This window comes from Anastrepha obliqua, chromosome 1, assembly GCF_027943255.1.
Source record: "Anastrepha obliqua isolate idAnaObli1 chromosome 1, idAnaObli1_1.0, whole genome shotgun sequence".
Taxonomy (NCBI): Eukaryota; Metazoa; Arthropoda; class Insecta; order Diptera; family Tephritidae; genus Anastrepha; species Anastrepha obliqua.
In genome coordinates, this window is record NC_072892.1 from 111,989,179 (window position 1) to 112,133,357 (window position 144,179).

Here is a 144,179-nt window from a genome sequence, read left to right on the forward strand (position 1 = left end):
AAATAAAAATTAAATTAATAAAATAGAACTTGAAAATAAAATTTAGTAAATAAATTATGTTAAATAAAAATAAAAAACAAAAAATTAATAATCAATAAAAGGACCTATGTAAATTAAAATAAACTGAAGAAAAATAAAATTAAAAAAGATAAATAAAATATTATCCAAACAAAAAAAATATTAATAAATAAAATTTAATTAAGCTAATTAGAATAGCATAAAAGTTGCATTCAAATAAAACAAAAATGGAATAAAACAAAATGAGACCAATATTTTAAATAAAATAATGAAGTAAAATTAAATTAAATAAAACAAAGGAGAAGATAATAAAATAATATAGGAACAATGAATTAAAATTAAATGAAATGAAATAAAATCCGATCTAAAATAGAATTAAGTAAAATCAAAAATTGTAAATAAAATTGAAAAAAAAATTAACTTAAGCAAAACAAAAATACCGAAAATAAATAATTAATTAAAGTGATAAATGTAAATTTAAATAAAATAAAGAAAAATAAAACAAATGAAAGGAAAAAAAATAAAAGAAGTAAAATTAAATTAAATCAAACAAGATGTATTAAGTTAAAAAATATATTAAAATAATATAACTATAAAATGGAAAATATAAAATCATATATAAACGTTAATAAAATTTTGTAGAAATAATTCAATAAATTTTAATTAAATGAAACAAAGCAAAGTACATTAAAATAATATAACGGACAAAATCAAAATTTTATTAAATCAAATAAAAATCTAATTAAACTTAAAATTAGAATAAAACAGAATACAAGGAAAATTAAATTTGTTTCAAATAGAATAAAATAAAGCTTAAATTAAAAGTAAAATTTAGTAAAAATAATTTTAAATAAAAAAATAAGAATGAAGACTTAATAAATTAACTTAAAATAATACAAATAAATTAGAAATTACAAAACATTAACAAACATATAAAAGTAAAATAATAAAATAAACCGAATAAAATAAAATATTATAGAAAGGTAAAATAAAGTGTATGTTTTTATATAAAAATAGAATGACAAAGGATTAGAATTAAATTTAATTAAAAATACAGCGCACGCTCGATAACGTGAACGCTTTAAAGCGTGAACACCCCAAAACGTAAACAGACATTTTTGTGCATTGACTACTCTAAAACGTGAACAAACCCAAAAAGCTCTATAACATGAACAATAAACGTTACAATTATTTGAATGTAGTTTACATTGATCTCAAGTAATTCTGAAATTGGGGAATCCCCTAATTATAAAATAGGCATTTTATTCGTAAGGAGTAAAATATTTCAGGTCAGAGAAACACGTACGCGTCAAGTTTGGAGAAGAGAGCCCCAGGGGTAAACTCCAAGAACCAGCGAATCACGCTTTTATGCTGTTCAAACGCCACTGGATCTCACAAGCTTAAGCTTTTGGTAATCGGCTATTTTCACGCAATGGTTTCATGAGTCATTTGTTCCACAGGTGAATATTCCTTTTAAGTTTTGTCCGAGTTTTAAGGTTAACTGGTTAACTTACCAATTAGAGCTCTCCTCCTAATCGACAACGCCCCTTCTCACCCAAATGAAGCTGAACTGACAACGGAGAATGGGCAAATTTCGTCAATGTTTATGCCTCCAAACGTTACTCCCCTCCTTCAACCGATGGATCAGAATGCAATAAAAATCACTAAGTTGCATTACAGAAACAGCCTTCTGGCTTCAATAGCAGCGATAAAATCTAATTTCCTCGAGTCGTTGAAAACAATTAACTTAAAATCTTTTGGATGCGGCTTGGTTTGTGAAGCAACATTAGCTAAGTGCTGGAACAGTATTTTAAATTTTGTGGTAAACAATGATTATCCGGAGGATAATGTTCCGTTGGCGGTTTTAAAAGAAAAATGGGAAGCTGATCTTCGCACCATGATGAGCAACACCGTCAATCTCCTTAGTAGTTTAAATCCTGAGGTTCGTTCGTGTTCGCAGATATGCTCAAAGATATGTAGGTACATATGTGGGTTATTGAAAACACTTTTTTTTAATAAAAATTTCAGATTGAATTCACGTTACCAGCCATTCATGAATGGAACGAAGATATCGAGGAGGGCAGTGCAGATGACGATCATCAACAAGAGGACGAATCCGATGATGACGGCATATCAGAGCAACTGGAGAAAATTAAGCCGAAGTTGAAATTTTCAACAAGGCGTTAATATGGCTGGTCATGAAGACGTCAATCAAAATGAAATGAGTGTGCTAAGATGGTTAAGGCAGAAAGCTGTGCTTCAAGTTTTAGAAAAACAGAAGATACAAAAAAAGATGACTGATTTTTTTAAATAAAACCATCGTGTAACTTAATTTTCAATTAACATGTAACGAAAACAAGAATGAAATGTGAATTTAAATGTGAAAAAATATATTTACTTAGTCTCTTTGGGGATTTCAAAACGTGAACACTTTTGTTAACGTGAACTGCCTTGGTTTGAATTGGTTCACGTTATCGAGCGTGCGCTGTAGAATCAAATAAAATAAAAATGGATTGAAATAAAACGAAATAAAACTAGTTAATGAATTTTACTAAAAATTATCACGTAACATTAAAATTTATAATATAAAACAGAATGAATTAAATGTAAAATATAATAAAACTAAATGAAAATATATTTAAATTAAAATAGCATAAAAGTACACTGAAGTAAAATAAGACAAGAACTAAAGATACCAATTTGTTAAGATAAAACAAATAAAACATAAAAAATACATTACATTACAAGGCAATAAATTAGAATAAAATAAAGTACGACAAAATAAAATAACACAAAATAAAGATTTACTTACGTTAATTTAAATTAAATACAATAAAATAATAATAAAATATTTTTTATTGAATTTTTCTAATTTTTTTTTATATTGCATCTGGTCACCTCCTCAATGCAGCCCACAACAAAGTCTTCGAACATGCCGGCTTTCGAATCAACAAATTACAAAAACGTTCGCGCCATGTAGATTTTAAGTGATTCGAAGAAGTAATTTTCTCTTCATTTACGCTCTTTACTCCCGCTCTCTTTCAAATGTGGATTAACTTATGTTATTGAAAATAGTTCTTAGCTTCCACAAGCAGTTACTTTATTATATTATTTGAGACGGTATGTCCATACGTACATAAGTTTGTTAAGAAGCTGAATGAATTTTTTTTTTTTTTGCATTACGCCTGTTCTACAAATAGTAAATTGCGTAAATATTACCTATTAAATATTTTATTGTATAGATAGACACATGCATACTCGTACTCGTACACATACGCTCCAACGACACCCATTAGAAACGAGCTGATTCACTTTCTTCCATATATTCCTGGGATGAATTTGGAACGGCGCTGTCCTAGGAAAGGTCCGAACGAGTACTTAATTCGATAGATGAGATTTAATATGCTTTTTATTCCATTTTCTATAGTCCTTAACCGAATAGTCGATGAGGTTAAGCATTGCTGAGTAGCAGCTCCTCTATTGGTATTGAAAGAAAGCTGAAATAAATGTAGCATATTTTTAGGGAAGCTTTTATATTTATTTCTTCGTTAACAGAATTGGTCTAAGAAGACCAAGAAAGTATAAAAAAGAACAGTTTAACCCTCTAACTGCCACCTAAATTGATATTTTTGAAACTTTTCAATAAAGGGTCTAAACGCTCCCTAGAGAGTTGCGAGAGTTAATTACCTTAAATGTTCTGCAAAATGTTCTCCGTGAAATTTTCATTATATTGTATGTTAACCCTTTCGGTACCATGTGTATCACCAAAGTTTAAACGTCCCTAAAATGTTTAATTTACATTCAATCAAGTTTAGAAATGCACCGTGCCGTCTGTTGAGATTTTCGCAATCCGCACGTGCCTTTAGAGTACAGTTTTACATTCCCGTTATGCTCAGATTCGTGTTTTTTCTATTGAGAGTAGTTGAAAAGTGCAGCGCGTGGACGTTTTGTGAAAGAGATCTGTGCATTCATAGAGATTTATTGGCAGATAACAACATATTTTAGAGAACTAAGGTTTATACCACATATTTGAAGTAAATCCGGTAAGAAAATGTAAATAAAAGTATATTTTTAGTGCAAATTCTACAGGTGGTACGTATGTGTACCAGTAGTCTTCTTAGTACCAGTAGTCCGGTGAATACAACTTATTTTTCAATAGATTCCACAAAGAATTTAGTCAGTCCTGGTTCATCCAGGACGATATACGTAAGTTGTTGCAGGAGGAAGATGAAAGTTGCAGCGATTTGGAAGACTTTTTATCCGGAAGCTCTGATAACTTTGTTCCAAGCGAAAACTATATCAAGCTCTTCCAGTGCGGAAGACTTAGATAATGACAACATAAGCGAGGATATATGGGATATAAATGAATTCGATACAAAACATTAGACTGTGACCAACCACACGATGAAAATTTTGACTGGAAATCTCCGGAAGATTTTGTTCCTAAGCGAACTGCAAGCACTTCCCGTAATTGCAAAATTTCATAAGATATACCTCACACAGCAAGTATTGGGGACATTTTTCAATAACTTATACCGAAATCCGTTCATATGTACATAGCTCAGTGCGCGAATGAGCGTATACAAAAACAAAACCTGACTAAAACTAATGCTGGCGAAATAAAAGTAATTATTGGATGCATGTTCATTATGGGCTATAATCAACTTCCTTGCGTGACCTTGTTGGTCCCTTCATAAATCTCTGGGTAATAAATCTATTCAAAAAGCAATTGCTAGGGATCGATTCCTATTTATCACATCTAAGATATATTTCGCATGCCCGGAAAAACCATTAGACTCTAGTAAGACTTATTACCTAGACGATTTGGTAGAACGTCCAAAAAAAAAACTTTCCAAAAGTGTAGATAAGACAGCAGCTTCCAAATTATAGACGAGTCGATGACAAAATTCAAGGGCCGCAGCTCACTGAAGCAATATATGCCCCTAAAACCAGTGAAAAGAGGTATAAAAATGTGGCTTAGGTGTGACGCCGTAACATGTTACACGTACGATTTCAATATTTATTGTGGATAAGACCTTGAAGTACACTCGGGAACTCTTGGAGTAAGAGTAGTAACTAAACTCATCAGCTCAGTCGCAGAAAATGATGTTACTTTGTGTTTCGATCGCTTTTTCACATCAGTTAATCTGTTAAATACTTTACCTTATCCAGCCGTTGGTACTATAATGCGTAACAGAAAAAACGTTCCCGAGTTTACAAGTAAGAAACTTGAGCGAGGAGAAGCAGAATTCAAAAGTACATCATCTGGTCTTTTATGCTTAAAATAGCAGAACACAAAGGAGGTTTTGGTAATAAGTAATTGGCACGAACCAGGCATGACGTTTGTTACAAAAACTTTAAAAACAGGGGAAAAAATCCAAGTGCCATGTCCAAAGGCAATTCAATTTTATCGTCAAATTATGGGAGGTGTCGATTTAGCCGATCAAATGAGTGGACTTTACGAATATGATCGGAAGTCGGATAAATGGTGGAAGAAAGTTTTTTACCGCTTTTTTATGATGGCAGCCGTAAACGCTTGGATCATTTATAATGAACTTAGAAGGGGAAAAATGCCTTTCAAATCGTTTTTGGTGACCTTGGCAGAGACACTCATAGATGAAGGCCCCAAAGTCACAGAAACATCTACCTATTGAAGGCGATACACGACGGCGTTGTATTAGTTGCAGCAACCAAAAAGAACAGACACGTACAAAAACAATATATAGGGAGTCCCAAGTTCCCTTGCGCAAGTTTTGCTTTGCATCATTTCATACATAATTTTATTTAAAATTATTACATTGCTTTGAATTATCATCTATGTATTTGGGTACCAATTGTTTGATTCTTTATAAAATTACTAATTTTGTGTATTATTTACATGCAAAATAAATGAATTATTTCGTTTTATTATTGTAAGAAAAAATATGGTCTAGTATGTTTTGTAGGACGGTTGGAACACATATGTACCATATAACATCCCGGATGGTACAAGGTGGCGCAAAAGTAACCTTGCGATGTTTTTTGGCTGTAATTAAAAAAAATGAAAAACTTTGATTCTTCTTGTGAATTATTTTTATTTGGTCTTTTAATTTTTTTTACATCAAGTCGAGAATATGATGTCATGTAAATGGCCGCCGCCACAGTTGATTGCCATTTGAGCCCTTTTTATGGCATTTTCCATCATTTTGGCCAAAACTTCCGGCGATAGGTCCTCACATTCTTGACGGATATTGTCTTTAAGAGCTGCAAGAGTCTGAGGCTTGTTGACATAAACCCGCGACTTTAAAAAGCCTCACAAAAAGAAGTCTGGAGCGGTCAAATCAGGCGATCTTACTGGCCAGTGCAAATCGCCAAAAGGGGAGATTAGGCGCCCGGGAAATGCATCCTTCAGCATATCGGTTGTGGCACGTGCAGTGTGTGCCGTTGCACCGTCCTGTTGGAACCACATGTTTTCCAATCCCAATTCATCAAGTTGCGGCAAAAAGAACTCGTTGACCATTGCCCTGTAGCGCTCACCATTCACAGTAACCGTTTGGCCCGCGACGTCTTCGAAGAAAAAAGGTCCGATGACTCCTCCCGCGAAAACAGCACACCATACAGTGACTTCGAGCGGGTGTAATGGCTCTTCGTGGGTTACACGCGGATTTCCAGTGCCCCAGAAGCGTAAATTTTGCTTATTTACGTAGCCGCTAAGATGGAAATGGGCCTCATCACTCATGATTATTTCTGATGAAAAATCATCTTCCTCTTGGTGGTGATTAAGGCTGGCTTGAGCGTATGTTAGACGCGATTGGCGGTCAGCAGCTCACAGCTGATGCACCGTCTGGACTTTGTACGGAAACATCTTCAAATCTTGTACCAAAATTCGCTGTAAAGACCATCGACTGATACCCATTTGCGTGGCACGTCGTCTGGTCGATGTCGACGGCGCTTCCATGACATGCTCGGCTACAGCAGCAATATTCTCTGCAGAACGGCTACTCTGGGGTCTGCCACGCCTGGCAGCATCTCGTGTTGTGCCAGTCTCTTCGAGGCGAGCGGCTAAACGTCGCAATGTTTCACCAGTAGGCGTTGGACGGCGAGGAAATCTGCGACGAAATTCACGTTGTGCCAAAGTCACCGACCGATTATTGGTCAAATAAATAGTCAGCAATATTCCGCGTTCTGGAGCAGTCTAGCGTAACATTGTTTATTAACGTGTATTTCGCATGTGTTTACTACACAAATGTCAAAACAGAACTGACATTAGGGGCCAATCGCAAAATTTATAGCATTTTCTGATGGGAAGATTACTTTAGCGCCACCTGTTACAATGGTTTATCACAGAGAAAGGGATAGGAAAGAATGGAGACAGAGATAGAGATAATTAGTCCTGTAAGAACTTTCCAGATTCTTTGGAAAATCTGTAAATATCCTCCAGTTTTAGAGAACGAATATTACTCATTCTCATGACATCGGAACCCGAAACTCCTAGCCGTGCTCTAGCAAAAGCAGGACACTTACAGAGAAAGTGCATAGTGCTACCCGCCTCCTCTAAACATGACAGGCACTGGGTCCTCATTGATTCCAATGGTGGTCATATGATGACCCCATGGGTTGTATCCTGTAATTATACCGACCATTAACCGACCGTCTTTCCTTCTAAGTTTTAGTAGAAAGTTCGGCAGTTTTCTGTTCGGACTTGTCACAAAACACTTTGCAGTTCTGCAGCGTTGTAGACCGGACCATCGCACTTTATGCAGATGGCCTATAACCGCTGATCCAATTCCGATTATTGGCTCTGGCCCTTGTGGGGGCACCACTGATCCAAGGTTGGCCAATTCATCGGCAATTTCGTTTCCTTGAACACCGGAGTGTCCTGGGACCCATATAAGTGCAAGCCTATCCTGTCTTGCGACAGAATTAAGCTTCTTCTTACATTCTTGAACAATCTTTGAGGTTTACTTCACGTTCTCCAGAGCCTTCAGTGCAGCCTGACTGTCACTGAAAACTCCAATCTGTTTCCCGCTCCATCTCCTCTTCATTATCCATTCAGCTACTTTCAGGATGGCCAAAAATTTCCGTTTGGAAAACAGTTGCCACTTCCCCCATAGCATAGTGATACTTATTACTATCGTTTAAGTACCATCTCCCTAATTATTAGGTATAGAGCAGAATTGAGCATGAAACTAATAAGCATCATGATAACACAATTTCTTCTCTGAAGGCTGCAATTAAACGCGCTATGGTCCATATGAATAAGGAGCACTTTAGTCGGGCAAGCAATCGTTTCCGGGACCAGATGAAGGAGGTTATGACAGATAATGGAAAGTTTATTGAATGATTTTATAGATATATAATAAGTTAATGTTGTGTAAAAAATTCTTGATATTCATACGCATTCATACTCACCATACCATACCCTCTATTTCATATAAAATTTTTGGTTTTAATTATTGTAGAAAAAATATATTTTCTTGGGGGAAGGACAACATTTTTTAAACACTTATCAGAAAGTACCGGAAATGTTTAAACAAAACAAAACAGATTTAAATTTCAGGCAAATTTATTTCAACTCCTTCAAAATATGATCCGTCTGAAGCAACACACATGTGCCAACGTTTAATCAAGTCCTCCATGCACCCTTGGTAGGCCGACGAAGGGATGGCCTTCAGCTGCTTCGTCGCATTCTCTTTGATCTCCTCTAACGACTGAAATCTGCTTCTACGAAGTGGTAACTACAACTTGGGAAACAAAAAGAAGTCACACGAGACCATATCAGGTGAATACGGTGCTTGCACGATGGTATTTCCTTGGTGTTTGGTCAAATAATCCAGCCCCATTTGGGCTCGGTGCGAAATTCAAGAATTTTTCCCCCACATTTCCGGCCGTTTGCGAGGTACAGCATCTCTCAAACGATTCAAAACGGAAAAATAATATTCTTTATTGACTGTCTGGCCCGATGGAAGATTCTCATGGTGCACTACGTCTTGCCAATCGAAAATTCGTTTAAATTAAACATTCTCGGTACTTTCTGATCATAGGGTATTCTCTTTTGGGCCCTCTCGTATCATTAGAGTCTATTAAACGTGAATTCCTGTTTAATATTTCCTCCCGAACTATCTCGTATTAAACTGGTAATCAGCTTTATGTGAAACGAAAGTGGATAGTATCCTTTTTAATGAAGTATTTTTTTTTTAAATCCTTCAATTTGGGAAAGATTAAACCAAGCAAGGCATGGAAATAGCCAAACCTGATACTTAGTAACTAATTATGACACGCATTCTTTTCTTAGCTCTACATCTGCTCCGCCCCTACATCGCGTCTTCACATCTGCCATTTTTCGTCTTAACTTTGTTTCGTTTTCTCATATGGAAACTTTCTGTTTTAACATTTTATTGTATTTTCAAATGGCCACCGAGCAAATCAGTTCATTACGTTCGTGTGCATCCGTCAAGATATGAGGACCTACTCTGCAATGTCTTGAAATTGGCAATTACAATGCGAAACCAAATTTATTATTTTACTTTTCATAGCCCTCTTCTTAAATGTCGCTTTTCATGGCTTCCCATGTTTTTGCTTTATAAAGGGTGGTAAAATTTGAAGGGCCGATGTTGAATGTGAACCACACCTAAACATCAAGTTATTTTCTACATTTGATTTAACATTTTTCAATTTCAGACTAATTCAATTTGAACCATGGAAAGATACATAATCGAGTAACGCGTTAAAGTTGTTCAGGCTTATTATGAAAACGGGCGTTCAAATCAAAATGCATATCGCGCAGTTCGTGATTTTTTCGGTCAATTTAATCGTCCAAATGTGCGTACAATCGGAAAATTGTGCAACGCGACGGCTATTTGGCCAATATTTTGTTCCATACATAATTGAGCCATACCAATGTTATCATAATAAAGAAAAATGATAATAATTTCCTAAAAAAATTGTATTTTATTTAAAATCAACACCGGGCCTTGAAACTTAACCACGCTTTATATATTTTTATAGAAATAAAGTTCAAATTAACTAATCTGCATTCTCAGCATTGTGTTGGAACAAATTGTTTTGCAATACAATTTTCTTTCTTGCCGTAGCTACCATACTCATCGCATTACAGAGTAGAGCCCCTGTTGTCAAACTGTAAATAACAGCTCATGTTATGAAAGCAATGTTAAAATACTTGATTGGGCAAATATGTTGTAACTCGAAATTTAGGTTCTGCATTTAACATTTCTATTGCAGCACATTTTTTTAACATTGACTAATTAGATAAAGGTGTAAATAGGGTTAAAAAAAAAAATAACGCAAAATGAAAAAAAAACACTTTTTATAGTTACAAATCATATATATTAATTTCAAGTTACATTTCAAACTTGGCACTTTTTTACACTTAATTTTAGTTTACATATGTGGTTATTTAAAATTTTTCGTTTTTTTTTTAATATATCGTTTGAATATCATAATTCGCAGCATTTATGTGTTATTTTTTGAAAAAAGGCAAATTTTTAAAATAGCCAAAAATTTATATCATTCATAAAAGTTTGCAAAAAGCTGCATAAGGATGTATGTATGTATGTGTGTATATATATGAGTTTGTGATTTTTCTCTTTCAACGCGACGCGAGTTTCATGCATCTATGTAACAATTTCTATATAAATAAAGTAACTAATAATTCAAACAAAATCAATTCATTGAAAAACAAACAATCTGCTTATAAGCAATGTACTTGTGTATGCATGTGCGCATGTGTGTGTGTGTGTGTGTTTGTAGATATGTACGTGTGAGCTATTAAACTGTCAGTAACGCATGTCAAAGACATTTTTTGTTAAAAAATGGTAATAGTAGGCTTTTCAGAGCTCTGCCATTACACTGCTGTAATCATGTGACTCTCATCGGCCTCATTAATTGTGTCGTTTTTTTTCTGAAAATGCTCCTTGCTCGAAATGATGAGATTGGCAGTTTTGGCATTGCTATTCACGCATCTCGATTGATTTTTCCCATTCTTGCGTTTCTCTAAATCCTGCTCTGCTGCTTCAACCACTTCGTCCTCATCTGCCTCTTCATTATCGTCGCTTTCTTCCTCCTCATCTTGTTTGGCATCATCATCAGCATCATCATCTTCATCATCGTCGTCATCCACATGATTGTTTAGGGGTGATGTTTGCGGGGGTGGTGATTCACGTTCTTCGTTTTCATCTTCGTAGATGACGTCACAATTGGTTGGTATCGTTTTCGGTGGTGGCTTCTTCACTTGTTTCGCAACCTTCTTGGCCGCATCACCGTTAGCCGCTTGCATAGCTGTCATTTGTATTTGCATTTCACGCAAGCGGTCGGTTAGGTCGAATAGGTCACGCTCCTGTGACTCACAGCGGCTGCGCAATTCGTCGATTTCACGCAAATCTTCAGGTCGGGGATCGCGGCGTTCGTAACGCATGCGCATCTCTTCAAAACTGCAAGCAAAACAGAGAAAATGGTGGAAAATTATAACAGTGAAAACAAAAAGTCTCACTACAGATGACTCCAAAATAAATATCTTAAGCCAATTCAATTTTATCAGGTTAATTCCGTTATTACAACATCTACACTTTAAGCTTTAAGGATCATGCGTGACAACGTCCACTAAAGCTTTTACAGTACAACAGGATTTAGCGAATTTTGCTTATTTAGAAATTTTCCACGAAACTGCAAAACTTTAAAGCGTTCTAATCTATTCTCTAAGGCTTCCTAACTACTTTTTTTACTGCTACTTTTATTACTTACATACATACATATGTGTGTATGCGGACTAATATGAAAATCAAAATCCAATACTTACAGATTTGTCAGGCACCGACATTTCCTATGGAGCTGCTCAATTTCGTTTGTATTGCTGATGTCCCGTTTGTCCATAGCCGCCTTCTCTGTATCGTATGCCGCCTTTAGATCTTTAAGATCGTGTTGGTGTTGAAGCTCAATTTCTCTGTAGCCGGTTGTTGATTGGTTTTGATTTTAGTTTTTGTAATTATTAGCGAAAAATTTGGAAAAGTTTGTTAGAGTTCGAAGAATAGTTGGGTATAAAAGTAAATATTCTTGTGTTAATGGAAATTAATGGTGCAGGGATTTAATACACATTTTTGAATTTCAATTTTCTCAAGGGTGATCTACTACGCGATTACAAAAAAAAACATACAAGCGGCATTTATATATGCATATGGCTCAATAAATGAATTTACAGTGCTTTCAAGTAACAATAAACCAAATTCAATTAAGCTTCTAAAATATCTTATCACATTGCCCTGGTTTCTGAGCGATTATCTTCTAATAATCACCCGTCTCTCGAAAATGAAATACTGATCTAAAATAGCTAATTCTATATCCTTAATGCTAGGTATTTCAAATCCAACGCAGAATCCACCTTCCTGCCAATCATTGCTATTGTGGACTAAGTAGGCTGCAGAGAAGTAAAGTACACTCCGCAAAAGTAAAAATCATACTTTATAAGTCTCTCAATATATTGTGTTCGGTCTTGTCAAGTGTAAACTATTTTTATGTGTTAAGAACTCGTCCACCAGGGATCTTTAAGTATTCATTGGGTAGGGTGCCGGTCGGCCAAGTTCACTATCTGAGAACATCTTTATGTGCATCCTTCAGCATGGCGCAGAAGCTGGACCCCTGAAAACCTCGATGAGACGAACTTACAATTTTCAAGGTAATATTTTTCAAGATGATTTAGGGGCCTTTACGCTTTGGCTACGGTGAATACCATGACCGTGGTGCTAGTGAAGCCCACGACATCGGAAGGACCCGGATTTATATCCGGCCAAGGACTTGTCACTACAGCACCATTCCTTGTACGTGGGGAATATTTATTATTATTATTATTAGAAGGTCATTACGCACTGCGATCAGAGCTGATCTATTGTGAAAGGCCTATTTTTGTAACCTAGAGTTTTAGGCTTTTTAAAAATTTTGGCACAAGTTTGGGTTTGTTATTCTAAAGATTGCATGGAGATACTACGATACCACCAAGGTGATGAAGTCTCTGTCTGCCCAACGCAGGACATTTACAAAGCACATGTTCTGAGCTTTCTATGTCCATTTCGCAAAAGCGACAGACATTGGTCTCAGATAGACCAATATTATTTAGGTGATCCCTCAGGCTGCAGTGACCTGTAAGATATCCTGTTAAAAGACGCAGATCTACTCTGTTTAGTGAGAGAAGTTTGTCAGATATTCCTTTGTTGGGACTTAGGAATAGTTTGGCTTGACGCTGACTGGCACAGTTTAGCCAGTGTGCACCAAGTTTTCTTTCTTCCCATTTCCTAAGGAATTCATTAATGTAGCCTTTTGTGAGTCCACAGAAAGGCTCAGGACCAGTAAGTTGCATATTTTCTCTTTGTTTTGCAAGATCATCAGCCATTTCATTTCCCTCATGTCCTTCATGTCCCGGAATCCAGCCTAGTGTTAGTATGTTGAGGTTCCCTAACGTGTTGAGAAGGTTTAAGCAATCATTTACAAATTTGGAGGTGATAGTTGTTGATAGAAGGGCTTTTAGAGCCGCTTGGCTATCTGAAAGTATGTAGATGTGAGTACCTCTCATTTTCCTGCTAAGACATTCTGGACTATTGTTGGGTAGAGTCCCATCGGAATCGATTTTTTGAATTTAGGCCCATTGATTCCTGCCCCTGTTCTACCATGAAGAATGGGACTATGTAGGAAGTCTTCTAAGATCTTTAAATGTCCTTGCATATCCCCACTTTTAAGTTCAGATATACCTTTTAATCTTAAGGCACTCGAGCGAGCTTCCCTTTCAATTAGAATTGGAAGCGGTGGTGTGTTCAGAAGCACACCCAAAGCATCCGTGGGACATGTTTTCATAGCCCCTGTAATACCAACACATATCAGGCGATGCAGTTTGTTTAATTCGTTTACTGCTTTTCTTTGCTTGACCTTGGGCCACCATGCTAAGGTTCCATAAGTGACTATGGGTTTCACAACTGTGGTGAATGTCCAGAAGGTTATTCTAGGGTTTAGTCCCCATGTCTTACCAAAAAGCCTTGTGCAGGACATGCTTTGAAGCTTTAAAGTTTATCAATTAAAGATGCAGCTTACATTCTATTACAGAGGCCAAATTTACTGCTGTATGACGAGCGCTTCAATAAATTATTAGCCTACACCCATAAGCCAATTGTACATCAGAACAACTAAAACCATCTCCTGTACTTGTGAAAATGTTTATGAGAATCCGAGGTGGTTAACCCCACGCCATAGACAAAAAGTCGACTGTAGTCTTCAACTTGGCGAATGTTCTATTGGGCCTTAAACCTGAATCTGTACAGAATCACTCAGGTGCTCAAAGTCTATGATCACACAGAATGACGCCTATGCGCTGCTTGGGCCTGGGAGTGTTTGGAAGAAGATCCTAATTTTTGGTGTAAAAATCAGGTGCAACAAAGAAATAAATTTAACTAAATGAAGGACTCTGATAACAACGAAAATTTCTTTAGGTAGGAGGACTCTATGGTACACGAGATTCGTCAGTTGATAATATATCTACCGAAAGTTACTGCTTGGTGTAGATTTTGAGTCGATGGTGTCGCCTGTTCGTACTTGTTCGAAAATGACAGTCAATTTGAAGCTCTACAGTTCGTTAGTAACCAGTTATTTTGCTCCAAATTAAATGATATGGACACGAACGAGGTGCGGTTCCAGCACAATAGTGGTATGTGAAACACGGGGAGCGCTACAGTGGATATTTACTTACTTATTAATTTTTTTTTTTCGAAACAACTAGAGCAAGTACAGCACGCAGACAACATAAAGTCCCTTGTACTTCACTCGGGTTCCCTTTTTAGTTTTCTTTAAATCTACCCGACCTCCGAAGAAATCAGACTAGATCTTGTTGTGCCAAGGACTTTTGCCAAAGATTTCCTGATTCGAGCGAACCAGGCAGACGCACAGAAAATAATCCGCCGTCTCATCAATGGAGAGGTACTTGCTGGGCAGAGTGCACTGTCTATGTCGCCCATAGACTTCAGTCTAACCAGCTGCCTATAGTTCCCCCTACCTATTGACAGGAGAACCTGCGACAGTCGGTCGGACATGACAGGTAACATCAGTTTTGTACGGTGGACATTCTGCAGGAACAAATTGTAGGTAAGGTTGTCTCTCGCTTCTTTCGCGGAGGTGGTGTAAATTGGAACGTGACATTTTTTTTTGTGTTTGTGATATTTTCAGCAGCTGCAGGTGTAAGTATATCAATTGTTGTCTGGAAATTGCTTACTGAATTCAAAGACAACATAAATAACCTAGCTTCATTGGAAATTTGACTTCTCGCAACCGTGACACCAAGAAAAGTCAAGCACACTTTGAAAGTCAAGCACACAGTGAAATGTAACTCCATTTGAACACCAACTCGCAGGAAAACCCTTTACACAATGTTGGAAGTGCACTTTGGCTTTAATATTTAGAGCGTTTTCGAAAGGATACAGTGGACTTTTTGCGTCGACTCCTCACTGTGGATGAGACTTGGATCTATCATCATGATTCTAAATCAAAAATCGGACCTAAAGAGTGGTGCGAACTTGGTTCCTCGGATGCGAAACGAGTTCGTGTCCAGAAATTGGCCAAGAAGGCGTCAGTTTGTTCATTTGTTTTTTGGGATGCGAAAAGAATTTTCTTTGTGGATTACTTGCAAACTGGTAAAACAATAAATTCTGAATATTCTTGTAGCATTTTAGACCAGCTGAAAGAAAAAAAATCGTGAAAAAAGGCCCAGTTTGCAAAAGAAAAACATATTTTTCATCAGAGCAATGCACCATGTCACAAGAGTATTTTGACAATGGCTAAAACCCACGAGTTAAAGTTCAAATTTGATGGAGCATCCACCGTATTCACCAGATTTAGCCCATCAGATTTCCATCAGTTTCCAGACATAAAAAAATGCATGCGTGGAAGTGATGAGGGCAGCCATTTCCAAATTTTCATTTCAGGGATGGCATTCCTAATTGGAATCTCATTGGACCAAGTGTATTGATGTTCAGGGAGACTATACTGAATAATAAAGTGTATAATATTGTGTTTTTCTTATCGAACCGCAAGACTTATTGAGCAACCTAGTATATATACTTGTAAATAGAAATCAAATTTCTAAAGCTAGGCCAGACAATTTTTTTTTCTAATCTTGTAAGGTCCACTACATATTTAGGAAGCTAGCTCATTGTAGGTATATAAAGTGAACGGCGTGCGCCTTTTTGAAAAATTCATGCCTGTTACATCAACTGAAAATGTTTGAAAGAAATTTATTAAGGAAAAGTTTGTGTCACGTTCTAGAACATTTATTAAAAAATACAATTGATTTGAAAAGCGTTGGGTATAAAGTTGTTTATAAAACTAGAATCCGCTGTAATTTAACCTAACCGATAGATTTAAAGCTGTGATTCCAAATGGTGTCAATAGATTTCTGTCAGAAGCCGCAACAAAAAATTCCAAAGGAGTAAAACTCTCTGCCTTTTGTCATTTTCTGCTTTCAAATGAACATCTATTATACGAGTAAGTGCATATATAAATTTATTAGTTAGTAGTGGTTGACAAAATTGTGATTTGTAGTGGATAGGCAAAATTCATTTCTCATTTAACAAATAACGACATCTTATAAATACGACAGCGACTATGTTTAGCACTAAGCATGCCAGCATTAATAATGGCGACATGGTCAGATAAAGTACAAACATTGATGGCACAATGTATGGACACGACCGCTTCGCAAACACAAACAAGGCAGTGAGAATTAGCGATGATAGTGACGATGTTGATGATGAAAATGTCTCATCATTCTCGAGGACACCACGATTCGCATACGAAATGCTGTTGAGAGAGTACAGACACATGTAAGTTTAGCTGTTAAATGTATGGATTGATGCACAAAAAAAAATATAATTACAATATACATATATTGTTTTATATACAGGGTGGTCTAAATACAGGTGTACTTTGAAATTTCAGTTTGTTTTTATAATGTTTTTTTTTTTGCTCGAAATGGACTTGTTTTTATTTTTTATGTGCAAAAATGCGAAAAAGATGGAACATTTGAGATTAATTTGATGGTTTTTGAAATTAATTTTGTGACGAATTTAAAATTTACGTCAACTAACGAGCGAATAAAACACACAAACAATTATATCTATATGTATACAGGGTTACCAGAAAATTCATATTAGTTATTTAGTTTATTTATTAATTATTTCATTTATGATTACTTTAGTTAAGGGGGAACGCCACCGTGAAAATTCAAAAAAATTGATTTTTCTTATTTGCATAAATTGTTAGTATAACTACTCAAGACAATGTAGTAAAAATTTTAAAGCGAAATTCGCTTTATACCCGATTCTATGCGTACTTAAGTGAGCGCTCGTCGGTTCGGCCCAGTACCGCTTACGATAGGATGCTTTATTTCAAACGCGTTTTTCTCGAAGCGACTTTTTTTTTATACGGTGGCAACGATTTCTCGAAGACTAATGAACCGATTTTAATTTTCTTTTTTTCAAAATTTTTGTTATCGCATTGGCTATCGTTGTATATAGCCGATTTTCAAAATTTTGAAGATAACTATTTTTTTGGACCTGTTGAAAATCAAAAAAATGGTGAAAAACACACATCGAAATTCAAATCACAAACATTTTGTCAAAAAAAAAAAAAAAAACGGCTACGTACAACGATGGCCACTAGTGTCATCATCATCTTTTGGCTCTACAGCTCTTTGTGAGCTTTGGCCTGCTGCACGTGGGACCACCATACGTCTTGAACGCTTTCGACTTTTTTCAGTTTCTTGATGTCGTCCTCTAGTTCGTCGGTCCATCTTGTTCTCGGTCTTCCTCTTGCTCTAGTCTTGAACGCTCTGGCTTCTACGATTTTCCTCTGCGCCCTCGTACCGCCCATTCTTGTAATGTGACCCAGCCATCTTAACCTCTGCGCTTTGATGAAACGTATAACATTTTCGCCCTTTATCAGTTGATCTAGCTCGTCGTTCCATCTTATCCGCCACTCGCCGTGATCTTCGATTGCTCCGAAAATTCTTCTGAGTACTTTTCGTTCGAAGGCTTGCAGTTTTGTTTTATCTGCTTCAATTAGCGTCCACGATTCAACTGCATAGCATAATGCTGGTCTAATGATGGTTTTATACAGCGTCAATTTGCATTGTCTGTTTAGTAGTTTTGATTTCAAGAGTTTCGTTAACGACGCATACGATCTGTTCGCTGCTAGAATTCTCTCATCGATGGTGAGGCTCATTGAATTGTCTCTACTCAGTTTGAAGCCTAAATAGGTAAAGGATTCAACGATTTCAAAAGAAAAATCGCCAGTTTTCAGTTTGCCTGATGTTGGTTTATTTTGTCTGGACATCATCATATATTTCGTCTTATCGTATTGTGTAGATTAATAAAATTTTTGGGTTTTTGATTTCAGATGATTATTCATTGCTGTATCGCTGCCACCAGATGACGTCATTTTTTTTAACTCGTTACATTTATATACATAAATTTGTCAATTTCAAATATTTTTTTAGTAAAAACTTACATCAACATAGTTTAATACATATATAATAAATTGCCTTTTGTTCAATCCTCGAATAATCATTCCTACTTACAGAAAAAAATTCCCAAAAATCGACTATTTTTCACAGTGGCGTTCCCCCTTAAATAAAATAGTGTCCAATGCTTAACGGCTAGGAAAATATTCAATTTAAAATTATTTCCAAAAAAAATTTTTTTTTTCGTTTTGTTCTTATGTCCACTTTTTTGCAATGTTAGTTCAAGGTGCCGATTTTTTTTCTCGTTTTAATTGAAGGGTACGTCAGTTAGTGAAAAGCATCAATAAAATTTGAACCAAGTCTTGAAAGTTAAAAATGACTGCTTGATTAAGTTTTGAATTTACGATTTTTCTCAAAAAATTTCCCATCCCAGATCATTAAATAAAAACAATTTTGGATGGAAATTGTTCTGCAAACTATTTAGAAAACTAGTATGTCTGTTTAGCTATCCGAAAAGGTATAATATCTTTAAAGAACTACCCGAAGCCGCATTTCATAAGAAGAAAGAAATTTAAAAAAATACGTGACTAAAACAAAAAACTTAACAATTTAAACTTTATTATTCATTAAAATTTTTTTTGACCTGACCGGCCCTAGGTAGGTAAGTAGGTAGGTTAGATGCCAAGAGTACCACAGGTTCATCTACAAGTGGCACTAGAGTGCCGTTTTGATAACATTATATAGATCACGGTGAACACCGCTATGAGTTTGGAAATTGAATGGCGCGGTTCATCAGCCCTGCTTCTGTCGCAGCTTGACTATCAAAAAAGATATTTATATCTCCCTCCCAACAGCGATCCCTAAATCTCCCTACTAGTTTTCAAAGACTGGAGGAGGAGTCTGAAATATCGGTGAAATGAAGATAACCCTAGCACATCCCGCTCCTAATCCTGATACAAGTTCTCATTCTTTTCCTAACATTTTTTTAATTTTTTTCGATTTTTTAATTTTGACGAATAGTAACTGTTTCGTTATGTTGGACTACCTGCCGAGGTTATTCAATTGCATTGTTTTTAGAATGTTTTAGGTTCTGAAAATACGTCAGTTCACTAAATTGCCATTACCTTAAAAAAGTATATGAAACTTTGCCAACAGACTGACGGAAATTGTTGAAAATTGTGTGTCATAAAAAAATATTTTCAGCTCTAGTTGAGCTTCTTTGCTCGGTTTCATCATTTTCATAGCAGAAAGAACCTTTCCGCGGGTAAATGAGTTCTCAAGATTTAGTGCCTATACAATAGCTCCCATCTTAAATAGGATTAAGATATATTCTATAAATCTTTGAAGGGACACATCCTCTTAAATTTGCAATGCTCCATCTCCAAAAATAATAATAAAGTTTTAGCAAAATATTTTCACTGCTTTAAATATAAGAAATATAATATATTGATAATAATAACTCCAGTTCCGCGCACCAAGCGTCGCAGCAGAAGATACAGCTGTATATTCTCCTAGTTTCACTTTCATCTCTCAAAAAAAAAAAAAATAGATGAATCAGCTGTTTCATAAATTTGGAACAGGAAATGTGTATTTTCTTTTACATTCCCGTACTACTGGACTTTTTATTACCTTTAAAGAAATAGTTCTCGCTTAATCTAAAATTTTCGGGCTCAGTCCGGGTTCTGCAGGAAATAACCAAACGTTAGCTTGTAAAAAGTGATGGTAGTGAGATGTACTCATAGAACCACTCACTGAACCTCACTCTAATTCACTTAAACTATCTACTTCTCAACTATCGACTTAGTGAACTACAATAAAAGATACGATTCTCGTAACGATAGTGCTTTCATTTCAACACAATCTGTCTCTATTTACTCCGACAGCCAGGCTGCAACTAAATCTCTGTATTTGCTATAGCGCTTTCTTACCTGCTATTGAACACAGGAACTCCTGAAAGAGCTGACTGCGGTCTACGAGTATGCTAAGAATTTAAATGGGCCTCCGGACGCAGGGGTATTCTTGGGAACTGTAGCGCAAACGAGCTGGCAAAGAAGGTTACGGAGTTGAATAAAGTTAGCTCATAACGCGGGAATTCCTCTTTCCTCGTATAAGCCCGGGCTTTTATTGAGCAGATAAATACTAGATAAGCCAAGAAAGGCAAGTGTTGACAGGACAGACTGACTTTGTTAACATTCATTGACTGTTCCTGCAATTCAAATGGAGCCCCCCTAAGTGTGAATGTACAGAAGCCAGTAAGAGATTACATTTCAAGCGATATAAGTACAAGGTGGCACAAAATTAATCACCATAACGAAAGATTTATAATTTTTGCAAATGGCGTCGTACGTCAATCATATTTGACACTTATTATCTAGACAGCTACTGTATAAAAGCAGGAAAGCAATAAAGTTCAAAGTAAAGTTTTCCATCACTCAAAATATTTATTTTTTTCTGTAAAAAAGTTATTCAAAAACCAAATTGGTTGGATGAATTGATATGGAATCGTTCAGCTCAGTTTGTTGTGAGTCTTGGGCAGGCACTTTTGCCTCGCGGAGTTGCGATCTGATCTTGCCAGACTTTTCTGGGGGTGGCTGAAAAAGCGAGTATTTGAGCACTAAATTCGGAGGGGCAGTTCGACCCCAATAGGCTTATCTATGCAGTAGTCTGAAATACCAATATTTTTGGAGAAATGCAGAAACAATTTAGCCTTTTAGGGAAAACACCCGCAGAGTCAGTCATGGGGCAAGGGTAGGAGTCATCGGCGAGGTTGGGAAACTCGAGCTAAGGGCGGTAGAAGGTCAGCAGGATAGGAGAAGAGGAATGAATGTCAGCCTCTAGGCATAAGCAGGAATCTATTCCACAAATTATAGAAATTTCTTCTAAGTTTCTAATAAGAAATAACTGAGTTTCTAATAAGAAATAACTGAGTTTTGTTGATAAAATTGTTTTTAATGCAACGAGTATTTGGACCACACCTAATATGTATAATAATTTAGTGCAAGCCAAATATGCAGAACGAAAAAAATTTAATGCAAATATTTACAACAGTTCTTATTCACAGAGGAGAAAAAGTTATTAACAACCGCAAATGAGTGAGATTGCTGCGGTTTTGTTTGATATGAGTTGTGATTTATTTTATCCCCAATTACTGAGCGATGCAATGAATTCCAATTCGATAGCAAAAAGTTTATGCAAACAAGTAAATTTGCTATATTCATTAAAAGCTTCTAGTCATGCAGCGGTAGCGGTAATTGATATCTACGCAATTATGCCAATCCAAGGTTCGGGTTGTTAAAACGATGAAATGGTGAAGGGTTAATGTGGCAAAGAAAGGATGCAGGCAAAAGCGGTCCAAGAGGTTTAATTGCCAATCAGGACAGTGTTTTTATTTAAATAATTGACTCTCTGCTTTCTTGAACCACTTTTAAGTAGGCACATAACTACAAGTAATACAGATTTTTGGAAAACAAAATTTTTCATATTGCTTTTTATTTCAACTCACTTGATTTGCTCTTCAGCAGCGGCGAGTTTTTTACGATGTCGTTCGGTGAGTTCTTGCAGCGCTTGCTCCTTTTCAGCTTGCAGTTTAACCTTTTGTTGCTCTTTAAAAATAAATAAGTTGTAGTAAAAAAGAAATTCATTATTTTTCCATGCCTTTATTTTGGGTTGTACAAGTGCACACGGCCTATCCCAGATGGATTTAGAAAGATAAGATCTCGTACTAAAAAAAACACTTTGCACACAGTTTTGTGACTTTTTGACTCAGTATTGTTTGAGTTCACGTCAAGGATGGACACCAGAAAGAGAAAATACGTAAAAGTTTAAAGGCTTTTCGCTTGATATAGCCGAAAACGCTAAGCAGGCGGCTGCCGAAAATGTGAATAGTGTCTAGGGTCCATATACTTATTTCAACTAATGGCCTGTCATCGACGATCGCACGACAGTCGATTTTACATTACCGGAATAACCCGGACTTATGCCCTTACATATATAAGGAATGCTTCTGCTGCTACAACACCAGCAACACACTCTGAAAAGCCAGTTGTTGATAAAATAATTGAAATTGTTGAGTTCCACCGTCATGTAAACATTTTCTGGACTGACCAAGAGCTCATCATTCTACCAAAAACAGTTTGGAACCGGCTGAATTAGACTGGATTCAAGAAGAAGCTCGTTGAATTTTCACTTGCAATCGCAACAAAATCCATCGATTTCTGTGACTGGTGAAGAAAAGTGCACCACTTGCAACGCCAAGCAAAGACGATCGTCGAACAGCTGTAAGCCGGCGCTTAAGGTGGTCAAGCCAAGATTGACGGTCAGGAAGGTTTTGTTGTGTGCTTGGTGGGCTCAGCAGAGAAAAATCTACTATAAGCTGTTACCCTATAGCTAAAGGACCTGCACTCAAGCATATGAAGCAAGTAATTAATTGTTCAGAAGCAGCTAAGTTTGACCAATAGGAAAGAATTGTGTTCCATCAAGATAATGCAGCGCCATATACACCTATGGTGACTTTTCAGAAGCCCCGGGAGCGTTGTTGAGAAGCTCCCTGTCTATGATGAATAATTGTGCTGATAAAAAATTGCGGAGCAGGAGAACTTACCAAAAGGCAGCTTGGGTACCCAAGCCATAGCGCCATAGCTTGTAAAATTTTGTCTCACACCATAAGTGTGCTAACTCACCAAACCCCCACCAAACCCCAGGTTAAGTGGGTTAGCCTGCTTGCGGTATTATAGGGGTGGTTTCTAGGGGTTAGGGCTGTGTGTGACTCGGTACCCAAAGGTAAGATAGTGTAGGGGTGTGGTGAGTTAGCACACTTATGGAGTGAGACAAAATTTGAAGAAAAATAAGACTCAATTCAAGAAAATTAGTAATCGACCATATCATGTCTATGTTATCTCAATCGATTTTCAGGTGTAGCAAAATTTAGAAACATGAAAATTTCAAAATGCAATATTTCAGCAAAAAAAAAGGATATTTGAGCAAACTCAACGCCATTTGAAAAAAGAAGGCTTGTATTTAAAGATGCCATCCTTTAATTTTGGTGAAAGAAAACATCTGCAAGGCTACATAACCTCAAATATGGGCAAAAACGGTGTTTTTTGCACTTTAGGTTAGGATATCTCGAAAACCAGAGCTGATAGAGCAATTCTGAGGCCAGATTTGAATTCAGCGCATCATAAACCTTTGGAAATATATAGTCCGGTTTCTGGGTCTGAGATGCTGTCGGCCTGTGTTATCTATTAAATTAACTAATTTCTCTTTTTTTATCGAATTTCAGTAGTTGTTTTTGTGAAAATGTTGATCCTTCTCCTACAAACACTATATAAGTCCAAATTTCAAACCTTGTGCAAATTACAAACAAACAAAAAACATATTTAATAAGAAAGATGAGAAAAAATGAAAGCCATTCATGATGAAATTGAAAAAATATTTTTAAGGGACAACCTAATACAAATACTATCTGCGCAACTTGTTGTAACTTTGCAGTGACAATTACCTAATTCTTTTTGTTTTTCTTGCCGCATCTCCTCTGTTGCCAGCTGTAACTCCTTGGCGAACTCCTCCTTCACCTGACTCAAACGCTCTCGGAATTTCTCCTCCATTTCCTCCCGTTCAGCCTGAAACTCCTTTCGTAAATTTGCTTGAAAATTAAAAAAAGTATTCATATTCATATTTTATATTAGGACTATTCATAGTTAAGGACAGGCAACATATCTCGCAATTGTATACATAAACATTAGGGCGGGTTCCTAGCCGATTCGATCTCTACATAAAATTATAAGCAAAAAAGTTTATCAGAGCTTAGCTCTAAAGTCCATTTCGAGTCCACCAAATTTTAAGAAAAGCTACACTTGTGCGCACATAATTAAGTCACGTAATGTTTTTAAAAATGCTGCAATATTTTTCACACTAAATTTTTTATAAAAATATACAGCCATGGACAGAGAAATAGCACACAAGACTAACTTCACCTCTAACTTTATTTTCTTCATTATAGAACATATAAATAACATTTATTCTTTGCAACAATCAATTTATTTATAACATAAAATTTAATTTCAAAAACCAAATGTTTGTCCGTCCGCTTATTACTTTTTAATCATTATTGTTGCAATGTCACTATATCGCTGGACACCGAAATAGCACACGCTGTAATTGTATTCAAATTTTAATTAAAAAATTTATATTGTAGAATCGCATCAGATTCATAAGTTACCTCAATATTTAGTTGATTGGCCACAACTTTTTATAGTTGTATCACATCTTCGGGACAAACTCTCCACCAATGTCTTGCATCTGCTCACCGGTATCGAATTTCACTTTGTTTTTATTCCTTCCCATAATTCATAGGCATTTTTGAAATTTTTTCCCCCGATCTTAACCTTTATACCATTCCAAAGGTTTTCTATAGGATTAAGATCGGGGCTTTGAGCCAACTCAAAACTTCTACACGTTCTTTATTGAACCACTCTTTCACCACCTTTGATGAATGTTTAGGATCATTATCCTGCATGAATATCCAATTTACAAGCATATTTTCAAAAGCAAATGGCTCCACTGTACTTTTAAGTATATCTAAATAAATATGTTTGTCCATTTTGCCATTAATTTGCACCAATGGACCAACGCCATACCACGACAACGCACCCCAAGCCATAACACTTCCTCCATCATGCTTAACTGTTTTCTTAGTGTACCTTGAGTTGTACGCTTGGTTTTTAGGGCGTTGAACGAATGATTTTCCATCAGATCCTATCCTTTTAATCTTAGTTTCATCGCTCCATAGTACTCATTTCCAAAAATGTACATACTTACTTTGATGCAGCATTGCAAATGTCAACCGCGCTTTGATATTTTTTTTGTAAGAAGTGGTTTCTTCCGTACAAATTGGCTTTATTCTAACGTCTTCTAACCAGTCTACTGGATACATCAAGGTTGTGCTCTTCATTAATTTCCGTCATTATGGCATTTGAGGACTTAAGAGGATCGGCCTTATATTTCCGTACAATACTTTTATCTAATCTTCGCGTGGTTTTATGTGGCGGAGGCTTTCTTATTTTTTTGTTTAGCAAAAAACTTTCGTCTACTTGGAACAATTTAATAGCACTATGCACCAGTTTTCTAGAACAATCTAGTAATTCGGCAAATTTTCGATTTGTTGGTGCCTTTTTCAAAAATATTCCAAATAAGTTTTCTTTCTTCAAGAGTGCAATGTACTCCTCGACCCATATTTAAATAAATTTTTTTATTTTATCACTTGCACAAAATACTTCAACAAATTGACTGATTTAATCATTCATTCATTGATTGAAGAATGAATGCAGAAACAAAACTGAAAATGTGCTATTTCTTTGTCTAAGGTGAATGTGCAATATACCAACAAAAACCTGATTCAAAAAGAAAAGAGACGAATCGATAACGGTAAATTTCGAACGGGATCAAATATGACTAACAACACATGACCAAATAATTGATCTACACCTGTGTATAAAAAGATTACAGTAATAAACATTTTAAAATTAGAAGTGTGCTATTTCTCTGTCCATGGCTGTAGTTTATATATATTAGTATAACAAAAACTTCATAAATCAAAGTTTCAAACTTCGTGCAAGACACGCGAAAAAATAACAAATTTTTAAGAATTATAAAAAAAAATATGATTTAATTTTTTTAACCAGAATTTTTAGAAAAATCTAAGTATGCAATGAATGCGCTACTCAATTCTAGTGTAATGAAATGAATGTTTAAAGTCATTCAAAAATTGCACTGATTTTGAACGATTTTTTTCGCATGCGATCGGGTGAATTGTCTTTCATACATAGCAAATAATTTCATTTTAAGTGTTATTATGAGCACAAGTATGATTTTCAACATTTTTTTTTGTTTGCAATGTTGCATATTCTCTTCCACTTAAAATCCTTCCGGGTATTTGGTTTATTTAAAGATTCGCGGGATGGTACTACAAAGCAATTTAAATGAAATTTTGTAATATTACAATAGGAAATAGGAAAAATGACTGCATGTAATTTATTTTATATGTGAATCGAAAAATTGTTTTTAACATTAAATAAAAAGTAAATATAAAAAAGCAATTTTTCGCACTTAAAAATGCCTCAACACAACTTTTTAATAACAAAAAATAGCATTAATAAATATAATATTAATTCATAGCTTCTTTCAAAATTTTAGTGACTCGAAAATGACTTCAAAACTTTACTCCAATGTACTTATTTTCCTATAATTTTATGTGGCATCCAATTGTGCAATTCTGGGTCATAGTAGTTTATAATTCAGTGCAAATTACGAATTTGGTATTACGAGCATTGCAAATTAAAATTGTTGAAACGAAAAAATTTAAGATTCTGAATTCTCTAGGGTTGGGCATTTTGCACTACCTCTAAATTCCACTATCGCTAATTTTTTGGTGATAATTAAAATAAGGGTTTTATTATCACTAAATCTTCAATTTTTCAGTGTTTTAACTATCCGCTTATTGCATTAATTATTAACTGTACTATGCCCAACCGTGTTATTAGCATTACAAGGTTTGCCTTCTCATGGATTACTTAAGCTAGTAACGATGACTGTAGATTTCAAAACGGATATTAGTTACCTTCCAATGTCTCCCTTCGCTCCTCTTCCCGGCACATCGCATTTTGATATTCACGATCAGCACGATCCAAATGCATTCGCATCTGCAGCAAAGTATTATCAGATTTATCCCGCATCTCTGTGAACTCGTCGCTTTTACGTTCGAAACGCTCTTGCAATTCGTTGAGCTGCAATGGGAAATGCGAAAAAAAGTTATGGCTGAAGTTGATATTTTTATAAAATTCAATTTAATTGGTACCCATTAAAAAAAAAGGAAGAAAGTATTTGTTTATTTTTTCTGTATCAGAAGCGCGCTAGTAATTTTTTTTTTAAATATTCTACAAATATTGTTTGAAAAAAATATTCTAAATATAAACTGTCAAAATCATCAGCTAATATTGATCTAGTTCCTTTAACTAAGCGGTACAAAATGCTGGCTCTCAAGCAATTGTCCGGCCGGTTCTAAATTGTGCTACGCCTGTCTAGTCGCCTGACACTAGTGATTCGCAATGGACAAAGCTTCATACATGTCAAAATACTGCAATCGGGACTGCTGTGGGATGCCTCCTGATGTCAGAATGAGGTATCAATGCTCTCCGTCAGGGAGCGCAATAAAATGCTCAGCAAGCAGTTTCTGCTTGGATGCTTTCATAGGTTTCATCCCTGCAGACACTTCCTAGAACATGAGCCGCCTGCCAGGCACGTCAGGAGGCATCTCTTCAACTATTCTGACGAAATCCAGCGCGAATTTACAAATACTGGACGGTGCAGTATACAGACAGACACTAAATGACATTCATCGGGACACACCATCTGCCTAAACTCCCGGCCTCTGAATGCCATGAACGGAGTCTAACCCCCACCTATTACAGATGAAGAACTTCAGCTACACCGGCCCCGCATAACTTTGACTACAATCTATCTAGAGTCGACCTCGACATACCCAACATATCTCCAGCATGTGAAGGCTTATGAACGATACTAACCACCTTTTCACATGCCCCATCAAACTTACTCACTTAACACTCCTCTCCATTTGGACTCAACCTGTCGGAACAGCACGTATCCTTGCCTAGATATAAATCTGTTCCGACGAACGAAGAACCGACTGTGGTGGAAAGAGAGTCAAAAGAATCATTAAGTCGTGTTCAGATTTACCGACACCGACATCAGCACAGCAATGATTCTCTGATGGCATGCAGTGCTAACAGGCATTCTATATACCAAATCTAATTAAAATATCTTATATAGCAATGAGTTTGAGTGAGCCTCGTGTGAGTGAGATCAATATGTGTCTGCAGCGACAGCCAAGCTGCACTTATGGCCTTAGACAGCCCTCCAACCACATCAGGGGTAGTCAAGTCCTGTAAATCCAGGCTGAACTATGTCGGTAGACATAATAGCCTGATGCTAACATGGGTCCCGGGACACGTGGGTATCGCGGGTAACGAGACCTCTGACTGCTTAGCCGTTTTGCCACTCCTTTCTGCGGCCATCACAGCCACTATTAGATAACTACCACCCACAAGCGAGCTTGGCAGGCTGAGAGACGCTGCAGATAGACTAAACTGATGTTACCTGTCATGTCCCATCGACTGTCGCAAACCCTTCTGTCATTAAGCAGAGGGGAGTGAAGACGGCTGGTTAGACTGATGACGGGCCACTTTCTGTGGGCGAAGCACATAGAAAGGTTGGGCATCTCAGACAGTGTATTTTGCCCAGCTTGTGAAGAGGAGGATGAGACGGCGGACCACTTCCTGTGTGTCTGCCCCGCCTTCGCTCGAATCCGGTTTGGCACTGATGTGTTAAGAAGCGACCATCTTGGGTCCTTGGCACCACAAGATCTACTCAGATTTCTAGATCGGGTAGATTTAAAGAAAATTCAAAGGGAATTGAAGTGTAGTACAATGGACTTAATTAATGTCTGAGTGCTGCAATTGCTAGTTGTCCCGACAAAAAAAAAGAAAAAACATCCTTTTAAACTTATTTAGATCTCTGAACATCCATGAGATAAATATCAGTTGAAACAAAAAGTTCTGTGTCGTTTTCTTCACAATAAAAATACCTATGGTTCCAATTTTTTACTTTACCTTATATTCAAACAAATCGTTTTAATGTTCTAATGTTCTTGTTGTTCTAGTAGATTAACAAGCTCTGATTAGGTTGGTCTACCTAACAGCTATCTTGCATTTCGATATATTAAAAATTACCGAAAGAAAAGGGGTATTAAATGCGTTTGTATGGGGGTCAAGTGCAGAGATGGTTAAGGCTAATCTGGGTACCTGGTCATAGCGACATTGCGGAAAACTGCGAAGCGGACAAGCTGGCCAGACAAGCGACCTGTGAGGTAGTTTCCCCGCGAAAGGGATTCCCATGACAACTTTCACTCTACTCGTGGAATGATGGGCTTCGCGTCAACTCAGTGAGCGCTGGGCAAGTACACAAACTTGTAAGGTCGCGAAATCCTTCTGGTAACGTGTGGATCGGACGCGTTCGAGGGATCTTCTGAAGATAACAAAATTTTAGCTGTCAAACTTTGTTGGTGTTCTCACGGGTCACTATCCGCGAGATATGCATGCCGTGAGACTTGGAATTACTTCGAGTCCTTTTTGCATTAGCCGTATGGAGGATGAGATGGAATCATCTCAGCACCCGCGCCTTAATTGCCCTGCGCTCGTGGGTCTAAAATTTAAGCACCTTGGTTCTCACTTCTTTCCTACGCCTGCTGATATAGAAGGCCTTGATATCAAAGATCTAATGAACTTCATTAATTCAAATCAGGAAATCAATCACATTTCGTAATTCACAAAAACTCAACCCTTCATCCTTTCGCCCACCTTTTCCTCTCTCAACTTTCGTCCTATCGGTTATCTTCACCTATTTTCTCTTACAATGGCATCACAAAGGATGAACTTGATTTCTTCGTCCAAGTGGACCCACTTTCTGGGAAACCATAATAGTCTAACTTAACCACTGGAGTAACACCATGCAACAGTGTTTGTTTAACTCAAAATATACATTGTTTTTGTTATTGTTGTTATTGTAACAGCAGTAAAATTTCCTCTAAATAATAAGTAAGTACTGCTGAAGTGACAGTCTTTAGACAGATACAAAACTGGATCGTTCCAGTAACCCGAAATCGCCTGTCGTGGGAGCGTCGGAACTTTTCTCCGGTTTGGTGCAATTCATGCAATATATAGAGCCGTCTTAAGTCCTACTTTTCCTTTTCGATCGGCAAGCAGTAAACAGCACGATTTGCAGCCTCTCTGCGTTCAACGCACCGTTGCTTACACAATACATCCCTCAAGGAACTTCTACAATCTCACTAATCTCGTATTCATCTCATTTAAATTGCGTTATTCTGAACCTACTATTTTTATACCCACGCACTTTGGTTCCAGCGTATAATATTTTTTTTTTTTTTTCTATAAAGTGGAGTTTCCAAAATCAATTTTTTTCCAAATTCATTCGAAAACATGTTCCTTTAGTTGCTATGTAAATACCTCAGTTCTGAGCTCATCCTCGTTGGCGGTGTAGCGTGTCGTCAGAGCGCGAAGCTCTTCAATATGCTCAGCTTGCAGCTTATCGAGAGCCTCGCGACGCTCATCTACGTAAACAGATTCGAGTTCAGTTTTCAGTCTTGTCATCTCTGTACTGTAAAGCGATAGAGGAATATTTATTAAAAATTAAATTTTTTATAAAAAATAAAAAAGCCATATTACTAAAGTTTGTCCTCCCAGAAGACGGCAGCTTGATTGCGCACCTCGCTGATACGATAAACTACTTCTCGTTCCTTATCACAGAGCGCGCTGTAAAGCAACATTTTTTAGTCATTAGTCTCAATTATTTCATTTGCAATTTCATTTGCATTTTCACTCACTTATCACACTGATTTTTGATTTTCTTCACGGCTTTCATCTGCTCCTCCAAATTCGTTTTGGCCGTATGCAGTTCACTTTTTATATTGTCAATTTGATGCATAAGAGATTTTATAGCTTGCTCCTGTTCGGTTACCACACCACGCAGTGACGTCACCTCAGCCTGGTAAACTTTTAAACTTTGAACTTCCTGCTTACGCTCCTCCAACTCGTGCTGCAATTGTTCAGCACGCTCCGTAACCAGCTCGCGCTCATGAATAATTTTGTCAGTTTTATCTTTGGCTTGCCTTTGTATTTGACGGAGCTTCCATTCGCAATCGGTCATGACCGTTTCCTCGCGATCTAAGTGTAATGTGAAAATAGGCATTAGAAAAAAATAAAGAATATTATTTTTTGCTGCAAACCAACCCCTGTTTTGTGTCCTCAGTATTTCGAACTCCTTTTGCCATTTATCCTGACAGATTTTTCGTTCCGCCTCCGAGCTCTCGAGCGCATTCTTCAGTATTGCTATTTGTGTTTCCAATTCGCCGCGTATCTTTTCGACCTCTTTGCGCCATTCCTCAGCTTCACTTTGAGCCGTCGCGAGTTGTGTTTGCAGATTACTGGCCAACTGTTTGGTTTCCTTGTACTTCACCTCCAGCTCGTTGTACTGCGTTTCGAGTTCCTCTACAAGGAGATAATCAAATTGGAAATGCTCTAAAAGTTGCTTAAATGAAATTGAACTTACCATATTTTCTCCTAAATTCGTCCTCGTTTTCACTGTATTTGTGACGCAGACTTACTTTTTCGTCTTCAAGCAACTTCAATCGCTTTCGGACGAAGTCATCGTCCTTTTGTGCCGCCTTCAGCTCACTTTGTAATCCTATTAATTTAATAATACATATTAATTTGCCAGATATTAACATAAATATGTATGTATGTATGTGTGTGCCATATATTAGGGTGAGCCACAAAAAGTGGTAGCAGTGAGTATTTTGTACGGCATCTCCCAGAATAGTTCCATATTGGAAAAAATGCACTTTTTGTTATGTTTTTATTGATTAATCTTGAATGGTGCCGCAAATCCCATAAATGTTTACGTCAACTTATGTATACGTAAATTTTGAAATAGAAAACGCAAGTTTTTTGCGAACTTGATATAAAATTATTAGGTGCGCAACTAAGTTCTCGCTCTTTTTTTGATGAAAATACAACTTTATTCTGAAAAAATTGTTAAAGGTGAATCATTGAAAGTATTGCCCATCGCTGGCTTCTACTTTTTCCCATCTTTCTGGTAGATCGCGTATACCGTTGCGGTAAAACTGATCATCTTTTGAGGCTATCGACGGATCAAGCAATTTTTTGATGTCTTCATATGAATGAAACTGCTGGTCAGCTAGACCATCTGCCATCGTTCAGTACAGGTGATAATCGGACGGCGCAATATCTGGAGAATATGGCAGGTGGAGTAGGATATCCCATTTCATTGGTTCCAGGTAGGTTTTAACGGGTTTGGCAACGTGAGGTCGAGCGTCGAGAGTCACTTTTTCATGCCTCTCCGCGTATTGCGGCCACTTCTCGCGCAGTGCTTGGCTCAATCGCATCAATTGAAGTCGATACCGATCCCCAGTGATGGTTTTAAGAGTCCATAATAAATAACACCAACTTGGTCCCACCAAATACATAGCATAAACTTCGCAGTGTTATTATTAAGCCGAGGCGACGACGAAGAAGTATGACCGGGCCGTCCCCATGACTTTCTTTTCTTTGGATTGCTGTAATAAATCCATTTTTTATCACCCGTCACGATGCGAAGAAGAAAACCCTTCCTTTTTTGCCACTGGAGCAGTTGTTCACAGGCGAAAAAACGACGTTCAACATTCCTTGGTTTTAGCTCATAAGGAACCCAAGTCCCCTGTTTCTAAATCATTCACAAAGCATGCAATCGCTTGGAAATGGATTGGCGAGTAACTCCTAATACTGGAGCAAGCTCTTCTTGCGTTCAGCGTCCAATTCAGCGTCTTCGAAGGTTTTTGGCCTTCCTTTACGCCACGCGGACGGTCGTCAACATTAAAATCACCGTCTTTGAAGCAACAGAACCAATCTCTGCACGTTGTTTCACTTAAAGCAGCATCTCCAAAAACTTTTTGTAGCTCTCGATGCGCTTCAGCCGTTGTTTTTTTCGAATGAAAGAGGAAAATCAACACTTTCCGCAAATGTCGATTATTCGCACAAAATCAGACATTTTCACAAAACCAAATTATATGATACCAAAACAAAATCACTAATGTGTCGAAGCAGTTTGATTACCATATGTCTAAGCTTGGTTGATGTCATTTAGTTTAGGTTAGAATCGACTAGCACACACTACTGGCGACATCTATTGACAAACAGCGGGAACTTGGGTGCACACCTAATATAAAAATTATAATTTTTAACAAATGAGTTTTTCTCTTCAAAAAATAATAAATTTTGGAATACTAATAATTATAAAAAAAAATATGCTAACTACATTTTACGGTACCGCAAATAAAGTCCATAAATGGGAAAAAGTGGATAACTTTTCCTAAAATTTCTGAATTTCTTAAATTTTCATGCTCATATTAACCAAGGTTTTGTAGCGTAGAAAAGTATAATTTTTGCGAAATAACGGGTTTTCAACAAACACAAAATATGAGCCGTTCATTTTAAAAGTGGCATAAGTTGAATTTCAAAATAAAAATCAACTGTCCCTTTTTGTTTAAATATATTAAGGCAATTTTTGGGGAAGTTGTAATAAATATTTAGCACTTCCACTTTTTTTGGAGCACCCTAGTGTGCGAGTATATGTCATTAATTTTGATAAATTCACTTACGCTCTACATTCCACGCCTTCGTCGACAATTCTTGTTCCAGTTTCTCAATTTTCGCCTGCATTTCCCCAACTTTATTCTGCAAATTTTGCACATTTTTCTGCGCATCGCCAATTTGTGTGTTGTAACGTGATTTTTGCTCAATTAGTTCTTGTCTGGAAAAGATATTAATTTTTAATATGAATTGAATTAAATTAAAGGCGAGATATTTCGCTTAATGTAGAGTATGCAATGCAGATAATTAATAGAAATTTAAGAAAAGTATTGAAAAAATAGTATTTAACAAAATACTCTACGAACTTCTGCTTTTTGAAGAGTGATATTGGGTGTCCTACTATTAACTATTTGGTACCTTTTCAGAAACTAAGCAGCTAAAACTTAGAGGTAGACTAGTACGTCGATATCGCTCACTATGGTTTGACAACTGAGAAAGGCAAACTGTGGTGATATTTCTGCTCAGTAAGGCTAAGGCTTGGCGGCCGCCGTAGCCGAATGGGTTGGTGCGTGATTACCATTCGGAATTCACAGAGAGGTCATTGGTTCGAATCTCGGTGAAAGCAAAATTAATAAAAACATTTTTCTAATAGCGGTCGCCCCTCGGCAGGCAATGGCAAACCTCCGAGTGTATTTCTGCCATGAAAAAGCTCCTCATAAAAATATCTGCCGTTCGGAGTCGGCTTGAAACTGTAGGTCCCTCCATTTGTGGAACAACATCAAGACGTACACCACAAATAGGAGGAGGAGCTCGGCCAAACACCTAACAAAAGTGTACGCGCCAATTATTTATTTTTAAGGCTTGGCCAGTTGTCGTGAATCGTTTGACGCCAAAAAAATAAATCGGATCGTGAGGCTGATAGAGCACTGTCGGCTTCATTGGCCTTTATTTCTTTCGAAATGAGGAAGGAGCCGCGCTATCTGTAGCCAAGCTGAAACATTTTTTTTCGAAAAATTAATCAGTTAAACATCAACGACATTTGTTTCTAACAAGACGGCGCAACTAACATTACAGCCCGCTTAACAATCGATTTATTACAATATTCAAGCCATCATTGGAAAAAATAGACAAAAATTGGACTGATCGGATGAACATATAACATGTGACCGCAGCGGACATATGCCGCATATCATATTTAAAAAATAAATGTCATGGAATTATGTATCAGATTAAAGAATGCATTCCGACATTATATTAACATTTTATTTGTATGCATCAGTGGTCTGGATGAGCAGAGTCTATCGCGTGGGAGTCAGGAAGACCTTATCAAGACTACAATGCACTATCTGTTGCACTGGAGCTTTTCCGATTACTTCAGGCCCGGCATTAGATGCTCTGGGTGGTCTACCACCACTTGATGCTTTCATCCAGGGAGAGGGCTTGAAGGCCATCTGCAGTCTAAAACACAATGGGAACTGATCCGGCTTCTATCCGGCATTGGAAAATAGAGAAGGCACGGACTTCGATCCAACGGTTCTCTCCATGCCCCTTTACTCCATGTCCCCAAGGGTCGTACTTGAAAAGAGATACAGTATGGTGCCAGAGGCTCAATTGTGGTCAAACTCTGAAAATGATCACGGCAAACATTGTTTTCGCATTTTCATGAATGGCTACGGCTCTGGGGTCTACGTGGATCTGTGTACGCTGTTCAAGAAGCGATGAACTTTGCTGTGCAGAACAGATGGAGAGACTGATCTGTATGTGTCTACAGCGACAGCCAAGGTGCGCTCATGGCCTTAGATAGCCATCCAACCACTTCAAGGGTAGTTGAGGCCTGTACGTCAGGCTGAACTATATATAATATCCTGTTGCTAACATGTGTTCCGGGACATGTGGGTATTGAGGGGCCAACTTCTTTGGCCCGCAGCCCGTTCTGTCACTCCCTTCCCCAGCTATCAAAGCCACGGTTAGCAAATGGGTTACTACAATCCATAAGCGAACTTGGCTGAACAGGCTGAGAGAGGCTACAGATAGACTAAACTGATGTTATCTGTCATGTCCGACCAACTGTCGCATATCGTTCTGTCATTAAGCAGAAGGGACTGCAGACAGCTGGTTGGACTAATGACGGGCCACTTTTTTTATTTCCCGCCTTAGCTCAAATAAGACTTGACGCCTTTGATACTGATGTATTTAGAAGCGACCACCTTGGCTCCGTGGCACCACAAGATCTACTCAGATTTCTTCGGAGGTCGGATAGATTTAAAGAAAATTAAAAGGGAACACGAGCTCAGTACAATGGAATTAATGTTGTCTGAATGCTGTACTCGCTAGTTGACCCGACAAAATAAAAAAAAAAAATAATTTTATCGTTCTCATAAGTTCTTAAGGTGCGCCTATTGAGAGTGGGTCTGTAAACATTCAAATATTTTTATTTTTCATACATTTTTACGTATTATCACCTCCATCTGTGCAAAGCTTCATGCGAATGCTTCCCTTGTGAAAGTCTTTTTCTACCAACCCCTTTAGGACGCTTTCACTTTCACTGCTTCAATTGACTCAAATCTTTCTTCTTTGTAATGTTAGGAAATCTCTTGACAGACAATGAGAAATAAACCTGCTAATTATCTAGACGAAAATAATCTAATTTGTTTTTTCTAAACCCCCGTCCATGTTTTCGGGTTGGGCTTGAGATCCCCGAATCAAAATTCCCAAATCAAGATCCCAAAAATTAAAATCAACCAAATCAAAATCCCCATGGTTTGTGTGAAAAGCATTTGGATTAGGTCTCAAATCGCCCCGATTAGGTTAGTTTGACCTAATCGTCATATTGGCCTTCAAATTTATTTTAGTGTTGAACAATTGTTTTATTTTTAAGAACCGTGAAATAACGTATATCGTAGACAGCTGAAAAGAACGAGTACGCCGTATTACCCCGTGAAATATTATAGTTATGGAAAGTTAGTGCAGCTTTCGTTAATAATTCAGTAAGAAATTTTACTGCTTCTATATTTTACAGAGCTTCTGGAAAATTGTTACAGAGTTGTAAGTATATTAAATTTGATTAATATTATATTGCAAAAAAAAAAAGTTTTTCATTTAAAAACTAAATTGTTTTTTATTTTACCACTCTTACTTTTCAACCAACCTGTATATTACGTCAATGTAATATTTAACGTGGGACATTAATCATCTTCGCTGCCTTATTAATCAACCTGAAAATATTGAAACCACGCAAAAATGAGAAATGTGCACGTGGTTGTTGTGCTGAAGCAGGAATTGTCGTCACTTACTAGTTCGGATATTCGCTAGTATTCGAGTATTCGAAAGTGGCACTTAATCTTCATTTAAAACTATAAATTACTTCCAAACGAAATAAATCTAAATAATTTAACTTGTAACTAAATAATGTAACTTCATAAGAACAGATTTTCCTAAAGGGTATTTGGTTTACTTTGTTAATTTGTGTTTGAATAGTCCGCAAGAATTGCTCATTTTTTATGAGAGTTTTATTTTTAAATACGTATACTTAACTTTTCTGTTTATAATAAAAATAAAAATCGGAAAAATAATCAAAAATTTTGGCTCTTGTGGTTTGGGTTGTGTTGTGTTGTGCTGTGAAATTTCTGAATTGAAGAGCTGCTTTCGAAATGGCATTCGCCACTACTATGAACTGCAAAGAACTTAGGCAGGCATTGATGGGAACGTAAATAAAAGTATATGCGTATTTACAATATGTGTGTGTATTGTACATATGTAGATATGTAGTGTAGGTGCAAGAGTTTCGACAGCAAATAAAAATTAGAAGTGATCAAAGTACTCAAATACAAATATAATATAAATAATTTATACTATACAAATGAGTACTGTGCATCACAAAAGTGATGATGCTACGCAGTTAAGAGCAAATAAATTTAGAATGCTATTAAAAAGCGGTTAAGAGGAAATATGATTTTTTCTATTATAACTTGCGCAGTTCATTGATTTGAATTTAATGAATTATTGTGGTGATGAAATATAAGGGGAACTTAGAGTGCTTGAGATATCGGCAAGCAAGCTGAAAATGCTTCCAATAAATCAGTATTCTGTACTCTGAAAACTGCGGCTAATTTCTGCAAAAGGCGATGATTTAAGATAGAATTGGGAATTTCTTAATGCTCTTGTTGCCACCAGTGACGATTTTAAAGATGAAAAACTCTTACTACTAAATCAGAATAAATTGCGCAAGTTTCAGTACGAGATCAGGCAAAATAGAGAACCGCAATAATGCAGATTTATACCAACAACAAACCCTTTGGAGGTGATAGTTTTCCGGTTATGCTTTTCAGCACCGAACAGGGCAGGAAGCTAGCAAGGTTGCTAAGTGTTACTTGGTTGGAAGAATAAATAAAGGGTGATCAATTTAGAGGTATCGGATTTTAAATTGAAATAAAAGGACGAAAATTTAAATTGATTGGGCAATGTTTATTATTGTGGTGTAGAACCATGCATGATATTCATTTTTGAAAGATAGTCCCTTCCAAATGTTGGCCGCTGTTGCGCCGTAATTCGGCCATCCGCATGCACTAATTTGGAATGACTCGTTGGAGGACTTCGGTCGTTATCTCATGAATGACTTTAGTAATTACTAAAGTACAATGCCTCAATCCAAGTTAGTTTATCCACAAAAAGTTTAGACTTTACATACACACATAAAGTCCGAAGGTGTGATATCACACGGTCTTGGTGATCCACTGGTTCGAAATGAGAGAAAAATTGCTCACCGAAACGACGCCGCAGTAAATCACGAGCTGTATGGCAAGTAGCGCCGTCACGTTGGAACCAAATGTTGTGGAGACCACGGCCTTCAATTTCCAGCATCAAAAAGTCGTTTATCATAGCGCGACAGCGTTCGTCATTGACTGTTGCATTCGCGCCAGCCCGTGATCAATCTGATTACCCTTTACAAGATTATTGAAGTCTAAGTATACTTTCATACGAAAATTCGTACAAAAAGCGCTCCTCTACAGAGTTCCACCAGAAGAACTGTGGAAAATATTCAAGCGTATCAGCCCCCAATTGACTTTTTTTTACTAATGTCGCTTCAAATCCACCAGAGACCAGACTTTCAATGTGCATCGAAGCATTTAAGAAGCCTAAAGGAAGTAGCTTTTCAACGAACAAAAAGTGGCATTATACAGAAATGCTAACTGACGTAGTGAACAACCTCAACACCATGAAAATTGGTGAAACAAAGCGAGAGACAAAGTAAGGTTTCTAAAATTTGATCTCAGAATAAGAAGGCGCTAAGAGTATTCTAAAATTATACGTAAGACCTGCATTGTGACAGGTACGGGAGAATTTCAAGTGATGAGTTGTATGGGAGTTCCCACGACAGTGGGAAATGTTTATGCTGCTACAACAACAACAACAACAACATAAGTTGTATGGGGTTTATAATAGAATCAATGGGTGGACAACCAAAGCAAGCACGTCTGGGAACGTAAAGGATTGAAAGCATTATAAAGCTTTATGCTAGCTAAGAATGGTAGATGGTGAAGCGTTTTCTTTTTGGGACCTTTGGCATTGCCTGCCGAGGGTTGGTCGCTTTAAAAACAAGTTATTTTTAATAAATTTTGGGCTTTGTGTGTCGCAGCGTGTCAATTTTCTCAGAAGCTTATATTCTGAAGCTGCTTTTTTAATAATTTGTTTGCTCTAAACTGAATTATGCTGTGTTTATTTGGGTGCCGTATTCTCAGTTTGATATAGAGAGATTTGCACATGCGCAAAATTTGTCTCTCAAATGTGATTTTAAATTTTTAAGACTTTCTGATTTCTTACAGCTTGCGTCTGCTTTGGATTGGCCTTTAACCAGTTGAGGAAAGAAATTAATAATACATATATTTAAAAAAAATTCACATTTTAAAGTCAAACTGTCACGCATAGAAAGTTCTTGAAGTAAGAAGAAGAAGAAGAAGAAGAAGAAGACGAAGAAGAAAAAAAACTATAAAAAATATACAAATAAAACCGGCCATAGACGGGATACAAATCGCAACAATCGGCTGAAATCCATTTGGCCACTCAGGTGTGGATTTGCTGATGATTTTATTTGCACGTTGTTCGTTGTTGAGTGAACATGGAACCCAAAATAAAATGATTGCCATGTATGGTACTATATGGCCTATTTTACTATATGAAATATTTGCAAGTTATACGAAACTGCTGAGCACGGTCCAAAGAACTGCGTTCCTATGCATCACCGGCGTTTTAGCGACCACCCCTAATAAAGCGCTCGAGGTACTAGTTAAATTCCCTGCTCTAAATCTGGCAGAAAAAAAAACACATAGCGCTTAGACTTAATGGAATGGCGCTATAGAAGAACTGGCGGTTCGGCCAGGCTTCTATACTACATACCATGACCATATAACCATAATAACCAGGAAATTTACTACTCTTTCCCTAAACCCACTTTTGACAGACTTTTCAAGACAAGCTTCCCATCAAAAAGAAAGTGGCAATCTTAAAGACTATGGAGAAGAGGGGAAATTAATTTCTTCACGGTTCGATCCAACCTGGAAAATAAAGTAGGCTATAGAGATTTTTATAAAGAATTTGGATTAGAGTCTGACTTACGGACTACTGAAGCGTCTACCAGGCAGAGGTCCTAGCCAAAAACTACGATACACATATATCTTCTCGAAGAGCCAGGAGGCCATCAAATCAATGGAGACAGTTATACTAGGATCAGGAATGCCTGGCAGCTCTAAATGATATTAGCACCGTCTTCAAGGGCAGCCTTATATGGGTACCAGGGCATACTTGTAGGGATATTGAAGGAAATTGCAAGGCCCATAAGCTAGCCAAAAAGGGTTCTAATCTTCCTCTGCTTGAAAACGAAGGTAATATTGGAATTCCTATAGCAATTTGCAAATTAAGGATAAAAATAATATTCTCCAGGAGGCCAATAGGTAATGGAGAGAAGAAAATACGTGTTTTACAAGCAGACTAATTTGGAAGTAGGAGAATTGCTTAACCTCTCAAGAAAGAACATTTTGAAGGTCGTGGCTTGTGTCACCGGTCATTGGCTGTTTGGTAGGCACTCTTTTAGGAATATTTTTGCATGAATACTGCTGCTTCCATGAAAAGCAAACAGTAAGGTTCCCGTATTACACAGTGGCACCACAACGGACTTACATGGTCTAAGTGAGTTGGCTACTCTAAGCCGACTGCCACAAAAACCTAACCCCAACCATGGTATTTATTTGTGCATGAAAAGAAGAGGAAGGCGAAAAAAGTCGTTCAATTTGGGTGCAGGACTTATTTAAGAGGTAAGATTAGTATACGCATTAAAATTTTTGTTTTTTATTCAAACAGAGCTGAGTAACGGGTCCATGATAGGCACCACCTCTTTATTCCCTCCATCGAGTTTGAATATACTTCCACCGAGTTTTATATTTATTTTAATTTACCATTGACTACCGTTATACATCCTCCGCGAGGGTAGGCACCTTGCCGTGGTGCGGAGGCTTAGTCAAATCATTAATCAGGCCTTATCATTGGATGGCAGTGGGTTCGTTTACGTACATTTCAGTAATAAACGAGTTCACTCCACTTCTATGGTTCGGACTGTCTTTTTGAACGATGACCAAGTTCTGCCAACTGGGTTGGAACAAGGTGTAACACGACCCGTGCCGAGGTTCAGCCTGGCTGGGGACCCAAATCTAAAATAGCCCAGTCGTGAACGGAATGCTCCGGATACATGGCGACCTCCGGTTCTATCTAGCCTTACCTGTGCACACGGATCTCTGTGCAGGCGGACCTCCCTTGTCCGACACTCGTGGGACCAAAAATGGAGAAAAATTTAAAGAAACATAATTCTAACAAGGAGGATGGTCCTCCCAAAAAACCGACGGAGGTGAACCCGACTGCTGCCACAGCTGCGAGCAAGATAGTGGTCAGACCGCCAGTAATAGGAGACAGAGGGGGCTTGAGCGATAGGGCTGGTCCCAGTACGAGTAATGCAGGAGGCAACGGGGGACGAGGAGGCTTGGGAAAACCGGTCTCCAAGCGACCAACACCAGGAGTTACGGGATCAACTCCGCTTAGGGCGAGCAATCCCCATTTCACCTCAACCTTTTTCAGGGGACGGGGGCCGGCACCTGCTTCCAGGTTTAACCGGCAGGTTGCCATAGAAGGGCCTAGTACCTCTAGGCGAACTACTATTGTAGGGCAGGGGGGACAGGCTAAACATGGCCGTTCCTCTAAGCAAAGCTACTACGAGAAAAAGGCGGCCAGTAGGGTCTTATTTAAACTAGGAGAAGTAGCAACAGAACAGCTAACAGAAGAACAGGTCAAATCGCTGGAATGGACAAAGGGAGTAATATGCGACTGGGGTAAACCGGCGGGTGCTACTCCTAAAAGGCAACGTTCTGCAGAGAACGTAGAAGAAAAAGTCGCCAAAAAGCTAAAAGCGGGTGTCCATAAATACCCAACATTCAGTGAGGTCGTAAAAGGCGGCGGTGAGATACTGGCCATCATTGACAAGGGAGAGGAGGAAGGGAACATTCCTAAGGAAAAAATGGAGGTGGATTGAGGAGGCTATGGTCGAAGTTTACGTCCAGATCCTAGAGGAACACCCCGGACCCCCTCCCTTTTGCCATGACGCAGGCTGGTATCAAGGTAGAGCAAAGCTCATCGCCTGCGAGGACGTTAGGTCAGCCACGTTCTACAGGTTGGCCGTACCCAGGATAGGAGAGGTTTGGCCGGGAACCAAACTCGAAGCGGTCAGTAAGGAAGAAATTCCAAGCAGACCTCGAGCTCGGGTTTGGATTCCGGCCAAGCCGGCAGATCCAGACAAAATCGAGCAAATGTTCAAAACATGTAACAGCGACCTGCCAACTCACAACTGGAAGATAGAGAAAGTAGAAGAGCCAATAGAGGGAAGAAGACAGGTGATGCTCATCCTCAATGGAGAATCGCTCGCCCCACTGGCGCAAAAAAAAAATAATATTGTAAGGTTCGGGTTCGTTGACGCAACCATTCGGATCTATCGCAGCGACGAACCGGCTTTGGATTCAAATGAGGAGGGTGACAAAGCCGGCTTGCGTAGCGATACGGAAGAAGGGTTGGTCTGCAGCCAGAGCTCAACCGATTCTGAGAGGCTGACCGGTGTAGGGTCCCTTTTCAACGAAGAGGATCTCCTCGCTGACACTGAGGGTGGGGAGATCTCGGAGGAGGACGTTGATGTCACGATGGTAGAGACGAAACGGACAGATTCACATGAAGCTGATCCAAATTAATCTCCACCACTTTAAACTTGCGTCCGCGCACCTTTCCGTCCAGCGAAGCGGAACAAAATCATTCTGCTAATCATGAAAGACAATCCAACTTAGGAAGTCTATTAGTCACAAACGCAAAGATTAAATGGGCCATCAACACTTTTGGGCCTTATAAATCACCTGGACTAGACGGTATATATCCTGTGGAATTGCAGAAATCACGGGATATTGCCTCACCGTTCATTAAAATCATCATTAGAATTTGTCTGAACATGGGCTACATTCCGCTAGGATGGAGAGAGACAAAAGTCTCTTTCATACCCTCACACACTTACCTCAAAGACTTCGAACCAATTAGTCTTACGTTTTTCCTCCTCAAAATTCTAGAGAGGATAGTGGACGAGTACATACGGGGCGCTATACCAATAAATAAATTCTCCCCGGCGCATCATGCATATACTAAGGGGAAATATGAATGCGGCTATACTAAGATCAAAGGTTGCACAGGAATACCGAGCAGCCCGAAATGATATTAGCGTCGTATTCAAGGTCAACCTTATTTGGCTTATTTGAGCTAACCAGAAAAGGTACTGCTCTTCAACTGCTCAGTGATAAAAGTACCATTGGAATAGCTTTGGCCACGAGTAAATTAATAGTAAAAAACAATATTATCCAAGAGGCCAATAGGTCATGGGAAGAAGAAGATACATGGGTAACAGCCAGGCTACAATGGCCGCAAATAAACAAGAAAAGAACAAAGGCTTAGCCTCTCAAGAGAAGATATCTCGAAGGTCGTGGCTTGTGTCACCGGCCACTGGCTGTTTGGAAGGCATTCCTTGAGACTAGGAGCATTCTCCCATGAATATTGGAGAAGCTGCAGAGATGAGGAGGAGGAAGAAACAGTAGACCACTTCCTTTGCAATTGTCCAGCCTTAGCTAAAATCAGAGCAGGTTGTCTAGGTGAACACTTTTTCAATTCTCTTACAGAACTATCTGGCGCGGGGATTACACCAATCCTGTGCTTCATAAGAGCTTCAAAATGGTTTCACGAAAGTAAATAAACAAGGTTCCCGTGTCGCACAGTGGTATCACAACGGACCTGCGAGGTCTAAGTGAGTTGCTCATACGGACCGACAGCCATCACAACCTAACCTAACCTAACCTAACCGTTATACATCACTTTTACTCAAATTAGTACTCAATTTTCCTTGCATCAAAGTTAATAAATCACTTGCAGAACGGGGTTAACACAACTTCATTGGCCTAGCAGCAAATGTTAATACAGAATACAGAATACAGAATACAGAATACAGAATAATACATTTTCCTTAATTATTAGCACAAATATATATTTAGTATAATAAAACTTTTTTCAAATCACAAATGCTAACAAAGCAAAATAAAGATATTATTTACATAAAAATATTGCCATCGCTAATTCTTTTATATTTGATATCTCTGTATATTCATTTTATATTATTTGTGTACCATTCATTGTTCATACTATTTTCACACAGTTCATAAAATAATGAATGGATATGAACTTATTTTAGTAAATCTATAAATAGTCATTAAAAGTGAATTCAATAAAGCTGGTTATCCTGCATCAGTCCGTCGTAATAATATAGACAGCTCTGGTAGACGCCATCTGTTGTCAGCATACATGAAATGTAAACCAAACTTAAACTGTTTGAGTTGACTCTTTTTCTGAGGAAACCTTCAATATTTCTGTACCTTAACTGAGTTCTTAATTTCTGTCTCCCTGCACATTTTTTTAATATTATTTTATTTTGAGTAGAGCTGAAATGAGTGCATTTTTTTCGATGATACCAATATTTTAAAGGCCTCCAAAGAGCATGCTCACTTTTCTGTCTCACTGTAAGTCCTTATATGAATATGTGTGTAACCATGCGCTGTTCATATTGCGTAGTACTTCACTTGGATGTGGAAATTTCGTTTGTATTTAAAAATTAAATAAATAACAGAACTGAACAGCACACGTGTACTGCTTTTGTTATTTCCTTATCGACTACTTGGCTATAATTTTCTGAAAAAATTGCCACTTTTCTCTTCGCAATTTCTTAATTATAAACAATTGAGTGATTTTACATAATATAAGTTGGCTGATTGCATTAAAGTTGAATTTTTGATATGTATTATATTGTATATGTATTGGTGTACGTTGGAGCATAGTATACACTACCCCGATTATTACCAGAAAGCCTGTTCGCACACACACCAACACATTTTATCATCTACATACTTTAGAGTGGTTGTGTATGCGTGTTCATTTCCAATAGCAACTTAATGGAAATTCTTTTGCGCAGCTTCATGAACGTTCAGTGTTAAACAAAATTAATTGAATGGGAAATTCATTGCTGATAAGTAGGCATACATGCACACATACTGATGCGTACATCTGTATAACGAATGTCTTAACTTTAATTAAAAGAAAACACAAATCCAGTTTGGACAATGGCGGGCTACATTTTGTTGATTTTTTATATGCATACAAATTCTGTGCAAAATGTTTGCAGAAATCCCAAATGCATTGAATATCGATTTTAAAATACTTTAAATTTTCCGCCTAACAAGTCAAAACTAAAAAAAACGACCTGCTCCGAAAATAATCATAATTACAAAACAAAAAAAAAAAAAGAAAACAGAAAAACACCAACACACGAATACGCACAAATTTAATTGGAGCCGGAAAACTAGATCAAATGTGCATTTCAGCACACAATATTTTGTGCAAACATTCGCATTAACATACACATATATAAATCTGTGTGTATTTTGGTTGCGTTGCTGTTATTTAAAACTGATATTTACGAGCTGCATTTGCTGCAGAAAATTTTTAAATTCTGTGTAGAAATATTTTACATGCGCCCACAACGCGAGCGTGGGAATTAAATACATACACACATACACATATAACTATGCATACAAACAAAGATAGAAGAAATATCATACAGACTCACAGTCAGTGTCACTAAAAAACGTACCGCTAATTTTTTGCAAAATTAAGGAAGTCTTTTTTTTGTTAAATTATTTGTCGTACTTTTATTTAATGAGCCCAAGGCCGGGAAGCAGTAACAGAACTTGTTGTTTTCTTGTTAAAAAGGCCTTGAATTTATGAAATAAAAATACGAAAAACAAATATTTGGGGCCATTAAAACAGTTTAAATTTTGTAAATTTATTATTAAAAAATTTAATTCGCATATTTACCAAAATTTTTGTTAAACAAAATACCAAAGTTTTTTAAACAACTAAAGAAAATTTAAAATATGTTATCAAAATTTTAAAATTTTTAGATTTTTGGTAAATTTTTTTAAACTTTTTGTGTTTTTTATATATGCAGTTTTATAGAACAATAAAATTCAGTTTAATTCAGTATAAATTTGAATTCTCTAGTAGTTTTCGTCATAGGTTAGGTTAGGTTATGATGGCAGTCGGTCTGTACGACCAACTCTCTTAGAGCCTACAGGTCCGTTGTAATACCACTGCACGAGATGGGAACCTCACTTATTTTTCTTCGTGGAACCATTTTGTGGCTCATATGAAACGCAGGATTGGTCCCATCCCCACGCCAGACAGTTCCGTAAGAAAATCGAAAAAATATTTACCTTGAAAAACCTACTCTGTATTTAGTTAAGACTGGACCATTCCAAAGGAAGTCTTCAACTATTTCTCCCTCTTCCTCAAATTCTCGTCATAGAACTTAAAAATTCTGCAGAGAAAATGAGAATGAGAAATGACTCTGAGCGCAAATTCTCGAAACATCTTAATAAAGGTTACTTCGAACTCGCACCGCATTATACTTGAAAAATAATACATATCAGAGCTTCATATACTCGGGTTACGAGCAGTGCGGGTAGCCCGAAACTTGCTCGAAACTCGTTCATTGTTCAACTGCTCAAACGTTTGTTCGAAATTAGCGCGCTTTCGAACAATTTTGCCAGCTAAACAAAAATTGTCAATTTTATTTATCAGCACTTCTTTAGCTCTCCAACTACATTAGTACTGGGTATAAATAATTTTTAAAATAAAAAAAAAAATTTGCAAAATTTCAAAGCAATTAAAAGTATTCCTAGAATAACTCGACTTGCGCTCGAACATTTTCGAGTAATCAGCAACGAGCAGGCGTGCAAGTACTCGTTATTCATTTGCCCAGGCTGTTCGAGAGATCTACATACTACTATATCTGCAGAAATTCTATGAGGTCTAATGCAATATTTTGCAGTTTTGAAGCAATGTTTTTTCTATTTTTCTAGAACTTTTAAAAATTTGTGGATTTTGATTTATTATATTTTCTGTTAGAATACAACTTATATTATTTATAATGAAATAAAAAATGGACGCTTTGAAAACATTCCAAAAGCGCATGTACCATTTTCGGTAACACTAACTGTATATGTGTACTACCAACATTTTCCCACTGCATATATGAACGGAAAAAACGAAGCAAATAATTCCGTCATGATTTTTATTTAGCTTTCGTTGTATTTGGATATGAAAATTCTATGTTTTCTGTTGTTTCATTTAAAATACTGAATGGTTTTCGTAAAAATTCAGGTATTAGAAGAGCAATTTTGTGCAGGAATTTTGAAAATTTTCTATATTCATGGCATAGAAAGTTTATTTGACAGACATTAGACACAAGCAACGATTACATGCATGATTCATCTGTGTGTATGTATTAACTGTGGCTAAACACTGGATAATGTTTACTTTTTTTTCGATGACAATTTTCATTTGAAATAATAATTAGTTTGAATTGATGTGTACATGCATTTTAAAATTAGAACACTATACTATATAGGGAAGTCTGAATAGTTTGGTGCCGAATTTGAGCAAAAATTAAATTTTGTTTTGCTTTTTGGATTTAACAGGAACTTTGTGAAGTCGGAAATGATTGAGGTCAAAATTAAGGGGCAAATCATGCTTTAGAGATTACGTAATTAATGGCAAAAGAAATGAGGAAATTGCAAATGAAATAATAAAATATGGGGGATCGGAACTACACAAACTTTTAACGAAAATAGTTCGAAATCAAAACATGCCGACTTGAAAGCTTACAATGAAAATTCCAGTCCTTACAAAAGTCTTTACAAAAAGAAGCCAGAAAACTATAGCAGTATCAGCCTGTTCGAATGAGTGTGAAAGTTATGGACCAAAATTATTGCTGCTGAAGTAGCAAAAACAGAGATAAAGAAGGAACATCAAGTGTCACGCCGAAATAGATCTTCAATCGATGCTAATTTCTACCGTAACCCGAAGTGGAGAGAAAGTAATTGAACTTAACAAGCCGGTGTATATTTTTTTGTACACTTGACCAAAGCATTTGACAGAGTCAAGTTAGGTCAGGTAACATAAAGTGGCTGTCTCACGACACAGGGGGCCTAGAGACCCCTTATGATACCATCGGAACTATCCCATCTTTAATACACTTAGTCCTCTTTAAAACATCCTGTGGAATTTATAAATATATTTAGCCTAGCTAATTTTATATTTGCAATATCCGCGATGCTGTCCAGAGAAGCGATTCCGAGCAACTTCAACCTTTTCTACACAGAGCCATGCACCCGCACAGAAGATGATCAACAACTACCTCTTACTCTTCTGCATCCTGTCAGTCTCTGCAAAAGTCAAAATATGGTACCCCAATTCTATTGGCACGCCATCCTATGAGACAGTACCCAGACAAGACTCCTACTAACATTTTTAAGTTTTTCCAATGAATTTAAGTGATAGATCGTTGACGACGCGACTGTCATTCAGCTATCCGATATCCAATAGTAGACAATAGAGTAGTAAAGTCCTCTTTCGACGAACAAAACTAACACTTTTTAGGCTCTCATCAAGTCCGTCCAAAAGCTTGGACGGTGACAACATCCGATGAGGCGTCCCTTGGATTGGTTGAGATCAAGATTCTGCGGAAGATTTTTTACATCTTTGCAAGTTAGCAACGGCGAGTATCACAGGCGATACAACGAGGAACTGTATTAGCATCGCAAAGACATAGTGCAGCGAATAAGTATTCGATGCGGTACCAGCTGGTGGTAGCAGAGGAAGAAGAAGGCCTCCTCTACCTTGAAAAGATCATGACTTGGCTTCACTTGGTGTTTCCAACTGGCGCCGGTTAGCTCGTGAAAGAAACGTCTGACGCCCTTTGTTAAACTCGGCCCAAACACGTAAGCGTTTATCGCGCAAATCGAGAAGATGAAGATAGTCTAGCCCATATTTCGTTGTGGCCATAACTGCTTACTAATGCTACTGGTATGTAACTATCTCCAGCGATTGTTGGCAATACTTAAGGAGTACCTATCTATTTGTAGTTTAAATTTTGCCAAAGGCATAGTTATATGAATTTTGTCTTGAGTGTAGTGTCCAGTCTAGCTAGCTCATCTGCCTTACAGTTACCCTTAATGTTACTGTGGTCAGGCATTCTGAGTAGAGTTATAGAGAGAAACTGTGCGAGTATTCTTAGTATTCCCGAATATTCTCTACAACAGTTTTCGAAGAGTGTTTCCATGATTGCAGCAATTCCAGAGCTGTGTGACTATCGAAAAATATGTAGATATTTCTGTCAATAATTGCGTAATTACTTAGCGCTAAAATGCCTTCCTTAATCGCCAAAACTAGATCTTGGAATTCGCAGCAATGGTCATATAAGCGGAAAGGTATGCTGATCCCTTTAGTATCCGAATAGACACCATCTTCCACTTCATAGTCGAGTTTAGAACCGTCGGTCTATATACTGATTAAGTTTTCTTAAAATACCAAACCATTTTTCTAGTCCCCTCTATTTGGATGTGTGGTCGTATAAAGATAGTCAAGGTGTAAGTCCATTGAGTCGTAAAAGTCAGTGGCACGTGGAATGTAACGAAACAGCCTAAGAATACGCGAATGCCGCTTGTTATTTGTTTTAAGTATTGATGATTCGCTCCGTAGGCCATTATTGGTCTTACAATAGCTGTGTAAAGCCAGTGAACTCTATTGGGGAATATAGCTCCCTTTAAGCCTAATCTTATTTTGCAAGAGTAGAGCGCTGTAGCAGCCTTCTTTACTCTATCCTGAACCACATGTTTTAGCCTAAGTATTTACAATTTTTATAGTACCCTGCATTAGACTAAAGAGAGTATCTGGAAACTTCTCTCTTAGTAAAATAGTAACATCATCCGCATAGGAGCAGAACTTGCATTCTTCTCACCTCTAGATCTAACAATAACTCGTTCATCATCACCATTTCTGTTGATTTACCTTTACAGTCGACATGTTGCGAGTTTGAGAGACGCGAATGCATATTTTATTTCCAATAGACATATCAATAAGCCTTTCCAACAACTTCAATTAAAAAGATGATAAAGTTATCGTCTGAAACCCTCTGGTTTGGTAGCGAACTCTTACCTGCCTTCGGAATAACTATTACATTGAATTCCCGCCATGAAGAAGGAATGTGGCTTATTTGAAGACTTATTTTAAAAATGGTTATTAGCCAGTTTAGAATGTGAGCGAGAGGCTCTTGTAAACAGAGTTAAACTATGTGATGTGTTCGATGCTAAAGAAAAAGCATACCTAAAAATATGGTAGTGCTAATAGAGGACTTAAATATATGCAACAAAACAGTTATTCGGGCAAATGGTATAAAATCGGATCTAATACCAATCACAATAGTTATTCGAGAAGGCGAGAGCCTAAGCCCAATACTGTTCAACGATATTAGGGATGCGATTATAGAAAAAGTACGACAAGTCGCCTCTAGTTATAGATTGGGCAATAAAAATAATAAGCTAAGCTGGCATCGTGATATTATCTGAAACGGAGGATAACCTACAGCGACTTCTACTATATTTGAATTCGAAAAGACAGCTCATAAAGTTAATATGGTATTTAAGTGGAAAAAATCAAGTTGATATAACGTCCAATGCAAGCTTGAATTTAACTACCATCGCACTCGAATAACCGGCACAAAAGACTTATAAAAATAATCAAAAATCCAAGTAACTAAAGTGGGTACAATATCAGAAGGCCTAAAAGGTGATGTAATATGGCGCTTAAGAAGTAAATATATTCGTCAAAATTAAGGGCAGGCAGAATAGCAACACAACAACAAGCAAACAATTGTTGAAATTCATACGCTTAGAGCTATTACCGGCCACACTCTGCTCGATAGAAGAATTAATGCAGATATCCGTGAATACGGAGAAGAGAATGGGATTCCAGGCCACTTCCTTTTGACTGCTTATTTCAATTTCCACAACTACAGACCGTCTATCAATGCAGTATCCACCCAACAGCGTATATTAAGAAACCGGGTCACGAATCTCATGTCCGTTGAAGGCACCTTAAGAACAACAACACCTCAAAGCCGCCAGTATAACAACAAATTATGTCTATTCATAAAAAATAAAGTTTTGCGATCTATACACTAGACGAAATTCTACTTAGTAAACTTTTTAATATTCAATCAAAAAGGATGCGTGAAGTGGTTTTAGAGTTGTGGCCAAGATCAGAACGTTAACCAGCTCTCAGCGAATTTGGAATAGTCAGCATTTTGTGTGCGAAAAATCCGAGATTGTGTTCGTAATATACGGAAAAAAGTCAGTACAGTCTGCACTCATGAAAAACCACTGCTTGTATGAGTTTGTGAATTAGAGTGCTCTTTAACAGACCAACGATATAATTCTCATCATATGAACCTCGAAGATGATTCACGCTCTGGTATCTCTCTGGCCAATCGGCGAACATGGAAATCCTTGAGATGACATGAGAATTTAAGCTATGGACCAGGAACTGAAAATTTTCTCGATGGTACAAAACTGATCACAAGAGGGCCTTGCAAAATGAGCTGATAAAGTGGCAAGGACTTCTAATAATAAAAAAAAATAATAAATAATTGGCGCGTACACTTCTGTTAGGTGTTTGACCGAGCTCCTCCTCCTATTTGTGGTGTGCGTCTTGATGTTGTTTCACAAATGGAGGGACCTACAGTTTCAAGCCGATTCCGAACGGCAGATATTTTTATTAGGAGCTTTTTCATGACAGAAATACACTCGGAGGTTTACCATTGCCTGCCGAGGAGCGACCGCTATTAGAAAAATGTTTTTATTAATTTTGCTTTCACCGAGATTCGAACCAACGACCTCTCTGTGAATTCCGAATGGTAATCACGCACCAACCCATTCCGCTACGGCGCTCTAATAATGCAATTAGGAAATTATCTTTGAAGATTCATAACAATATTTGAATAAATATTTATCGAGTAGTTCGATCAACGATCAGTACTTTTTTACTTATTTCATAATAGTCGCAAATAAGAGAATTTTCTGGGTTTGTTTTTTGTTTTCCAGCTATTCTTGAGTTTCTTGTTTGACGTCCTTCGATTCCGACGTCAGCTATGATATCGCACAATTATCACTTCATATGATCACATCATGACAAAATGTCATATGATTAAATTTTGATTTTGATTTTGCTTTTAAAATTCCCACATTACAATTTTCTGTTTATTTCTTTTGGTTAATTTCTACGCTCTTTCAAATAATCTTTTAATGAGCGTATGCAAATCGTCAAAACGACTTAAAGAAGGAACATAAGCCCATTCCAAACGATCGTATGAGTAAAGTATACGCAGTGGATACCATAAAAAATGTGTACTCCCACTGGTGAAAAGTAAAATGAACATTTTTTTCAAGAGCTGAATACTCGTTTATGCCCTTTCATTTTATATTCATGTTAATAAAATAGTTTTTTGGAAATTTAGTTTTTCGAAATCTTAAATTTCTTTAAAATGAAAAAACCGAATAGGCAGCAATACGGCATTAAGGCTATAGTTTTACGTGCATATGAAATTCTTCCTGTATAGCAAAATAAGTCAACATTTATCGCACGGTTTAACGTTTCAAGTATATATATTAATTGAAATTTTGGCCAAAAAAAAAAAATTGAAAACAAAATTAAAAAATTCATCTACTCTTGGAGGACCACCACGTACAGATATTAATATGTATGAGCGCACAGCGTTGTTTTGACAGCTGAAAGCTTAGACTGCCGTATTCATTATCCTTGTACTTATGATCACCTCAGCTATCAAGCTCAAATATATAAATAAGCAACTAAAAGGTAATCACTCAAAACAGCCATCTGATATTATCTTCTCCCTTGCCTCTCTATCTTCGCTCTCCCTATTCTCCCTAAGCCAATTCATTTAGTTTTCTAATACTCGTGGCATATAAAATAATAATTGAAATAAAGGGTGTTCTAATAGGGACAGATTATTGTTTACAGACTTTGGCAACTAGCGACATCTACCAAATTTATTGTTTATTACTCCATCACTGAATTATCATGGCAACTGCAGTTGCATATGATTAAAAAATTATTATGAATAATTTGTGGGAAAGTTATCTGTCACTCTCTCTCTCTGCCTCTCGTGGGGGTGAAATAAATTGTCCATCTACATACATATATCTTACGTTTGATCACTCTAGTCATCATAACCCAAGCCATCGATCACATTTAGGCGGAACTACGAGAATGCAATAGAAGTTATAAAGGGCAGTTAAATTTTAAGGGCCGATGTTAAATATAAACCACACCTAAACGTCAAATTGTTTTCTGCATTGCAAGAAAATCATCTTCAGTGATGAGGCACATTTTCACCTCAGTGGATTCGTCAATAAGCAGAATTGCCGCATTTGGGCGAATGATAATCCAAGAGTGGTTGCCAAAAAACCAATGCATCCACAAAGAGTGATGTTTTGGTCCGGTTTATGGGCCGGCGGCATCATTGGGCCGTATTTTTCCAAAATGAAGCCGGTCAGGCTGTGAATAGTGTTCGCTATCGTGAGATGATAACGAACTTTTTATGGCCCCAATTGGTGGACGATATGTGGTTTGAACAGGACGGAGCCACTTGTCACACAGCTAACGAAACAATGGCTCTTTTGCGCGAAAAATTTGATGGTCGAATAATCTCACGACGCGGCGATGTCAATTGGCCGCCAAGATCATGTGATTTGACACCGTTTGACTTCTTTCTTCGGAGGTATTTGAAATAAAAGGTGTACGTCGATAAGCTAGCAACAATTCAAGAGCTAAAGGATGAGATAATTCGACACATTAACGGCACAGAACCTCAATTATGCCTCAGCGTCATTGAAAATTTGGACTATCGGATGGAGGTGTGTCGCCGAGGCCGCGGCGGTTATTTGGCCAATATTTTTTTGTTCCACACGTAATTGAGCTATACCAATATTATTATAATAAAGAAAAATGACAATAATTTCTTAAAAACATTGTATTTGATTCTAAATCAATACTGGCCCTTAAAACTTAACCACCCTTTAGAAGAAGTTGATCATTCAAATTTGTGTCACCGCGGAAGTGAATCGAAATTGGTGGGGCGGGAATTCCACGCATAACAGCGAACATGGAATTTTCAAATGCAAACAAAAAATCGCTAATAACTAACTCACGGCTTATTTTTTTCCTTTCAAAATTAACCTACTCTTATTGGAAACCCCTATATTCAATTTTTGCAAATGCTTGCACTGAAAATCTTTGAATTGCGTACTGAGTTTTGCAATTTATGAATAATTGTGTGACAAAAATAATTACTAAAACAAGCAAAATTCCGACAAACACCGTTTAATGCTGTCTAAAAGCCGTATTATTTCAACTCAATTTGCTCAGATATGCTTATGCTTGTGTGTATGCGTAGAAGTAGTTTTGTTTATTGTCAAATACCTGAAGACATGTGAGAAGCAGCTGCTTAACAATTCGAAGACGTCGTATAGAGATTTTGGATTTCAGCCAAAAATTCGAAAATTCCCATTCCCACCTGTGATAATGTTTTTACTTTGTTGAATTTTTGGCTGTTTAAAATACTTTCGAAGATAAGGTGGAATAATTTGTAATCAGCGTAACCTTTCTTTCTTTCTTTCTTTCTTTCAAAACTAGCTTTATATGCGGAAACAACCTCCAAGTCTCGTTGCACACTTACGAGAGTTGGTATCAGAAAGGCAAAAAACGATGGTTTCTCTCATCTCTTTCTGTTTTTCCAGATTATTTGAATTGGTAGCACTTAATGGCAAATAAGCATTCGCCTTAAAAATCAAACTGAAACAGTTCATTGCACATACCTGAGTTTTTCCACCACTTCGTCATTGCCATTGCTGCTGTGTCCGTTCACTCTGGCATATGTCAACTCACTAGCATCCTCCGTTATCTCGATCGTTGACTTCTGCTGCAAACCGTTCATGTGCGCAAAGGTTTTATTAATGCCACCACCACTGCCGAGCACACTGTCGTCAACACTGCGTCTCTTTGGCGTCGCTTGATCGCTGCCTTCCACATGAATTGGTATGAAATGCACATTACCGATACTGTTTCCCGTCGCACCGTTAATGTTGATGATCTGCTCACTGCCTTTACTAAAGGTATGATCGCCGGAGGATGTTGCGGAGGAAGCGGAAGCATTTACACCCGATGCTCCGGTCGTTGACTCGACCACAACATCCGGCAAACTTATGCTCTCTATGCAGACCAAACGTTCATTCGGATCCAAGTCTGTGACATATTCGGGATCGTCGTACTGCAACAGCGTCTCATCGCAGTCCGTCGAATTGCCATCGCGCACGAAGGGCAAACGTTGATGTGCCATCAGTTGCGGTTGCTGCTGACGATTTCTATGCAGTTGCATTGGTGGCGATCGGCTTTTAGTGGAGCGTGCGGCATGCGTTTCATTGTCGCTGCTTGAATGCCGGTGGCTATTCGATGACGATGTCGACGAGCAGTGAGAGTCGATGCCGCTAATTCCCGAGTCGTGGCAGCTGTTGCTCAGATTGGAGTCGCTCGTATTGGCACTCTTGAGTGCATTACGCTCAGGGCTATCAAAGTGTTGGTTGCCCTCAAATTCAATGTCAAGGTTGGCAGCATCTTCGGTCTTGGCTACATCCACATCAATATCAATATCAGCGTCACCATCTGCCTCTACGTTGTCGGAATCGAAGTCTGTTGCACTGTCTGCTTCATCGCTTTCAACCAGCTCCTCCTCCTCCTCGTTTTCTTCTTGCTCGGGCACGTTTTCAAGTTTGGTGGGATTGTAACGCAATGGCCATTTTGATTGGTAAATAGTTGCCGGTACTTCCTGGTCGTTAAACACTTCGTCCTCTTCGATGTCATTAACTAGTTGGTCGACATCCTCACTGACAGCACTTATCTCCACACCGGCACACACCCGTTTAGGAGGTAAATCATTTTCGAAGTCGTAAAATACTTCCTGTTCCACTGGGCTACCTGCAACGTTCTGCCCTTCTCCATTCAGACTGCCGCTACAGTCCACAACAGTTATTTTGGGCAATATGGGTATTTGCGGCTTATCAGCAACACACTCGCTCGCCCTACCACCACTAAGTGTATCTGGCAAGACGGTCTCGCGATATTCACCCGGTGTACTAGCGCGCGAACTGGGTGCGGTTTCGCTCGGTTTGGCACTCGTCTGCCCCATAGACGCGCTATGTGGACACACTGACGGCGAAAGAGCTTCTGGGGACGACGGTAAATTGCACGCTTCACGTTCGCTATTCGCGCTATTTGTTGATGTGCTCGGAGTTTTTGTTGTTGTTGTTATAGGGAACGCACTATGCGGTGCCTCACTTGCTTTACTACATATCGTCACATCGTTCTTGCACTGATTACTTTTAATTACTCTATTAACGGCACTGCCCTGCACACACGCTTCTTCTTCCCCGTTCCCTTCCTCTTTATCTTTCACAATATACTCTTCACTATTTATGTTATTGGTTACGTTTCGATAACTTGTTTCAATTGCAGTATTTCTAAGCGGATCGCCTGCAATAGAGCTTTCACGTTGACGATCATCTGCTTGTGCAGCGTTGATGTTATCCGTGCCAGCCGTTTTTACGCTACCTTTCAACTCGACACTTATCTCGCGAATAATGCCGCATTCGCCGTTGCCAGCCTCATTCAACCTCCGTTCTACCGACTCCCCGTCAAATGCCTTACTCTCTTTTCTTGCTCCAGTCTCGCTCACGCACCACTGCGGATCTGCTGAGCGTGAGCGCGCACTGGCTTCTATTGGAGCTACTCTCACGCTCAATTGCTGTTCTCCCGCTGAATTGCTACGTCGCTGGCGCTCCGCGTCGTCGTCGATTCGGCTGACATTCTTGGCGTTATTATTAGACATCGTTATTTGATAACTATTTGTGGACCAGCCTAAGGGGTCGGAGATCACGTCAAGGTGTGTACTAACCAAATTATTTTGACCATTTTGCATTACTGCGACTGGATTCACTTGTGGGGAACTATTATTATAACTGTTTCGAGATGAATGATGATGCTGATGACTGTTATTGTTGACGCTTGTTGGCGCGTTGGCAGGTGCGAACGGACGGACGTCTTTCGACGAAGGCTGTTGAAGTTGTGCCAATTTTTGTTGCTGCTGCTTTTGCGTGAGTGTTTGGGGTATTTTTTGTGTTTGTGTTTGCGTTGGTGTTTGTGTTTGTGGGTTGCGATTACGATTATTATTACGTCCACGCGCCATAAATAAATCACTAAGAAATTCTTTACTCTTTCTTAAAGCTTTACTACCAGCACCGCTTAGACTCTTTTCGACTTTCACACTTTTCAACGCGTCGTCTTCAAAAGGGGTTTCGGTGTCACTACTCTTTGAACGTCCGCGCAAGAATGAATTCCTAAATGCTTTGCCGAGTTGCGATTGTTTCCGTTGGCCACGACCAGAGCAGCTACTCGAACTACTGTAATAGCCGGTGACACTGCTGGAATCTGTGTTGGCCGTTGAGACGTCGGTTATACTTTTACTTCGCGCACCCTTTAAATTCAAACCCAATGTCAGCGATAGTCTCGATTGTCGTTTCGCTTCGCTATTTTTTTGCACTTTCGTTGTTCTATTTGTATTATCAAAGTTTCGATACTTCACTGCGCCAATTGCCGCGGCATTCGTTGTGTCATTGGCTAATGCAATTTGCTCATTCGCGGGGAGTATATCGCTTTCGTGTCTATTACCGTTGTCGTTCCTAATTCTATTTTCATTACTTGCAGTCGCATTGAAGGCCCTTTCGACATTTTCGCCATTCGCAGAGTTACTCGCGATTGCACTATTCGTGGTATCTTGAATGATTTTGCATTGATCCGATTCGATTAATGATCGATTTGTGAATCGATCGGTTTTATTATATTTTTTGCACTTGGCGAACGGTAAAATGCGCCTCTGCCACACAGCTTCTTCGTTCGAACTGTCATGGCAATACAACGTTTCACAGTCATGGCAAACCATATCGTCGCGCACAGCGGATGATCGGGCAAAACGACGATTGTCCTCGTTGCTTTCGTGTATATCACCGTGGCTCGCATCTAATATGTTTTGTTCTGCAGATAATTTATTTATTTTGTCTACATTCAAATCGCCTAGTGTGCGATCATTAGTACGCAAAGTGGCTGTTTCGTTGGGCAATATAAATGATGAAGATGCTTTTACGCTGTTTGTGGCTGCCACAAGCCCTTCCCCCGTTGAAGAGATCGCTGAGCAAGATTCTTCATATTCTTTGTATTCTTCTTTTGCTATGGCTGTGTCTGCCGCATCGCTCAGTGCCGTGTTGTTGGCAGCTGTTGTTTTTGCTAAATTTAATTTGTTTCCCACTTGACGATCGCTTTCGCCATCAACGCGATTGCTGCGAAAATAGACACAACGCTCGTTCGTTGCTGATTTGCCGCTTCCCCCAAATAGTGTTTTGCGTCCCGCGCTCGCCAAACTACTTTCATCACTTCTCGCATCAGCGTCATCGCAATAGTCATTTTCATTTTCCTCTAAATCTTTTAAATCATCAAATTCTTCTATTTCCGCACGCCTGTACGTTTTACCACTGTTTGTGTGTATTGGTAATCCTCTTCGTCGCTCATCTTGTTGGCGTTTCCTCTCCTGCTCGCGTTCGCGTTCACGTTCACGCTGCCACTCACCGTACGAGCGGTAACGCTCAATGGATCCAGCTGCATTGGATTTATCACTACCACCGCCAGCACCGTTAGCGCGCTCTTCTGGTGCTCCCGCTGAATAACGCGCTGACTTGGGACTTTTCTCCTGGTTCGAATTCTTTTTCTTCTTTGTGGAGCGCCGCAGCAAATTGAACATACTTTGAGGCGCTTTTCGGAGGTGGTGTTGCTCAGTGCAATTGCGGTTTAAGTACTCACTCACAGAGGCGCTAATATGTTGCCTTATTTATTCCGCTTCTTCACACTTTATAAAATATATTTATAGACGATCATTAACTTTTGTGGTTGTTGTTGTTTAATTTAGTTTATTTTTATTAGCTTTTTTCGTTGTTGTTTGACTTTCGTTTACAAATAAATTTGCGACTCTTCCTTTCTTGGTTTTATTATACCTCTAACATTCGTATGATCTGCTCTAGGTCCCGCCATCCAACCACTTCCATTATTTTCTGGATTCGTATTTTTCTTAGCTATACTTTGGTAAGACACCTGCAGCTGGTAAATATATCTACGATCTTTTTTTCTTATTTTGTGCCAACCAGCTGAAATTTGTTGAGTTGTTCATTAAAATATTATGAAATAGAAAATTTTTATTTTTATTAAAGATTCGAATCTGTACATTTGCAGCCATACGTACTTAGTAAGTTTTTAAGTTGTCAGAGCACCTTCGCTGAAATCAAGAAATAAAAACTGTGAAAAAAATTGTATTAAACGAAATTAAACTTTATTTCTTATAATTTAAATTTTAGTTGGAAATAAAAAGGAAGCATTAATTTGGTTAAAAATAGTAAATGTAGTAAATTCAGTTTATGGCAACTGTTATGGCCAATTTCAATTTATATACGAAATTTGTTTATGTGAAGATATATTTCACAAGGAAAACCAGATTGCCCCTGGGTCCAAAGTATTTTTGCAAGACAATTTCGAAAAGAAAATTTCTCTACTCTAAGATCTGACTATAAATGCCGAATATATAACGAAATATGTAAAATGGCGTCATATTCGGACAAAAACAAAAACACCTTTCGAAATTTACTTCTTCCTCTTAATTCGCACGAAAACTGCTTAACCGATTTCGGCCGAGTTTAACCAATAGCGGCAGTCATTTCTTTCTGGTGCTAACAGGTGTCAGCTGGACATAACAAGTAAAGCTAAGTCCTTCTCTAGCTGATATTCCAAATGCAAAAGAGACCTTCATCTTCCTCTGCCTCAATCAGTCAATAGCGCATGGAACACTTTCAAGGCAGTAGCGTTTGTACTCATTCGGACAACTTGATCGAGACAACAAAGCCGCTGGATTTTTATTCGCTGCGCTATGTCTATGTGATCGGAAAGCTAATACAGCTCATCGTTTCATTGCTTGCGATACTTGCTGTCGCCAGCGTGTAAAAGTCCAAAAATTTTCCGCAGAATCTTTCTCTCAAACACTGCAAACACCGCCACATCAAATGTTGTCATTGATCATTGCCTTCAAGGAAGGCTCAGAAAGTCACGGGAACTCCGCGCCATTCAATTTCCAAGCTCGTAGCTGTGTTTACTTACTATTAGATGATCGGCGCAAATGCGAAAAAGCTCTTAGAGGAGTCGATTGTTGAGACTTTTATCTCTGTAAATGGCCGAGTTTGGCAGCTAGAGGATTACGGTCACTGGGTGCTCCTTTCTTCGACCACCCGAGGCAGTGTGCCCATCCAAATCCCATCAATCTTCTCTGTTACATCAACAGCTCTGACTGGCTGTAGATATCTGCCTGTTGGAAGTCTCATAATGGTATCAAAACGGCGCTTTGGAGAGTACCATTTGACGTACCTGTCTACCTACCATCCTTCTGCAATATATGTATAATAGGAGGGTCATGATGAGAGCCTTGTAGAGTGTTAGTTTTGTTCGTAGAAAGAGGAATCTACTTGGTTTAAACTAGCACTTGTTGGCAAGTAAAAGTATTTCAAAGTTGTCACACTCAACCTATAGCCCTGCTTTAAGAACCTACCAGTTTAAGCCAGCTTCCAAGAGTCGTACCTCGAAAGAACTCATCATAGCAACATAAAAGAGACCAGAAAATTATAAACGCAGTACTGAAGAGCTTAGCTTCGTATGTTTGTTAAGGGTGCTTAAGTCCAAGTTTGGGAGAGGGACGTTTACTGCGGCTGAGTGGCTATTGAAATTATGATGTCAATTTTCCCTGAGAACCACTTTTGATGAAAAATGCCGTAATGATGTCTTGACTTTCACCAAACTTTGTGTGAGTTTAATGATTTTTAATCTACCGCGTATGTTCGAATATCCGTGCATGAACATCAAATGGTAGAACACAATTTTTCAAATAGTGATCACCTTTCAGCAGACAATGGCAAAAACGTCGAATATATTTCTACCATGAAAAGTAACTTAAAGTTTTTAACATAACCACCCACGAATACTCGACATTATCTATGGAAGGAATCTACCAACGCTGTCAGCAGAACAAAAAAAAAAAAACTGGAAAAAAGGCAGAAAGCTGGAACTGAAGATACCCTAAGCATCTACAGGGTAGGCCATTTAAAGCGGGCCCATCGGGCAACCCTATAACTTTTGACAGGAACGTCAGATCGACTAATGACATAGCGCGTTGGAAGCGTCAGTCCAAGACAGTTTTTACCATGGAGCAGTACACTCCAAAAGAACGCGCTGAAATAATTCAGCTTTACATCCAAAATAACTTCTCAATTGTGAAAACTCAACGTGCGTTTAAAAAAAAAAATAAAGTTAAAAGTGCGCCATCCAAAAGCACTTTACAGCGTTTATACGCAAAATTTATTAACCACGGTAGTCTCAGCAATACCAGCCACGCATCCAGACAACGTACACGACGTTCTGCTGAAAATATCGAGGCTGTACGAGCCAGTGTTGAGAAGGCTCCGCGAACATCGAGTTATCGTCGTTCTCAGGAATTAGGCATCGCCAGGACAACACTCAGGCGCATGGAAGGCTACTGGTTCCAACAGGACGGGGCTACATGCCACACTTCACGCGCTACAATCGATTTTTTGAAGCCATTGTTCCCTGGAAGGTTGATTTCGAAAAATGGTGATTTTCCGTGGCCACCGAGATCACCAGATTTGACGCCACCGGACTTTTATTTGTGGGGTTATCTGAAATCCAAGGTATACATCAACAAGCCAAGGACTCTAACTCAACTTAAAAACAATATCCGACGCGAAATCGCCGCCATACCGGCCGAAATATTGGCCAAAACGATGGAAAACGCCGAAAAAAGGACACATTTGGCCATCAAGGCCAGAGACAAACATTTGAAGGATATCATTTTCAAAAACTAGCTGGAACAAATCTCCTTGAATCAAAATAAATGATTTTTCATATCAACACAAAAAAAAATGTTTTTTTCAATGTTTTTTTTCAGAAACAAATGGGCCCGCTTTAAATGGCCTACCCTGTACATAATACAAAACCGCAAAATCTGAGGTCAAGAAACCGCGGTTGAGGAAGGTTGAAGCAGAAGAACTGGCGACTAACGATACGCATGAGAAATTGGACACCAAAAAAGGTGCAAAAAATATTTATGAGTTGGCTAAGCCCCAACATCATAAAACACAAGACATCTTCTTCTTCTTAATTGGCGCGATAACCGCTTACGCGATTTTCGCCGAATTTAACAAAGCGCGTCAGTCGTTTCTTCCTCATCCTACCCGGCGCCAATTGGACAAACCAAGTGAAGTCAAGTCCGTCTCCACCTGATCTTTCCAACGCAAAGGAGGACTTTCTCTTCCTCTGCTAGCACCAGCTGGTACCGCATCGAATACTTTCAGAGCCGGAGCGTTTGTATCCATTAGGACGAGCTGACCCAGTCAACGTACCCGCTGGATCTTTATTCGCTGTACTACGAGGGGTGCCTTTTATATGTCGGAATTAGAGAACAAAAACAAAGTTTAATCATCGGAAATCACTGTATTGTTTTTCAAAATATTCTCCATGAAGATCTATACACTTTTGCATGCGTTTGAACCAATTGTCGAAGCACTTTTGCCACTCTGAATGAGGTACCTCCAAAACATGCATTCTGAATGCCCCAACCGCTTCTTCAGGTGTCGAAAAACGTTGACCTCTCAGTTTGTTTTTAACGTACGGGAATAAAAAGAAGTCATTCGGTGCCAAGTCAGGACTATACGGCGGATGACCCATTAATTCGATGTTTTGGGTGCTCAAAAATGCAGTTGTTTGAGCCGATGTGTGAGAGCTCGCATTGTCCTGGTGAAGAGTGATCCGTCTTTGGCGATTGGTTTTCCTAATTTCTTGGAAGACAACTGGCAAAGAAATGGTTGTGTACCACTCAGAATTTACTGTTCTGCGTTGTTCTAGTGGTACAGTTGCGACATGTCCAGTTTTTCCGAAAAAACAGGTGACCATTTGCTTGGAAGTGCTTCGTGCGCGAACAACTTTTGTTGGATTTGGCTCGTCTTGAAACACCCATACAGTCGACTGCTGTTTACTTTCGGACTCATACGCGTAAATCCATGATTCATCACCTGTCTCGATGTCAAAGACGTGTTTCGAAGCCCCGCGATCGTATTTTTTGAGCATTTCCTTCGACCAATCGACACGAGCCTTTTTTGACAGTCAAATGTTTATGCAATATTGAATGTATGCTGGTCCCACTAATGCCTAAGATTGTCTCAATCTCACGATAGGTCACATGATGATCTTGCAATATCAGTTCGCGCACAGCATCAATGGTTTTCGGAACAGCAACTGATTTTGGACGACCTTCACGAAATTCGTCTTGGAGTGAACTACGATCGTGAACTACCATACCATCGATAAATACTGGTCCTTGATGGAGCTTTATCGCCAAAAAATGAATAAAGTTCATCCATGCAATGTTGCTGAGTTGATCCACGTCGAAAGTTGTAAAAAATAATCGCACGAAAATGTTCACGATTTAATTCCATTTTTGGTAATGAGATGAACCTTTTAAGTTACTGTAAACAACACAAATAGCGCTGGTATTTCAAAACGTTCTGAGTACGTAAAAGCCAAAAAATGTCAAACTTTGCGATACAGCTGTCAGTTGCCAGATTGCAACACCAGGGTTGCCAAATCCCGAAATATAAAAGGCACCCCTCGTATAACACAAGACATCACGTGCGTGAAATACGAAATGACGCAAATGTGCAGATGCTTATACAAAGTGTTGAAATACAATTTAGATGACCGGAGTACTACGAATTCCCACGCCGTGAAATTATGGCTTGTAACCCAGTCGAAGGATCCTTAAATGAATTAACCACCGACGAAAGGAGTATTGCGTTTGCAAAAATCAAAAATAATAAGTCGCTTGGTCAGGATATAATACATTCGGATATCTTCTGCGTCCTGGCTCTCATCCCTTTTTAAGAAGATTTCGGTGGAGAGTACCCCGGAAGTGTCCAATTCTACAAAAACAAAGGAGATATTAATGAGTGAATTTGTGAGTGGCAAATCTACTATTGATGTTGTTCATATTCATAGAAAAACTCCGGTTTAACAAAGAATATCTGTTTGGAGCTTACATTGACCTTAAAAAGGCGTTCGACCGTGCGCCCAGAAATCTCATTTGGGTGGCATTAAGAAACCGTCATAAAACCTATCATCGACACCTACTACCAAGTACCATCTAAGTAAAATGTACGAGCAGTCTGACGAAAAGCTTCATTGTAAATGTAAGAGTACATCCATAGGTCCAGCTTTAAGCCCACTTTTAGTTAACCTGGTGATGGACTTTCTGGCTCTTCTAGGGTAACTTCTCTTGGTCACTGCTATACGCCGACGAGTAAAGCTAAACCAGTGTGTACACGCCCTCGAATCTAACGGAATAGGAATATTCCGCACAAAAACCGAAAGAGATTATTTGTATTTAAGACATATTGAATATTAACCCTGGTTATGCGCTGTGATAGACTGGAATTGGCATACCAAGAATTTTATTTACTTGCGATGAGAAATTTAAAATTTCTTTCAATAAGAAATCTTCTTCCATATAATAGCGCACGTGGCTGAATATATTTGAAAACGCCATATAGTGTCAGATGGTTTCTTGGTGTTTTATTCTCGATTTAGTTGATCTCACTTGTTTCTTAGTGAGATCGATTCCATTACTTCATTACCGTATAAGACATTTTTGGAACAAAATTTAGGTGGAATAAAGGGCCTCCATAAACAAATAAAAATTAGGTTGATTTAAAGCCAAGAATTTAATTTGTCGCCAAGTGCGACTTGCTTGTAGCGCTTCTGCTTCCACTAGTCGCGTCCACGTGTAAGATCGCCTACCACATCATCGACTGCCTTGCGGTTCCAGTCTAGGGTGGTTTTTGCAGTGTGTGACCGATCCATTTCCACTTTCGCCGTCGGATTTCAAGATGAATGAGTATCTGCTTCGCTAATGCCTAGAGGTCTGTGTTAGTGATGGTATTAGGCCAGAAAACGCGCATAATTTTGCGAAAACTTGCGATTGATAGATACTTGGAGCGCTTGTATATCGCGAACAACAGACTTTAGATTCAAAGATCCTCAATTTCTTGCGGCTGCATACATGTTATGATCTCCACACTTTGTCCATAAGACCAAACACAGCGCGACCCGTCGATATTCGACATTGAATGTCGGCTGCTGAGCCGCTATTGTTGTGTTAATGACGTTTCCGAGACAGCAGAACTCATCTACTACGTTTATCTGAAGGATTTGTGAGTTCGTATTGTTGTCGCACAACATCTTTATCTTCGCTATGTTGATTTTCAAGCCCAGTGTTGATTTTTACCTCGTTGCACATTCGTTATCACTGCGATCTTTGACTGTTAATGTGAGTATTTGTGCCACAACAGGTGTATGTTATGTCGTTGGCTTAGTCAAGATGTTCAAGGTAGCCGCCCTGACTCCAGGATTGAGCAGTTTTAACTATTTTTCTTTTCCTTTTAAATACTCATTATTTTTTATTTTATACTCATATACTTTATTTATCATAAAATTATAGCTCATTCTCTAAACCTGTCTAGTTTCAAACTTTATACCAAAATATTTAAAATATTGTGTTGTATTCACCAAAATTTGCACCTCTTTATTCAGGATGTTTACACAGAATTTGTGTACCCAGTTTTATATCCCATTGAATTTTGATAAAACAAAATTTCAAGTTTAAAGTGGCTTAAAATCTTCGGTAATTTTTGATAGTTCTATGCGCTTTTTGATACTTTTTTGCATTTTCTACATTTAAAAAAAAATGTCTTGCATCAGACCTTCAATTAGATTTATTTAATAGTGATATATCTGCTCGCTCAAAGTAATTTTGAATACGTTAATAAAGGTTTGGAATATCGATTGGATTGTAAATATATATTTTGATTGTCAGATGTGTATGTTTATATATAGGTATTTTGTATTTTATATCTTGGCCAGATGTGAGCACCCAATATATTGGCTATATACATTAATTTTACTATAAACACACTATCAAAAGCCCAACAAATCAAACCAAATAAGTATAAAAAAAGTGCCAGAACATCTTGACGTCATCCCAAGTGATTTGCGAGTCAGCATTTACCATTTCAGATACACCCTGCTCTACCATGTGTGAAGCCATAAAAAGCATTTTGAGTACTGAAAACCTACAGGCAAATGCACACATACATACATACATATATACGAGTATGTATAAACTCATTCGAGTAGCGCAATTTTTAAATGTGGCGTTTGAATAGCTTAAAATAAACGCAATTAAATCGCGACGCCATACGCACTCATGCCAGCAGGAACAGCGAAAATGCAACTACAATTACAACAACAAATGCAGTATAAACTAAAAGGAGCCAGTATTGTTGCACAAGCATTTCCCCACAATGTGATAGTAATTGAATATGTGCGATTTTTTTTTTTCATTCATACATATTTACCTTAAAAGAAATATTCCTATTAAAAGCGCTAATGAGCGCACACGGATTGGTACTTGCGTACGAGTACTTACATATATACCTGTGGCTACCCTCTAGGGAAATTTTGTTGTATTCTTCCAGTTAATTTGGAACTTGAAGCAATTTATGATTTTTGTATTTCTAGTTTAGTTAGGGACTTGAAGAAATCGAGTTTTTTATGTGGCGTCGATGGAAAATTGTTAGGGCGATAATATTGTATTGGATCGGAATTTGCTTCAATTTGCTGTGAATTTGTTCAATCACAAACCGATTTATATCAATCATGGTATAATACATTATATATATATATATAATACAGGGTCCGGTACTCGAAGTGTAATCAACTTCAGACCGCTCGCGTGGCTGATGCCTGTCTGTTAGTTGGCTAAGTGATAGTACAGAGTATTGTTTACAAGCGCGCTAAAGCATTTTGTCGATAATAAACGCGGTCGCCGTAGCCGAATGGGTTGGTGCGTGACTACCATTCGGAATTCACAGAGAGAACATAGGTTCGAATCTCGGTGAAACATTAAATTAAGAAAAACATTTTTCTAATAGCGGTCGCCCCTCGGCAGGCAATGGCAAACCTCCTATTGAAAAAGCTCCTCATAAAAATATCTGCTATTCGAAGTCGGCTTGAAACTGTAGGTCCCTCTATTTGTGGAACAACATCAAGACGTACACCAAAAATAGGAGGAGGAGCTCGGCCAAACACCCAAAAAGGGTGTACGCGCCAATTATATATATATATATAATATATATACGCGAAAAAAATTGGTTAGGGATTTGGAACGTAATAGTGTGATTGCATTATAGTATTTGCCTGGACAATCACAAACAGCGGATTTTCGTTAGCTCTAGCACCTTAAAGTAAATAGAGTTTTTGTTTATCGCACTATTACTCGTTACAATGATACTGATAGCATCGCGAAACGTCATGGTGGTGGTCATCAAAAGACTGCAACGTCACATGAAATGGTTCAAAAAGTGAAGAAACGACTTAAGCAAAATCTCCGACGAAGCGCCAATCAAATAGCGAAAGAATTGAAAATATCTGACCATAGTATCCGCCTCTTACTGAAAAATGATCTCAAAGTCAAGATCTAAAAGGCGCATGACCTCACACCAAAGCAGCAAAAAGGCAGACTTGAAAGAGCGAATGACAATGTGAGTCATCGATTGGTCACCAGGAGGCAGCACCCGCCACAGGTAATGGTTTGGGCCACTGTAACCGCAAATGGGCGCTCTCCAATCGTTTTCATCGATCCTGGCGTGAAGGTTAATGCGAAATATTATCGGGAAAGTATTCCGGAGGTTGCTTTGAAGCTGTCGGCAGACAAACATTTGAGTGGCGCTTCAACGGGACTCGGACCGTCTTACAAAGCTCGAGTGAACCAAGAATGGCTGACAAACCACGTTCCGAACATCATAGCGTCCACACAATAGCTCTCAAATACAGCAGAATCGAATCCGATGATGTATTCTCTTTGGGCTCAAGGTCCATTTTGGAGAGCAAGGTCCGAGCTAAAAGATTCACCAGTCTCGAGGCGCTGAAAAAAGTAATTGTCATCGAGTAGGCCAAAATATCTGCAAGTCAAATTCGAAGCGGTTTTATTGGCTTGTATTTTTGCTTCTTTTATTAAATCTCTGCGGCTTGTTATATGAATAGATGCATTCAAGGCCCTACTCTATTGGTTAGTTGTTCACAACCAACTTGCAACGTAATGGCTCTTTGGATACCACAAGTGTTTTGCTTGTTTTTTACCGATATCTCCATATTATATTTTCCACTGTGTGCTTAATTTTAAACAGCAGCCGCTGTAATTTTCTTCTGATTCTGTAAATAGAACTGTGTCATCAGCATAACAAAACGTTTTGAAATCTCTAATAGACATGCAATACCCTGGAGCTGCTGGTGGCAGTTCTTCAATTATTGTTTTTGGAAAGGGATTCAGTCTGGTTGCAATAGAATCTAATAGATATCTTGTGCCCATGCTAAGTTCTTTTACAATGGCTGTAACATTTTGCTGTATATCCTTCGTTTAAGAGTGCCGTACAATGATTTGTCGATTTTTTTGGAATCCTTTCGTCTGCAATGTCTGTTTTCGCAATCTCGTCGGCTACTACTTTTGTGACTAGCTCGAAGATTGAGCTAAGAAGAGAGTTACCGCGTTACTTTTGGGATTCTGCTTTGCCTCTTTTCTTAAACACAGGTATGGTTATGCTCCTCGTCTTCAAAAAGAAAGAAAAACTTTAAGAAAAGCTTGCATATTTCCGCGTAAATCGTTTTCGCTCCATATTTTATCAGTTCATTGGGTATTTTGTTAATCCCAGGAGTATTTCTTTTATTCTTCTCTTAATAACACAGTGTTATTTTGGTGTTGCTCCCCTAATATTGCTTAAGCAAAAAAAATAACGAGCTTTTCGAGTATTGTGGAGTTGCCTGTCTCCCATCGGTCGCATGCCCCGGTGGCTCGCCATATATGCAGGGTAGGTGGGAAATAAAGTACCACTTGCGGTTTGTTTTACTATCACCAAGCTAGGATAGGCGGACTAGCAACCTACTTAATCGAATCTTATCTGCTAACGAATCGCCAGACGTCCCATGCTCCACAAGGAGTTAAAGGAAAACATATACATATGTATATGCTTTCGAGAGAAATGTCGTATTACAGCTCATTACACGTAGTGGTGCAAAAACGCAAATTATAAGAGGCAACCTTTGTAGTTGCCTTGATTTTGTAATATTATTATTTATAGGAAATTTCAGTTACTGAATACTAATACTTTTTTTTCTAACTACAATAGAAGTTTTTCTTTTTATGTATAAATCTACAATTATCGCAGAAAAGTATACCCTTCAAGGATAAAAAGAGACACAATCAGCCTTTTTAGTAAAGGTATACGTGCATAAACTACAATATGTGAGATGAGTTTGTACTTACATATATATAATACTTATATGAGTACTTTTAGCACTAGCTTAGACAAGGTGGCGCAAACTTAATAGCCCTACCGGAAGTTTTATGATTATGATTTATCCAAATTTTTTTAATAACTATGGTCAGTAATTTCTACATATTTTTTAATGTAAGCTCCAAAACTTTTCGTGGTATATTTAAATATGTACAACGAATCAGTGAGAAAATCCACTCTAGCTATTAGTCTGGTCATGAACCAATATTTCATTATTCTCGTAGCGAGAGCTTCATTATATAAAGAAATTGAGATAAATTGAGATAAGCTTAGTTTGTTTGGTAATTTTTAATTTTTTATGTTAAAATTCGAAAAGTTTTAAAAATTAAAACATATTTTTATATAATTCTAAATTTATTAAAGCGAGGCTATGGTGTGCACATTTCGGTATGAAAAGGCTTTTGATTGATATTTTTGCTATATACATAGAATGAGACTTTGAACATCAACATACTCAAAATTTGCAACGTAGTAATAATTTTGACGCAAAATTAATCATCTCAACAATCATATTTAATCACATTTATGGAGGATGGTTCCATGTGTAGAAGTCCACGCAAGTGGGGAAAGTTACTGATCGCCATTCACTTGGGAATGGCCAGGACGATTCTTCTGCATATGGTTCAAGCAGCTCACAACGGCCGGGATTAGCCCACGTATCCTCTGGGTAGCTTCCGAACATCCGTTCGGGAGTGAGCTAACGTGAGAAGGCGAAACATTCCAGGATAGCTGGTTGTGCGTTGGGTTTGGGACCCGCCACTTAAAAATCGCCCCCAATGAAAAGTTTTAAAAAGCCTCGGATGAGACCTCCCTATACTGATGACGACCCCTGCAAACGAACTAAGGATTATGATTTGAGGGCATGCACCTGGAATGTCCGGTCCCTTAATGGGGAAGGTGCCTCTGCCCGGCTGGTTGATGTCCTCGTGAGAGTAAAGGCTGACATCACTGCCATCCAAGAGATGCGATGGACGGGGCAAGGAAAGAAAACCATGGGACCTTGCGACGTCTACTACAGCTGCCATGTAAAGGAGCGCAAATTCGGTGTCGGATTTGTTGTGGGAGAGAGACTTCGTCGCCAAGTACTGTCGTTCACTCCGGTGGACGAGCGTCTCGCAACAATCCGCATCAAAGCCCGTTTCTTCAACATATCGCTAATTTGCGCCCACGCCCCGACGGAAGAGAAGGACGATGCGACCAAAGATTCCTTCTATGAGCGCCTGGAACGTTCCTATGAGCGCTGCCCCCGCCACGACATAAAAATCGTGCTTGGCGACTTCAACGCCAGGGTGGGCAAGGAGGGAATTTTTGGTCCCACAGTCGGAAAATTCAGCCTGCACAACGAAACATCCGGTAACGGACAGAGGCTGATCGACTTCGCCGGGGCCCGAAACATGGTAGTCTGCAGCACCAGATTCCAGCATAAGAAGATTCACCAAGCCACCTGGCTGTCTCCTGATCGAAAAACGCGAAACCAGATCGATCATGTTGTGATAGATAGAAGACACGCTTCTAGTGTATTAGATGTACGTACGATCCGAGGACCCAACATCGACTCGGATCATTACCTTGTTGCAGCCAAACTGCGCACCCGCCTCTGTGCAGCAAAAAACGTACATCTACCTACGCAAAGAATGTTCGACATCGAAAAGCTGCAATCACAACAGACAGCCAGAAGATTCGCCACTCGACTCTCACTCCTGCTCTCGGAGAGCACTGCCCAACAACCCGGCATGCGCGAGCAATGGAGCAACATTTCTCGTTCCCTACGTACCGCCGCCGAAGAAGAAATCGGATTCCGGCGAGCCCGAAAAAACAATTGGTACGACGAGGAATGTCATGCTGCCGCAGAAAGAAAGGATGCCGCCTATAGAGCCACGCTGCGATCGGGCGCAACGCGAGCCATGTGGGATCGCTACAGAGAGCTGAAAAAGGAAGAGAGACGTATTATCCGAAAGAAGAAACGAGAGGCCGAAATACGTGAGTGCGAAGAGCTTGAGATGCTGGCCAACAGGAACAACGCCCGAAAATTCTACCAGAAAGTTCGGCGGCTTACAGAAGGTTTCAAGACCGGGGCGTTTTCCTGTAAGAACAAAGACGGCGAACTGGTGACTGACGTACAGAGCAATCTTAGATTATGGAGGGAACACTTCTCGAACCTATTAAACAGTGACAGCTGCGCATGTCACCGAGAAAGTGAAGATCCCGATACCCCAATCGTTGACGACGGAATTGTCGTTCCGCTACCCGATCATGACGAGGTGAGAATAGCGATAACGCGCCTAAAGAACAACAAAGCCGCGGGCGCCGACGGACTCCCGGCTGAGCTATTCAAACATGGCGGCGAGGAGCTGGTAAGGTGCATGCATCAGCTCCTATGCAAAATATGGTCGGATGAAAGCATGCCTGCCGATTGGAATTTAAGTGTGCTCTGCCCAATCCATAAGAAGGGCGATCCTGCAATTTGTGCCAATTACCGCGGGATTAGTCTTCTAAATATCGCCTATAAGGTTCTAGCGAGCGTATTGTGTGAAAGGCTGAAGCCCACCGTCAACCAACTGATTGGACCTTATCAGTGTGGCTTCAGACCTGGAAAGTCTACCATCGACCAAATATTCACAATACGCCAAATCTTGGAAAAGACCCATGAAAGAAGAATCGACACGCACCATCTTTTCGTCGACTTCAAAGCTGCATTCGACAGTACGGAAAGGAGTTACCTGTATGCCGCGATGTCTGAATTTGGTATCCCCGCAAAACTAATACGGCTATGTAGGATGACGTTGCTCAACACCAGCAGCGCCGTCAGAATTGGGAAGGACCTCTCCGAGCCGTTTGATACCAAACGAGGTTTCAGACAGGGTGACTCGCTGTCGTGTGACTTCTTTAACCTGATGTTGGAGAGCATCGTACGAGCCGCAGAACTTAATCGCTCAGGCACAATTTTTTATAAGAGCGTACAATTGTTGGCGTATGCCGATGATATTGACATCATCGGCCTTAACAACCGCGCTGTTAGTTCTGCCTTCTCCAAACTGGATAAAGAGGCAAAGCGAATGGGTTTGGTGGTGAACGAGGACAAAACGAAGTACCTCCTGTCTTCAAACAAACAGTCGGCGCACTCGCGTATCGGCACCCACGTCACTGTAGACAGTTATAATTTCGAGGTTGTAAAAGACTTCGTCTATTTAGGAACCAGCATTAACACCGATAACAATGTCAGCCTTGAAATCCAACGTAGAATCTCTCTTGCCAACAAGTGCTACTTTGGACTAAGTAGGCAACTGAGCAGTAAAGTCCTCTCTCGTCGAACAAAACTAACACTCTACAAGACTCTCATCATGCCCGTCCTTACGTATGGCGCAGAAGCTTGGACGATGACAACATCCGATGAAGCGACGCTTGGAGTGTTTGAGAGAAAGATTCTGCGCAAGATTTTTGGACCTTTGCACGTTTGCAACGGCGAATATCGCAGACGATGGAACGATGAGCTGTATGAGCTTTACGACGACATAGACATAGCACAGCGAATAAAGATCCAGCGGCTACGTTGGCTGGGTCATGTCGTCCGAATGGATACAAACGCTCCGGCACTGAAAGTATTCGATGCGGTACCAGCTGGTGGTAGTAGAGGAAGAGGAAGGCCTCCTCTGCGTTGGAAAGATCAGGTGGAGAAGGACTTGGCTTCACTTGGTGTGTCCAATTGGCGCCGGTTAGCACGAGAAAGAAACGACTGGCGCGCTTTGTTAAACTCGGCCAAAATCGCGTAAGCGGTTATAGCGCCAATTAAGAAGAAGAATCATATTTAACACTTGTGAATTAAACAGCCGCAGCATACAAAGAGGCAAGCAATGGAGTGCATAAAGGTCAAGATTTGCATCAATTGAAATATTTTTTCTTTACAAAAAAAATGATTTAAAATCAAAACTGGATTAATCATTTTGCGGCACCTTGCATAGCAAGTTCTTAGTTGTGTAAGATTATGATAAATTAGATACACATACACACCTATGCCTTTCCATAATATTAATACAAAAAATTGTGTATATCTCTACAGGGTTGAATTGTATTTGCGCATACTTACATATGTGTAGATATGTACACATGTATGGACTTATGTATTTATGCGCAAAGAGAAGTGATGATTCATTTTTATGACGAGTTGTTTTTAGAACTGCGTGCGACTTTTTTTCTTACAAGGATCATTGAACTCAAAGCGCTATAGAAGAACCCGTGGGATGATTGCATAAATCTATGGCAGTTATTTGCGTGTATGCCAGAAATATGTATATGCATATAATTTTTGTACAAATCGGAATGAGTAAAAAATTGGTATTGGAATCACGTGAGTAAGACAACAAAGACAGAAACTAATTTCAACAAATTTAAGGAAATTAAGCTTCATTTATGTACGACATACTTAGTTAATTTTTCTTTATAACGGGTAATATTTTAGCTATTATCTTTTTAAACAGTTGGTTTAAACAGCTGACGCATGTTTCGTGTTTTGTTTCACTGTCAAACATCTTCAGGTTGGTATATAATTTAATCATGAATCATCTTAAAAACGAACAACGCTTGCAAATCATTCTGTTAAGAAAGTTTATCGCGCGCTTCTTCCATTTTTTTTGATAAATTGTGTTCAGCGACGAAGCTCATTTTTGGATCAATGGGTATGTAAATAAGTAGAATTGTCGATTTTGAAGTGAAGATCAGCCAGAAGAATTGCAAGAGCTACCAATGTATCCAGAAAAGTCCACAATTTGGTGCGGTTTATGGGATGGAGGTATCATTGGACCGTACTTATTCAAAGATGTTGCGAATCGTAACGTAACTGTGAATGGTGAGCGCTTCCGTGAAATGATATCCAACTTTTTTTTGCCCAAAATGCAAGAGCTTGACTTGCATGACATGTGGTTTCCGCTAGACCGTGCCACATGCCACACAGCACGCGTAACAATGGACTTGTTGAGAGGCGAGTTCGGTGAATATTTTATTTCACGTTCGGGACCTGTCAATAGACCACCCAGATCGTGCGATATAACGCCTGTAGATTATTTTTTGTGGGGCTACTTTAATTAACGCATTGGAAGACAACATTAAAGCATTTATATGTGAGATACCGGCCGAAACACTGGAAATTGGACTAAGCGGATAGACCATTTGAAGCGCGTCCAACATTTGCAGGAAATAATCTTCACACATTTAATTATGTGGACTGTACTATCGAGTTAAATAAAAATTTCATGAATTTTTCTGAATTTTAAGTATGTTTTTTTGAAAAACTTTCCTATAGCTCTTAAAAATCGCCCTTTATATAGAAAAGATTTGACTACTTCTCTTTTTTTAATTTTCATTTGATTTTATATAATTTTTTTTCTTGGCGGTGCACAGTGGTTCCGCCATAGGACATTGGATGAAAATAGTCATGTTAAAATTATGCAACAATATTTAGCTAAATATTAGTTCATTAGTCATAGTAACTTAGAGTATAAAAGAAATTTCAACTGCACAAACAATTCACTTATAATTGTGCCTCCAAAGTAAGAGAATTTGAAAAGTGATAGTTAGCGTGGTCTCCGCTTCGTACTGACGCAGTTCCGTCAAGTGTTATTTTTCTAAGCATTACTGTGTTTATGACCTGTTGTACAATGGAAATTCAAGTTGAAGGTATGTACGGCATGCTAAACGTTTTGTTATCTTTTTTAATTATTATTTAATAGGTTTTCAGACCGTACGAAATACGTACTTTAAAATTTGCCGTTTATTTTTTTTTATAAGAAGTTTGTAAAGTTTTAACTAAGTTCGCACGAATCTGCACAAATGAAACACACATTAAAATATTCTTACGTACATATGTCCTCTTTAAGGAAACATAATTTCCAGCTGCGATGATCTGCGATTGCGCTTGATATAGGGTCTAATCTCTACCTATGTGACTCATCTACGAGTAAATGTTATATAATATTTGTGGTGCGACACCTAAAGAAATGAATGACTTAGAAAAGTGTAGAAACAAACAAGTAAACTCCAGTAGATTTGAATTTTGTTTATTACCCCTGCATTCTTGGATTAGATTTTTTGAATACTTTATTCATGTTTCTTATAGAATCGAATTTAAAAGGTGGCAAGCACGTTCATCTGAGGAAAAATCAATTTTAGCTAAGAGAAAGGAATTTGTTCAGAGGGAGTTTAGAGAACAATTAGGCTTGATAGTTGACAAACCGCGAAGTGGAGGAAGTGGCACCTCTAATGATGGAAATACAGCACGAAAATGTTTCCTTCATTCAACCATATCATCCGAAATCAGGAATAGACAATGTCTTTCATCTGGTTTTAAAATTAATTCGAATAAATTCAAAATATACGCACTAGACACTGCTAAATTTCTAGTTAGTAAATATTCATGGTATAATTTACCTGCATCAGTTCATAAGTGCGCATTCATGGGTCGGAGGTGATCGATCATTGTTTATTATCAATTGGAGAATTATCAGAGGAGGCAGCTGAATCATGTAATAAATTAGTGAAACAATTCAGACGTGACAATACCAGAAAGCACTCAAGAACTGTAACTAACACGGATCTTTTGCACAGGCTTCTTCTTAATTCCGATCCATTTATATCTAGTCTACGAAAATTACCATGAAAAAAGAAATCTATGATGTCAAGAGAAGTGTTAGATTTATTGAGTTAAAAGTTTTGTATTTCTAAGTACATTAATTTTTTTGGAAGTGAATGTTTTATTGTTTTCATAAATAAGAATAAGTTAACTGGCATCCAAGTATACTTTATGCTCATCCTTCCAGAATTTAATGTTTTTTTTTATTATTGTTTATAATTTAAGATTTATGCAGAACTTTAAACGAAACAAACAAATTTTATATAAAAAATGTGTGTACCTAATTTTCCTTTGACTTTTTATATTAATTATATATTACATTATTATATTGTATATTATTATTATTATATCTTATATATATTCTTATTACATATATATATTACTTTTTATATGTCTTAATGTTTTTTTAACAAATAAAAACATTTCTCAACTTAAAAACGTACTAAAAAGTCATTTATCACGCCAAAAGGTCTTATGACCGCTCTCCCTACGCGGCGGGACCACTGTGCGGTGTTGTGTATTTTCTCTATATGAACAAAAATGTCGTCCATTCGTTATATGTACACAGCACCCTCAGCAAAAAAAAAAAAAAATCGATGAGAACTTTGAGCCATTTCAAACTGGGACTGTGTTATATTAAAATTTAACAGGCTATGCAACTGCGTACTCAAATTTTTGTCTTAAGCCTCATTAAAAAAATTAAGCTTCTGCTGAAAATCTTTCGAGTTTTTATAAAGATTGTATTCGTAGAAAGTTAAAAACTGTGATTTAAGTGATCTTTGTTGTAAAAACCAAAAAAAAAAAAATAACCAGAAAAAAGTAGTAAAAACTGGTTAAAATATCGCTACACATATATTGTTTTGAACGTAAGTGTATATATGTGTGAGTACGCTATAATCAGAAAGTACCGGAAATGTTTAATTTAAACGAACCGCGCACGTGGGAACCGGTCCATATTTTGTTCTTGTGTTGGTAGGACTGTAAGACACACATCTGTCGCTTTTTAGCGCCATCATTAGTGTCTGCTTGGCCGGCCGGAAACGTGGGCGAACAATTCTTGGATTTTGCATGATGATAACGCGCCAACGCACCGGGTCCAAATTGTGCTTGATTATTTGACCAAACACCAAGTATATCATCATACAAGCGCCGTATTCCCCTGATATGGTCCCGTGCGCCTTTTTTTGTTTCCTAAGTTGAAGTTACCACTTCCTGAAAGGAGATTTCAGCCGATAGAGGAGACCAAGGAGAATGCGACGTGGGAGCTGACGGGTCTTATTTTGAAGGAGATAAAATAAATTTCCCTGAAATTTAACTCTGTTTTGTTTTATTTAAGCATTCCCAGTACTTCTAAGTTTATATTCGAACCGAAAGATCACCAATCTTCATTCTCATTTTATGATTTTGTATTTCCCAATTCTGAAGGAGCTGCTGGTCAATGTTGTGTTATTTTGGCAACGCGACATATGGGCAACTACTTTTTGTGCTGTTGAATGTGGCTTTAAAATCGAATTTAAAAACTAACCTCAATTAAGTGTAAAAGGAACCATAAATTTTGGGAACGTCGTGAAATATGAAAAATCAAAAATGAAATGAAAGCTGCACATCAGCGTTTACGATCACCATACGTCTTCAGTTTAGCTTGATCTTACTTTGAAAGACTGCCTGATTGAAAGTTTTAGTAACAAATGGTGAAAATTTTAACCGTAATTGAAGATTTTATTTTTTTATGGTTCTCGCATTATAACTATTAAAAAAAAATAGCTTCCAGAGTCAATTAAAAATTATAAGTACACCACGCCAACCTCCGTGAGTTGCTTTTAAATGAGCCTTTCGGAAGCTGGATACTTTCTTTTTCTGTTTCCTCAAAAAACCCTCTTTCAACACAATTTATTTGAAGAAAGTTTTTCGGGTTTTTCATGGGCCAATTTATGCCAAAATAAATGGTTCCCGATTTTTATATGGTAAAATGAGAAATAAAATTACATTAAATGTAACTCGCATTAGCAAATGTGATCGACCTTATGCTTGAAAAACAGGTATCTGGTACATTTATTTAGTGCCATATGCAGTTTTCATTACAATTGGCTTACATTTTATCGATCTACTGCTCTCTAAGATTAATACAGGAATGCACTCTTGTGTACTTAAATGTACATAACTCAAGTTGGTTAAGGCGTTAGGGGTAGTGAGAATTTCCTAAAAATTTAATTTTTTTTTTCATTTTCTTATATTATAATATCCTAAAAATATTGTGTGAAAATTTGAAATGAGTTCGGCAAATACTTTTCGAGTTATTCAACAATTAACAAAGGGCGCTCGGGCGCTTCGGAGCCGATAACAAAACCATGTTTTTTCAACTAGTTTTTATATGTTTTCGTAAAAAAAAAAAACAAAACATAAAACTTTTCCATTATTATTCTTTTACCATAATACATTTTGTATAAAAAGTACCGGGAATTGTTCAATAAAACGCAAAATAAATGTTTAATCATCAAAATTTGTTTTGTCGCCTTCAAACTAGGCTCCATTCGAGGCAATACACATCTGCCAACGATTAGTCCAGTCATCAAAGCACCTTTTAAACGCGTTTGAAGTGGTTTTTCTACAGTTCCTTCAACGAATTCTCCTTAATGGCCCCTTTCGCCTCAAAGCGGCGTGTTTACAAGAAGATCCTTGGGAGACAGTGCGTTATCAGGGCGCAAGATCCATGAGTTTTCTTCTCTCAAATTGGGCCGTTTCCTAAGCACATTCTCCCTTAAGCGTCGCATAACTTCCAAATAATATTCCGTGTTCCTTATTTACCGTAAAACCATTTGGAAGGAATTCCGAGTGCACAATCCGAGTGATAATCAAAGAAAACGAGTAGCATGGCTTTCACTTGTGACCGACTTTGACGTGTTTTTTTTTGGTTTCGGCTCATGTGGATAGCGGTATTGAGCCGTCTTTTGACTGTTTTTCATACCAAACTCATATACCCATGTCTCCTCACTTATTATGATGCGCTGGATAAACGTTGGGATCGAACTCATCTGCTCAAGAATGTCTTCAGCCACCTTCTGCCGATGAATTTTTTGAAGGAATCTCAATTCTCTTAGAACGAGTCGAGCAACCACGCGTCTCATGCCCAATTGATGGTGTAAAATATTGCGAATTGGTTCGTGTGACATGCTGAGGTCACGAACTACCTCCCTCAAGCCTAAATGAGAAAGTTTTTGTTCGATATTTTTATTTATAGTGAAAATCGCAGAGCACACCTCCGGTTGACTGATATAATTAAATGCCAAAAACAAGCAATTGACAGATTCCGCTCAAACTCTGCGACACTATAGAGGAAAGTTGTACCAACATTTCAGCAAAAAAATTTAGACATATGTGTAACGCGCGCTTTTTAAATTATCAATTCCCGATATTTTTTTGCCAGAATGTATCTAGTTTGCAGGTTGGGCATATTGTTTGCTAAAAGTGTAGTGTCATATTATTTATGATAATACCATTGACCTTTACACATTAGTGCGCGTTTCAAAGGGCTTTTTGGCATATTTTTTCGACATAAATGTTAAAAAGTAGAGGTGACAATACACCACCCTTATACTGTTTTTAAGGATATGTATATCTTTGGTGTTTTCACCGCTTATTAAAATAAATTTTTGTCAATTATTTTTAAAAACATTCCCTTAGCTTCAAAACTAAATAAAAATGAGTTTTCTGGCTCCAATGGAACTAGAGTTACGAAATTTAAAAATCACGGATTTCTTAAAATTTTCTGCCCTTCTATTTTCAAAAATGCTAGAGTACTTATTTCATTTTTCAAAAGAATATGCGGAGATAAAAATTTTGTCGAAATCTATGCGACTTGTCAAAGAATGTCCCAATCTAAAAATGTTGTAATTTGTTATTTGTTTTTTTTTCTTCTTCTTCTACATTTGTCGAGGTCAAGCGCTTCATATTTTATTTTTTAGAAACCAAAAACAAATTAAATATTTCTATGTGGGCATACCTACTTAATATTTACAATTCTTACTAATGGTACTTGTCGACCGTGGGCAAAAGGAAGCGTGTACACACACATGCATAGGTATATTCATATGTTCGAGTATATTCGTATGTATGTATGTAAGCATATTCATCTATTGTTTAATAGCTTGGCTTGTGTTGCCAATTATTGCAAAATATGTTCCTAATAAATTCAGTAATTATCGACTTTACAACAAAAACACATATTTATTAAAGTTACGTATATTGACATAGATAATTAAGTGAGGTCAGAGAAAATAATGAAACAGCCTCTTATAATGGGATGGAAAAGAATTCACGCAGCGTTGAATGATAACCAGCTCACCAGCATCAACCAGTGATCGCATACAAATTATATATTTTTTGTAATTTGTTTGAAAAAAAAAAGAGATAAATAATGTAAAATAAAAGTAAAATTGCCAACTGCCACACCAGAATCAAGAAGATCTGCTGTGTGTGCTTCACCAGCATCCACTCTTATTGTTGTTGTGTTAACATATATGTAATACAATAATTGTTTCATGTCACTCATGGTTGTTGTTGTTGTTGTTGTTGTTGTGGTTTTTGTTGTTGTTCCAACTTATTCCACCAGCCGCCACAGCCAGAAGGCGGCACTTGATACTTTGCCTCGATCACTTCATCTGCTGTTAAGCGAAAGATTTCTGTATTCTTGCTTTATAATTTTTTCTTTTTTTTTTTCTTTTTCTTGTATAAACACCCCAGCATTTAACATTTAATATTGTATTATTTGCCTTGGTTGTTGTTGTATTATTGCGTTGCTTGATTTTTGGATTTTGGCACGTACCCAACTGACATTGACTGATGCGTACTCGCATTCGCCGTCTGTGCTCGTCTGCCCCAAAGCTCCCCATGACTTGTGTGGGTTAATGTTTTGCTTAATATCTCGACGATTTTATTCTTTTTCCAAGTGCATGCACATATGCACATACGTACATACATATACATACATATCTACACATTTCCCGGCACTAATATTTGTTTATTTGTCTGCATCAATACGAAGTATTTTCCGCTAACACACGCACAACCTACATCCGATCTGTTCGACATCAATGCATTGCTAGTGACGTCTTTCTTGATCAAAACCGGCAATATCTGGCTGGTGGTGGTAGGCAGAATGCGTGAGTGGAATCGGGTGGTAAATACTTATTTTTTCAAAGTATTTTCGAATTTGCACTTTTTATGAATACTTTCTAAGGACTATATTTTATTGCCAAAATAGTTAAGAAAAATATTTGACGAAAACATTTTGGCAAACTTTTAATATTTTTGTCAATTCCTTCAACTTGCATTTGACAAATAATTATTTTTACATTTACATATGTAAAACAACCACTTTGTAAATATTTTTGCAAAAATATCACTCAACACAAAGAAAGGCCAAACCAACTTTGACGAAGAAAGCACTAGTACAGAAAACCGGACTTTTCTTCACGGACATTAAAATTTTAACATTCTTGGCAAAAGAGCCATTACTTCAAATTAAATTTCTGTCCTAACAAGTCTGTAGTAGAATTTAAAAAGCTTTTCAATTTAAATTTGCAATTTTCTCTAATAGATTTTAACCCACTATATCCTACTTAAATGGGCATTTTTGACACGTTCTCAGCAAAGCGGTTCTGAAAAACACCCTCTTTCGTAATAATAAGCGATTATTCGTTTCGAGTAACCTTTTATTATCCTATTGACAACCATTAATATTTAATAATGTCAGGTTTTGATTGGTACAGAAATAAAACTTTGAACATTAATTTTCATATTTAAGTATTTAAATGTTTAAAATCTTAAATTGGTAAAATCACCAAAGCGAACTGAAACCTTCAAACCCCATATCATCACAGAGGAACAATTTAAATTTGTATTTATTTTTTTTAGTGTTAATTTTATTTTTATTGTATTTTTTAATAAATATGTGTATAATTATTTCAGATGTTATTTCCACTTTTATATTTTGTATTGGTTTTGATTTTATTTCATATTTTTTTTAACTTTAATTAATTTTGCTTATTAATTTTTTTCTTCTTCTTTTCTTTAATTTTGTATTTTATATATTTTATTTTTATGTATTTTTTCATTTATATGTTAATTTTTATTGTAATTATTGGTTTTTTACTTTTTATTTTGTTTTATTTTATTTTGTTTCATTTTATTTTATTTTATTTGAGCTTAATCCATCTCGGCTATTGCCACATCCCGGATAAAATTTTCAAGGGATTGTGCTCTGGTGGAGCGTAGTCCAAGTTCTACGCCCATGCGATTACTATTGCTTAAATATTTAAAAATCTTCGAACTATTGCACATGTGTCCAGTATGGTCGACATCTGCATGTCTTGTAAAAGGTGTTGGCAGTCATACTTCTTCAAGTTTTTTATTAAATGATTAGGCACTAATCCAATGGAAGATATAATAATTGGCATTATATTCACTTCCCTCACTTTGTAGGTACATCCGTTTAAGTTCTATGTCCAAAGCTGCATACTTCGATATTTTGGTGGAGTATGTGCTTTGGATGTTGCGATTAAGGGGCACCGCTATATCGATTACTTCGATTGTTTTATTTATCTTGACGAACAAGATGATGTCAGGTTTGTTGGCAGCTGCGGTTTGATCTGTGGAAATAAATCTGTCCCAGTACAGTTTAAAATTTGCATTTTCCAATATTGCCTTTGGTTCATATTTAAAATACAAGACTTCTGCTTGTAAGAGACCGTGTTTTATCGCAAGTTGTTGGTGGAGGATCTTTGCAATATTGTTATGTCTCATGACATATTCACGGGGGGTAAGTACGCTACATCCAGCAATTATTTGGTCGATTGTTTCACCGTAAATGCTGCACCTTCGGCACCTATCTTCTATTGCCTCGCCATGTATCGACCTTCGGAAATTCCTTGTTGGGATAACTCGGTCTTGGATAGCGATTGCGAAACCTTCTGTTTCAGAAAATAGCTTTCCTCTTTTCAACCATAAATTGGATGATTGTGCGTCTAACCATTCCATTTTGAGATCATGGGGATGGGCACCGTGTATTGTTTTTGCCTTCCATGCTGCGATCATTTCTGCTGGGGATTTAACCCCCTCAGGTACTTTATTTTATTTTATTATATTTTATTTTATTATATTTTATTATATTTTATTTTACTTTATCCTATTTTATTTCTTTTATTTTATTTCATTTTACCTTATTTATACTATCATATTTAATTCCTTTTCATATAATATTTTGTTATATTAAAATTTTATGACAACTTATTTTAATTTATTTATTTTTATAATCGTTTTATTTTGTTTAACTCTATTTTTGGTTAATTTTATTTCATTTTGCCCTGTTTTATTTCTTTTGATTTGTCAATATCCTTTAATTCAAAGGGAAATATTATTTTATTTGTAATTTATTTTATTTGTATTTTAACACATTTTATTTAATATTATTTTATTTTGCTTTGTTTCATCTTTTTGTTTATTTTAATTCTTTTTTTTTATTTTATTTGTGGGCAAAAAGTAAGGTGAATTTATTTGTCAAACTTCGCGGGATTAAAATTTCGCTCTAGTTATTTTTTTCATGAGTTGGCAGCACTGTTAGTAACATCTGGGCCAAATTTCATGTGAATGTCATTATTAGTGGTGATTCGACCATGTCGCAGAAAAATGTTTACCTATAAGTGGTACACAGACTTCAAAGAGGGGCGAGAACGTGTTGATGACTTGGAGCGCTCCGGACGATCATCGACGTCAACAGATGACCAACACGTCAATAAAGTGAAGGAGTTAGTGCTCAAAAATCGTCGGTTGACTGTTAAAGTCCTTACTGATATGATCGGAATATCAGAAGGATCTGTGAAAACCATTTTGAAAGACCATTTGGGCCTACGAAAAGTCAAATCTCGTTTGGTACCGAAAACTCTCAATTTCTTGGAAAAAAGTCGTTGCGTTGATGTGTGTGAAACAATGCTTTCAGACTATCAGGACAAGCTCAAATGCATCATTACGGGAGATGAGACTTGGATTTATGCTTACGACCCTGAAACAACCGACCAATCAAGCGAATATCATGCTAAAGGCGAGGCCAGACCGAAAAGAGCACGTGAGTTCCTTCCACCTCGCTAAACTGTTAATAAGGAATATTATTTGAGCGTTATGCTTCGTTTACGTGAAGCAATTCGTCTAAAAAGACCAGAATTATGGGCCAACAACTCTTGGGTTTTGCATCACGATAATGCACCATCTCACACTGCACTCGCTCTTCGTGACCATTTCGCCAAAAATTCCACGCATATCGTTCCGCAACCACCGTATTCGCCTGATTTGGCTCCGTGTGAATTCTGGCTATTCCCAAAACTCAAGAGACCACTCCGGGGAACGCGTTTCGAGTCGATTGAGAAGATAGAAGCTGAATCGAAGAAGGTGCTGATGGCTATACCGGAAATGGACTATTTGGCATTTTCGGCGATTGGAAAAATCGTTGGCATAAGTGTATTTCATCGAGAGGGGACTATTTTGAAGGGGATGAAATTGATTTACAAGAATAAATAAAGATTTTTCATTTTACAACCAAATTCACCTTACTTTTTGCCCACAGTAGTATATTGCTTTTTTTATTTTATTTCACGTTATTCTATTTAATTTTGTTGTTTATTTCATCAAATAGGTGGATGCTTCTTTACGAAATAAGAAAACATTTCATCGTGTGGTCGTTCCAGCGATTTGAAAACAAAAAACAGCCACCTAGATCTCCACCTGTACCACATTTGCGCACGTTAATTACGTGATCTCCAACAGAAGCTTCACAATAGTGGACTGTGCTTTAGAGAGCGTCATATGAATTCAATTGTAATTCAGAAAACGTTAAATATATTTCAGAATTGTCAACTAAAGGTGAGTGCCAAAAAGTGTCAGCTCTGCTTCATAAAAGGTGGGAATAGGTATCAAAAGTACTTCAGAATATATTTTACTGCACTCATATACATATACTATAAGTACATATCACTCATTTTTGACAAGAGTGTCAGAATTCATAGTAAATTGATAACTTTGTCGCCTTTTACTCAACATTTTTGTTTCTTGGATTATGGCATTGGTGCTGCTAAGGATGGATACGATATCTTCTGAAGGACACTAAACACTATTCAGACTATTCTGAAATTTATGTTATGCTTTTTAACATACATATAACGTTTTCTAAAGTACTATCGGAATGGTGTAGACGAAATGACTTCTGACTGCTCCAAATACTTTCACGGATAATAAATTGCAAACTTCTTAATGTCGCATAAGACCCAGTGTAGGGTACTTTTCGAACTCACGCCCAACTTTCGGTAGTTTTGTTGTAATTGCTGAGCGTATTTTTCATGCGTCTCCGGTTTTAATAAATTTGTACACAAAAAAACTAATTTTAAAACGAAATAAATACTAAAAATTGCTCGTTACTTGACTTTTGCCAACCCACGTGGGATGCTCAGAAAAGTGGCAAAAAGAAAAAATAAAAACAAAAAAACCGAAAAACATGAGTTGAAAAACAAATTATACAAACCATACAAATTGATATAGGTTGATATTGTAAAGATTTATTTAGATAAACATTTTGTAATTTGTTCAAGGACATTTTATAAATTAATAATGCGCAGATGTCTATTATCGTAAATGCATTTAATTCCCTGTAAAATTAGACTGTGGCAGAAAGCAGAATAAAGTTTGTGAAGAAGATGTTGCTAAAGAGAAATATGTTTTTTAGGATATTTTTTTGTGAATTTGCTGATAAAATAATTTTTTGATATATTTTGATTACTTTATTACTAAACAAAATTGTATATAATACTCTAATTAAAATTATTAACAAGTTTTGAAAAAAAAAAACCACCTCAATGTTTCAAAATAAGAGCTGTGCTGTATTTTGTATAAAATAATAACAACGTATGAATTCATAATTCATATTTCTTTTGTAGATTATATAGAGATTGACGAAAGTCAGTCCCAACTCTGTGGCTCATTTTTCCAGCACAGTACAGAGCTTACTAACAGAGAGGACTCAAATAAGGTCTGTTACAGACAAAGCTGAACGAGGTTAGGTTGTATTATGCTGCGACAAACCTTGTATTTATTGTGGAATAGTGGTGCAGTTCCGGACAAGTCTATGCTGAGATTATAAAAAAAACTCAAAATTTTTTCTTTCTGGGTCTTTCACCGAGATTCGTCACGCACGAACCCATTCGCCTACGGCGGTGGCTCAAGAGTTGCTTTGATTTAAAAAAAAAGTTGTTTGCTGATAGTCTATTGAATTTTCCATACATATCGAATTTACGACATATTATATTTCATATGGGAGAAAATACGCAACACCATTAACGCGCCCTTTGAGCCACTCCAAATTTGCTTATTTTATCTCAGAATTTAATGGCTTTTAAAACTTCAAGCTTACATTTTTTCGAAAAATTCTGATTGAAAGTTTTCTGATTCTTCTAATAAAAAGTTGAAATTTTTATGAAAATTTGTTGAATCTTTTTTTATTTTTTCCCCATTTTTGCTCAAAGTTTGAAACATGCATTGTGATGGTTTTTGTTGTAGAATTAACTCCAGTGCACTCTCTTTTAAGCGGACACTTAAGGGACTGAAAAATTTGTCCGCCTACGGAAGCTGTCCGAGAACTATGTAAAAGAAGTTAAAACTGTGTTTTGAGAGGGTTAAGGAGTTATGGAAGGCTTGTTTGCCCAAAGCCAAGAGAAAAAAATGTAAAAAAATTCTTAACGAATTGTGGTATGTACTGAAAAAAGTGTCCGCTTATGAGAGTGTCCGTTAGTATAGAGTGCATAGTTTATTTTCATTAGAAAATTATTGAAATTAAATAAGAAATTTACAAATTGCCTAAACTTGTCTCAAAGTGGATGTGCTATAATTACGCTATATTACCTTATTTAACTATTGGGTACTCGAAAAAGTCTTTTCGTATTTTGTCAATAGATGTCGTTGGAGTCATCCATCTCCAGTGCTACCAATCACTGTGTCATATCATATGGCGTTGGAAAGGTGACATTTTAAGTTTCATTTAACCAAAAAAAAATTAAATTCGTAGAAGTTAAAAAAAAGTGTTAGCTGTTCAAAAATGAGTGAAAATAATGAAGAAATTCGCTATATTTTGAAATTTTTGTATAAAAAAAAGGGAAGAATGCCACGCAAGCCACCAATGAAATTTGTGAAATTTACGGAGACGATGCTGTATCAGTTCGTGTAGCACAACAATGGTTCGCTCGTTTCCGTTCTGGAAATTTCGATGTGAAAGATGCACCTCGCTCCGGTCAACCTATCGTTGAAAAAGTCGATGAAATTATGGAAAAGATTGACCAGAACCGTCACATAAGCTGCGATGATATCATCATCATCAAGGTTTTGAACCATCTAAAAAAGGCTGGTTACAAAAAGAAGCTCGATGTTTGGGTACCACATGAATTGTCTGTGAAAAATTTAATGGACCGAATTAACATCTGCGATTCTTTGCTGAAACGAAATGAAACCGAACCATTTCTGAAGCGAATGATAACAGGAGACGAAAAGTGGATCAAATCCGACAATAATGTGCGAAAAAGATCATGGTGCAAGGGTGGTGAAGCTAAACAAATGGTCGCAAAGCCAGGATTGATGCCTCGAAAGGTTATTCTGTGTGTTTGATGGGATTGGAAAGGAATCATCCGCTATGAGCTGCTCCAGCCTGCTCGAACGATTGATTCTACACTTTACTGTCAACAACTGATGAGATTGAAGCAAGCAATTGAAAAAAAAACGGCCAGAGCTGATCAGCAGAAAGGGCGTCGTCTTCCATAAGGACAACGGTAGGCCACACACATCTTTGATGACTCGGCAAAGCTTGGCTGGGAAGTTTTGATGCACCCACCATATAGCCCTGACCTTGAACCATCGGACTACCATTTGTTTCGGTCAATGCAGAACTCCCTGGAAAATGGCAAAAGGTGGTCGACCAAAATGGTACATATTTGGTTTAATAAAGTTCATTATAAATATAAAAAAAGTGAGTTGAAATTTGATTAGAAATACGAAAAGACTTTTTCGACTACCCAATATAATGATTAGCTCATACCTTAGACTTTTTTTCAAAAACACTAGAAGCTATAAATTAGTACCTACTAAAACAACGCAGTTAGAAAGCAGAATAACAGCTGATTGTTGCCAACTTAATTTTTTAATTATGATTATCAAAGCTATTTTTTTAGTAAATCTGGATTAATAAACTACGTCATACTTTATGACGTCATTCTAATATTTTGTTATGGCTCCACATCCAAATGACGTGTGTTTCTGCTATAAAACTAGGCTTCCCGTTATTTACATTCCAATCTTAATTCTACGTAGCAATGCTGGACTAGTATGTCCGATTACAAAATTTTCCATTTTTTTTAATTTATAGAAACTTTAGATTTTTTTGGAACAGGGTGTGCATCTCTGAAATGCATCTCAAGAGTAGTACATTAAATGAAATTTGAATTAGAGTATTAAAGTTCCCTAAATTTAAGGAATAAAATCGAAACTGAAAGTTGCAATACTAAGACTATTAGAAATTATTTTTAAAGAATTATTTTGGTGGGTATTACACCTAAAGCCTGAATAACCATTTAAAGTTATAGGGATTGCGCAAAAACAAATTAGGTATAATTTTTTTATGATTATCACTTTTTCTTTCTCTTGCTAATCCACCCGCATTAGTACTCACTAAATTTTTTTTTGTTTTTGTCAGGCATTTTTTTCATTAAATGTATTATTTAATCCACTTCACTTTTCTTCAAATTGTAACTGTTTTGGTTTAATTGCCGAATCTGCTTTGATTACTTACAATTCTTAACTGTTACACCGCGTTCTCCGCCGTAGCTTTTATTCGCCGCCCACGAGAATTCTCTATTGCCGGCATTCAGCCTTCACACGAACTTTTATGCAACCAATTTTTGCGATACTGCCATTTCGCTTCTTTAGTAGTTATTTGCGTTGATATACTGGGCATGCAACAACTATAAAGCCATTACTTGTTAAAAAGCTTATGAATGAAGTCTATGTATGTTTTCATAGATGTTTCATAAAATTATTTCACCAAATTAATTAATTGATAAAAAATTTTCAGGAACGCGTATTATTTTAATATTTCACAATATTTACTGTTAAAAAAGGAATAAATGAATATTTGTAACCCTTCAAAATAAACCCTAATTATATTGAAGAGAAGCCGGCACACCCAACTCTGTTACTGTTGGTTTGAAAAGAAACACTCGATCGTTTCTACGAGTACTAATTTGGCCAGCTGAGCCAAACGGACCCAGCACACGTTCAACCGGCGGCACACACTTGTAGCGACTGATGCTGACGTCCATTCGGCCAGCCAGCGACGTCTTGGGGTGATGTCGTGCGTCGTGCAAACACCAATGCCCCAGCAGTACTGCTTATGCCGCGCGCCTCCGGCAACCACCCACCCCGGCATGCCACTTGAGAGTACTTTTGCAACTACAAAAACGCCACGACAACAACATCAGTTGATCGGTCGGTCGCGCGGAGCGTGCTAAAATAGCTGAAACATGGAACGCCAAATGTGAAACGAAATTTGAAGTGCTTAGCGGCGATCATCTGTCTACATGAGTATTTGTGCTCACTTGCGTATTTCTGCCTTTGCAAATGTATGAACATACATATTTCTACCTTGTAGAAAAACCACTAAGTTGTACCGAACTGGTAGACTACTGGTGAATTTAAGGGCATGAGTAGTTCACATACCGTATTTTTTTCAATAAGTAATAGTTCAGAACTGATGAGATGGACATCCCTCTGATGATGCATCCGAGCCAAAGTTAAATTCTACAGCATATACACATGTATGTATGTAAAGGCCATGTTGCCGTGCGATTTGAAAACGCACTGAATTGTAAAAAAAATGTATTTTGCAAAACAAAATTAGAAATACGATGGCTGCTACTTGTGTTTTGCGATATGGCAATATCAGTGTGGGTATACCAAATCTTGCAGCGTCATTCTAAATTTTATTTAAAGTGAAATAATATAATTTTGGTTCTTTTAATAATTTTTTTTAATTTTTGCAAATAAAATATACTTAAAAAATTTTTTTTTTCAAAAATAAATTTCAAAAAATGTTTTTTTAATTTTCAAAAAAATTTTAATTTGAAAAAAAAATGTTAATTTTCAATAAAATTTTAATTAAAAAAAATTTTTATTCAATTTAATTAATTAAAAAAAAATTTATTTTCAAAAAAATTTTAGAAAATTTTAGAAAATTTATTTTAATGAAATTAAAGGAGCTATATAACTGCATATCCAGACGTTTCCTTAATAGATATTTTGATTAAAAAGTTCAAAATAGAAACTACAATTTTTTGAAATATATTAAATTTTCAAAAATTAAACTGTTACCATTGATTTATTTTGTAATTTTAAATAAATTTTAAAGAAAATTCTTGAATTAAAAAAAAATCGTATTTGCATTGTATATAAAATTTGGCAACGAAATCTTCAGTTTTTTAAAGTGAAACAAAAAACAGTTCGGTTCTTTTAATACAGTTTTTCTTTAACGTTTGCGAATAAAATATGATTTAGAAAAAAATGTTTTTGAAAATAAAAAAAAACTTGTATAATATTTTTTCTTTTAATGTTTTATTTTTTAAAGTACATCTTACCTTAAAAAATTATTATTTTAACAAAATTAAAAGAGCTATTAAAGTGCATATCCGGAAGCTTTTTAGATACTTTGATTAAAAAGTTTAAAATTGAAATGATAATTTCTTGAAATATATTAAATTTCAAAACAAAAATCAAACTTTATCAAATAATTTTTTTTTCAAGAATTCCGGAATTTAAAAAAAAAGTAAAATTCAGGAATTTTTTGAAATTTTTGTTTCATGTTTTGCTTTTTTTTTTTTAATTTTTGGAACATTTTTTGTTTGCCATTAGTTCTGAAAAACACACTCCTGAAAAGCCAATTTTTTTTTAATTTTTAAAATTAATAACTGAGAATATGCTTAATAATCGGTGCAAGTTTCATAGTGGCAATCCCATAAATTTTCTGGTCATATTCAAATACCTTCAGAGAATCAGTGAAGAATACCGTGTATCTGCTTAATAATGTACATATTGACGTTTCGATCAAAGCAAACGGATGTCAACATGTAAAATACGACCATACATGTTAGCATTGTAGTAGAGCAGTACTTTACATTGACTTCCCACTGGTTCGCCGTATGCTTGCCACTACGCACCTTTCAGTGATTAATGAGCATAGTCTCAGCTATTGAAAACAACAAATCAATTTTCCTTGTTTCCGAAACGGGTTTTTTTAAAAGCTACACTTTATCACACTGGAATAAATCTCAAAATAACTAAATTTTTGTCTACATTTTTTCAGTTCACGTTTTATTATAAGAATACTCAAGCTGTCCAAAATACTTGAATCTATTGACTTGGAATTGATCTATTTATATTTTTATTCTTATTGATAGTACTAAAGGAATACTTTCTTTTGGCATACACATTTAATTGGGGACTTTGCAGCTGGTTCCGTACTAGTCACATTCGAGCTAGTGTGATTTTTGTCATCAAATACCAATTTACGAACTAGTTTGATTCCTAAGTAGTTTGGTTTTTCCCTACAGTCATATGTCTTCATGGTATTCCCTATGTGTGAGTCTCCATCCGCTGGTTGTGCGCTTACTTGTGCAATGTGTTTTGGTGTGTGTGTGTGGCTTGTGTGAAAAATTTTAATAACAACAAATTGCGATCTAATGCAAACATTTGTACATTAAGTGGAAAAGTTTTAAAGGAAAGAAGCATTAAAAAGTAAAAAGAAAAAGTTGTGTAAATATGCGAAATCTGGTCGCCGGTAAAAATTGGCAATTAACAATACGAAAATCAAATATTGCAGCAAATAAATAAACAATACCGCACATGATACCGCGCACAAATGACTCCGCGACCCAAATTCATTTGCTGATCTTTCGCCAGCTGGAACGCGATTGCCACTTCATATATTCTGGAACGCGGCGCCGGTAAGCAAGCTTCTAAGAAACTAAAAGATCAAAAAATTGACCTTAAAAGCGTGAACGTTTATTCAAAATAGTGCACGTTGTTTTTTTCCTCTTCGCTAGCGCGTGCTCTTCCCTACGCCGACACTTTCCAGCTGCATACAAAATTTTAAATATCTAACTTATTAACTTAAATATTATTTGAATACTTAATCAATAAACAATTCATACTCACCTTGGGCATTTTCTCTAACTCATGCAATTTCTTGTTATTCAGTAGAATGCTTAGCAGGCGCACAACAATACTCGTAACTGGCACGATTATTTGCGGTTGTGGTTAGCAGCGAGGCGTGACTTTGCTCACTAAACGAGCATCTTCACAATGACAAATTGCTTATTGAGTGGGTTGACTCACCGATTACCGATTGTTATTATTACTTAAGTACATACCCCCACTATGAGCTCATAATTATGCGTTCTTGCTTTTGATTAATGGCTTTAACTCAAATAAACACAAATGTGGCATGCGAATACATACGCACGTACATACATATATGTAATTAAAGTTCTTAATAAGTAAATGAATATTGCGAATAAGTAAATGAATATTTGGGCTAATTTGCTTTAAATGGAATCGCATAGACTGAGAGGAGCTTATATTGTAAATAGGTTTATTTTTCTTGGTAAGCATAATATTTTTTCCCTTTTAGTTTCATATTTGCTTTGTCTACATATTTTTATTTTTATTGTTTGAAATTTAGAAGCTACCTACACTTGTACATTATACTTGGATAAAGTACCTCCCACTTCTCTCAGCTACGATTTACGTTCATATAATTCACTCCACTAACCAATCTCTAATCGTATGGTGCCCAAAATTCATAACATTTGTCATACTAATTTTTTTTTTGTTCATTTTGTGTACAAATCGAGTTCATTGTGTAACAAAATCCTTCTAAATAAAAGTTCCAAACTTTATAAAAAATATAATACAAATTTAATATATTTCTCAACACTATCATTAGAATTTTCAATTTTTTAATCAGAATATCTAGAAAACTTCTGGGTATGCAGTTTTACATATATATATAATTGGCGCTTACGCCCTTTCTGGGTGTTTGGCCGAGCTCCTCCTCCTATTTGTGGCGTGCGTCTTGATGTTGTTCCACAAATGGAGGGACGTACAGTTTCAAGCCGACTCCGACGAAAAAGCTTTTTCTTAATTTTGGTGTTTCACCGAGATTCGAACCTACTTTCCCTCTGAATTCCGAACGGTAGCCACGCACCAACCCATTCGGCTACGGTGGTTACTGTTTTATAGTTCAATAAATTTTAATATAATATAATAAAGTGAAAGTTTAGAGTCGCTCGTAAATCGCGTTGAGAATAATTTGTTTTTTGCGTATGGTGTAGAGAATTTTCTTCCATTTGAAGCCCATATACGGGATTCTATTTAAGTTTAATTTTTTTACTTATTTGTATAAAAAGCAAAACTTACAGGTATTTTACGATATTTATTGTTTTTCTTCAGCAATAAATTTTTTTTTTCCTTTTTTAACTTATTTGCTCAAAACAAAAGCCAAAAACTGAAAATATCTCCCTGTTTTGCTATTACGAACTTAATGGTAAATCATAAACGCTTCGATTTCTTCAACGCATTCACAATCAATCAATCAATAACTACGGTAAAGCGTTTTCAAGTACGCCAAATGGGTGGTCAGAAAAGCTTTTATTGCTTTGTCACAAACATACAATTTTGATTAAATAATAAAATAATAGAACTTTGATTAGAATAAATTCTCGTTATTGATTAGCAAATTAAAGACCACAAAATAATTACTAAGTGCCAATTTTTTTTGCTGAAGCGTATAATAATTACGGTTCCTGAGTAGACGTTTAACCCTGCCGCTGTGAGGGCATTGTAGGCTGCTGGTAGTTACGAATGTGTTAGTAGCCGTGGTGTCTCTGCGACAAATGTCGACTGATTACAATGCCATGCATGACAGTCCCAGTGGTAAGCCTATAAATTTCTTCTACGTACCAGTTCTAACAAATGGTACAGCTTTCTTGTTACCCTTAACATGCTGACATGTTATGTTATGGCTCTTACATTAATATAATCGTACTCTACCTGTCAAGCCTTCTCAGTCTGTAAATGGACTTGCGCTGATTTGCAGAAGAAAAAACCGACTGCAAAATAATTACTATTAGTTCCCAGAAGATTAAGGAAAAGCTAAAACATAAAGAATGCAAAAGATCACTCTCGCTTATCCAACAACACAACATCACACTTTTTGGGTTCCGAGCTACTTTGCAGCGGAAGGAAATTAAAGAGCAGATGAGCAAGAGGCTCTGAACTTGACCTTCAGCGAGTAGTAGAGAACATATTATTCCTCTAAACGAGCTTTACATTGCGATTGACTTGTGCGTAGTCGCAGACCACCAATAGAAGGTGGTCTCTGACTACTAACTGCAGGGTCTGCAAAGCGCTCTGACCAAAACTGAATCTTAAAAAGACAAAATTTCTACTTGGATTAAACAATTTACTATTAGCACCTTTGCCTACGGAATGGGTGTACCTCAAATGACTTCTGCAGAGCTTGTGGAGGTGAAGAAGAAATTGAGTCCACGGTACAACACTTCCTATTTGAATTTCCTGTACTTCAAAGAAACTGCTCCAAATACCTTGGCAATTAATTCTTTGAAGACTTGGGACTAATTACCTTCTTAAAAATATCTAAGTGGTATAAACAACTTAGTTGGGAGATAGAAATCAAATGCAGGTCTTAGAAGGGTTCTTAGGGATAAACTTTGCAGTTACTCTCGTCAAGTGAGTCTTCGTCGAGTAACGGTCTACGGCTGATCGACTTTACCGCGGCGCGAAACAAGGTAATTACTAGCACCTGATTTCGATCCCTCGACATCCACAAGGCCACATCGTTATCCCCGGATCATTGAACTCGCAACCAAATTGATCATGTTCTGATCGATGGCAGACATACTTCCAGTGTGCTAGACGTACGCACGTTCCGATGCGTCAGCATTAACTCCGACCACTATCTTGTTGCAGCCAAGATACACATGCGACTATGCAATGCGAACAGTGAACGAACAGCGAAAACTGGACGTCGATAAACTATAATCAGAACGGATAGCTGAGGAGTACACCGCTCAACTCTTAGACTCAACCTGACTCTCTACCCGATGACGCCACCGGTCTCTGAGCGCACATCTCCCGCTCCATGCGCACTGCCGCTGAACAAACAATTGATTACAAGCGCCCGACATCAAAGAACCAATGCTATGACCAAGAGTGTCACGAATCTGTTGCAGCTAAAAATACCGCGTAACAATGAACTCTTCAGTGGGCTGCAATGCAAGCCGTGCGCCAAAACTACCGGGAAAGAAGAAAAAAATTGTATCAGCAAGTCAAGGGTCTGACCGAAGGTTACAAGCCCAGAGTATCTTCTTGTAAATATGAAAATGGAAATCTGGTTACAGATACGAAGCTGATACTGAGATTATGGAGGGAACATTTCCCTAAATTTCCGGCTGGTGATAGTGCTACCAATACTGCCGGTAGGGAAATAAACCCGGTACCACCAATCGAAGACGGCGGGGTGGATATTCCCCCATCTAGCTATGACGAGGTCACTGTCGCTATCCAGCTACTGAAGAACAATAAATCAGCCAGCAGAACTGTTCAATGGCGGCGGCAATCAGTAAAATATGGCTTGGAAAAAGCATTCCCAATGACTGGAATCTGAGTGTCTTTTGTCCTGTGTTGAAGAAAGGCGACCCTACTATGTGTGCCATCTACCGGCGGATCAGTCTTATCGCCATCTCATATAAGGTTCTGTCGAGCGTATTGTGTGAAAGACTAAAACCATATGCCAGCTCACTGATTGGACCTTATCTGGATTGGATCTGGAAAGTCCACCATCGACCAGATCTTCACACTACGCCAAATTCTGGAAGAAACCCATGAAAAAGATAATGTCACAACGTATCATCTCTTTGTCGATTATAAGGCTGATTTCTATAGCCCGATAAGGGATCGCCTATATGCCACAATGACTGAGTTCGGTATTCTCCCAAAACTGATTCGACTTTGCAAAATGAGATTGAGCAACACCACCAGCTCTATCAAGGTAGAAAAATACCTCTCCAAACCTTTCAATACTTATGGAAGAGGTACTGCGGAGAGACGGTCTTCATCGAAATGGCACTATTTTCACCAAAAGTGCCCAGCTCCTTGCATATGCTGATGACGAAAGCAAGACGATGTATGTGTTGTCCACTAGGAAAGATACGCAGCGTTTTGGATACAGTATTTCAGCGGACAACTATACTTTTGAAATCGTCAAAGAATGTATATATCTTGGCACCGCCATCAGAACAACAAACGATGTCAGCCCGGCGATAAACCGACGAATCATGCTTGCTAATAGATGTTACTATGGTCTCAGTAAGCAAATGCGTAGCAGAGACCTCTCTCACCCGAAAAAACTAACGTTTGAGCGTAAGCTCACCTTGCTCGTGATACTCTATGGCGCTGAAGAATGAGTCATGTCGCTAATGGTGCAACTCTTGGGGTATTCCAGAGAAAGATTCTTCGGAAAATCTTCGGTCCTCTTCGTATTGGCGATAACTACTACCGCCGAATGAATCACGAGCTGTATGATGTACAAGGTGGACATAAAGAAGTGTGTCAATATTCAGTGCTTGCGCTGGCTAGGCCACGTCTAGCGTATGGATGCACAAGTTAGAGGAGAACGACATAAAGAAAGACCATACCCCCCGATGGAAGGATCAAGTTGAGGGAACCCTATCATCGCTTGGTGTAATAAATAGAAGAAGGCGCGCGCAAAGCAGAGACGCCCGGCGATACTTGTTACAGTCGGCTTTAATACGCTAACGGGTTGTGATCCTTGATCTGATCACATAAGTAAGTAATTTAGAATATTTCCTTCTAAATGGAGCCTTCCCATTGCTCCGAATACTTGCTATTCAAAGCTTCGGCAACGTTTGAAAGATTTTCACATCATTTGCTTTCAGTAAGGCGACATTTATGCCTTTCCCGACGAACTAATTAAGACCTCCCGCGACTTACGCTTTTGGGCTCCATTGTACAACTAACGTTTTCTTCAGATGTTGTGTTTTCAAATATAAAAGGTCCGTTTTGTTATCCACATTTCCATAGTCAAATGTTACGAGTTCATTTTCATCTTCTTCCAGTTCTGGTTAAGTGCTTTCAATGGATGTGACATGTCGACTAAGGACAGCCATTTGAGCTTTCTTTGCTTGAAACTTTCTCTTGTGGGCTGAATCAAATGTAATTACTATAGAACCAGACTGCTTTAAATGTGATATACTTGGTTTCCTTCCCATCCACATTTATTTCAATATGTTACGGTTGCCACTTCCTCCGTCCAAAAGCATTCACCATATCCACCATGCACTAGCAATATACGTGCCATCTCAACTAATGCGCTATTAGCACGCTCTCCTACGCATTCCCTCTCTATCCAATGATCGCCTGCAAGTTTCATTTCTTCTTTTCTATCTTTAAAATTAGAAAACAAATCTCGAACACAGAATAGAAGGGTAGGAGAATTGTGCAAACGATCCAACAATCTCGACTCAAAATATTCGATGCAACAAATGCAAGTTTAGAAAATGTCTTTACACTTTGCTTTTTTCGCTTTGAATGCTATTTTTGCGAACAGGATTTTCTACCTATTTGAGAATTTCTCCCATTTAATTGGAAGAATGTGTATAGAAAAATTAAACTTTTTATTTTAATTGTACTTGCATTTATTAAGTGAGTGCCTTTTTAACTATTATTCAGTGTATTTTGTATGAAGTCGTGTTTTCCCACTTTAGAGAACGGGCTGCAATATACTGCAACTATAAATATGCGAGTGTAAATGCTAATGTTAATGTTAGTGTTGATTGTTATGTTATATAATTAAATTTACAAATCATGGAGAAACAATGTAGGGAATTGTGCTGAGCAGTCTACGTTGCCACAAATGAGTATTTACATACTAAAACTAGTTTTACTTTTTGCACTTAAATTTCTGGAAAATATGAGTATGACCGGAGGTGAAGTGATTCATACTTCGATAGATGAAGCAACTGTTGAGCTCTGTGAATCCAGTCAGATTTTTTAAATAATTTGAAAAATTAAAGGCAACCCGATATTGTTTGTCTTTCCCATTCCAACAGTTATTGTTGTTAAGTGTTAAACTCATTACTTCAGTATGACTGTTTATACGCAAGTTAAGCCGCAGGCATCATTGCCAATATTTTGTTATGTTGTCAAGTGCACAGGTGTAAATATCAAGGTAAATAATGAGCCGTTTATGTTTTAACAAATTCCTATTGCTTTTTAAATAAAAATGTTTGAAATTTGTATGCATACAAATACAGATATTAGAAATTTGGCCGAGTTTCTTTTGTAGTTCGCATCTTGACGAATGGATTTACTTATATATCACCTCCTACTGGTTTTTTTATGAGGGGACGTTTTATGCCATAAATGCTTTTCTCTGGTGAAGGCCAACACCTATTAGCAAATAATTTTTCTATTATTCGATATTTCATGCACACAGTTGGCATCTAACTCATCGAAAGATAGTCAAGCACAATTCAATTTAGCAGCCATTCCTAAAATAAATCAACGCATGGAGCATTTCTCGGAAGAGGGTAATCCGAAAATTATATCAGCTTCGCAGAGCATCTGAGTGAGCCCTATGACTATTTAGTTCGTTCTTTTGGCCGGTTACTCTTTTTATTTTTACAAAAATTCGATTTCAAGCCCAGATTTTGAAATTTTCTCTGACTGGTTAATATCAATAACTTTCAAATATTCTAGAGTGTTTTCGGCTGGCCAGAAATGAGTTCGTAAATATGTCTTTTTGGTCTTACTTGTATTCAGAAAAAAAAAAACAAGTAGAGCGTACTCACAAAACTGGGGGCTGGTTTTCAAATGGTTATATTTTTTCTCAAGAAAAACTTTCTCGAATTCTAAACTGATGAGTTGGAGCGCCAGACATAGGCACAAACTGATTTAAGAAAGCATAATCACGATAAAGCAGGCCCACTTGAGTTATCGCTCCCCTTGTAAGTCTTAAATTAAAGTCTTGGCGCGATAACCGCTTACACGATTTTTGGCCGAATTTAATAAAGCACGCTAGTCGTTTCAAGTGAAGCCAAGTCCTTCTCCACCTGATCTTTCCAACGCAGAGAAGGCCTTCCTCTCCCTCTGCTACCACCAGCTGGTACCATATCGAGTACTTTCAGAGCCGGAGCCGCTGGATCTTTATTGACTGCGTAATGTCTATGTCGTCGTAAAGCACATGTAGCTCATCGTTCGATCGCCTGCGATATTCGCCGTTGCCAACATGCAAAGGTCCAAAAATCTTACGCAGAATCTTTCCCTCAAACACTCCAAGCGGCGCTTCATCGGTTGTTGTCATCGTCCACGCTTCTGCCCCATGCGTTAGGACGGGCATGATGAGAGCTTTGAAGAGTGTTAGTTTTGTTCGTCGAGAGAGGACTTTACTACTCAGTTGCCTACTTAGTCCAAAGTAGCACTTATTGGCAAGAAAGATTCTACGTTAGATTTCTAGGCTGACATTGTAAATAAATAAGTGAAGTCTTTCACAACCTCGAAATCATAACTGTCAACAGTGACGTGGGTGCCGACTACGAGAGCGCCGACTGTTTGTTTGAAGACAGGAGGTACTTCGTTTTGTCCTCGTTCACCACCAGACCCATTCGCTTTGCCTCTTTATCCAGTTTGGAGAAGGCAGAACTAACAGCGCGGTTGTTAAGACCGATGATGTCAATATCATCGGCATACGCCAACAATTGTACTCTCTTATAAAAAATTATGGCTGAGCAATTAAGTTTTGTGACTCGCACTGTCCTCTCCAACATCAGGTTAAAGAAGTCACACGACAGGGAGTCACCCTGTCTGAAACCACGTTTGGTATCAAACGGCTCGGAGAAGTCCTTCGCAATTCTGACGGCGCTGCTGGTGTTGAGCAATGTCATCTTGCATAGCCATATTAGTTTTGCGGGGATACCAAATTCAGACATCGCGGCATACAGGTAACTCCTTTCCGCACTGTCGAATGTAGCTTTAAAGCCGACGAAAAGATGGTGTGTGTCAATTCTCCTTTCATGGGTCTTATCCAAGACTAGGCGTATTGTGAATATTTGGTCGATGGTAGACTTTCCAAGTCTAAAGCCACACCGATAAGGTCCAATCAGTTGGTTGACGGTGGGCATCAGCCTTTCACACAATACGCTCGCTAGAACCTTATAGGCGATATTGAGAAGACTGGTCCCGCGATAATTGGCACAGATTGCAGAATTACCCTTTTTATGGAGAAATAGAAATTACTCCATATAATAAGTTGCAAAGTGGTAACGTAATTTTGGTGAATTTGAAATAATTTTGATAAAAAATGTATAAAAAAAATATTGAACTAATATAAAATTATAGTATTTTGTTAGTGCACTTTTCTCAATACTATTAATAAAATGAATAAAACTTCAAAAGAAATAAACTTTATTACTGAAATATTCATCTTATCTTATTACTTTGTACAAAGGTTAAGTTAGGTTAGCCTGGTTGGCAATAAGCCACGCATAGACCTTTTGGTCCCAGATGGAGACTGACCTCTATGAATACCTAAAGTAGACATCATGTAGCATGTCAGCGCTTTTGACGAATTTAAGCAGAGCTGGGAGATCCGCTTTTGAGACGTCCTCCAGACCCTCAAACAATGGGGCTCCCAGGCATTTTAAACGCGTTTTTAATAATGCCGGACAAACGGACAGAAGGTGTTCTAAAGTTTCCTCAACATCCTTTCAGAATTTCCTGCATTTGTCCTTGTTAGCAATCCCTATCTAGTACGCATGTGCAGCCGATAGATTATGACCTGTGATAGTTCTGCAGTCCTTTCGCGAGGGCGTAAGTACGAATTGAGTCAGTTTTTTGTCGTTAGTTCTACACATAACTTTTGCTGTTTTGCATGTGGTCAGATTAGTCCACCTAGCTTCCACTCGCCTTTTCATGTAGTTTACTTTGTCAAAAAATTAACACATTGCTCAGGCTACTGTTAATTCTGCAGTTCTAGTTGGCTCTTGTGGAAAGCTTTTCACCTAAAAACAAATTTTATGCATTTTATCCCATTGAAAAGCTTAAATTCTGACCATTTTGTGTACTGCAATCTCACAATTTGCTGGCGCAAAACTCGTTTAAAAATGCCATCACACTCTACTGGCTTGAAATTTTTACTCATAATAGGAGTAAAGTACCATAACAGAGAAACAGATCCCAGAGAGTTTCTATTCAGAATTTTTAAAATTTGTTGTTTTCATTTTATTCTCTGGTGTACATAGGAAATACTCTTTACAAACCGAAAACCGCCCTGGCGCATTTTTGGCTTACCTGATTTTTTTTTATAAGTCTTATGTCGAAAAAAGAGACTTGTTTGGCTTTGTTTTGTTTTTTTTTGGAAAATTAAGGATATTAAAAAGTTTTTGGCTTGAACACTTTTTTTCTGCTAAAATCATAAATTTATGCACCGTTTTATTTTCTTTTAACTTCAAAGTTTTAAACAGAAATAAAATTTAATTTTTACAAAATTTCTTAATGAATTCCTATTTTTATAAGCAATATTTCTCAATGCATGTGCGACTGGTAAATTGCTCTAAAAATGCTATATGTCGAAATGTTGTTCGATAACAACTTGGTTTAGTTTAAATACGGAAAGCATGCCTTCGAGTTCCTTTCGGCCTTTCTAATAATCTTCATTGAAACCTTACAATTCGTATTAGATAAGCAATTTGCAAAAATCAAAAAAGAAAAATAAGTAACTGCACAACATGTTATATATTGTGCGCAGATAACATCGAGTACATACATTAAATTTTTCTACCAGCAGTTACATCAAACATGCGTGTGAGCTCATGACTCATTTAACTGCCCCAAAAGTATGTGGAAAAATAATTGAATTTAAATCAACAATTTTACGTGACCAAAAGAACGCAATCTGCCACTTTGCGGTTAAATTTCAATTGTGTCAGTAGCACATCTGTAATTTAATATCCACGCGCCCACCATAGCGTCCCTTTGCCACTTTGCGAAATTCCCTCGGGCTATTAAAAAACCACAAAACATTGAATGAAAATTTTGTATAAATCAGATTATAAATATAATTTAAATTTTTGGCCATTTTGCTACACCCAGACCGAGTTACTCACAAACATACATGTATACATATGCATATATGTATGTACAGGACTGTTTGCTCCGAGGGAGGGGCAAACAATTTTCTGTGAAATTATGAAGTTGTCACATAAAGTCCACGGAGTATTTGCGACACACGGTCAATATACTCCTACACATATATATATAGTACATACGTAAATATATATGTATGTAAGTATGCATATGAAATAATTTATTGAATATTAAAAGCGAAAATAAATCGTTCGTGACATAGCAAATACGCAAAGCTCCACACAAAAATATTTACGTTAATAACACAAAGTCCCGCAGAAAATAGACTTTTTTTTGTATATTTATTGAAAATCATAGCAGCAGACTTCGTGTCGAGGTCTTTGAATGCTGACCGCAGTCAACAACAGCAGGCAGGCTGGCAACGTTGTCCAAAACAAAAAATGAAATGTTGCATTGAATAAAAGAAGAAGGGAGACTGAGCGTAGGTGCATCATCAAATAGCTAAACTGAAATTCAGGAACACAAAATCTGTGAAAATGAAAATTATATGCTAAAAAATGTTTATTGAAATTGAAAATGGCGTACACTATGACAATAACAAGCACTGTGGCGAAACGCATTCTTTTGTCTCCAAATTTTCAAACTATGAATCTGTGCTTCACTGAAATCAAATGATTTTGAGCGTTACTACCATACGCTAGCACATCTGTTCGAAACCCACTGCGAGCATGAAACACCAAATGATGCAAAAGCTTTCGTCTAATAGCGGTTCCCACTTGGTACGCAAAAGCAAACTTCCGAGTGTGATTCTGCCTTGAAAAATCTCAAATTGTGGAAAACATCAATTCTTGTCAACCTCTGTTAAAACATGAGAAATCAAATAGTAGAAAGTTTTTTCTTATGTCAGTTAAGTTGTAGTCGCCGAGCACTATAATCAGCAAAATGCTCGAACGCGAGGACAGCTGGAACGCGGTAAAGAAATACATCGAGAACGTACTACGAAAAAAAAGGTTGACCTAGACACAGTGCAACAAAGATAGAGACATAAGAAGACGAGCCTATTGCATGAAAACTGGCTACAAATATGGTGGACTCAGACGTGGGTGAATAGAATTGGTCCTTTAAGGATGCCGTTCTGGGCCCTCCCGAAAATTCTGACCATCAGATGGAGGTGTGCCGCCGAGGCCCGGTGGCCATTTGGCCAATATTTTATCCTATACGTAATTGAGCCATACCAGTATTATCATAATAAAGAGAAATGACAATAATTTCCTAAAAAAATTGTATTTTATTCAAAACCAACACCGGCCCTTAAAACTTAACCACCCTTTAGTATCATGGTATATAAATAGTAAATCTTGTTGGAATGTTTGGATTGTCTTGCTGCTGTTGGTCCTTTACTTAAGAGCAGCAATTAGATTATAATGTTATAAACTATTATAAACTCTCACTCCTTAAAGTGTCCCATTTCAGTAGTGTAAGTAATTGCATGTTCGTACATGAAGAGCCCGCAGTGCTTAGACCTCTTAAGCTTGTATCGGGTGTTTATTTAGCTGCATGAGAACTATCGTCATCGATAACTATGGTTTGACAGCTAAGAATGCCAAACGGTGTTGACATTTCTGCTTAGTAAGGTTTGGCAAGTCATCGTGAATCGCTTTAAAATCGCCACAAAACCGCCTCTAAATTGTGAAAATTTACTTATGCAAAATAAATCTGTTCGCGAAGTTTATAGAGTGAAGTGTTGCAGAAAACGCCGAAATGTCGCTCTTAACTTGTTGGCCTTTGCCCTTTGACTGCGTGGGAAATTAATGCGTAACGATCTTGGCTGACGTGCCAATAAAATACAGCCCGTGCAGGAATTGAAGCCATGTGCCCATCGATTGCGTAGCAATTTTGGGGAAAGGAAAAACTCACAGGAGGCTAAATACGGTGAATCCGGTGGTTGTTCGATGATATTTGCCAAGTTTTGGTCAAAAAAGTGTTCACAATATGAGCCTTGTGAGACCGTGCGTTATTATGGTGCAAGATCCATGAGTTTTTTTCCATAAATTGCACACATTCTCTCTCAAATGTCGCATAACTTCCATATAATATTTTTTATTTACCTTAGAACCATTTGGAACGAACTCTGAGTGCACAACACCATGATAACAAAGAAAACGAGTAGCATGACTTTCAATTGTGATCCACTTTGACGTGTTTTTTTTTTGGGTTTCGGCTCATGTGGATACCGTCATTCCGCCACATCAGCTGACTGGTTGCATGTCAAACTCATATACACTCACCTCATCACCTGTTATGATGCGCTCGATAAACGTTAGGTACGAATTCACTAACTCAAGCATGTCTTCTGCCACCCTCTTCCGATGGATTTTCTGAAAGAAATTCAACTCTCTTGGAACGAGTCGAGCCGCCACGCGTCTCATGCCCAATTAATGGCGTAAAATGTTGCAAATTGATTCGTGAGACATGCTGAGGTCACGAGCTACCTCCCGCATACTTAAATGGTGGTTTGATGGTTTTCCAGCACCATTTCCTTGACTTTCGACATTTTCATCCGTTGAAGTCGTTGATGGGCGACCATATCGGGGCAAATCTTCCACGACTTCTCGGCCCTCTGCAAAAGCCTTATGGTAGTAGTCCGCTGTAACGACCGAAATTTCGACGTTTTTTCATGAATCTTTTTTAAAAAGAAAACAAAATGCGATCGTTTTAAAGTTTTTACATGTTTTTATTGGTGTTTTGAAGTATATAAAAAAAATTTTTTAAAGCAAATTTTATATTAATTTGCTTAAAATTTTTGACGTCAAAGTGGAGTCCTTAAAAAAAAATGAGTTGGTTCTGGGAAACACACAGCCTTCTAAAGTCATCTGAAATAAAAAATTCATAGAGATTATTATTCTGTAGACTTTATTTTAGGTCCCGAACCTAAAATATACGTAAAAATAAAAAAACAAAAACGAAATGGCAGGCTTGTGAAAAAAGTTCTCAAAATCGAATTTGTTTTCTTCATAAATTGTTTAAATTAAATAGATTATTATTAAAAAATTAAATGTTTTAAAGGTCCGGGATCTAGATATGTGTATCTAGAATAACGGGTTATATTTTTAGCCAAATCGGTTGAATAGTTTTGAGTCAGTGATTCCCCGAAATTTCGAAAACATGGTTCTGAGAAAAACGCGTTTAAAGACGGTCAGAGCAGCTGCTGCTGGCGTGTCACACGCTTTCATACACTCTACGGCGCGCTCTCTTATGTTAGCTATAACTTTAAAAATAATTAAAATTTCTGTCTGAAAGTTTTACACCGGGCTACTACCTACCCTTGTTTTTGACATAGCACACTCGCCATAGGCTCCTTGCAACATTTTCAAAGATTCGGCACACGAAATCCCGTTCAAAACACAAAATTTAAGACTAATTCTTTGTTCGATATTTTTATCCATAGTGAAAATCGCAGAGCACACCTGCGGTTGACTGATATAATTAACGATTTGCTGCCTCTTACATAGAGAGTTACCGGGTATTTGATTTATATAATTTTTGACAAATTTGGCTGTCCAAAACTTAACCATTTTTGAGATATTCGATTGTGAAGATTATTAAAACAAATTATTATTTTTTGTTTGTTTTCACGTTAATTTTTTTTTATTTTTAATTGAATGGTCCAAGTTTTTCTTTCTTTTCGAAATACCAAAAGTGTTGACAAATTTAGTTTCCAGCAGATTTTGTGTGAGTGAATATGAAAAACAGATCAATAAACCGAGATTTGGGAACTTCTGATTAATTTTAGTGTTTTTAATGTTTTTTTCTTATTAGATATGTAAGAATACTATTTTACTAATAACTATTATACATAGAAGCAATTTTTGACTTATCAAAACGAAGAAAACTACCTAAAAAAATATCAAATATTTGAAAGATAAAAATTTATGAATGTCTGGAAGTATCAGAAGAATATCGCGAAGCTTACGGTTGCTCATAAGGCTTTCTGTTTTTGAAGCATTTTCAAGCCTATTTGCGCTGATTTCACTGCTTATTTCAGCATTCACACGAACAGAATTGCATTTAAGTGAATGTAACATCCCAGATTAATCTTTGAAAGTTTTTTTCCACCACAGCCTAAAATCGCTGCTCCGAAGACAACAGACATCACTAAGGCGGCTGACTGCAGAATTATCAAATTTTGAGCGATCTAAAACTCGATTGTGTGTTCACTTGTGTTTGCTCCAATACTATTCTGCTGAAAACGGAATCTGCTCCGAAGGTGTGAAATATCAGAAGGAGTAGTTGGTTAAGTATATGAATCACCATATGTCAGACATGACTGATTGCTTGATAAGTGGGAGGAACTTCCCGAGATATGGTATAAATAGACAAGCATTTAGCTGCCTTGCGACTGTAAGGCGCTTCCAATCTCTCAGCAAAGAGAGCTATATATATCTGTCGCTTATATCTGTGCTGTATTTTGCTTCGACTTTTCATCTTATAATCTAGACTAAAACCGGACACCTTTAAGTTCTGGTGGAATTGCACATGTCATTTGATAGTTGTATGCATTCTTATTGAAAAAGACTCATTTACTCTTCATTCAAATTTACAATAAAATCATGCACCAAGTATGTCGGCTTCGAATTGATATACTTGAGCCAATGAATATTGCAATAACTGAACATTTTTCAAACACATTTTCTAGAATCGATATCAATTCTTATCTCGAATGCGCTTTTGCATCTTCTATCAATTGAAAGCCGTTGCCCCGAGGTGGTTATTTCAGTTTTAGGAGGAGAAAAAATTCAGACGGAGTCCTATCAGGTGAATCCCGTGGTTGTGGGAAGATTGTTATTGAGTTTTTGCGGCAGAAACCCGCTCACAACGGCAGCCTTGGGAGATGGAGAGGTGATGAGTTTTTTTCCAAGAAATTCCTCCTCAAACGCTGCATAATGCCTAAATAATATTTTTCATTTGCCGCTTGCCCTGTTTTGGAATTATGATAAATTCTTTACGTAAAAGAGATTTTGAAATTATCTACTCCCTGCACGTTTTTGACGGAATTAAATCAAGTATACCATATCAAGTATTGGATTACTTTGACACATCCTCTATAGAAGATTGCGCCATCATCGGTACCAGCATTTTTTGTTTCATACAGGTATGTTTTATGCATCAACTTATCTTTCTTTATTCGGGTCGAGAAACCTTTAAAAGGAGTAAAGAATAGAAAGAGGTTAGTTTAAATGAGTAACAATTTCTATGACGCGACCTACTGTGCAGCACTTCAAATCAAATATTCACGCTTAAATAGGATATTATGTACTTATGTGTGTACAATGTGCTGGAATATGTACATCTAACCGCATTTTAAAATTAAGTCATAAATAACACTGTGGCGTTAAGCAATGTTTGTAGCGCCACCGCACGCGGCACGCCATGTGGCATTTGCATTGTGCCAGTGCCAGTGATACCTGTCGGCCCGACAATTACATCACAGCAGCACAGTCAACCGACTGTGGCATTTGCAATTTTCCTACACATTCACTTAGTCAACTGAGTACCCTATTTGTATTTGGGTACTTCGAAAATGCCGTTACTGCGCCATTTCTGTTCCTCTTAAAATTTGTTAGAGTCAAGAATTGTGCTGACAACAAGTTTTTCTTTGAATTGATTGGGTAACTGGAAAGTATAGCTCTTTAACCCAAAATCACTCTTTATGAGCCTCTCATCATGCCCGTTCCATAATATAAAAATTTTGGGTGAGATTACAGCATCGAATGAAATGAAACTTGGAATAATTTAGAGATCAATATATAGCGAATACCGCAGGTTTTTTATGAAGTGGTAACTTGTGTCGTTAGGCTGAATTAGGCTATATGGTTGTCCATGATTAAGCTCCCTTGACCAAGAAATTAAATGCGTCGTTGCTATGTCATTGCAGCGGAAAAAGGAGAGAAATAAAAAGAAAAGATGATAGGGTGGAGATATGGAAATTGAGGGCTACGAAAAACAAAGCACCGAATGATGGCTAATCCCATTACTAATGAGATTCATCAGATGGTTAATATCTGGGCCTGCTATAAGCAGAAGTACAACAAAGAAGTGAGTGCCAAGATACGTCAATCTTTGCGCCGCGAGAGCAAGTCAGCTAAGAAGAAGGCGCTGAGATGCATCCACTTCATTCTCCCGACAGCTGCAGTAAAAGGCACTCGAACTAATGCCAATTCTCACAGCATGCATACTTAACGGACAATATCTGGTAAAAATCGCTACAAAATTTGAGAAATAAGACTTTGTTAACCTTAAAAGCTACTTCAAACTTCCGATTCATCCTTGTCCTGAAGGATATCTCGACCATACGAGTTGTCGTACTTTCCCAGCGTTCACCGAGTTTTCGCGTCAATATTCAAGCAACTGACCACAGATAGTCAAATGTATCCAAACTCCCTCATATCACGGGAAATCAATTCACGAATTCCCTCCCCAATTAGTTCATCCGTGTAGCAGGTGCCCAAATGAGCCTAATTTCAAAGAATTCAGAAACCTAATTTCAAGAATTCCGAAATTAAAGGATAATGTTCCATTACTTCAAAGCTTCTGAGCATACACGAATGCCCATAAATGAGATCAACCTCGCAGCCCAAGCTTCTTAGCCTGATTCGTGCAGCAACTATTTTGTCTACGATGTCTATGGGTACTGCATTTAGTATTGTTGTCAGCGTTAAAGTATAAGTGGGACGATCCTAAACACCTAAAAAGTTTACTTACAATTTTGTAAACAACTAATTTGCTTTGGCATTACAGGCGGCGAACTGTCAAACAGCTGAAAAAAGTAAGAAATAAAAAAAAAAAAAATACCAGTCTAACGGTAAAACAAACTGAGAGAGAATGAGACGAAAGCAGCATTAGGAGCGGGATAATTATAGGTTCATTATAATATTGCTATAAAGTTCATATTTTATTTTCTTTATTTTATTATTATTCATCCTCAATGTTTTCAATTTCAACAAATGATACGAGTGGCTTATGATAGCTAAAATATGATACAAATGCTTTGGTTTCGATGTTGTCAACATATCTTTGAAATACCGCGTCAATCGTTTTTGTTTTTTTTTCTGTCGATATTCACGACACTTTACTGCATTATTTTTCGGCATAATTGTGGTAAATATTTAAAAATGAAAATATTTACGAATATAAAAATACGGACGCAATACAGCACACGCGGTTGCTATTATGAGCGTCGTAACGCATATATTACACAGACGTACTAACATACACACAAACATTCGTAGGACGCTTGGTCTAAGCAACTATTAGGTAGAGTAGTATAGGTATACATAATGCCTTCTCGCTCACCGTGGCTCCGTAATACGCAGGCGCGCACACATACGTACTAGCATACATACAAACATACTTACGTATGACGCTTGAACTAAACACCAAAGCAAGTAATAGGCAGTGTAGTATACATACTACAATACTCACTATATAACGCTTCGTAGCCAAGAGTGGGGAGGCTACGAAGCACCGCACAAAGAGGAGACGGAGAATAGGGAACGCTGTATAACTGTGTTCTTTCTCATTCTCTCGCAGGCTATGTACTATAAGATCTATATGTATGTCTCTTTTTAGTGTCGCTTTTTCGTTTCATGGAGTCTCAAATCACTCCCAACGATTCTAAAGAAGTTTTCACTTCAAAAATAAAAAGAAAAAATTGTATGTGTTGAGAAATCATTGCTAATACCTTAAGTACGATATAAACTCTCTAGCTACCTCTCGAGGCACATCGTTTCTGAGAATTTTTCTATGCCTAGAAACCTAAATTAGATTCAACGAACGCTATATATTTGCAGATGATATCCAAAGAATAAAAGAGTTGTGCATTGTTTAACAACTCTCGATTCGGAACAAGCAGCGCCCATAAATGAAAAAAATGGCGACAAAAATTAATGTAGCTCAATGAAAAATGAAAAAATTTATGCAACTCTCTAGGTCGCTCTAAGCCCCAATACACGTTTGGAATCCAATTTATGCTTCTCATTCAAATAGGATTGAAAGGGTACAATGAAATGTTATTCGATTTCGGTAAAGCTATAACACATGGGATGAAAAGAAATCGTTTTTTTTTTTGTTCCACATTAGCTTTATTCATCAAAGTAATTTCCATCAAAGGCAACGCAATCATTCCAGCGCTGCTTCAATATTTCAAAACCACTTTTGTAGAACGTTTTATCTTTAGCCTCAAAATGGATAATAGGCCTCAGTATCATTCGAGCCAAATTTCTTCCTTTTCAGGTATGTGAACAGCCAGTAGTCCTTAGCAGCCAAATATTGCGAATACGATGGATGTGGGAGCAATTCACACAAAGTATTATACAATTCATGTACAATATTTTGCCATTTGCTTAGAAGAGGTTCTTGTTTTCGGTCAACAGTGAGCAGGCGCGGTACACACTTTGAACAAAGCTTTCTCAGGGTCAAATGCTCCTGCAATATAAAGCAACCTCACTTTTCGATCATTTAAAATGATTTTTTTATGATTTCTGGTGTTACCGCCTCATTTGGGCTTCCACTCCGTTGTGCATCATCAGTGTCTCTACGACCACATTTGAAGTCAACAAACCATAGTTTAGTTGTTATCTCTGATGGAGCGGAGTCTCCATAACACTTTTCAAGCCATTACTTTGCTTGAACGGTAGCGTCACTCTTAACACCATAACTCATGAACTAATGAATAGCTGTCTTTTTAAGGTTAGTACTAACTGAAAAAGAGGTCAATGCAGTGTGTTACAATACAAATCTCCATGATCTGATGGAATATTCCCCTGCCTTTGGCACCAGGAAACTCAATACCTTGTCCCTAATTTGAGCAAACTTTAAAAAGCAAGTTTATTGCTAGGATATATACATATCTACAAAATGAGCAGAAGTAAAGGTTGTACGTATTCCAAGGGTAGGGGAAAACCCCAAATAATTGGCTCAGAACAAATAATTGACTCAGAGCAATTTCAGAACACATTCCTTGTGAATGTCCTGCACTAGGCAGAAAAAGGCTGCACCACCTTGGCGGTATCGCCGAGAGTTCATATAAATTATGGAACAATAAATTCCAGAGTGAGCTAAAATTTTTAAAAAGCCTTTAAATATTGAGTATCCCAGCAGGCTTTGCATAATAGATCTCTTTTGGTCGCAATGCGCAGTAGCGTAGTAATAACAATAATAATAACAAAAATAAAATAATAAATAAATAAAATTCTGTACCCAGAATTTTTGTAAATATTCTAATTAAAAAGTTGTAAGTTTTGAAATTATTTTTATTTTTTTGTGAATTTTGTACAAAATTTTGAGCTTTGGGTCGAGTTTTTGTTATATAAGGAATCAAGCATAGGAACTAAAAAATTTGGAATTATAAAAAAATTAGCGTTAAAAATATTGCAAATTTAGTACAAACACAAAGTAACTAAATTATGTTAGCACAGGTGTATGTGATTCAAATTATAATAGATATCTTATTTGCGCCATTTCTGATAAAAATAAACTTAGGGCGTTGTTGTAAAGGGTGGTTAAGTTTCAGGGGCCGGTGTTGATTTTGAATAAAATACAATTTTTTGAAAAAATCTTGTCATTTCTCTTTATTATGATAATATTGATATAGCTCAATTACGTATAGAGCAAAATATTGGCCAAACGGCCGTCGTGACCTCGGCGGCACACCTCCAAAGACCACCAAATGCATAGAGTTCCTTATCTAAAGGGTGGTTAAGTTTTAAGGGCCGATGCTGATTTGGAATAAGATACAAATTTTTTTTTTAAATTATTGTCATTTCTCTTTATTATGATAATATTGCTATGGCTCAATTACGTACATATATAAAACAAAATATCGGCCAAAGGGCCGTCATGGCCTCGGCGGCACACCTCCATCCGATGGTCCAAATTTTCGATGACACTGAGGCATAATTGAGGTTCTATGCCGTTAATGTGCCGAACTATCTCATCCTTTAGCTCTTGAATTGGTGCTGGCTTTTCTTTCAAATAACCCCAAAAAAAGAAGTCCAACGGTGTCGTTGACGTTTAGGTGTGGTTCACATTCAACATCGGCCCTTGAAATTTAAGCACCCTTTACATAGAAAGCTATGCCATCAGAAAACACATATTTCTGTACACCGCTAATGATCGGAATTGACCAGTCGGTTCTACGTTACCGGAACGACTCGGATTTATATCCGTCCAAAGACTGTCACTTCAGCAGCATTCACCATCCATGTATGTTGAATGTTTATGCTGCTACAACAACAACAACATGTCGGCATCTGCTAGTTTGTGCAACATTCATTTTTTCCAAGTGTTTTTTGATCGACTGTGACCTCACCTCCCTTGCGGGTTCCAGTCCAGTGCCATTCAGGTGATGCTATCTGGTGACTTTATCAATTTATCCATCGCCACTTTCTGCGTTTGATTTGCCTAAGGACGAGTTCCTCGTTTGTTAATCTCCACAGTGCATCGTTACTGATAGTGTTTGGCCAGAATATTCTGCAAATGATGCGGAGGCATTTGTTGATGAAGGATTCTATTCTCTGTGTGGTGGTGTTAGAGACCAGCCATGTTTCGCTTTCGTACAACAATACGGACTTCACGCATGAGCCGAATACTCGAAGTTTAGTGCACCTGGAGATTTGCGAACGCCCCCATTCTGTATGCATTCGCCCGAATGCCCCACATACTTTGTTTAGCCTGGAATTGGCATCTTCATATGCTTCATCATCTGTCGTGAAGCTTTTGACGAATTCCACCGGGCATCCGTCAACCAATATCTGCCTTGCGTTATTGTGGTTAACTCTCATGGCCTTGGTCTTGGCGATGTTAACCTCCAGTCCGACAGTGCGTGCCAGCGCGACTAGTTTGTCCGCCTTCGCTTGCATGTCAGAGAGTTTGTGAGAGATGAGGTAGATGTCATCGGCGAAGTCCAGGTCATTAGTGCAGGCTGTATGCCATCTTCACCGGACGCTTTGTTAAAGCTTCAGCTTCTAAATTGCACCATTAATCTCCCCCTGGCTGGGGGGTTGTTATTTTATTGCTGGTTGTTGTTGTACTGCCCACTTCAAAGCTAGGTATACTGCTAAGAGTAATGTTGCTAGTTGCTTCAAAGTGTTCCTTGCATTCAGATCTCTGATCAGCTGATTGCTGTTACTCCGCTGGTTGGTTAGGCGGCCTTTAAAATAAGCGAAATTATGGGTTGAGCGAGACCTAATTGAAATTAATTTCGCACTGTTTGTTGCCATGTGCAAAAAATCTTAGCGCACAACACGATTTTAACGATGATGACTAGCGGCAATGAAATGTATATGTATTTAATTTTGTCCAGCGCAAACATAAATGCGTTCTTACTTAGCCGAAAGTTCACTATGAACCTACAAATGCCAATATGTAAATCGTATGTAAAAACATAATTTGCATAAAAACTTTCACGGTTCCTTGAATCGATTATATGCAGTAAATGCTTACACTGCGGTCGGTAGGTTCAGAATTGGAGTATTTTCTTATAAAACGCGTCTGACGAAGAAGATTAACTCGCGGCTGCACATTGTAACTATCCTCGAAACAAAGATCAACGTTATTAAACATTTCCGGTGTTCAAATTTAAATTACAAATTTTTTAAGTATAAATGACACAAATGCCAAATGATGATGAACTAATTTATTATTTTTTTAAATGGCAACAACCAGTCACAACCGTTCGCTTCGCAAGTGACAATATCGGCCCATATTTCATTATTTTTCTAATGGACTATGAATAAGTTCGTGCGGGTTTACAACAGATGGCGTAACTTGATTATTATTCCATCGATCCACATTTCCAAACATTCATTGGAGAGCTACTGTCGTAAGGCACAAACGTCAGTATAAGTTTTTTATTTTAAGCGTAAACAACAATATTTTTACCACACTTGAAAATGTCGAATTTCGTGCCAAATAATGTGTTTTTGCGGGGAATTTTTTATTTTTTTATTTTTATTTATTTATTTGAAAGAGTAACAACTAATTAATAATTATTACACTTATAATATTACAGCGCTGGCTACCAGGGCCTTCGGCTTATTGCTAAAAGGAAAAAATAGTCTAATAGGATTTAAAAATATTTAAAGTTATTGGCAAATGCATGACTGATGGTACTCATGTTCATTCGTACTAACAAGCGCATAGATGTACGCCCGTGTATTCACTAACGAACATTTGTACCATGTCCAACAAGGATTGTTTACATACATATAATAAAAGTAATATGATATATACAAGAAAAAATAATGGTTAAGTAGATATCTTACACAGATAAATTAATTTATAAATGATGTTAATACTATCGATATCGCGAAGCTTTAGGTAGGATGATGGTTTGGTATTGTTAAAAATGGAAGTTCTTATTTGTTTGAGTCCAGCACATTCGTCCAGAAGGTGAAGAACGGTGTTATCGGTAGAGCCGCAAAAGGAGCAGGTTTGTTTTGTGGAGCCTTTTAAAAGGTGTGCATGTGTGGTGAGTGTGTGTCCAATTTTAAGGCGAACAAATATTTTGAGTTTGCCGCATGATACATTAGATGGATATATCGGAGTTTCCCCATTAGGGTTGTAATTTTTGTAGCAGTGATGATAGCTACACCAATCGCTAGCGAAACATTTCTGAATATATGTTTTTACGAGCTTCTTAATGTCTTTATCGATGAAGTGTTCGGATAGATGTAACGGTTGTCTGGAAGCTTCTTTGGCAAGTTCGTCAGCTTTCTCGTTCCCGCGAATACCAGCGTGACCTGGTATCCACATAATTTTTATAGTATCCTTATGCTTTAGAAGTATTTTGCGAATTTTTTCAATTAGTGGGGTGTTGTTGATGTGGTTAGCAATGGCTTCGAATGTGGATTTGCTATCAGTACATATCAGATATTTATTTCCACTACTGGAGGCAAACCGTACCGCTTCAAATATTGCAGCTGCTTCAGCTGTAAATATCGAGCAATATGTTGGCATTGCAGCGGCCGAAATCAAACCACCAAGCTCGTTTGTCACTGCAAACGTAGTGCTGGTGTCAGACTTCGATCCGTCTGTAAAAATAAACTCCCAGTTACCTCTAAGAGGTTCAACAAATTTGTTATAGAGTTGTTTGTATTTGTTGGGGCTGGTAGAGGATTTTGGATATGTTAATAAATTGGTGATGAAGCTAGATCTACGATCCAACCACTGCGGATGCGTTTCGATTGCTGAGAGCGTTGGTACAGAAACAATGTCGAGGTTCTTGAATAAGTTTAAAATGCGCGATATTGCTGATGGTGACTTGGACTTGTCTTTTTGAAGCCATTCTGATTCAACGTATGAAAACAGCAACTTGTTTCTGCAGTGAAGCATTTTTGGGATTAGCATCATTGAGTTGCTCATTGTTCTTTGCGAAATAGCTGGCAGTCCTGCTTCGGCTAAAATTACCTTTATTGGAGATGTGGGGAAAGCGCGGATACTTCTCCTGGCCGCAGCATGGTATGGTGTTTGTAGGCGTTTGATATGTCTTCTGGCGCAGTGTCCGTATATTGCGAGTCCGAAATCGATTTTTGAAAGTATTATGGCTTTTGTTATATTGACAAGAGTTCTTATGTGTACTAGACAATGTTTGGATGAGAGGTATTTTACAATATTAAGTCTAGAGAATAAGCTTAGTCTAACATATTCACAATGATCTTTGAACGTATATCTCTTATCAAATATAATGCCTAATATTTTTAAACTATTAGTATGGGGGATTGGAGAGTTAAAAAGGGAAAGGGCAGGGAAGACGCATTTATGTTTCCTGCAGATATGGAAAGATGTGCTTTTGTTAACAGACAGATTAGCTCCGGATATTTTTGACCAAGTGTTTAAGTCCTCCAAGATATTAGAGAACGCGGTTTTTATTATAGTTAGGTCTTTGATTTTCGAAAAAATTAGGACGTCATCGGCATAAACGAAATGCTCAATTTGGGTATATGACGAAATTATCCGGCTAATTACGTTGAACGCGATTGTAAACAGGGTAACTGATAACGGCGACCCTTGAGGGTATAACGTCTATCGGCGTAACTGAAACTGTTAATTTCAAAATGTCATAACTTTTTTTTTTTAAATCGTACAATAATTTAAAAAAATGGGTTTTAAAGCTAAAGAGTTGTACTATGCGACGTTTTCGTCGAAAATTGAAAAAAAAAATTTCTATCCCAAAAAAAATTATCAAAAATGGCTAAAATGGCCATTTTTTGACCTTTTAGGCTTCATTTACCAAAAATCCTGACGTGATGGAGCATTTTGAAGGTCAGATTCGTTTTCAGCGCATAAAAAACTACAAGAAACAAGTACAGCCATTCTAGAAACTGAAAAAAGTTAAATTTCGCAGGCCTGTGTTATTATTGTATTCCCAATATAGAGAAAAACAATATTTTTACATTTGTGTGGAGACATTTCCTAGATTATTATTTTTTACAGGAAAATCACTACTTCAAAAGACAGTCTATTGAGAACCTCACTCCACATGTGCCAACTGGGTTTCGCCGATTGCGGAACGCTTCGACAGCGCGTTGCTTCCTTTTAGACTCTAAACCTGCCCCCTACGAACTCAAATAAAGATTTAAATTCTGAGCTGCAAATACATTTCAATACAGTGAAGGAAATCTCAGCGGGATTCGAAAAGTGCCAGTTTGTAGTGGTGCTAACAGTTAATCACCAATCAAGAGCGGGTACTAAGCCAACAAAATAAAGCAAGTGTATCGGCGAGTTTGTACCTATGCGGATGTGTGCATGTCGATATATGTACCTACTATATGTGTGGCAGGATATAGGACTAGATAGTGTTTGACAGCACAATTGCAATTGTTTCAAATTTTCGGCCACCTATGCATTTTAATATATATAAATAAACACATATCTAGTATATATATCCATCCACGTTTGTGTGTAGCCGGCAGTGAATTTTGGCTACTGCACCAAAAATACCAATTAAATTGTCGCTCATATGACACTTGCTGCTTCACATACTACATATTTATATATGTATTTGATGTATAAAGCGTGCATAAATTGTTATTTACTCATTTTACATGCCTACTTAGTTATATGTTTTCGGCTGTTGCTATCAGGCGTGCTTTTTTCGCCTGGAGACTAATTTTAATAACAAAGCAAACAACAATACTGTTGACGGTGCGTTATGTTGCTGACAACGCAAAGCCTATAAGTGCAAATAGCTACATGTACGCACACACACACGCACATACAGTACAACAATTTATTTTCACATGCACCACTTGCGCAAATTCACATATCATGTCCCAGTGGCATAATTAAATTCTTTGCCGCATCACAACCTGAATCAGGCATTATTGAAAGAGCCGAAAATTCGCTGCCATCAATTTATTTATGACCTCAATAATCCTAAATTACATTATGCGAATACGCGGGATAGTAATTGCAAATTGAAATGACGAAATAATTTTTATGTGAAAATTGTGGTAATTTTGGGTGAGTCTTTAATAGAAATTTGCAGCTTTTATTTTTCATTTTCAAATACCTATTTGGTATTAAATTTACCTTGCAGTCATATCAGTTTCACTTACTGTACTCAATGGTGTAGACCGAATTGAAAGTTGCAATCAAGAGTGTATTGGAATTTTTGTTAATAGTTTTGTCAAAATCTTATGTTTAACCCTCCTTAGGATACCAGCTTTAAAACCTTCGGTTGGGCACCCAGATCTGGACTTTTTTCGCCTTGATCGAGGATCTTTTTTAAAAGGTTATATCCATAAATGGATAGAAATTTAAATTTTAGGAAGCTACCTGCAAGCACAAGTCGTTAGCTATAATAGAAATATGTTAAGTTCACGTCCACAATCGAAAAAGTCAAAGTTTTTTTCAAAAATGGCGTTTGGCTATGTTTTTCTCGCTTTAGTTTTTCTTAACTCAAAAGTCTGGAGCATTTTTTTCGCTACGGTTTCTATAATGAAACTAATATGATTAGAATTATCCAACTTGGATAAAATACATATACGTCGATTTTTTCGATAACTTTTGTCCATTTTAAATTCTGCTTCCTCTTCTTCAATTTTACTTAGGACTGTGTTCCGCTTTATGACAACATTGGATTAACAACAAAAATTATTAAGTACAATACATGGTTTACTAATATAGCAGTACTCGAATAGTACGCCGGAAGTCCAGCATTCATGCCATCTTCTTCAGGGTCTATCTGGCGATCTCGGCATATTTGGTCCGCCTGGCATTTCTGCTTTCGCAAGTCCGCCATTCTTTTGACATGCCGGTTATACTATTTACGGCGTTGTCGGCTCCACTTAGCTACATTTCTTATTTCCCATATGTGCCCTATCTCTTCATTTCGCTGGTGATCGAGTCAGATGTAGCCTGATATAGCACGTAGAGTTTGCATCTCTACAGTGTTTATATATCGCCGCGTTGCGGAAGTGTCTGTTCGAGTTTCTATTCAGGACGTTATAATTTGTCTGACGCAAGTTTTGTAAATTGTGGATTTACTTCTTGTGTTTGCTTTTTAACACAATGCTTCGCACTTATTCCGATATTCCAGATCTTCTTCTTTTTAATTGGCGCTATAACCGCTTACGCGATTTTGGCCGAGTTTAACAAAGCGCGCCAGTCGTTTCTTTCTCGTGCTAACCGTCGCCAATTGGACACACCAAGTGAAGCCAAGTTCTTCTCCACCTGATCTTTCCAACGCAGAGGAGACCTTCCTCTTCCTCTGCTACCACCAGCTGGTACCGCATCGAATACTTTCAAAGCCGGAGCGTTTGTATCCTTTCGGACGACATGACCCAGCCAACGAAGCCGCTGGATCTTCTCCAAGCGTCGCTTCATCGGATGTTGTCATCGTCCAAGCTTCTGCGCCATACGTTAGGACGGGCATGATGAGAGTCTTGTAGAGTGTTAGTTTTGTTCGTCGAGAGAGAACTTTACTGCTCAGTTGCCTACTTAGTCCAAAGTAGCACTTGCTGGTAAGAGAGATTCTAGGTTGGATTTCAAGGCTGACATTGTTATCGGTGATAATGCTGGTTCCTAAATAAACGAAGTCTTTTACAACCTTGAAATTATAACTGTCAACAGTGACGTGGGTGCCGATACGCGAGTGTGCCGACTGTTTGTTTGAAGACAGGAGGTACTTCGTTTTGTCTTCGTTCACCACCAGAGCCATTCGTTTTGCCTGTATATCCAGTTTGGAGAAGGCAGAACTGACAGCGCGGTTGTTAGGGCCGATTATGTCAGTGTAATCGGCATACGCCAGCGGCTCGTACGATGCTCTCCAACATCAGTTTAAAGAAGTCAGACGACAGCGAGTCACCTTGTCTGAAACCTCGTTTGGTATCAAACGGCTCGGAGAGGTCCTTCCCAATTCTGACGGCGCTGCTGGTGTTGAGCAACGTCATCTTGCAAAGCCGTATTAGTTTTGTGGGAATACCAAATTCAGACATCGCGGGATACAGATAACTTCCCTTCGTACTGTCGAACGCAGCTTTGAAATCAACGAAAATATGGTGTGTGTCGATTCTCCTTTCGTGGGTCTTTTCCAAGATTTGTCGTATTGTAAATATTAGGTCGATGGTAGACTTTCCAAGTCTGAAGCCACACTGATAAGGTCCAATCAGTTGGTTGACGGTGGGCTTCAGCCTTTCACACAATACGCTCGCTAGAACCTTATAGGGGATATTTAGAAGACTAATCCCGCGGTAATTGGCACAGATTGCAGGACCCCCCTTCTTATGGATTGAGCAGAGCACACTTAAATTCCAATCGGCAGGCATGCTTTCATCTGACCATATTCTGCATAGGAGCTGATGCATGCACCTTACCAGCTCCTCGCCGCCATGTTTGAATAGCTCAGCCGACAGTCCGTCGGCGCCTGTGGCTTTGTTGTTCTTTAGCCGCGTTATCGCTATTCTCACCTCGGTATGGTCGGGTAGCGGAACGTCAATTCCGTCGTCGTCGATTGGGGTATCGGGATCTTCACATTCTCTGTGACATGCGCAGCTGTCACTGTTTAACAGGTTCGAGAAGTGTTCCCTCCATAATTTAAGATTGATCTGTACGTCAGACACCAGTTCGCCGTCTTTGTTCTTACAGGAAAACGCCCCGGTCTTAAAACCTTCTGTAAGCCGCCGAACTTTCTAATAGAATTTTCGGGCGTTGTTCCTGTTGGCCAGCAGCTCAAGCTCCTCGCACTCACGTATTTCGGCCTCTCGTTTCTTCTGTCGGATAATACGTCTCTCTTCCTTTTTAAGCTCTCTGTAGCGATCCCACGTGGCTCGCGTTGCGCCCGATCGCAGGCGGCATCCTTTCTTTCTGCGGCAGCATGACAATCCTCGTCGTTCCAGTTGTTTTTCGGGCTCACCGGAATCCGATTTTCTCTTCGGCGGCGGTACGTAGGGAACGAGAAATGTTGCTCCATTGCTCGTGCATGCCGGTTTGTTTGGCAGTGCTCTCTGAGAGCAGGAGTGAGAGTCGAGTGGCGAATTTTGTGGCTGTCTGTTGTGATTGCAGCTTTTCAACGTCGAACATTCTTTGCGCAGGTAGATGTACGTCTTTTGCTGCACAGAGGCGGGTGCGCAGTTTGGCTGCAACAAGGTAATGATCCGAGTCGATATTGGGTCCTCGGATCGTACGTACATCTAATACAGTAGAAGCGTGTCTTCCATCTATCACAACATGATCGATCTGGTTTCGCGTTTTTCGATCAGGGGACAGTCAGGTAGCTTGGATCAGGGGACAGTCAGGTAGCACCGGAGTGAACGACAGTACTTGGCGACGAAGTCTCTCTCCCACAACAAATCCGGCACCGAATTTGCGCTCCTTTACATGGCAGCTGTAGTAGACGTCGCAAGGTCCTATGGTTTTCTTACCTTGCCTCGTCCATCGCATCTCTTGGATGGGAGTGATGTCAGCCTTTACTCTCACGAGGACATCAAGCAGCCGGGCAGAGGCACCTTCCCCATTAAATGACCGGACATTCCAGGTGCATGCCCTCAAATCGTATTCCTTATTTCGTTTGCAGGGGTCGTCATCAGTGTTGGAAGTTCTCATCCGAGGCTTTGTTGCTGTTTTCATTGGGGGGGCTCCCAAACCCAGTGGCGGGTCCCAAACCCAGCGCACAACCAGCTATGCTGGGATGCTTCGCCTTCTCACGTTAGCTCACTCGCGAACGGGTGTTCGGAAGCTACCCAGAGGATACGTGGGCTAATCCCGGACTTTGTGAGCTGCTTGAACCATATGCAGAAGAATCGTCCTGACCACTCCCAAGTGAATGGCGATCAGTAACTTTCCCCACTTGCGTGGACTTCTACACATGGAACCATCCTCCAACGAGAGCTTTTCCTTATTTAAGACCGCCCTGCATGGCGAAGAGCCATATTCTGCTCGAGGTACTTCTTGCTAAAACAGAACAGGGTAGATCTAGACCAGAGAAGGTCGCTAATAAATCCTTTCACATGAGACTAGCAATCTCTTCTATTCTCTTTCTTGATCGACGCTATAACCGCTTACGCAATTTTAGCCGAATTGAACAAAGCGCGCCAGTCGTTTCTTTCTTGAACTAACCAGCGCCAGTTGGTAACACTAAGTGAGTTCAAGTCCTTATCTACACAGAGGAGGCCTTCCTCTTTCTCTGCTACCACCAGATGGTACCACGTCGAATAGTTTCAGAGCCGTAGCGTTTGTATCCATTCGGACGACGTAGCCTCTGGACCTTTTTTCGCTGCGCTATGTCTATGTCGTCGTAAAGCTCATACAGCTCATCGTTCCATCGCCTGCTATATTCGAAGTTACCAACGTACAAATGTCCAAAAATCTTCCGCAGAATCTTTCTCTTAAAAACTCCAGGGGATGCCTTATTGGATATTGTCATCGTCCAAGTTTTTATGTCATAGGACAGGACCGGCATGATGGGAGCCACGGTATATACCTATGAAGTGAGACTTTCAGCTATTAGTCCATAGATGTTGTTAGGAGTATTTTTAAACCTTCCCAAATGTCTTGTTTTTTTCGTCTGCATCTGTCAACAATATTCAGTTCATTGTTTGTTACATTTCATACAACAATGCATTTTTGTCGCTCTTAAAAATATCGAATTTCGTGCCTTCAAACTACGATTTACGGACATCGAAAAACCACTTGTGAAATGCTGCTCTCCCGGTTGAAAAGGAAGTATTTTTTGGATCGAATCGTCACGGGTGATTAAAAACGGGTATACTTCTCCAATCCCAAGCGTAAACGAGCGTATGGTCTGTCCGGCCACAAGCCAAAAACAACGGCCAAACCAAATCGCTTCGGCCGCAAGGCAATGCTGTGTGTTTTCTGGGATCAACGTGGTATGATTTGGTACGAGCTATTAAAACCAGGTGAAACAGTTGACGGTACACGCTACCAACAACAATTGGCCGACTTGAACGACGCTATACACCGAATTTTTCTTGATGACAATGCATCGTCACATCGAACAAGAGCGACCCAGGAATTGGCCGAGACGTGCGATTGGGAACCGTTGGTGCATGCGGCTTACTCACCAGACTTGGCGCCTTTATTATCATTTGTTTGCATCGATGGGCCACGTACTTTCAACTCTCACGAAGAAGCCGAAAAATGGCTCGATGATTGGTTTGCGGCCAAAGACGGCCAGTTTTTTTGGCGCGCCATTCACAAATTGCCTGAGAGATGGGAAAAATATTTCGCTAGCGAGAGCTATTATTTTGAAGATTAAATTTGTAACCATTTTTTGTTAATAAACGTTTGAAATTGAAAAAAAAGTTTTTGTTCATCGAGAGAGGACTTTACTGCTCAATTGCTTACTTAGTCCAAAGTAGCACTTGTTGGCAAGAGAGATTCTCTATACGAAGTCTGTTATATCCTCGAAGTCATAAGTGTCAACAGTGCGTGAGTGCAAATATTTGAGTGCGCCGACTATTTGTTTGATGAGAAGAGGTTTTTTGTTTTGTCCTCATTCACCACCAGACCCATTCGCTTTGCTTCTTTATCCAGTTTGAAAAGGCAGAACTAACAGCGAAATCTATTAAAAAGCAAACATCATCGGCTCCCAATACAACACAAGCCTCGGATGTAAATATATTAATAACATTTTAAATTCAATTTCATAATTCTACCTCGCTAATTTCTACAAGCCTCGATTGAGACCAGTTTTTTTATTGTGAAGAAAGTGCTGCATATAAGACCATATCAAAAGAGACTGCATATACATATTGATCATTTTTGCTTGACATCTTTTTTTTGTTACTTTCAATTTTTTTTTTATTTTTTAGTGCATGAATTAAAAAAAAAACTATCTTATATTATTTGCACCAAATGAATTGTGTTATTCCTTCCTAATGTTGTTGTCGTAGTAGTAGCATAAACGTTTCCCACTAAATTGGATTAGAATCCAAATCAAATATAATTTATGGAACCCAGTCTTAGTACTTTAAGTTAGATTAGTCTTGCTCGAGGTGACGACTGAAAATTTTCCTATTTACACTAGATAAGCTTACGATTTGGTCCTTTGTGATACCATAAGAATCCAAAGCGCCAATACTCCTTTAAATCAGTTCTCCTATTCGACCAACTAGTATTGTCATCTTTGTCACATCGTTCAGCAGCTGAATTGAGCATTCACTATCGTCAAACTACGTCGCCAAAAACTTCTAAACGAATTTAAGTAGTATTTCCTATTGCTACCCAGAAAAGTATCTAAAAATTCCATTTTTGTTTAATTTTTTAGCATATTTTAGCGATGAAGAAAATGAGACTGATAATATAATATATCGCACCCTAAATACAAAAGGGTCACAACTCAAAATTTTCCACACTCGAGCTTGACTTGTTTACAGTAGCACAGAAAACAAATTATGTGACATATCACGCTGAAATTTGCCACGTAAGCTTATAACAGTCCTACCAAAAAACAAAAAAAATTATTTTTGCCATATGTCATCCGCGGACCGTTTTATTGATAACGTCTCGTTCATATTTGAGCAGAAGTACATTTTGAGTTGTGACCCTTTTGTATTTAGGGTGCGATATATCAGCTGATCATAAGTTGTTGTTCTCTCTATGGCTCTCCAAAACTGTTTGACAAAGTCAGCTAGTCATGTCGGCTCATCTTATTTATAGAATACAAATTAAAAAAAAAAAAAATGAATGCCTCGCTCATCTTGCTTTCATTGTGTAACGATATGTTCTATAAATGGCCCGAATAACAGCTACCGATATATCTCTCCACCTAGTGAGAGCAGTTTTTGTGATTTCTACTACTACACTATGGCCTCATAGGTTTAGCCCTGTTACCTTTCTGAGCTTGCGGAAAGCGAGCGGAATGCCATATTTTTATTCTTCACCCTTTACTCAACCATTTACCATTTAAATTTCTCTGCCTTTCTTTGTTTTACTCCAGCCATTTCTGACTACTTAACAACTCCGGAGATAAAATAAAAAACAACAACATAAAAAGTAACAGGATTAAGTGTTCGCATTCATTGTATTTATTTCGTTTGAATGTTTTGCTCCACAAAAGTAAGAAATTACGAAACTTATTTATTTTCATGCGCCCTTGGGGATGATGTGTTGAGAGGAAGGGTGCCACAACTTGTAATTCATGCGAACGCCACAACTGCGTTGCAGTTTACTGCGATGTATGACGCTCTTCCGATTCCACTTATCCTTTTGGTCTTCCCAGTGTTAATACACAAAAAACAAACAAGGATAAAGAATAACGAGCTGGAGTAAGAGTGACAAAAAACAACTGAAAAGAGGCGATGAGTACGCATCAATGCGATTAGTACAATCTACACATTTCTTGCTCGTTGCGGGCCAACCGGGCGTATGAGTAACAGCGCATAAAGTGCGAATTTTCTACGTGTGCGTACACTCGTTATGCGTTCACTTATACGTATATAAGTAAATGTAGGTAAGTTTGCTTGAACAGTGCAATGTTGGCTAAAATTAATAGTCGGACATTTTTATCACACTTTAGCGAAAACAAAGTGCGAAATATTTTCGTGAATAATCGGATTAGACATTGCGGAAATCTTAAGCATTTAGACACTTCGCCAGACGTTGCGCGAAGAAGGTGCTTAATACTCACAAAGAGGGGGAAAAAGATGTTTTCATGTATATTCGTCTGTTGGGACTGTGAATGATAATGAGTTAAGCTGTATGAATGCGAATGAAAGAGTGAAGTTTGGGGTAGACGAATTTAGCAGCTGCTTAATTGTTAGACGAATGAAAGTCGCAGTGTGAGGTTCATTGACGCAAATTAAGGTGACTACTAAGGAAAGGCGTTTAAATAATGAAAGCACGCATGAAAAATGTACTACTTCAATTTTGTATTTACCATATACAGGGTGGTTTGTCTAACCTTTGGAATTGGAATTATCGATGTTTTGGAATTTCACAGCTGAAATATTATAGGTTATATGTCAAAAGTTTAGTTGAGAAATATTGAATATATCCCGAAATGCTTGAAAATTGAGTAATCTGCCAAAACGGTAATCTCAATTGACCGCCCAGGAGCTCAGATTTGATTCCATTGTCTCTATTCTTATGCGATTTTTTTAAGTTTCAGTTATGACAACAAGTAAAGGCGATTTAAGAGTTGCAACATGAAATTGAAATTATTATTGGTGAAACAAGTGCCTAAACTCACGAAAATAAAAAGAAAATTTGGTTGAAAAAATGGCCTACTACACTCATATGTTTCAAATTCTATTGCATATTTAGTGGCAAAGTCTTCTTCTTTCACGAAAAAAAAAACCATTGAAAAATATTCAGATTCATGAGCATATTATTTACCACCGAATTAAGCCTTTACTAAATAGAAGCCATTTTAAGTATGGATAGTTAAATAATAAGTTAATAACTTGAGAATTTAGTTAAGCTCATTATAGATGTTTAAGACCAAAATCCAAAAATTTGTGTGTCGGTCTTAAAATGTATTGAAACTTGCTGCTTGGGACGTTTAAATGGCTAAATCAACTCCTCTGCTCAATCTGAGCATTTTGCTTATATTATCCCGATTCCTTTATGATATTACATCCAATCGTTATTTGAACAAAATTACAATACCCTCAGGAGGAGGTGTACGGATATATAAATTTATTAAATATCATCAACAGTTGTTTGCCTTTCCGTTTCAAAAATTTCATGTTGGTAAGTGTTCGTAAGCGATCGCTACAGCCCAAAATCTTTTAAATTTCGAAACTTGAATGTCTTTGAACATATTAAAAATTCAACTATATTTTTATAAAAAAATAATTGAAATTAAAAAAATAATGAAATAAGTAGTCGAAACTAGTCAATATGTGGTGCTTTTATAATTTTCGTAAGGGGAATATAACTGACTTCGGGAAAGGAAGTATCCGACTATTTGAAACAAGCGTCTCTTGTGTCGCCCTTACTCTTCACTTTATACCCAAATGTTTGCATGACTACTTGGAAGTCGGACTATTCGCTGAAGGCATGACTATACGTATTTTTCTTTATGCCATAAAAATTTGTTTTGGCCTAAGCATTTGAACTCCGATGTCGTTGAAGTTCAGCCTGAAGTTTGAAGAAAACATCGCCGGTGCAGCTTCTTACCAAAAGCACAGTCAAGCGCGATGCGAATTCACAAATATTTAGTCTACTCGAAGGGGGAATCATATATAGATAGATAAATAGATTATTTATGAGTTTTACAATTCGACCTCATAGTCTTTTGTGCCCTCCATTCATCACTGTACCTCATCCAGGCCCAGTTCCCTTATTGAAATCAGGTTAAGGCTGGATTGGTTTGAGCGTATGTGCGATTCTTCTGGCTGCAATTAGCCAAGATGTCTCAGCCTTGTCAGCGTTATAGCGCTGCATTCCAGGAGAAGGTGCATTGGAGTCTCTTGAGATTGGTCGCAGAAACGACAATAGTCCGTAGTCCAAATCCCGATCATGTGCAGATTAATTCGCAGTCTGCAGTAGTCTGTGAGAATGTCCGTGAATATTCTCAGAGTATCCTTGGGGAGGGTTATGAGTTTTTTAAACCTCTTTTGGCTGTGCCCTCCCAGTAGGGATTACACCTGACGTAGCTGCATAGTTTGGTGCCAGCTCGCCTCTCTTATCCCCAGCTTTTCACTCTTAAACTTCTCCTTGATAGTGTGTTGGTCCGTAGTAAGGAAAGTATCGGGTCCTATTAAAGGCGAGGCCGCAGTCTTTCTCGCCAATGCGTCTGCTATTTCGTTCCCAGTTATACCCCTGTAGCGAGATGCAATAATGCGTTCCCAGTAGGGCCATAAGTGCCGCCTAACTGTCACTCAGAATGGCAATTCGCTCATTCTGGAAGTTGCTGTCAAATTTAATCTCTGCACATAGACAAATGGCATTCCAATCCGCTTAGAAAGCTGAACACTGACACAAAGCCCTTTGTTCTGGGACCGTAAATTCCAGCGCCCATGTCTTCTGGGGTCTTCAAGCTATCTGTGTGCCAGTGCAGGGTACACTCCTCTCGAAGTACGTTTTTTTCCGGGCTGTTGAATATAACTTAAGACGTAATCAAGATATCGACTTGAAACTTTGCAGGAATATTCCTTAACATACTGAGGGGGGCCTCTTATTAGTCGGCTTCAAAAAATCGATTTTTTTACTGCAATCGATAGATATATTACAGGAGAATATGCCCTCAAAATTTTTTTATTTCGGAGTTAGAGGCCTGTGTACCATCCCTCGTGTGAGTATACTGATTACCTTCTGAAAACTTTGAAACACCATGTTTTTAATTAATGAAATGCGCAACTAATTAACTAATGAAATACAACAAAAAATTAATTTTTTCATGTTATTTAACACCTTTTTTGAAAAAAAAAAATAACAAAAAAAAACACACACTTTTTTTCAAGGATTAATTGTGTGTTCATTTTTTCATATTTCTATACAAGAGTAGTCTATTATATGCGGGAAAGCCTTCTGAATAAGACAATATTTTTTTTTTGTGTTTCAGGTGAAAACTACGACCGCAATCTTACATGCCGTTTTACAAGCGCGCAACGAGAAGCTGCGCGAGATCCGTCATATGTCCGCCATTTTGTCTTTTTACTTATGTTAAAAAATTGTTTATTACTCTTCAATCATGCCTTCAAATAAATGCAAAAGATTATTCCTGTGTGTCGCTTTTTTCTCCTGAAAAAAAAAATTGAGAAAAAACAACTTTTTTTGAAGCCACTGATAAGAGGCCCCCCTTAACCTTTGCTCATACTTGAAATTTTTTATGAACTGTTACTAAAAATATGGTTCTGATCAATTTGTTTATAACAAAAAAGTGTAATTTTTTTCTTTTTTGTAATTTATTTTAAGATAATAAATACTCTCATACGCAAAAAATTATTGAAAAACTCGTTGCCTGGAGGAGCTGCCCCCTTAACAGTTGCCACCTATGTGGATGACACTCTTGCTTCTCACTCAGCTAATGAAGCTTCTGAAATTGTTGCAACGCAGTTAAACGTATTAGTAACTTGATTTCGAAAATGAAACATCTTGGTAAATGCCTGAAAATATGCTAATGTTACATTCATACTGCGAAAAGGAGACTGCCCTGGCGTCAGTTTTAACCACACTATTATTCCGAAACTCAGTCTAAATTCTAAATTCGGCCTACATTAAATATGATAGAATAATAGCATGGTGACAACACATCACTGCTAAAAGATCTCAACTGAAAACAAAAACTTGTACAATGTACTGGCTGCTTGGTCAGAAATCTAAACTTAGTCCTAAGAACAAAATTCTTCTTAACAAGAATTTGTTAAAACCTGTTTATTCAAATCTGCATATTAAGTTTTATTTTAAGTTACGCAGGAAGAATATGTTTTCTGCTTCGGACTACTATATATTGTATTACATCAACGCTGAGCTCTGAGTATTTATAAGTAAATTGGTATTAAACCCATTGGGATACTTTTTCTATCTTCCATATAACCAGTTTCTTGAAATTTTTTCACCAATCTTTGAACTGTGAACGATTATTTCTAACGAACAAATAACAAATTTTGTGGTACGTTGTTCTGGAAGATCGACTATTTTCATAATAATTTTCAATAATTTTAATGCGTTCGTATAAAAGTGTGCATCTGTCCATTTGACAAATTTCAAAGATGACATAAAAGAAGGTATTGTCTAGCAATTTTAGCAAAAATAAATAAAATCTAAAGAGGTAGATGTTGACAGATCAACGGCCGGTCAACATTTGTAGGTAACTGGGTGCGACATCAATTGAATGTATGATATCGAGTGACGCTGGGTGACGAGTGAGATGCTTTCGGAACCACCGAAAAGAAAAGGTTTTCTGCATCCCATCGTCGCTGGCGATGGAAAATGGATCTATTATAATAACATTAAGCCTCGAAAATGTTGGAGCCTACCAGGTAAACCAGGTCCATCGACAATGAAAAAAAATGAATGCTTCAAAGGTTATGTCGTATATCTGGTGAACTCCCTAAACCATCTGAAACCATAACTGGCGATTGTTACCGACTGCAGCTAAGGCGTTTGAATCGAGCTCTCAAAGAAAAGCGGCTATATTTATGTAACGCAGTGTAGATACTCCCGGCTCACGTTTTGGTCACGCAACTTCGGTTCCACAAAAAGCTGAACGAATCAATTAAAGTAACTTCTTACGTAAGTATCTAGTTCCAACTTTAGTCATAACAAATTTAATTTGTATTCAATATTTAAACTTAAACTTGCGACGTTCACCGAGTAGTTTGAGCTTCTTCTCGTTTCAAGAAAATGGCACTTAAATCGTTCCATATTGTAATTTTTATAATACTGATTTTTTTGCTAATTTTGCAGCCTGCTGAAGCGGTACGCAACTATTTTTTTTAATGTTTTAATTACTAACTTTCAATATTTATAATTTTCTAGGAAAATTTTTTTAAAAAAGCTGCGAGAAAAGTTTCCTGCTGGTTCAAGGGGATATTCAAAGGTGTTAAAAACTTTTTTGGATAACAAACCAAGTTGCGCGAAGCCGAAGTGGAATGTGAACCCATAGATATATAAAATAAGCTATGTGTATACACGCAATTAATATGATATGGTGCAATAATCATATTTAATCATTCGTTTATAAAAATTTCAATGGAATTGTGGTAAAAGTATCTAATAATTCGAATTAAAATGTCCTTAAAATAACAGCATTAAACATCCTTTATTAATTATTGTGGAATGCTGCGGCCAATATTTTTGCTGAATGTGTAATTACTGCGGCTCGATTTTTTCATGTCATAGAGCAACCAGCAACCGGAATAGAGGGAGAATAGAGAGGGCGGCATTATATTTTTAGCTAAGTAGTGATTGGCTTATGGTGAGTGGAGGAAGCTAGAAGCCAGGGAATTTTACCAAACTTTACCAAACCAAATCTTTATAAATTTCTTGAGCACTGTGGCTTGCAGCACTTTTGTGATGTCCTTAGAAGAAGAACTTAATGGAATGGAAATACAATGGCATATAAGAGTATACATATAATTACTGTGTAGGTTGTTTGGTCAAACTCTTCCTCCAATTTGTGGTGTGCGTATCTTGATGTTGTTCCGCAATCGGAGGAACCTGCAGGTATAGTTTTATGCCACGTTCGGAGGTGGCATAATGGTTTTTATGAGAAGCCTTTTCATGGCAGAAATACACTCAGAGGTGTGCCATTGCCTTTGTGGTCCTTATTAGAAAAGTGATCGATCATTTAGTTTTTTATGCACGGGTTTTCGAACCTGATAGCTAGCGAATGGTAGTTACGACTACATTCCAACCAAAGTTGCATGAGTTTGTCAATTTCAGCGATGCAAAGGAAACTGAAAAACCCGCACCAGCTGATGAAGCTATGCAATGCACTCATCTATTTTCGCTGATGCGCTTATACACAATTAAGAAAAAAGATATGGCAAAATTTTTAAGTTTTTTGATACAATTTACACCCTGCGCAAGCACCAGCGGGTTAAGTTCAAATTCAGAAACAAACATTTCGTAAAAATTTACCTGCTAGAATATGTTAGGGTCATGATTTTTCGATAACAATTTCCTATGGTGCGTTTTGTGCGAAAATAAATTATAATTCAGCCGACCTCAGCGCGACTAATGGAATAATAGAGTGCTGCACAGTAGCACCACTAACTGAAACTATGTTAGCCCCACTTAGAGTCTTTATCAGCAGTTTCATCACGATCTTGTTGCCCAGTTGTTGCTCGTGCAGTGTTTAAAATACCCAGTGCTCAGCGCAGAGTATTCGTTAGTAGAAGCTCAATTGGTATCCGAACCATTTAGATTTTAATCACTCTATGAGCAGCAACTGGGCAACATTGTGGCCACAGATCGCGTGAAACTGCAGCAAAAGACAGTAAGTGGGGCCAACATAGTTTCAGTTAAGAAAGAATATTATAATATTTTACTATATGTACATAACCGCATAAGTGCAATGACTTATCTGCCAACGAGCCTTCCGACGACAATCGGTTAGACGTAACCAGAAGGACTGACCCTTATTTATATCCGAGAAAGCACTGGCATTCCTCAAATATTTTTAGAGGATGTTTAATGCTGTTCTTTCAGGGACGTTTTAATTCCAATTATAAATACTGTTACCACAATTGCATTGAAATTTTTATAACCAAATGATTAAAACAAGTTATTGTACCATATCATATTAATTGCGTGTATTCACGTAACTTATTTGATATATCTTTGGGTTCACATTCCATTTCGGCTTCGTGCAATTGGGTTTGTTATCCCAAAAAGATTTTAACACATTTGTATATCCAGTCGAAAAAGTCGTATATTTTACACGCCTAGAGAAAAATAAATATTGGATGTCAGTAAGTAAAACATTCACAAAAAAACTGCCTACCACTTCAGCACACTGCAAACCTAGAAAAATAGTCTGTACTGTAAACTTTACAATATCGAATACCATATCGAGTGCCATTTTCTTGAAACGAGAAGGAACTCAAGCTACTCGGTGAACGTCGCAAGTTAAACTTAATATTGAATACAAATTAAATTTGTTATGACGAAAGTTGGAACAACTTACGTAAGGAATTACTTTAATTGATTCGTTCAGCTTTTTATGGAAGAATGACAGTTGCGTGACTGCAAAGTGAGCTACGAGTATCTACACCGTGCTACATAACTATAGCGCTAGGACTTATTGACACATTTTGACACTTTATTTCTTATTTAATTTTTATAATTTTTTATGAAAACACAGTGCATTCTTCCAAAAAAAAACATCACAAATCTAACTTGTAAGCTTTTCGCAAATTAAAAGAGAAAATCTGCAAATTTTCAACAAAATATCACACTTTTTATGGGGCATGGGAATAAGTTTCCGTCTTTTCCAGTTTGGAATGCTCTTGTACGGAGTGAACCGCTCTCCAATAAGGGCTGACTGCATTGATCGGAACAGCTGGTAGTCCAAAGATGCAATATCTGGGTAATACAGCGGGTGAGGCAAGATTCCCTAATTCAGTCCTTTAAATCTTTCTGGACCGATTTAGCCACATGTGGCCTGGCGTCGTCATGCAACAAAATCAGTTTGTCATGTCGACCGTCCCATTCCAGCCACTTTTCTTTGAGAGCTCGATTTAAACCCATTAGCTGCAGTCGGTAACGGTCGCCAGTGATGGTTTCAGATAATTTCAGATGGTTTAAGGAGTTTATAGTAGACAACACTCCTCTGATCTCACCAGATGCACAACATAACCTTTGAAGCATTGGTTTTTTTTTTTTTGCTGTCGATGGTCCTGGTTCACCTGGCACGCTTCCACATTTTCGATTCTTAATGTTATCATAATAGATCCATTTTTCATCGCCAGGGACGATGGGATGCAGAAAACCTTTTCTTTTCTGTGGTTCCGAAAGCATTTCACACGTCAGCCAATGTCCCTCGATATCCCTCTGATTCAATTGATGTAGCCTCCAGTTACGTGCAAAGGTTTACCAACCGTTGATCTGTCAACATCTAACTCTTTAGACATATCATCAAGGGTTGGACTTGCGTCTTTATCCAATAATTGTTGTAGTTAGCTTCGAATTTTTTCGGTGCTACTTCGCGGTTTTTATCAGTCACGTCGAAATTGCCACTTTGGAATCGTCTAATCGACCGTAAATACTGATCAATATACGACACGTTTCAGCTGCACTTTTCTTTAAAAAGTAATAGTAAACCATGATTTCCCGCAAATGCTGGTCTTTCGGGACGAACGTATACACTTTGACGTCAAATAAAAAAGGATCTTTACGCTTCAAACGAATCTCAACTACTGCGCTCGAGACCTCACATATACACCTTCAAATCACCAGTAAATAAGTGGAAAAATCCCCTTACACCTAACAGCACCAGCAAAACAAAAACAAAAAACACAAAAAAAAAATTAAACGAAATAATTAAGTAAATGGTATACCTTCTTTTATGTCATCTTTAAAATTTGTCAAAAGGACAGATGCACACCTTTATACGAACGCATTAAAATGATTGAAAATTATTATGAAAATGGTCTAACTTCAAAAACAACACATCGCAGAATTCGAGAATTGTTCGGTAGAAATAATCGCTGACAGTTTAAAGGTTGGTGAAAAAATTTCAAGAAACTGGTTATGTGGTAGATTGGAAAAGGACTGCAGACCAAAAATTGAACCATCTTTTGAGAACATTGCTGCTGTAGCGCAAAGTGTTCCTGAACAGCCTTCAACATCGAACTCTCGACGTTCTCAACAATTAGACATTCATGAATCGACTGTTTGACGAATATAGATATGCTCACGGTGTGCATTTAAGTTTTGCCGTTTTTCACATAGAATTGTTAAGATCTGCAGTTTGAATAAATATAGTGAAAGCTGAAAGAATCTAAATATTATCATGTTTTATTTTAAAACAGCATCTAGGCGCTTCTATTGAAAGACTATTTTTAAGTAAATCTGCGCAGTATTTTTCGATTATGAGATATCACTCTTTAAACGATTCTGGAACTATCGGAAAGATGTTAACGTCACACAACAAATAGTCGAAGACTGCCAGGCTGATGAGCCCCAGCAACAGAGACGAAAGGAAATTTTTGATTTTGTAACAACCAAATTAAAGGTTTTAAAATTTTTCATGTAATGCGATGTGTGTGCCAACCCTGCTGTGTGGGTTGCACTTGCCCTATTCGATCCCGCGGTGTTTGTTAGAATTAACCCCTTACCACATATGGAACCTTGGAACCATGTTTTGATAGATGGAAGACACGCTTCTAGTATTTTGGATGTACGTATGATCCGAGGACCCAAACCACGCACACGCCTCTGTGCAGCAAAAAACGTACATCTACCTCCGTAAAGAATGTTCAATATCGAAAAGCTGCAATCACAACAGACAGCCAGAAGATTCGCTACTCGACTCTCACTCCTGCTCTCAGAGAGTACTATCCAAGAATCTGGCATGCACGAGCAATGGAGCATCATTTCTTGCACTCTACGTACCGGCGCCGAAGAGGAAATCGGATTCCGGCGAGGCCGAAAAAACAGTTGGTACGACGAGGAATGTCATGCTGCCGTAGAAAGGAAAGATGCTGCCTTTAGAACCACGCTGCGATCGGGCGTAACACGAGCCATATGCGATCACTACCGGAAGATAAAAAAAGAAGAGAGACCTATTATCAGACAGAAAAACCCTAAGGCCGAAGTACGTGAGTGCGAGGAGCTTGAGATGCTGACCGCGGCGTTTTCCTGTAAGAACAAAGACGACGCAATTTTAAATTATGGAGGGAACACTTCTAGAACCTGTTCAGCGGTGATAGCTGCGCATGTCACAGAGAACGTGAAGATCCCGATACCCCAATCGTTGACGACAGAACTGGCGTACCGCTACCTTACCATGACGAAGTGAGAATAGCGATAACGCGGCTAAAGAACAACAAAACCGCGGGCGCCGACGCACTGCTGGAGAGAAGCTGGTAAGATACATGCATCAACTTCTATGCAAAATATGGTCGAATGAAAGCACGCATGCCGAATGGAACTTAAGTGTGCTCTGCCCAATCCATAAGAAAGGTGATCCTGTAATCTGTGCCAATTAACGCGGGATTATTCTTCTAAATATTGCCATCACCATAAACCAACTGATTGAACCTTATCAGTGTTTCTTAGACCTGGAAAGTCGACCATCGACCAGATATTCACAATACGTCAAATCTTGGATGAAACCCATGAAAGGAGAATCGACACACACCATCTTTTCGTCGACTTCAAAGCTGCATTCGACAGTACCGAAAGGAGTTACCTGTATGCCGCGATGCCTGAATTTGGTATCCCCGCAAAACTAATACGGCTGTGTAAGATGACGTTGCTCAACACCAGCAGCGCCGTCAGAATTGGGAAGGACCTCTCCGAGCCGTTTGATACCAAACGAGGTTTCAGACAGGGTGACTCGCTGTCGTGTGACTTCTTTAACCTGATGTTGGAGAGCATCATAGGAGCCGCAGAATTTAATCGCTCAGGCACAATATTTTATAAGAGCGTACAATTGTTGGCGTATGCCGATGATATCGATATCATCGGTCTTAACAACCGCGCTGTTAGTTCTGCCTTCTCCAAACTGGATAAAGAGGCAATGCGAATGGGTTTGGTGGAGAACGAGGACAAAACGAAGTACCTCCTGTTTTCAAACAAACAGTCGGCGCACTCGCGTTTCGGCACCCACGTCACTGTTGACAGTTATACTTTCGAGGTTGTAAAAGACTTCGTTTACTTAGGAACCAGCATTAACACCGATAACACTGTGAGACTTGAAATCCAACGTAGAATCTCTCTTGCCAACAAGTGCTACTTAGGACTAAGTAGGCAATTGAGCAGTAAAGTCCTCTCTCGACGAACAAAACTAACACTCTACAAGGCTCTCATCATGCCCGTCCTAACGTATGGCGCCGAAGCTTGGACGATGACGACACCCGATAAAGCGACGCTTGGGGTATTTTAGAGAAAAGATTTTTGGACATTTGCATGTTGGCAGCGGCGAATATCGCAGACGATGGAACGATGAGCTCTATGAGCTTTACGACGAAATAAACATAGCGCAGCCACCATCTGGAGGTAGCATAGGGAGAAGAAGGTCTTCTCTGCGTGGGAAAGATCAGGTGGAGAAGGACCTGGCTTCACTTGTTGTATTCAACTGACACCGGTTAGCACGAGAAAGAAACGACTGGTGCGCTTTGTTACACTCGGTCAAAATCGCATAAGAAGTTATCGCCCCAATTAAGAAGAAGAGAACTCATTACCTTATATGAGTCCATATATGGTATTACACTTTTAATTCAATTTTATTGCCAGTTTAATTATTATAAAATAATTCAAGTTAGATGGATTAAATGAAATATATGTTTAATAATAAAACGCTAACCAAATTTTCTGAGATTTTACTTTACTTATTGACACAAAAAAATATATATTTTCATAGAGTCGCTATACTTATCTTTCTAGATCGAGAATACTTTTTTTGCTTTTCAACTGTTTTCTATGCTTTGCTACAAGTTTCCGTAAAAGACCCCAAAATATAAAAGTTTTTCATTATTTTTCTTTTAGTTTGTCTTATTGGTAATTTAGTAAAAATATTTGAACCGTGAAGCACTGTTTTCAACACTTTATTAATTCATTCAGTAAGTGGTCGATAGTACATACACTCCGATGTACTCGTAGGTATAATGGATTTTATAGGTACGAAGATATGCTGATATCGTGCCCAGTACCGCTAGAAAAGCGACACAAATACCGGCTTAAACATATTTTACCCGATCAGAAAGTCCGATCTTTCAGGTTGCAGTGCTAAATGCCATCACAATAATGATAATACTATATAAAGGGTGGCTCAAAAGTGGTTTCTCTTTTAAAATTCACAAAAATAAAATAATTCACAGATTAGTTTGTGGAAATGGAAATCCATTATTTTTGTGTAAAATTTTTGCGCAAATGGTTTGGAGCTGCTTTGTGATCGGTCGTTAGCTTCTGTGTAATGCTATGACTACCAACATGCAGGTCAACTTCGAATATTTCTGTGATTTTATCGCTATTTTTAACATTTTCTTTAACATCAAAAATGCTTGAACGGAATCGATAAAGCCAAAATTTCGCGCAATTAGATGTTACAGTATCGGGACCATAAACATCATTTACAATTTCAGCGGCCTGGCTTGCATTTTACAGGAAAACTTTAAAATGTATCGAATTTTCTCTTTATTTCGAATTTCTTGTATTACTTTCGAATTTGGCGCTAGTAAGATCGTTTAAGGCTTGGGCTATGCATGGAACACTATCGCGCTAAATCCAAAGATTATCCAAGTTCATGCTTTGAATTTCTGGCCACAAAAAAATTATTTAATATACCATTATAGGGCTCACCGTTGATCAGCAGCATTTTCAAAGCAAAATAGCCAATGATGTCACCGCACCGAAATTCTCAACAAAATGTCACTCTCTGAAGATGAACTGGCTTCTTGACGACCACATGCGGGCTCTCCAATCCCCAGATATAAGAGTTTTGCTTGATAACATAGCAGAAAAGATGACTTTTCGAAAAAACTCGTTGTCTATTTCGAGTTGCTCCAAGGCCCAAACTAATAGGCGATAACGCAGCGAGTGGTAATGTGCCTTCAATTGCTGTGCCAACTGGATCTTGTGAGTGCCAACTGGATCAGGTACGTGGAATGTTGGATTGTTGATCTCGATGGCGGGATCGACTTTCGTGCACTGAGGCGCACACTTGCGGCTATGGAAGCCACCTTCGAATTTTTAATACCTTTTTCATTGTATACTTTATGATGAATGACGTCACAAACTTAATTTCATTTCTTGTAACTTTAAATGCGTATGAAAAAAACCAGATCTATAGCCAAAAAATTCTTTTGGGATTTGGTTATGGGGAATGTGAGCTGCCATTTAGTTTTAGTTTCATCAAATATGGAGATTAAACCTCCATTTCTTAACACATTGTAATTAAGGCTTTTGATTAATTCACTAGATGCAGTGATTTTAATTTAACTTTTGGCTTATGAGGCGAAATTTTTTATACGAAGTGGCGTAAACTTAATAAAATACAGAAATTAAAAACTAAAAACCTTATAAATTTTCTGATGTGGTAATTACTTTTGTGCCTTTTGGGGAAATTTTTCAATTTTTACAAGGTGGCACAAAATTAAACAGATTATATATCGTCCAATAGAGTGATTAATTTTGCGCCACTTTGTAAAATTAAAAAAGGACTTTTCCAAAAGTCCTCCATTTTGTTATTTTTCAAAAAAAATTTCCCTGTAGCACCTGCCAGAATGACAAGCCAACAGAATAATATCAGTTTAACTTTTTTGTTTCAGATGTCCTGAAGAGCAAAGCTCCTGTTGACAAGTCTTCTATCTTTTTTTTAAGACGCTTACTTTGGTGCCACACTACTACAAAAAAATATGTAAAAACAAAAAAAAAATGTTTTTGTATACTAAAGGGCGGTTAAGTTTCAAGGGCCGGTGTTGATTTTGAATAACATACAATGCTTTTAGGAAATGATTGTCATTTATCTTTATTATGATAATATTGGTATGGTTCAGTTACGTTGGAATACGGCCTCGGCGGCACACCTCCATCCAGTAGTCCAAATTTTGGTTGACGCTGAGGCATAGTTAAGGTTATATGCCGTTAGTGTGCCGAATTATCTCATCCTTAACTCTTGAATTGTTGTTGGCTTATCGACGTGCACCTTTTCTTTCAAATAACCCTAAAGAAAGAAGTACAACGGTGTCGTTGACGTTTAGGTGTGGTTCACATTCAACATCGGCCCTTGAAATTTAACCACCCTTACTACCTTAAATAGGCGTTTAAGGTATTATGATGATTAGATGTTTTAATAAACGAATCTAAATTAACTTCAATTACAGTATTCGGAAAGAAAAATGTAAGACTTTTTAGTTTTCTTTGAAAAATGAATAGCCTATTTTTTAAAACTAAGAATAGAGGTATATAAAAGATGGTTTAAAATTTACTACCAAGTCGTAAATTAAAGTTTAATTGTTTTTACTAGAAGAAAACTGCATTGCCGTACGCCTTACATAAACGTAAAATATTTCTTCCTAAACGTAAAATAATGAAAAATTGTTGTATCCTCAGGTGGAACAGAGATCTTGCATTATTGAAGATTTTATGAAACTATAAGTGTTTTGGTTAACTTGTGTTTTTACTAATACCAAAATTCGGAATGTTCGAGGAATGAAAGCCACCGTAACAACCGTTGCTGGAATTTATATCGGTGAACTTAAATTGGGGATTCGGCTTTTTTTGTTTTGGAGTCCTGTGAACTGTTTTGCCCTTATTAAAGTACGAAATTTTTAAGCACATTTATAAGTATTTTATATTTTTTATTGTCGCTTTTAGGGACAGACCTAATAAAAGTCAATTTCCAGTCATCAAAGAGGACTCTAGCAGAAATTGACTCAAAAATGTGCTTTAAAGGTGTAATCAAAGCAGGACAACTTTAAATTGGAATAAAGAACAGGCCATTAACATCAGTATCAGGATGATAACTGCTGATTATTAGGAATATTCCCATCAGCTATCAAACCTGAATGAGGCACTTAACAAAAATCGAACGTCTTTAGTGAATAGACGCAAAGTTTTGTTTCACCACGACAACGCAAGACCTCATACTGCAAAGCAAACATTAGGCAAGCTGAACGAGCTCGGATGGGAGCTAATGCCGCATCCACCATACTCTCCGGTTATTGCACCTTTTGATTATCATCTTTTCCCATATGAGTAACAAGAACTACTCCTCAAAAGATGCTATAAAAAGGGATATCGTAGCGTATTTTGGCGCCAAGGACAAACAATTTTTTGAGCAGGGAATTAAAAATTTGCCTTAACGTTGAGAAGACATTTTAAATAATGAAGGAAAATATATTGTTGATTAATAAATACTTTAAACATCTTTTTTATTAATTTAAAACCACCTTTAAAAAACGCACGAGCTTATGGACTGACCTGATAAAATTCGATGAAAAAAATGTAGCACAAAAATTTACAGAATCAGAGATGGAATTAGCTGAGACCTCTTTAAGATGAACTGACTCAGGTATATTTGAGGAGTTTTTCTTAGATATGGGATTACATTTAATATTGCACCCTACATTATAAACATAATTTCGGTACAAATATTTATTGAGCTTGTTGAACTTTCCTCTGTACAAGAAATACCACTTACGGGAATTAGCATCAAAAGATTGCTTTTGCTTATTATAAAACTAATTCTTGAAAATCATTAGTCGTTTGAATTCTTTATTTGATGTATGTCATTTTATATGCAAACAAAATCGCAGGCACCGGCCAGTTAATTTAAAAAAAAATTATGTGAATCAAAGCCAACAAAAGGGCTGATTCAAAGCATATTGAACTAGATTTATTTTTTCAATTGATTAATAACTTATTACTATGCATAAAAAAAAAATGAGCGTCGACTTAAAAGTAGTCCAGATTAGGAAGAATCACAGCTTATGGCACGCATCAAATATCCCTTGACCATTTATTCGTGTACGCCCTAACCCATTTATGACAAAGTATGATATATCATACGCAAAAAGAGCTTTTTTAAAAAATTGTTTTAACTTTTTGTAAATCATTGCGTATGTTTTGTCATACGTAAACGCTACCCCAGTTTGGCTTTACGGGCATTCATATATAATACCATTTTATAGACAAGTAACAACTGAGGAGATAATTGGATGGCTCGAAGATCTGAATGAGGACGATAACACAGACATTATAGACGACATCAAAAATGCCAATTCAATCGGTGTGACTTTATTTCCACCTGAAGAACAAGAGTTATCCGATTGCGATGATGCAGATGAGGACGATGAAGGTACACTGGGTGAATTGGGCCGTGGGGTTCTAAAAAGGCCATGCGCGATAAAAATTGTCCATTCAGAAGTGGATAATGTACAGTTTTTTAATGATGTGAGCAATTCAAAAACCTCGCGGTCAGTGACTTCCACTCAAAGCGAAAAGAAAAAACCCACAATTAGTCAAAAGTGGTCCAAAATAGAACTAAAAGCAAGAGAAGGCACAAACACAGCAATACACGTTCACACTCCGGATATTATAGCAGATATTTTGAATAACGATTTAAGTCCACTACAACTTTTTAAACTATTTTTGATGACGATTTTATGAAATATGTACAAGCACAGACTATAAAATACGCTATAAGCAAAGGAGATGAAGCGTTCACCCTGGGTACAAAATTTGGTGCCTGACCACTTCAGAAAGCTACTTGTTGAAATTCGATTTGTACACCGGAAAAGGCGTGATTCGATCTAATGAGTCTTTAGGTTTGTCTGTCACAAAGAATTTATACTGTGGCATAGTTCCCGAAAACAGCACTGTATTTTTAGATAACTATTTTAATAATATAGTTTCAAATTATTGGAAGAGTTTGATTCGAAAAATATAACAGTAATGGGAACAATTCGCTCGGATCGTATAGAAAATGGTCCTTTGAATAATATGAAAGGGGTGGTGAAATGGGCCGAGGTGTTTGCGAATCAGTTAAATCAAAAAATATTACTCTAGTTAGGTGGAATCATAATAATAACGTCACTATTGCAACAAACTGCAAAAACGATAACATAACGACCACAACAGGACTATGCAAAAGATATGGTCAGCAACAAAAACGTAGATAAGACGTAAAGCAACCAGTAATAATCAAGGAGTATAATTGCGGAATGGGTAGAGTCGATCTCTTCGATCAGCAAAGGGCAGCTTACCGAACTCGGATTAGATCAAGGAAATGAAATTGGCCCATTTTCAGATTTTGTCTACTTATGGCTTTTATTTTGTAAACTTATGGCTTTTATTTCGAAAAGCTTATCGAAAAGTAACTCTTCTCGGATTTATCCGACGTCTTACGAGAAGCATTCTTTCAAAACCAATAGAACTTCATTCAGTTTCAGCACGAAAGAGGAAACGAGAAAACGAAACTAGATACGAAGGAGTCGAGCACTATGTAAATTACTCAAGAACTCAACGCCGATGCAAATTTTGTGGCAAGTGTACAAAATTTATATGCATGAAATGTAATTTCGGATTGCACCCAGATAACTGTTTTTACAAATATCATGTAACTGACTCATCAAATAACTAAGAAATTTAAAAAGTATACAGTAATATGCCACTTTATAAATAAAATGTTGATTTGAATTCAGAATATATGTATACATATATTGTAATTTTATTTTCATAGAAGTAGCTCTCCGATTACGCTTATGTATGATATATCATACGCTTTGCCACGCCTACATCTTTTATGTGTGAGCATTAATGAGTTAAAGTATACCACACCACGGGACTTCTGGAGTATTTTACAATTTATCGAATTGAATTTACAATTTATCACAATATTCACTGCAAATAAGTGATTTGAAAATGAAAGCCATTTGAGACCTTCCCATTTGCACCCAGCAAACAAGGCAAGTCAGTTTTATGATTTACTTTATCCGTTCAAGAGATGCGTCGGTGTGAGTCGTGCATATGTTGACATGAGGATGTGTGTGTGCGCTACCAAGCAAAATAAGCGAAACCGGAAGTGGAAAAGTTGCACTGTAACAAAAAAGAAAACAAAATATAAATAAATAAAAATAATAGAAAGAATATAACTAAAATGCATAAAATGTAGAACGACAACTGACCCAACACTGCTGGTGTTATTTTCGCGCGAACACAGAACAACAAAAATCAAACTAAAAGCAAAACCAAAACAAAAAAATAAAACAGAAAATACTGTAAGCAAAGCGCCTAGAGTTTTTATGTACATATGTATGTATTTAAATGTTTTAGCGGGAGGCGCAGGGCGTACATATGCATAGTAAACTAAAGAAAATTATTTGTTGAGAAATCTAGGGAAAAATACAGAGTAAATAATCCGAAGTTTTTGCAGCTATGCCTGTAAGCCCAACTATGCTATAGCGAAGCAAAGCATGTGAGAATATTTGCACACTCCGACTGCATTTTCTACTGCACAATAAAACTAAAGAAAATAAAATGGAGAACAAAAGCAGTAAAGCAAAAATAAAATAATAATAAAAAGCAAAATGAAAAAGCACGTTTTCCAACATTTTTACTAAAGTGTCAACTAAACGAAGCGCCTGAGAAAAATTACAAAAAATATTGCTTACATGCATGTCAAGGGTGTTTGTTTTAGCTGCATGATAACTATCGATATCGAT

The 144,179-nt window shown here is 37.7% G+C and overlaps 1 protein-coding gene across 5 annotated transcripts; it reads right to left on the reverse strand.

The window, feature by feature from the left end:
- Positions 1 to 10,361: 10,361 nt before the first annotated feature.
- Positions 10,362 to 89,980, reverse strand: LOC129235627 (uncharacterized). 5 transcript variants are annotated; one of them, XM_054869569.1, is made up of 14 exons: positions 89,432 to 89,973; positions 59,666 to 59,693; positions 55,143 to 59,570; positions 33,807 to 33,958; positions 31,700 to 31,834; positions 31,381 to 31,638; positions 30,975 to 31,314; positions 30,817 to 30,903; positions 30,598 to 30,748; positions 27,117 to 27,282; positions 24,000 to 24,143; positions 22,005 to 22,104; positions 11,813 to 11,956; positions 10,362 to 11,447 (listed from the first exon to the last, which is right to left on the reverse strand). In XM_054869569.1, the coding sequence occupies exons 3-14, from the start codon at positions 59,168 to 59,170 to the stop codon at positions 10,862 to 10,864; spliced, it is 6,291 nt and encodes a 2,096-aa protein (XP_054725544.1). In that variant the 5' UTR covers positions 59,171 to 59,570; positions 59,666 to 59,693; positions 89,432 to 89,973; the 3' UTR covers positions 10,362 to 10,861. The 5 variants fall into 5 exon arrangements, with proteins under 5 accessions (XP_054725544.1, XP_054725543.1, XP_054725546.1 ...); XM_054869568.1 differs by having other exon boundaries at positions 59,666 to 59,698; XM_054869571.1 differs by lacking the exon at positions 11,813 to 11,956 and having other exon boundaries at positions 59,666 to 59,698; positions 89,432 to 89,975.
- Between the last annotated feature and the right edge of the window lie 54,199 nt (positions 89,981 to 144,179).

What these genes read in the sequence shown, in the direction of transcription:
- LOC129235627 (XM_054869569.1), bottom strand. Translation starts at nt 59,170, where the DNA reads ATGTTCAATTTGCTGCGGCGCTCCACAAAGAAGAAAAAGAATTCGAAC. An exon ending in GAAGTGGTGGAAAAACTCAG is followed by an intron (nt 33,959 to 55,142) that starts GTATGTGCAATG and finishes TATCTTTTCCAG; the next exon opens with ACAAGAACTAATTGAGCAAA. An exon ending in GCGAAGGGAGACATTGGAAG is followed by an intron (nt 24,144 to 27,116) that starts GTAACTAATATC and finishes TTAATTTTCAAG; the next exon opens with CAAATTTACGAAAGGAGTTT.